At 43.4% G+C, this 133,927-nt stretch overlaps 12 protein-coding genes across 16 annotated transcripts in view; 8 read left to right on the top strand and 4 right to left on the bottom strand.

Moving 5' to 3' along the window:
• Positions 1–13,954: 13,954 nt before the first annotated feature.
• Positions 13,955–43,566, top strand: pard6gb (par-6 family cell polarity regulator gamma b). The gene is made up of 3 exons (XM_080003894.1): positions 13,955–14,203; positions 20,653–20,875; positions 41,752–43,566. Exons 1-3 carry the CDS (start codon positions 14,132–14,134, stop codon positions 42,951–42,953), a joined length of 1,497 nt encoding a protein of 498 aa, XP_079860020.1. The 5' UTR covers positions 13,955–14,131; the 3' UTR covers positions 42,954–43,566.
• Positions 43,567–45,689: 2,123 nt separating this feature from the next.
• bloc1s4 (biogenesis of lysosomal organelles complex-1, subunit 4, cappuccino) lies at positions 45,690–51,785 on the top strand. The gene is made up of 5 exons (XM_080002277.1): positions 45,690–46,008; positions 46,855–46,926; positions 47,123–47,224; positions 50,086–50,220; positions 50,798–51,785. The coding sequence occupies exons 1-5, from the start codon at positions 45,700–45,702 to the stop codon at positions 50,894–50,896; spliced, it is 717 nt and encodes a 238-aa protein (XP_079858403.1). The 5' UTR covers positions 45,690–45,699; the 3' UTR covers positions 50,897–51,785.
• A 5,944-nt stretch (positions 51,786–57,729) lies between these two features.
• On the top strand, positions 57,730–66,691 carry rrm2b (ribonucleotide reductase M2 b). The gene is made up of 9 exons (XM_079998904.1): positions 57,730–57,863; positions 58,499–58,657; positions 58,806–58,922; positions 59,417–59,550; positions 61,889–61,983; positions 62,077–62,210; positions 65,012–65,116; positions 65,285–65,398; positions 66,067–66,691. Exons 1-9 carry the CDS (start codon positions 57,810–57,812, stop codon positions 66,217–66,219), a joined length of 1,065 nt encoding a protein of 354 aa, XP_079855030.1. The 5' UTR covers positions 57,730–57,809; the 3' UTR covers positions 66,220–66,691.
• Positions 66,692–67,097: 406 nt separating this feature from the next.
• mtdha (metadherin a) lies at positions 67,098–76,100 on the top strand. Of its 3 annotated transcripts, none has more exons than XM_080010553.1 (12): positions 67,098–67,530; positions 67,889–67,981; positions 68,122–68,227; positions 70,390–70,548; positions 70,803–70,853; positions 71,678–71,848; positions 72,824–72,904; positions 73,029–73,100; positions 73,254–73,372; positions 73,573–73,677; positions 73,819–73,867; positions 74,341–76,100. In XM_080010553.1, exons 1-12 carry the CDS (start codon positions 67,180–67,182, stop codon positions 74,406–74,408), a joined length of 1,425 nt encoding a protein of 474 aa, XP_079866679.1. In that variant the 5' UTR covers positions 67,098–67,179; the 3' UTR covers positions 74,409–76,100. The 3 variants fall into 3 exon arrangements, with proteins under 3 accessions (XP_079866679.1, XP_079866680.1, XP_079866678.1); XM_080010554.1 differs by having other exon boundaries at positions 73,819–73,900; positions 74,346–76,100; XM_080010552.1 differs by having other exon boundaries at positions 73,819–73,900.
• A 4,454-nt stretch (positions 76,101–80,554) lies between these two features.
• laptm4b (lysosomal protein transmembrane 4 beta) lies at positions 80,555–94,202 on the top strand. The gene is made up of 7 exons (XM_080000899.1): positions 80,555–80,802; positions 81,972–82,089; positions 83,763–83,836; positions 83,964–84,086; positions 84,350–84,448; positions 85,906–86,001; positions 92,114–94,202. The coding sequence occupies exons 1-7, from the start codon at positions 80,710–80,712 to the stop codon at positions 92,186–92,188; spliced, it is 678 nt and encodes a 225-aa protein (XP_079857025.1). The 5' UTR covers positions 80,555–80,709; the 3' UTR covers positions 92,189–94,202.
• A 2,717-nt stretch (positions 94,203–96,919) lies between these two features.
• On the bottom strand, positions 96,920–99,215 carry rpl30 (ribosomal protein L30). Of its 2 annotated transcripts, XM_079997069.1 has the most exons (5): positions 99,133–99,215; positions 98,971–99,020; positions 98,257–98,402; positions 97,478–97,608; positions 96,920–97,014 (listed from the first exon to the last, which is right to left on the bottom strand). In XM_079997069.1, the coding sequence occupies exons 2-5, from the start codon at positions 98,989–98,991 to the stop codon at positions 96,962–96,964; spliced, it is 351 nt and encodes a 116-aa protein (XP_079853195.1). In that variant the 5' UTR covers positions 98,992–99,020; positions 99,133–99,215; the 3' UTR covers positions 96,920–96,961. The 2 variants fall into 2 exon arrangements, with proteins under 2 accessions (XP_079853195.1, XP_079853196.1); XM_079997070.1 differs by lacking the exon at positions 99,133–99,215 and having other exon boundaries at positions 98,971–99,126.
• A 415-nt stretch (positions 99,216–99,630) lies between these two features.
• Positions 99,631–105,636, top strand: LOC307238905 (uncharacterized protein). The gene is made up of 4 exons (XM_080012059.1): positions 99,631–100,043; positions 102,478–102,717; positions 105,081–105,140; positions 105,254–105,636. Exons 1-4 carry the CDS (start codon positions 99,953–99,955, stop codon positions 105,265–105,267), a joined length of 405 nt encoding a protein of 134 aa, XP_079868185.1. The 5' UTR covers positions 99,631–99,952; the 3' UTR covers positions 105,268–105,636.
• A 95-nt stretch (positions 105,637–105,731) lies between these two features.
• On the bottom strand, positions 105,732–109,957 carry rida (reactive intermediate imine deaminase A). The gene is made up of 6 exons (XM_080012048.1): positions 109,804–109,957; positions 108,634–108,739; positions 108,163–108,217; positions 108,007–108,075; positions 106,692–106,747; positions 105,732–106,486 (listed from the first exon to the last, which is right to left on the bottom strand). The coding sequence occupies exons 1-6, from the start codon at positions 109,866–109,868 to the stop codon at positions 106,430–106,432; spliced, it is 408 nt and encodes a 135-aa protein (XP_079868174.1). The 5' UTR covers positions 109,869–109,957; the 3' UTR covers positions 105,732–106,429.
• A 553-nt stretch (positions 109,958–110,510) lies between these two features.
• stk3 (serine/threonine kinase 3) lies at positions 110,511–117,467 on the bottom strand. The gene is made up of 11 exons (XM_080012037.1): positions 117,357–117,467; positions 116,631–116,711; positions 116,319–116,447; positions 115,544–115,658; positions 114,977–115,141; positions 114,706–114,873; positions 114,430–114,567; positions 113,953–114,078; positions 113,440–113,641; positions 113,067–113,260; positions 110,511–112,856 (listed from the first exon to the last, which is right to left on the bottom strand). The coding sequence occupies exons 1-11, from the start codon at positions 117,377–117,379 to the stop codon at positions 112,698–112,700; spliced, it is 1,500 nt and encodes a 499-aa protein (XP_079868163.1). The 5' UTR covers positions 117,380–117,467; the 3' UTR covers positions 110,511–112,697.
• Positions 117,468–117,960: 493 nt separating this feature from the next.
• On the top strand, positions 117,961–120,801 carry polr2k (RNA polymerase II, I and III subunit K). The gene is made up of 4 exons (XM_080017375.1): positions 117,961–118,069; positions 118,415–118,483; positions 119,238–119,330; positions 120,685–120,801. Exons 2-4 carry the CDS (start codon positions 118,423–118,425, stop codon positions 120,705–120,707), a joined length of 177 nt encoding a protein of 58 aa, XP_079873501.1. The 5' UTR covers positions 117,961–118,069; positions 118,415–118,422; the 3' UTR covers positions 120,708–120,801.
• A 798-nt stretch (positions 120,802–121,599) lies between these two features.
• spag1a (sperm associated antigen 1a) lies at positions 121,600–129,283 on the top strand. The gene is made up of 8 exons (XM_080017931.1): positions 121,600–121,962; positions 123,142–123,241; positions 124,093–124,245; positions 125,268–125,425; positions 126,531–126,672; positions 127,881–128,007; positions 128,518–128,655; positions 129,028–129,283. The coding sequence occupies exons 1-8, from the start codon at positions 121,629–121,631 to the stop codon at positions 129,031–129,033; spliced, it is 1,158 nt and encodes a 385-aa protein (XP_079874057.1). The 5' UTR covers positions 121,600–121,628; the 3' UTR covers positions 129,034–129,283.
• Positions 129,284–131,424: 2,141 nt separating this feature from the next.
• The window catches only part of rnf19a (ring finger protein 19A, RBR E3 ubiquitin protein ligase), a 28,090-nt gene continuing 25,587 nt past the window's right edge, over positions 131,425–133,927 (bottom strand). For both annotated transcript variants that reach the window (XM_080002716.1, XM_080002715.1), the window contains one exon: positions 131,425–133,927. This exon is cut by the window's right edge and continues 412 nt beyond it. In XM_080002716.1, coding sequence (XP_079858842.1) covers positions 133,523–133,927 — 405 coding nt within the window. In that variant the 3' untranslated portion in view covers positions 131,425–133,522.

The raw sequence follows: 133,927 nt of genomic DNA, 5'->3' as shown, positions 1-133,927 counted from the left end.
CTATTACCTGCAGGTATGTATTGTAAGCTGTAAAATGTTTTCCTCTCTACTTTTGACTACCCCAACGAGCCTAAGAACAGAAGTATGTAAAAGTTGTAGTGGCCCCTGACCGGCGGTGCAGCTGCCTGAGGGGGGTGCCAGAGATCACAGCAGGCCCGAGGCCCTACCTGCTCTGAGGCTGTAAAAGATCAAATAAATCAGGTTGCTCAAAATCTCCAAATCCAACAAATCCAATTGAAATAAAATGTGTCTGAAAAGCTCAAAAGATGGAATATCCCTGTTGCAGTCGTGTAGCATTCTCCGCCACACTGTCGCAATTCTAAAGTGTGTGTGCTCAACACTCTGGGGGAACTATGTGAATTTACTGTAAATAGCATCCCTCTTTTAAGTAAAATAAAACTTCTACTTGTGTTGGAAGAGAGATTTACAAAATGTTAGCAACAATTGGAATACAAAGTCATTTTTGAAGCGACTGTACTTTTGTACTTTTGTACTATATGTCACCTTCATGGGTCACTTTCCATGTACTGTACATTGCTTTGATTCTATAATGAAACTGTCTCAATGTTTCTGCACCATATCACTGAGGCAGCCGTTAAGGCAAATGGAATTATATCTGACTCCTTCACCCTAGAACTTGGAACAGGGCAAGGTTGCAGCCTCTCTTCTCTCCTATTTAATGCACTTGAAGTAATGGCAGGGACGATTGGAGAGGACAAACGCATCGAGGGAATAACAAGAGGGAGAGGAATAATATGATGTCCTACTGTACCTACCTGAGCCCGGTACATCTGTCGACCATCTCATAAAATGAATTGTGGGATTTGTTCATTTTTCAGGATACAAGGTCAATGTAAGCAAAACCAAGGCCATGACCATAGGGGGTGCTATATCACCACAAATCACATCTGGCATGCCATTCAAGAGGGCCCATTGGCGTATGATACCTGGGCATCACCATCACCCCTCTAACCAGAGACTTACATGAGGCTATCTATGTTAAGCGTATTGATAAGATCCGGACAGATTTGGAAAGATGGAATGTTCTGCCACTCTCTGACGGGGAGAATAGAGCCAGTCAGGATGAGTCTGTTAGACTACTGTACCCATTCCAAACGCTTCCAGTGTACCTCAGTCCCCTGACCAGTGCGTCCCTTCACTGGGCCTTAAATTAAAGTGAATTCAGTGATTTGTTTCTCAACACATTATATATGTTGGAAAGTAATGCTGAAAACATGTTAAAAGACTGTGAACGATGTAGTACTGAATTGTGGAGTTGGACTGTGAGACTGTTTCTCGTGATTTTTTGGGGTGGGGCTAAATCATGACTCGATGACGTAAAGCGGTCATACTTTGCATGGCCCCTTCCCCCTAACACGATACAATCACAGAGTCAGAATCCGAGCGTCAGTGGTGAAATAAGCTAAACTAACAGCCCGGAGTTTGGGATAAAAGGCTGTTTTGGGAATAAACACCTGGAGTAAAAGGTGCCTTCGGGGAGGCTGTGAACTCATGCCACGGATGGCAGCATTAGCTGCATGCTAGCAGGCCATGGAGCCCCGACCTGGCCTGCTCAGGAGCCAGCAGGGGGCAGTGGAGAGCGGGGAGGAGCCAGCAGGGGACAGTGGAGAGCGAGGAGTCCTGCAGACTGGGTTCAACATGTAACAACAACAACATGTAAACATGGAAGTTACTCCAATTTATACGTACAACACAATTGGCTTCAGCGGCCACGATTTTGAAACCTAATTTTATATACTTACCGATTTTTTCAATCATTCAAAGCTGGCTGGGTGGATAATAACACGTTTTTCTGTGCTGCGACAAACTCAGAACACATTTATTTTTGCTTCACGGGGACTTAACCCAAGGAACATGAGCTGAGCAACTGGTCCCAACTTATTAAAATTATCTTTTTCTTTTTTTTTTTATTACCTCAAGCTTGTCTTCCATTGTTCATCTTCAGGGGATTACAGCAGCATTGATAGGCTTTGGTTTTAGGATATGGGCTAATTAGGGACTATCTCATATCCAGCATCATCTCAGGAATGACAAGCCTACGTAATTCCAGGAGCTCAAAGAGGAATTTAGAATGCCAAGGACTAATCACAATAGAATGTTTTTGAAATCCCAGAAACAACAAACGGTCACCACTTTACCGTGCCCTAATTGTAATGGAGGATAATGCCTCCCTCTATTTGGACAATAAATGGGCGTCAGAAACTCAAAATATTTTTACAGACTATCACACAGAATGGGACTTTGAAGTGCATAAAGTAACCAATTCCTATTCATGAGAAGAATTCAAACGGAAAATAGTAGATTTAGAACATTCAATTCACAATACTGAAGCTGACTGCCAAAGCTTGCACCACAGTGACCAGTGCATGCAGGCCACAATGCAGCACCCAAGTAGGTGACCATCACCACACAACCTGGACGCGCCCAAAACGAAAAAGCTTGTGGGACTTCATATTTAGTGATATTTGTATAATATTTGAGTGTGATCCCACAAGATTCTAAGACTGCTGTGTTGGGAGTTGCGCCCATAGATGTCACCGGCCACTAAAGCTGCAAATATTGTTAACTGTGGCCCTGAAAAACATACATTTGAATTGGCTCCAATGTAGCCCTCCAACGGTGGATATCCAAATGAAAAGAAAGGAAAAGAAATCTACAAAATGGAGGGAATCACTCTTCTACCTGTACTTAGACTACAACATGATAAATGTACTGGATAGGCAGATAGTCCCCCCCACCACTCCCATTCTCCCCCCTATTCTGCCACCTCACCCCTTTCTGTTATTTCTCATTTTTGATTTACTGACGAACAACGTCCTTGACTGGTCCAATGACTTTTGAGCCAGGCGGCTGTCCTGCTGAGTAGTGGATATTTTGTAATTCCCAACACAAATTCTGCCGTATCTCCATGGTAACCATACAGCGACGGGCGAGTACCCTCTCAAAGCCCGGGCGAGCAAGGTGGTACTTTTGCCGCTCGTATACCTGTGTGTATCCTTGACTACATCACTGCTGTGCCTCTGTGCCTCTCTCATCCCATTATTATTATATCCGACCAATTACGGCGGGTTGAGCAGGGAAGACCTGTTAACCCTCTAAAGTCTCCCTCTTCTCTTCTCCAGGCTCCTTCATGATCGTCAAGGAATCCTCGACCTTGAATCCACGAGAACTTGAGAAATCACCTTGAGCAGATAATGGAGCGACTTCCCGCCGAGATCTCCAGGAGGAGGAGGGCACAATGACACGCAGGTGCACATGTCCAACAGATATCTGCAAAGATCAGCATGCACAGACAGAGGTACGCAGACACTTACACACGTACACACACACACATGCAGGCATTTCACTGCAGTGGCGTTTTTCCTCTTCCTCTTTGACTGGAGCTATCGACAGACTGGATCATGGAAGGTGGAGTCAATAAGGAAGGAAAAGCACCTCTCCACCTCCTCTCTACCGCCTCTCTACCACGCCTGTGTGCGCGTGTGTGCGTGTGTGTGTGCGTGTGTGTGTGTGTGTGTGTGTGTGTGTGTGTGTGTGTGTGTGTGTGTGTGCGTGTGTGCGTGCGTGTGTGTGTGTGTGTGTGTGTATAGCTTGTATAAATGTGCAGCCTATTGCATGTTTGTGTGACATCTCAGGCATGTTCTATTCTCTGTACCTGTCTCGCTGGTTCTCTCTGTCTCTCTCACGCACTCGCTAAGATTCCCTCGCTCTCTCCCCCCGTCTCTCCCTCCACCCCCCTCTCTCTCGCTCTCTCACTCTGACTTTGTACCTCGCCTGTACTTTTCCTTTAGCTCACGTCTCCTCTCCTCAGCTCAGACTCACAGAGCCGACTCGTTAATGTTTAATGCTCACTCAGGAAGCAGACACACATGCGCGCGGGCACGCACGCACACAAACACACACGCACACACACACACACACACACACACACACACACACACACACACTCCCTTCCTTTGTCCCCCTAGCGACGCCATCCTCATTACTAGCCTGAGATTTGACCCCTGACCCTCAGACCAGATGGCTGATATTTTTGTTCAGTGGGGAGATTCAGAGCCTGGAGTATTTCCACGTCACGGTGTTGTGGATTTAAAGACTGCTGAATCAGGCATGGATGTACTGTACTCCACTGTACGTACGGTACAGTACATACAGTACAGTACATGACAGCGATGAGTCACTTCAGAGTATTCCTAATAATTTTAATAATTATATATTTTTTATTTATATAAATAACAATAATAATAATAATTATTATTATTATTATTATTATTATTATTATTATTATTATTATAAATAATATTATAACACATTTTAATTATCTATCTTGATCATGTGCATAGTGCATACTTTGTACATTTTGTTTATATGTACAAAGTACATTTAAACATATAAACTCGTCTGTCTGCACCACAATGCATCAACCCCTTACCAAGACAAATTCCCTGGATATATAAAAAAAAGTACTAGCACTGCTAATAAAACCGTAGGGCTAATTAAACATGTCGACTTTTTATATATGAATTGGAAACCATATGCATTCATCATCGGTTTGATTATTATTCATTGAAAAGGTATTTAAAGATGTAAAAAAACCGCCATGTGTAAAAACCAGAGCTCCAGCATGAGCAACGGCTCCTAATAACAGGGAAACGGGGACGCGGACAGGAATTTGGCAGTTTACGTACGCGCGTGTTCGCGTGTCTGCTCACCTCTTTGGCAATGGCACCCTCAGGTGGAGACGGACAGGTGGATCGCATGCGTGCGAGTGTGCGTGCGTGTGCGTGGACAGCACCCATTATCAGGACATTGGGGGCACATTTAATGTCCTCATGAGCTCATCATTTTGCGTCCTCGTTCATAAAAAAAAAATACTTTAATGCTGATTACATTTCTTTTGGAATATATTCTCTGTGCATCTCCTGATTTACTCTCATGTTATAGCAGGGTTTTAAATGTGATAATCCCCCAAATTCTTGTTTTGTAAAGGTTTTTGCTGGACGACTCTATGGACCACCTTTGCCTGTGTGTGTGTGTGTGTGTGTGTGTGTGTGTGTGTGTGTGTGTGTGTGTGTGTGTGTGTGTGTGTGTGTGTGTGTGTGTGTGTGTGTGTGTGTGTGTGTGTGTGTGTGTGCGTGTGTGTGTCTATGATGTTTTTACTAATGAGGAGATGTTCATGGAGTCAAATGTCAGGATGGAGACAGAGCAGGAGAGGGGAGGAGACGTCTCATAATTAAACACGCTGGTGTCGATCTGGGATGTTATCGACAGGACAGAGGTGGGGGTGGGGGTGGGGGTGGGGGTGGGGGTGGGGGGTCCGATCTGTGTTTTTTTTTTTTGTGGTTTTTTTTTCTGTTTCACCGTCTCTCGAACCTCCGAGCCATCTGCCAACCCTGATTAACATTCACACTATGGAACACCAGCAAGGCCTCTCTGTCCCCCTCTCTCCCTCCCGCTCTCTCTCTCTCTCTCTCTCTCTCTCTCTCTTCCTCCCTCTCTCCTTCCCGCTCGCTCCCTCCCCGTCCCTTTCTCTTGCCCTCCTTCTCTCCCTCCCTCTCTCTCTCTTTCTCTCCTTCTCTCTCCCCCCCTCCCCCCTCTATCGCTTTCTTTCTCTCCTTTCAGTAGCAGCAGATGTGTGGCTGGCACAGCAGGACCAAGTCACCCCTGTAACAGAGGTGACAGCCTCTCATTAGCTTCTGCCAAGAGCACTGCACATGGCACCACTTCACTCTCTCCTCCACTCTCACCTCTGTCTCTCTCTCTCTCTCTCTCTCTCTCACTCTCTCCATTTCTCACCCCTACCCCCTCAGAGGCATCTGAGTGGGTGAGAAACAGAGTTTGAGTTATTAAAAAACACTTTTACAATATAGCTGCAGGTAGCAATACACAGGGTCAGAATTAGTCGCGGTAGGCAGGCATCGCAGTTTGCCGGGAAACGCAGCACGAGTATAAATTTTCTGAGCTTAGTTTGAACGCTGCATCGGCTCCTGCGATATGTGGTCTACGCCGAATGCAAATGACCACCCCGAGACGTAAACCGGACTTAGATGACATTGGTTCATGACATCGCAAGTGGAAGTTCCCGACAACGTGGCTCTATTCAAACGGACTAAACACTGCACATCCCTCAGAGACATTTCTTCAACTTTTTTTAAACTTTTGGGACTAAAATAAAACGGACATGATGCGGACCCGTTGCTCTGGAGTTGCAAGTGAACTCCATGTGTGAAGGCACAAACACGGAATATTTTTTTGACTGACTTGGGAGTGAGTGAGGAATGGCAACGCATAAATTCCGTCAGCTTACTATGCATGGCGAGTGTAAATAAAAGGATTTTTCTTATTCATCACATTTCAGTCTTTAGCAATGAAAGCTCAGGCATTCAAGTGGCATCGAAATCTGCATTGTGATTCGGTCCGGTGCATAACTATCGTATAGAAATACAGCTTCGGTGCCCAACCCTAGTTACGACTGGCTCCAATGCCACAAAAAAAGGAGGAACACGAGACCGGGTTGGATGCGAACAGAATGCGTTTATTAAAAAAAAAAAAAAAATGCAAAAGAGATTTAAAAAAAGTGAATCAAACGAAAAGCTGGGGGTGTCTCAGGTTGTCTCAACCCAGCGCAGACCCCAGAGCAACCACTACAGGCCGATGGAGTCTACACCACGCACCTCCCGAGAGGCGAACGCACCCCCAGAGCGAACTAATTGGATGATGATGTCACAGAGCGCCCTGCTCTACAATATGAATTCACATGAATTCTTCTTAACGCTCCATAGAAATGACATCCAAACAAGAAGGTCAGTTACGTTACACATGCAGGGTTTTTGTAAGAAAAAAAATAGCCTATCCCCCGGCACATGGGACAGCACCCCCAAGAATTTCTTTACAATTTCACATTTTCATTGAACACATTATATCAAAATAACTACGGTGTGACAATAATTTTAAGTTTAATATTTATTTAAAACTGATAGTTCATAAAACAGGCTGTGCGTGCTTATTTCCTGTTTCTCCAAATGAAACAAATTTTAACAGTGTGTTTTTTACGATTTTAGATGTATTTACTTTTCCCTAATTGAACAACAACAAAAAAAAACAAGTGTGTCCCATGTCCACGGAGCCTGTGTGTGTATGCGCACTCCACGGAGCCTGCAGCGAGCTCCCGCTGGTGCACGGATCCACGGTTTATTTACTTTGCCACTCACGGATTATTGCGATGAGGCGAAAAACAAGGGCAAATTGCACTCAGCTCAAAGGCCAAATGGCGAGCAGGACGATTGGAGCCGACGACGCTACCTGCAGGAGCTGACAACGATCCACCCAGAGCCTGGTGTCCCGGCTACCTCCTCCGCTATGTTCAAGTTCAAGTTCAAGTTCAAGTTCAAGAGATTATTTGTCACATACATATACATACGGTCATACATATATGCAGTGAAATGTCATGACACCCGGTGATTACGCACAAAAAGCTCTATAAATACTAAAAAAATACCAAAATGTGCGTAATCGACACATGTTTTCTGAGTGCAGAACGGCCTGGTAGACTGCAGTGCTATCACGTCATCTGTGTACTCTGTAAACTTGCACATGTGCTCACGGATTTATACGTCCGTGCGTCGTGGCGCCATCTTGTTGAGGTAGTGATTGTTGATCACAAACTCCATCCACAAATCTGAAGCAATTTGGATAACGCTAATTCTTATTCAGATTGTCTGTGGGTTCATCGAATCCATGACATCCATAAAAAGTCTGACATCAGTCACATCTTGGTGAGGCCCTGCTTGATACCAATCACGAGACTTCAATGCTATCATGTGACCGGTGTGAGTCGTCATTTGCGCGCGCATTGCGGCAATGATAAAATATTCAGTTTTTTACTAGATTCCACAATAATTTCAACCGATCGAGATCAAACTTGGACGATAAATATAGCTGAAGGCAACAATACACAGGGTCCAGTTTAGTCGTGTTAGGTACATATTACTGTTTTTTTGGTTCTGTGAAATGCAGCACGAGTTACAATTTTCCGAGTTTACATTGAACGCTGCATAATTTTTTTCAAACTTTTTTATGTCGATTTGTATAGTTTTTCAAACTTAGATTTAATGTTTGCGAAATAAACTGTGTATAAATATAGACGTGTTTATTTTATCTTATTTTCACGTGTTTTTTCAGATCACCTTGGACTTAGGTCACTGAATGATACTCTTCTGTCGTTTGCATGTCCCTCAAGAAGGGTGTTTTAACATTTATGATCGCTCCCGGATCATGCAGCGCGGACACAAAAGGGACAGTTCCTCCAAATGTTCTTAGAACTTCCTGTGGTGCGAAAACGCCTTCTGTGGCCCTGCAGGCTGGACCCCTAAAAATACGAGCAAATACAATAGGGTCCTGCGGGCTGGACCTCTAATAGCACATGTGTTATCTACTGATTCCAGTGGCACAAGCACAAAGAACTGGAAGACATGTCAATCAACAAAGCAATAAATAAATAAATACATATTAGTAAATGCTATCTTATTGATTTACAAATAGTTTTCAATTTTTTAGGACTCGGGACCTGAATGAGAGCTGGTTTCTCCTTTCTCCGCCACGTAGAGGCGGGAGACATAGGCTCCACCGGAGTTCCAAATCGCATGACCAGCCACGGAGTTGTCGATAGGAAGACAAATGGCATCCACATAATTAGCTCTCTGACCTAATTGCCGAGCTCATTTGTAGCAGAGAGACTGTGTGTGTGTGTGTGTGTGTGTGTGTGTGTGTGTGTGTGTGTGTGTGTGTGTGTGTGTGTGTGTGTGTGTGTGTGTGTGTGTGTCTGTGGGTTTGTATATAATTGTGTTTGAGTACAGTATGTAATGTAATGTAATGTGTATATTAACGTTTTCCATTTTTGTCACTGTGCCAATGCATATTTGCTGCTGTTGCTACTGCTGTGCGTGTGTGTGTGTGTGTGTGTGTGTGTGTGTGTGTGTGTGTGTGTGTGTGTGTGTGTGTGTGTGTGTGTGTGTGTGTGTGTGCATGCACACACTATTCTTTGCATATCTACTGTATGTCTATCTTTTGTTTGCATATCATCTGGCCACATTTGAGCCTCTGCACATGTGTTTGTTTTCACTTTAATCAGTGTGTGAGCAGAGCAGAACAGAGCAGTGATTTTGGGGCCCGTCCCTCCATCCCGCCATCCCTTCATCCATCTGAGCGTCTGAAAGACCGAACATGGCACCGCCAGCGTCAATAACTGATTCCGGATGTTCCCCTGTCTCCAGAGGACGGATTACTTTGTGTATCCGTGTTCATCTCGCTCTAATCTTCTCCTCCTCTCATATTACGGGCGGCGGACCACCTGAATTCAAACACACGGGGAAGTATTAAAACCACAGATACACACACACACACACACACACACGCGCGCGCGCGCACACACGCACTCACAATCGCACCGATACAGGGTCTGGCTATAGAAAGACTGTTGGGATCCTCTCCATCACACAGCGTGGTCGAGCCGTCTCAATGGAATCGTTCACTCGGCCGCCATGTTTATGTTTTCTTTTCTTCCCTTCTTTCTGCCTGTTTTCCATCCTCTCACTCTTCTGATTCCTCTGGGGGGTTTTTTCTCCCCTTGGAGCTTTTTGTAACTCAGTCCAGTGAAAAGTCGCAAGGATGAGGCCAATCTCACACTGTGAATTTATTGCAGGGCAACCCCTTCCCACAGCCTGCAAAATGCAATCGGAACCAATTTGCTTAGTTGAAAGCGAGGGGGGATAACAATAAATGAACAAACAAACAAACAAATAAATAAATAAACAAAATGATATCCAGAAAGTCTATCTATTAAAAGAAATGCACATGCATATGCTTGATTTCAACTTTATTAAAGAGCACTTCAGAGGCTTGTGGTGTCGTAAAATTGTTTTCTCGAAAACAAAACTATTAACTTTCTCCTCCTAATCTATTGTTGTATGAAGAAGTGGCTGCGGAGACAGAGAGGGGTGTCTTTGAGCAGACCTCAAGGTATAATTATAAACCTGACGACAGTCTCCCTGGAAGATTATTATGACAGAATAAGGGAAAAACAAAAAAACAAAAAAAAACGCCTCTTTGGCCACGGGGAACCACGTGGTCGAATCACGTGGTCGTTTACCCCGCCTGTCCGGAGGCACGTACTTAGACCGCCCCCTGCTGGTCATACGTGGAACTACACGGGAGCCGTGGGGTTTGGTGGTTTTCTTAAATGTGCTGCTTTCCAAAAAAAAACAAAAACAACAACAAAAAAAACAAAACCTGATTGAATCATAGCCTCCGAAATGTTGAGATCGTGCGAAATGACTAATGGACACATCTCCGCCACATGCTGGACTCTTGAACGTAGGACATTAAAAGATGACGAGGGGACTTCCTTATCGGTCTCTCTGGCCTCGCTGGTATGTGTAACAGCCCCTAATGGCCAGCAGGAGGCAGCCTCGTATAAGCTGGCCTGTAACTTGTCTTCTGGAACGACACGTCCACTCGAGCCTGCACTTGTTATTCGCGCCCTGGTGGGACCAATACATGGATTTAATCATTTATGCAATAAAACACTCCAAGTGGGTTAGGAAACACAATGCGGCACCGGCAGCCAACACTCCCACCCTCCATAGTGGGTGAGCAAGTGTCCCTTGGGCAAAAGAAATCAATTCCAATACACGTTTAGTAGATCTTTATTAAACTACAGATAAGGCAGCTTGCTTTTATTTCACTTTTGTTGCATGCACACAAAGTGCACTTTGAGAAGGCTAAACGTTCCCGGTTCACTTTCAAACTTTACGGGTATGTTTTCTCCCTGAATGTACAATAACGCACTTTGTCAGATAGGCCGACTTTAAATGAAACGTTTGCACTTTCGAATAGTCCAAACACAGCTTGCTCACCGGCATAAAGTTTGCAGCCTTCTTACTACAATGAGAAAAGTTGCAAAAACAATCGTGAGAGGTATGAAAGGCAACAGTTTATTCGCAGGGAAGCATCGTGTCAACACATTTTTAATTTGGTAAAGTCACAGCGCATTTCCAGATGTGGTGTAAGATTCACTGAAGTGTGGATATTCCAGGCGTAAAACACCTGAGCAGGGCGTGCTGTTGATACTTTTTGGGACCCACTGTATTTCCGGTTGCTCGGGTCAAACCAGGCCACAAATACAGTGATGCAGTTCGGAGCAGCAGATGCAGGAGCGGGCGGGGTCAGGGCTCGCAGGGGCGTCTCCAGGGCCCAGGAACGCAGCAAACTGGGAGCGTTTCCTCAAAGCTCGGGGGGTTATTAGTGGTGCTTACAGGACCAGGGTGGGAGCGACCCACACAGTCAGCAGTGGCAACGGAAGCTGAAGTTGGTGTCCTAAACTCATGCTTTTAACATTATCAGTCCCCGACTGTTATTGCACAGGAAATGTATGTAAAATAAATAATGCCTGTAATTATTATTGATAATAATAATAATAATAATAATAATAATGTATAACACTGTTATTGTTGTTATTATTATTATTATAATTGTTATTAGATTGCCTTCTATTCATGTAAAGGACTTTGAGGTATATGTTGTCTGGTGCTATACAATATGATACTGATACTAATATTGAAACCAGTTTTCCTTCGATTTTGACGTCGAAAATGGAAGAAAGACAGGAGGAGCGGGAGGATTCAGAGAGGATCGGAATTAACAAAGAAAAAAGGAAAAGAGAAACAATAGCAGGACATCTTGAATCAATCTCAACAACGAGGTCTGCAATGATTTACATGTGTATTTCATGCACGATTATGGTGAAATTCTTGAAATATCTTGTTTTGACAAAAGTTTTTCTGAAGAAGTAAAAAATGTGAAATCTCCTGTTTCTCATGGGAAAGAGCTCTTTGTGACCTCTTGAGGGGCCTAAAACCAGAAGAACCTGCCACGGCCACATGCATAAGTCGTGACCAAGCTCAGTTTAAGATGGAAACAATTTGGAATATGAACCCTTACTTACAGGGACATTAAAGCAATGTTTTTAAAATGAGTTTTTATTGCTATTGATGAACTGAATTTTGCAAAGCTTTTGGAAGAAGGTTGATATTACTTTACCTCCAGAATATGTATGCAAATGGATGTTTTTAATGTGAGTACAATCAATAGGGAATGTGAAATTTGATGGTGGCCCTGGGCGCCATTTTTTGAGGATCACTTCCATTCGGTTGCATAGAGAAATAGCTAAAATACACAAAATGTGTGAAACCTCAACCCTTCTTTTTTCCACCTTCATTTCTCCATTTTTGTACAAGATTTTCTGTGGCAATTTTCCACCTCACAGGACTTCCAAGTCATCTTTTAATTCAAAAATGCCAACCGACATTCACAGTCAATGTGAGTAGTGGGCCTCCAAATATGGCTGCTTGCTCCAGCAACGCCACATCATGCCAACGATCAGCCCCAACATTAAAACCACCGCTAATAACCACTAATATTGTGTACGCCCCCCTCGTGCCGCCCAAGCAGCTCTGACCCGTCGAGGCGTGGACTCCACAAGACCTCTGAAGGTGTCCTGTGGTGTCCGGCACCAAGACGTTAGCGGCACATCCTTTAAGTCCCGGAAGTTGGGAGGTGGGGCCCCCATGGATCGGGCTTGTTGTTCCAGCACATCCCGCAGACGCTCCATCGGCTCGGACCCTGACCCCGGCCATCCACATGGTGTAGACGAAAACGTGATTCATCAGACCGGGCCACCTTCTCCCATTGCTCCATGGTCCAGTTCTCACGTGCCCATTGGCAGTGGACAGGGGTCAGCATGGCCACTCTGACCCGTCTACGCCTACGCAGCCCCATACGCAGCAAGCGGCGATGCACCGTGTGTTCTGACACCTTTCTATTGTAGCAGCAATCATTTTTTCCAGCAATTTGTGCTACAGGAGCTCTTCTGTGGCACCGGACCGGACGGGCTGGACCTCACTCCCCACGGGCGCCAATGAGCCTTGGGCGCCCATGACCCCGTCGCCAGTTCACCGGTTGTCCTTCCTTGGGCCACTTTTGGTAGGGACTAACCACGGCGTACCGGGAACACCCCACAAGACCTGCCGTTTTGGACGCTCTGCCCCGGTCGTCTAGCCGTCACAATTTGTGATTTGTGAATTTTTGATCCTTACGCTTCGAGAAGTGACTGTTCACTTGCTGCCGGATATGTCCCACCTCTTGACAGGTGCCACTGCAGCGAGATGATCAATGTTACTCCCTCCACCTGTCAATAATGTCATGTTTTCAAAGGCAGGGAAGAACAGGGGTAGGGGAAAAAAAAAAAAAAATGCACCCATCTATGCAGCACGTCAAAAATACATGTCACATAAGGACAGAGAGGGAGAATTTGAATCCTTATTCTCCTCAGTGCAAGGCGCGCAAAGGGAAGTTCTCTCGGTGCAGCGGCAACGTAGATCAGCTCTAAATGACGTTACATCTAAAAAAAAAAAGAAAAGCGTCAAAAATCAAATATAGCAACTATACAAACACTATACGCAACAATATTGACAAATGTGCAGGAATGGCGACAGGGCCGGAGAGGCGAGCGCGACAAGCCGGGTCGCGGCGCTCGACGCGTCGCAAACGTATCGCGGGGGCGGACGAAGGGCCGCGCAGGTAAACGGAACGCGAGCCGGCCCCGCCGAGAGCGCACCGCCCCCGGCGGCCGGGAGGACGACCGGCAGCGACGGCGCCGCACATTTTTTTTTTTTTTTTTTTTTCGGAGGCGCTGTGGACGAGCGAGGGGGTGACGTCATTTCCAAACTTAAATCACTCCCCCAAAGTGTCTCTCCCTCCCTCTCCCTCCCTGGCGGCTGGGGAACTACTTCACTGCTTTATCACCCCTCCGCCCCCCCCCCGTCCCCGTCCCCGTCAAGTAGAAGTTATTTCCACGGCGCGGATCGCTCCAAACACCCGGAGGAATAAAGCTGAGCTCCGGTCCGAGAGACGCGGGGAGCGAGAGGTGTTTATTCGGATTGAAAGCCCCTGCGGTGGTCGCGGGCTCGGCGTCGCTCAACTTTTTTTTTTTTTTTTCTTCTTCTGTTTTTTGGGGTTTTGTTTTTTTTCTTCTCTGAACCACAAAACAATCAAAATGAATCGGAGTTTTCACAAATCGCAGCCTTTGCGATACGCGGACTGTAACGCGGTGGAGGTGAAGAGCAAGGTGAGTGGCTGTGTACTTTGGACAGATGGGAAGATTTACACATGGCGCTAGTTTTGTCGCGTTTAAAAAAAAAAAAAAAAAAAAAATCCTAAATCCCAGTCCGCCCCCCCCCTCCCTCCCTCCTCCCACGTATTGCGTTTAGATCGTGCAGGGAAAAAAAGCAAGAACCAAAAAAAACCCCTAAAACCTAACAAACAAAAAAACCCAAAACCTCCGAGTGTTGGACGTCACGTAGTTGTGGTGTGGTGTGTTACTCGTGGAACGATTCCCCACCTCAGACTCATCGATTAATGGGGAGTTCCGCTCGGAACTAATGATGCCGAGTCTAATTGGAGTTGGAGGGGTTATTTTTCTGTCTCTGGGATGGGCTGGCGGTGCGTTGATAAGACAAGATAAACCTTCACCAGTCCCACACCGGGGACATTTTTTTGTTTGGCAATAATCCGGGTTTTTTTTTCTTTTTATGTATGTATTTTGTACTTGTAAGTATTTGGTCAAACATTTGGATCGCCCCCTTATTCAAACTATGTGGCAGCAAAGAGAGAGAGAGAGAGAGAGAGAGAGAGAGTGTGTGTGTGTGTGTGTGTGTGTGTGTGTGTGTGTGTGTGTGTGTGAGAGAGAGATATTGTAACGACTATGACAAAATGTAGAAAAGTACAGGGGAAATATATATTTAAACCAATAAAAAAAACTAGAAGGAGACAAAATTGAAACCAAATCCCCCATATTCAGCGTCGACCAAATTGTAGGTCGTCTTACACTGCAGCGCTCCTGACATTCGTGCCTTTTCTGTTTTGCCTTGGTTTGCATCTCGAAGAAAATATTCAAGATGGTGTCGTCATACCGGTGACGGCGGTGGCAGCAACATTTCGTGGGGTCTGTGCGTGATCCCACGCGTAAAAGCTGACCCCTGACCCCTGTTCCTCGGTCCAATGCCCCAGTTTCATGCCACAGGTGATTGCGTCATAGAGTTGTGCGCATCCCGTTTCGAAGCCCTTTTAGTTTTGGCTGCTGGGTTTCTGGGGCGGTTGCGACGGGCGCTGACATGAGAATGTTGTGGGAAGAATAACAGATCTTGGGGAGGGTGGTGTGTGGTGGTGCTATTATCTGAAATACCTTTTTTATTCTCATTTATTTTTACAATGAAGTTGGCTGTGGCCCTCCACTGTTGCTGTGAATGAGCCCTGTTCCCCAAAAGTGAAGCCTCCCCTATTGTCAGCCGGAGCCTTTGGCCCTCCTCTAATTCCCTGCCTTACACACGCTGACATGACCCACTGGTGGTGGTGAAAGAGCATCGTGTTTGTGTTTCATGCCTGCCCGTCCTTCTGGGAAAGACTGAGAGGTTTTGACATGTGTGTGCAGGAGTAATGACGTCCACACACACACACACACACACACACACACACACACACACACTTGCATAATACAGATCCTTGTACGGACCAAGTCGCTCTCGCTAGAACACATTTTCTTTGTCGGTTTTCTTTTAAACCGCCTTTCAGGTTATGTGGTGAAAACGAGATGGGTTTAAGACCGACACGTTTGGTGCCCGGCCTCAGATGAATATCACAGCTCTATTTTCATCCGCTGGTCTCGTTGAGGTTAACGTCTCCTTCGAGGGAGACCTTGGATTCCACAATCGCACGTCAATAAAAATATCGGCAAAACCGAAAAGACAAAAAAGATAATTCTTAAATCATCCGGGGGGGGAGTGACTTCAACTTTAAGGGTCTTTGCAGTTTGTTCCAGTAGTAAGGTGCATAGTGTCACGTCCAGTTCAGTGTTGGTGTATGAGGATTAGGAACTTTTAAAGCTGAAGAAATCCTGTAATCGTGTGTGTGTGTGTGTGTGTGTGTGGTAAACGATGACCTTCCGACCTTTTGGATAGTCACCTGCATCTAGTAGCTGGAAAATCGAAACGATCCCTCATGACACCGAGTTGTGGAAGAATGGAGGACGACGCTGTCGTCGGGACCCCTCGTGGTTTTGTTCCATCGGGACAAGAAAAATGACTTTGTTGTTGGTGGGAGGGGCCCCCGCGGCCGAGGGATTGTCTCGGCGGGCTCGGCTGCCCTGGCGCTGTCATTGCGTCCAGAGTTATTGTCTGCGCTGATGTGAATCACGTCCTTCATTGTCACACGTTTTCTATTTAGCATCTGATGAAACGACTCACGGCTCGATTTATGTCCCCGCGGCCCTGACATCATTGAAATCGCCGCCGGAGCGGCTCGATCAGCGGACAGGCGGAATGGGAATGGAATTTTTCCAAGGGCTAAAATGGTGCCCGATGCAAAATTTTCCAGCCCATCAATGGTTTAGTGTTTTATTAAATGTTTTTTTTCTTTTTGTGGAATCATGGTCTTGGATACGATGTATCAAAGTTATCATCCCAAACCGGCCGTCACCGTAGAAACTGAATCTTCTGCCTCCTTAGGACATGACAAGGTTAGATCGTTCTTGGAGACAGAAACAGATTAGACGTCATGTTTGTCCGGGTGACTTATCGTCTTTAGTCATTAAAGAAAATAACTGAAGATAAAGGTTTTTTTATTTTTTATATATATGTATATATTTTTTAGAACAATGGGATAGAACTTCACGTTCACGCCGTGCGTCAAAGGAATTCCCAGTTTCTTCTTTGTGTCCTGGTGGGAAAGACTTTCAGGACGTTCGGTCCGTGAGCGTCAACACTGGCTGTCTAGTTAACCATCTCGGAGTGTCGTCTGGGAACTGGTTTCACTCAGCTACAGCTCTTATCAGAGGTGGGGGTGGAGTGGGTGGGATTCTTCTCCTTTTACGTTTATTCGGGAGGATTTCAGATTGCTTCATGTTTTTTTTTTGTTTTTTTTGTTTTTTTTTTTTCTCTCAACTCCATCACCACGTTTGCGGTATCAGCCTGAAGACTGTACACGATTACGTTCCGCCTAAAAGATCTATGAAGTGCTTGTTTATAGATTGACAAGACATTTATTGAAGTTGTTGATTATCAGGATTTAGTTGATTGACATTAGAAATTCTTTTTAAAATTTTTTATTTTTATTTTTTTTTTATCAAATGTGATTAAAAGGTACATTTTGCCGTGTACCCAGATGAGCTAGAGGATAAGACTTTTTATTCACTATGTCATCCAGCTTTTTTCAACTTGTTTGAACACGCTTGTATCGTCCTCTCCTGATTGGCCGGGAGGAGGAACGCTGACGTCAACGCTCATGAGATGTATTCTTAGGTTTGGATTTGAAATTTAGGCCGGTGATTAATTGTTCCGTGTTCAGACTTGCCTGCACCCAGAGGCCTCAGGTTTTGGAGGAAACCAGATTTTTATTTTTATTTTTTCTCACTATGCATAAGGCACTAAAATAGTTTTCCTTTAACAAATACACATTAATCCGCTTTATTCTTTTTTGAAGTGTATTCATAAACCAGCTTGCATTAGAGTATCGTATCAAGTGGTGATGTTTAAATCTTTAAATTTACATTGCTTTAATGCCTTTTTAGTTTCACTTCCCAAAGAGCCTCTGTCTAGATGTCGCATCAGAGAAACCTGTCAAACAGCTTTGTTTTCTTACAGCCTCTGTCATAGGGATGGTTACAAGTCTGTTTCCAATTTTAGGCCGTTTTTTTTTTTTTTTTTTGTTTGTATGTTTTTTTCGATCGCATAATGATGATGCGTAGGCCCGGGTATTGGAAATTTTGAAAGGAGACTTTTAAAGTATCCATACTATAAAAATACATAAAAAAAAAAAAAAAAAAAGTTCAACGTCAAATCTTGATCTATTTAGTTGTTTTATCTCCTCAGCATCTACTTGCCCAAAAAAGTAAACAAAAAGTTTGTAAAAGTGTCTCAATCATATGTGATTTATTTATTTTCCCAGCTAGACGGAGGCATATGAATTTCAAAGCAGGATGTGCCTTTTAACGCAGCACTTCCAGTATGAAACGGCACAATTTGTATCAAAAGTATCATTTAAGAACTAGTATCAATAATAATAATAATAATCTTTATTTGTACGGCGCCTCTCATACACAACATGCAACTCAAAGTGCTTCACATCGATAGAAGGCAATGGAATAGTAACAATTAAAGAAGCAAACCAGCAAAATGCATTTAATATAATAAGTCAACTCGGTAAACTCAATGTCATCCATTTAGACCTTCAAGGAGCCATTATTCCTCATTCCTGATTCAATTCTCATTCATTCTGGAGAAAGTTATTTTCCACGTGAAGATACCAGTCCCTGTACTCATAGAAAGTGTGTGTGTGTGTGTGTGTGTGTGTGTGTGTGTGTGTGTGTGTGTGTGTGTGTGTGTGTGTGTGTGTGTGTGTGTGTGTGTGTGTGTGTGTGTGTGTGTGTGTGTGTGTGTGTGTGTGTGTGTGTGTGTGTGGTGCAGTGGGTTTGGCAAAGTGTGCATCACCTCGGCATCGCAGCACTTTCCCAGCGCGTCTTCCCGTCTTTTAGGATCGTGTGTCATCTCCTAATTACAGAGTGGGACTCGCTAATCTCGCTCCTCTCCTCCTCTCCTAACGTCTTCTGCTCTCCTCTCCTCTCATCTTCTACTCTTCTGCTCTTCTCTCCTCTCCTAACCTCTTCTGCTCTTCTCTCCTCTCCTAACCTCTTCTGCTCTTCTCTCCTCTCCTAACCTCTTCTGCTCTCCTCTCCTCCTCTCCTAACCCCTTCTGCTCTTCTCTCCTCTCCTAACCTCTTCTGCTCTCCTGACATCTTGCTTTTTCCCCCCTTCTCATCTGCTTCCCTCCTCTTCAACCCTCTCTTGTATTTAGGGCCGTCGCAATTATTACGTAATCGCCCGATCGCAATTACTCGAGCCGACCGCGGTCGTTTTGAGGAGTCGTTAGATTCCACGGTTATATGTTTCTGTCCAAATGTCGAGGGGATTTTGAACCAATGTTGGAAATCGTTGGAAGTCGCCATAAATGGTACGTGAATTCAGTGAGTTTCCATCAGTTGGGGCAAATCAGCGGTCTGTCCAAAATTGTATTTCTTCTGTAATAGGTAGATGATAGGTAGTGATGTAATATGATAATAAAAAAAGTGTGTGTGTGTCTGTGTGTCTGTGTGTCTGTCTGTGCTGGTGTAATCTCTGCCGTAGTCCTTAGTCATCTACCTGGATTGTTCTTTTGTTCCACATCCTCCCTGCGTCACGCCCCCCCCCCCCCCCCTCCTTCTCCATTTCCAGTTGTGTCCTGGACCAGAAACGTTCAGTGATGTGCAACTGGAACAATGAACAATTTATTTTTACTGTGGTTAAGTAATTGTTGAATTTTTTTATATATAGAGCTGGGTATTGATACAAATACCAACATTGTACTTTCAATAATGGTTCCTAAATTATACATTGCTTTAAAAAGTCTTTCTTAATAATGGGATTTGGTTAAAAGTCATATACTGTTTTGAAAAGGTTGTCTCCCTAGCTTTAAATAAAAAATTGTAATCTTTAAACTACAAAGAATTGACATGACACGTTTACTTTTACGGTTGCGGTCAACGCTGAAGCAGGTGGGGTGAACACAATATCAAATCTCAATACTTAATACTTACTTAGGATACTGAATTTCACTTGGAAATCCTCGGGTGTTGAAATCAGATATTGAACGTTACATAATGTTTCAAGACTCAATCCCAGTGTTTCCCAAAGTGTGGGCCGCGGCGCCCTGGTGGGCCGTGAAGGTAGTGCAGATTGGGCACGAGAGGTCATTTACAATAAATAAATACGTTTTTAATTTTCAATATTGTAATTAAGTTTGAAATTACCCTAAAATATTTATGATTAAATATTAACATTAAACGAATAAAATTTGTTTTTATTCTATTAATTATTCCGAATAAATTATTAAAACAAAGCCAGGGGATTTAAATAACATGTTATTGTTCATTTATCTGATCTGTTTTTGATCCAGATCGTATGTTATATCTCATCACTGAGTTGGAATTAAATGTTCGGGAGGTGCCGCAGAACATTTTCAGATTTCTACATGGGCCGCGGCATTTTTAAGTTTGGGAATGGCTGCTCTATACTATTAAAACCCTCTTGCAGAGTGTGGTATGTAAATGCAAGTGATACCATCAGTAACACTCATTAAACCCCAAACCGGTTTTTCGGTTATTTGTCTTTCTTCTAAGGAACTTCCTGCGCCTTTTTTATTTATTCATTTATTTATTTATTATTACAAATAGGCCCACATGTACCAAAGTCAAAAGTACAATAGTTGTTAATAATCAGAGACCATCCAGGTTTCCTCTTCCTTCCTTCTCCCTAGTGATCATCCCTCTAATGTGTGTGTGTGTGTGTGTGTGTGTGTGTGTGTGTGTGTGTGTGTGTGTGTGTGTGTGTGTGTGTGTGTGTGTGTGTGTGTGTGTGTGTGTGTGTGTGTGTGTGTGTGTGTGTGTGTGTGTGTGTGTGTGTGTGTGTGTGTGTTCTCTCATCTTCCCAGTATGGCGCTGAGTTCCGCCGCTTCTCGGTGGACCGGGTCAAGCCCGGCAAGTTCGAGGAGTTCTACAAGCTCATCATGCACATCCACCGCATCGCCAACATGGAGGTGATGATCGGATACGCCGACGTGCACGGTGATCTGCTGCCCATCAACAACGACGACAACTTCTGCAAAGCTGTGTCCACGGCTCACCCTCTGCTGAGGATCTTCATCCAGAGACAAGGTAGGTTATGCAGCATTTAGGGAAGAATAGCCCTGTGGGAGACCATACGTCAGTATCACTAGCTGTATTTGATGGTTTCGTTTTCGTTGGTTATTTAAGCATAAAACATTTATATGGGTTATTTTTATTTTTTATTGGGAAAGAGTTGCATTGCAATATGAAAAACATAGATGGAGAAATGGCAATAAACCTAAAAGTTAAGTGTACTGTATGTACTGTAACTCATCCTGTACCTTTATGGTACCGGCTCTGTATATATGGGACTGCTATTTGGTTTGTTCATATCAAAACAGTCCTTTTGTATGAACAATCTTCACTTTTCCAGCATTTGGTCTATCTAATTGTTTCCTCTGTATTCACTTAGTTCCGCTCATATGAATCAGAACTGGTTTTCACCAGACGACAGCCTTGTGCAGTTGTTCCTCTTCTCACTATGAGAATTCGAGGCCTTTTTGTTTACCTCATGCAGCGTGTGCGTATGTTGCATTTCCTGCCCCCTTATTGGCTGGATCTGTCTGTGTCTGCCTGGCTAAGTCCTGTGTCTCATCCAAAGGAAGGGCTCACAGGCAGACGAACACTCTTTCTCTCTTTCTCTCTCACACACACACACACGCACACACACACACACACGCACACACACACACACACACACACACACACACACACACACTGGCAGCCCCATAGAAATCAGGTCATTGGACAAAGCCTGTATCCCAGCATACCAGACATTACTGAGAGACAAAAGATCTGCATGAAAAGAGAGGGTCCTTACTGTGTGTGTGTGTGTGTGTGTGTGTGTGTGTGTGTGTGTGTGTGTGTGTGTGTGTGTGTGTGTGTGTGTGTGTGTGTGTGTGTGTGTGTGTGTGTGTGTGTGTGTGTGTGTGTGTGTGCGCGTGTGCGTGCGCACTCAAAGGCAACGCCACAAAACCCTGAATGGAAACTAGTTGTACTATCTGCGTCGGTCCCGCTCTCTCCATCTTTCTCGTATTGATCCGGGCTCTGGAGTGGTGGGTCCTGACTGTGAGCCAGCAGGAATATAAATGAATCCATCACTATTCAGCTCCATTCAGACCCAAAGCTCCTGGAATTTGGATAGCACGCTTCCATACTGAACTCCAAAGCGCTGCTGTAATTGTAGCCTGGTGATTAAACTACAAGAGTCGGCCACAAAGCGCTGGATAGTCAGATTGTACACGTTACAGATGGATAGGGGGCAAAACTATTGAAGAGAAGCCAATGAGTGCCCCACTATGATGCAGTGCCTGTGGGCTTCCAGCTGAATCTAAACACATGGATTGTATGTTGACCAGAAGTAGGATATCTGCCAATATGTACTCTCTGAAACTCCTTGCTACTTTTGTCCATTATCCAGCTTTTTGTTTTCGACAGTTTTAAACTCTTTTCGATCTGCTACCAAATTTAGCCACCCAGTGTCGGTCACTTTCATCCTGTGCCACAAAGGATATTGGACTTTTGGGTGCGGCCAGAAATGTAGAAAATGCGAGGTAGATTCAAGGTATGAGTGAGTCAGCGTTGCGTTGACTGGGTTTACATTTTTAGTTACATTCCGTTAATTCACACGCTGTCTTAAAGGATAGATAAAAAAAAAAAAAAAAGATAGCGCGCATTTTTCAAATACAATACATCGGTTGAGTGGAACTGTGACTCTGCTTACGAAGGGGGTGCAGCTCCAGCTGGTATGTGACATCACGCACTGTGGCAGGCAGTGCCAGTCAACAAAAGCATTTCATCATTTTGTGAGAGGGCGGCGTCGCTGTGTAGACGCTCCTCCGTCCCGAGACCACCGCGGACAGAGCTCATTTTACACGCTCACACGCTGACACAGTGACTCGCCTCTCCCATGCTGCGTGGGCATCGTCAGTTGCTTTGAAACCCTTCATTCCTCCTTGCAAATGAGCAAGAAACCCGCATGCACATTACGATGTACCAACACACGCCCCGCATGCGGAGTCGCAGACATTTAACCGGTCTGCTCCTAGACATGTAACGATGGTGTCTGAATCCACAAACTTTTTTTTTTCTGTCTTTCTCTCTAGTTTTATTTTCCTCTGGAGATACGATAGAACATGGGCGGGGGCGGGGGGGGTTCCAAAAACCTGACATTCTTAAAGTTTAACGGCTTCAGTTCAGTCATGTAAAACATGCAAGCATTTGTAACACATTTGTGTCATCTGGTAGAAAATGTCTCAACTAATTTGCTCACACTTTGCATGATCGTACTGATTCCCATTTGGCACAGAGCTTTTGATGCACTTGGTTCAGGGACAGAGAAAAGGTTTTCAACCTGCTGGACTCATTGACCAATACTCCTCCGGAGCTCTGCAGCCATTGAACACACACACACACACACACACACACACACACACACACACACACACACACACACACACACACACACACACACACACACACACACACACACACACACACACACACACACACACACACACACACACAGAACCCTCCAGCCCCACCCCCTTCCCAGATCAGATATCCTTGTTTTCCATTTAAATTCGCCCGCTCTGTGTACCTGAGCTTGTGTGCACATGCCCGTGGCAGCATCGGCTTTGTACGAGCCATGGTGCTCTACCTGACGGCCCCGCCCTCCACTCACACCCTCCCGGGGCTTTCAGTTCACATTGTTGGAGAGATCATTTGGCGCGTGGAGCAGTCGTGTTGTTTTCCGCCACCCCTGACTTGACACTGTCGCCGATTAGGTACTTTTGAGTTGGGTGACATGAAGTGGTAAGTGAGCTCTGCAGTGTGTGATTAGAGGTTTTACACGTTGTGGCTTTGGCTCAAAGTAGCACACAACGTTCACCACAGGACCAGTCTTGTTTTATCAAAAAAAAAAAAAAAAAAAGTCAAATGAGAAACTGGTGCACGCTCAAAAAAAACAACTAAAAATAAAACAGTCACTAAGGCACACTTACACACAGTATTAGATGAGTGGTGGAATCCTGCCGGAGAACGGTAGAACTATTAAATATCGGTCGTTCCACAGTAAACCGTACACACTTTAGTTTTACACTTTTCAATATATGAATGGTCGCTCTGTTGAAAGAAGATTCACAGAAGATGGAAGATTAGGTCTCATACACACGTAATTGTGTTAAAGGGGCAATGGACAACTTTTTTACTTTTACTCATCATTATGAGGTTAATGTTGATTGCACAGTGTAGTGGCTGTAGAATAATGACACCATCCGCGTTTGGGGGGGGGGGGGTGTGTGTGTGTGTGTGTGTGTGTGTGTGTGTGTGTGTGTGTGTGTGTGTGTGTGTGAGAAAATCCAGAGGGGGGGGAAATGGGGGAGGGGTTGACATTCACGTATTTCTTACACAGAACTTGGCTCTGAGGGCAAAACGTAAAGGATCCAGGTTGTCTTTGCGACAGTGGCGCAAAAAAACAATCCCACTTGAACGCCTAAGACTTTTCAAAGGCTCCGTTAAAGTTGACGTTGATGAACTCCTTTGGCGTTAAAAGAGAAAAATGCCACCCGTACGACAGTGGAATGTGCTTCTTCTGCTCTCCATGTTCTCCATGGGCTGCTGCCTTCCTGAAGGTTCTTAATTCCTCTGTCCAGGGGCAGAGGAGACGCGACTGTTGTCAAAATAGAAGTTAAGAAAGCAGACAGCAGAGAACTTTGGCTTGGACCATAAATCCTGTTATTCAAACACGACCAAGGATTCTTAAAAGTTGTTGTTTCTTTTTTTGGTTTTTTTTTCCCCTTACAGGGCGACGGCAAGGATCGGCGGCCACTGACGGCCACTGACGATTAAAGCCGTGCATTTCACCATGAGCGTGTTGAATTTGTGTCTGCGTGTTCTCACACCTCCTTCCAGGAGTGATCTCAGTCGCTCGGTTCTTTGCCGTCAGCCGGAAGTTGGTGACGCGCACGCATTTCAACATGGCGGCCCAACTTCGTGGCTGCGTTCTTGTTATCGCCCACAGCGACCGCAAATGCACGACGCCGACCCCGGCTCGCGTTCGTCCCGTCCTGCTCCGTCCTTGCCCTTCGGGTTTCTGAGGCCGCGCCTCGATCGCACGCCCACGGGCCCCCAGTGTGATGTGAGTGTGATCAGCTTCTTAATGGGAAGCTCTCTCTCGGTGATATGACCGTGAGTACTAACTGTCAGTTTGTATCTTCCCTCTAATGCAAAATAATTCAAAGTCTGTTTGAGATACGGCCGTCCCTCCCGTATGTTAATATTTTGACAAATACGACTATCTCGCTCCTCAAACAGGAGACTGTTTTCCAGCAGCAGCAGCAATGCTTTTATTAGAGGAAAGTGAAATGTTGCTTGTTAGACTCGGGGGTCCATTGCAGCACCAAATACTTAGATATTAGATAGCGGGCCCTTTTTCTATCCTACCAGATAAGTCTGGACTTCTCACTGGTGGATGGTGGTGGATGACGGCCAAGGTGGAGGAAACCGGCCGGCCGCATTCTAAGTGGAAAAGCATTTGATCGTTGGCCCAAAACCCGAAACCGATGGCTATAATTATGTTAATAATGGCCTGTGTGCTTTTGGCTCGTTTGCAAGGTTGCAGACGCTGAAGTTGATAGGACAAATCTCCTCACGTTAAAGTTCTTCCGCTTATTTCGATCCCATTCTGAATCACACGGCCGACCCAATCGGCCCTTTTTATATGCAAGCATTTTTTTATTTTTTATTTTTTTGGTGGACACGCTGTTGTTTTTGTAGAGCATGTATTAGTGGGCAGAACAACTCAGACTAAACTGTCAACGGGCGTGAAGTGAAACCTCTTTTGCAAAGTTTAAATAAATACGGCGAAGGAGCCGGGCCAAGGTCGTGTCTGCGTCACTCCATATCTGGCTCGGGCACACAGCCCTGGTAACCCAAATGTTGTCCGCACCTGGCGGGGGTGGGGGACTGGAAGGCAGGATACCAACATCAGCCAAACCAAAAGAGAGGCCGGTTTCGTCCAGCACAAATAAAACTTCCAGGACTACGGCGGAAAGTGTGCCAGTTTGAGTTCGCCGAAAAGAGCAGATGTGATTTTTGGGGAAAAATGTCGGCCTGCAACGCAAACTGCAAACACCGTCTTTCACTGACGCCGCTCACCTTTAATTTTATTTTGATTTTTTTTCTTGTACAATAAAATCCCTTCGGTTTTATTTTTATTGGGGGGAAAAAAAAAGATGAGCAGTCCTTTGTGTGTATGGCCCTTAGGAAATCCCCTCTGAAAAGATGGGAGAGCTTTTTCATGAGTCATAAAGGCCTGAAGTGACCAGACCTGACTTGACTCGACTCCGTTGGCGACCGAAGGGATTTTAAATGTAGAGTTGTGCTGACTCATCCGCCACGCGGCCTCTTTTCTCCTCACTGTGACTTATTTTATGGCGTAACTTGAGTAACAGAATGAAATGTGTTGAATGTCAACCTTGTTCCAGAGACAGTTGGAGAGAACACAGCACTAGTGAATAGACGCCGAGTCACCGAGAACTGAGCAGAACGCCAGAAAAGTGAAAACGTCAGAAATCCTAACGGCATGGCCACATTTCTGTTTCAAATCAGATAATAATATGCATCTATCCCTGAAAGAGTAAAACCGTTCTCCATCACAACAAGCTGCTTTTCTATTGTCTCCGATTTTGACGTCGCCCGATCATTGCCTGTTATTCGAGACGAATCAGTGTTGCTGCGGAAAATTCTCGTGTAACCATAAAAGATGTGTTTTGAGAAATGTGCTAATTGAATCTGCATAGTAGTTGTGTGTGTGTGTGTGTGTGTGTGTGTGTGCGTGTGTGTGTGTGTGTGTGTGTGTGTGTGTGTCTTTGCAAGTCTTCTGTTTACATTTGATTATTTGTTCTTTGCTGCCACATGCACCGTTCCCCAGATGCGAGTGCACGGCTGCGTTCTCCTAAATCTTCTGGCCCCGGTGCTTTTTGAGCCAGCGCAGTAATTAGCGCTGCAATTTAACTAATGCAATATTTATTCACAGCGCCACCCCACAGATGATCTGGTTTTCTATGTTGGCCAAACAATTACGAAGAAGAATCTTTATTCATCACACGACACACCACGCTACAACACATGCATATATATACACACACACACACACACTGACACACATACATGCTTTTTGGGTGGTGGCCGGTGAAATGTGGCCTCTGCATTTCACCCATCCTGGCTTGTCCTTCCTCTGGGGGGGGCATCCCGCCGGAGCTTCCGGAACATCTCTTTGTGCTCTGGTGGTGCCAGAGCAGAGGAGGCCGAGGAGAAGACACCCAGATGTCGCATTTCATCATGTTAGTCTCCCCCCCCCCCCCCCCCTTCTTTCCCTGAAATGACCCTCCGCCCCCAAAGTGCCCACTGAGCCTGTGTTCAGGTAGCGGCTGAGGCTCGTCTGGATTCTTTTCACATTAGAGACTGACTCAGCTGTTCACAACAAGCAGGGGAAAACCACACAGAGAGAGAGAGAGCGAGAGAGAGAGAGAGAGTCATCAGAATGTTCTGCAGGACAGAGGAAGGAAGAGTCGAGTCCCAGTTTAAGCAAATGCACAAACAGATAAAGGAGAATCTGTTTTTGGAGTCAGCAATGCAGGAAAAGGCTTTTCCTTTTGCAATGGATTCACCTCAGGAGAGGAAATGTGTTAAAGGCTGAGTCAGTTGAGTAAAGTGTTACACTTTGCAGTGGCTAAATGTGGATTTATCCTTTAACTGTGTGTGTGTGTGTTTGTCTGTGTGTGTGTCTATTTGCCTGTAAAAGTGTGAGTATGTACAGTATATCTGTTTCAAAAAGAAAGTGACACCTTTCAAGTTCCGAGGTGTGTGTGTGTGTGTGTGTGTGTGTGTGTGCTAGATAGACTATAAAATGGTGTGTGGGCTTTTTTTTTTTTTTCCTCTCCCTGTGTGAGTACCACACAATAGGGTCTGTGGTTAAAGTGTGATGTAGGGGCCTGGTGCCTGGCGGCAGCAGGACAGGGTAGCGGTATCCATGTCTGATGGGAACTGCTTCCCTTTGTCTCTTTGACTGGAAGCCCATTACAGCCCGCCTGGCTCAGCCACTAAATCATGTCCGCCGCTCTACAGGAAGGAACCACGTGCACAAGTGCCCACAAACACCGGAGCTATCCAATAGACAGATTTGCCTCCACTCTAGTGTGTGTGTGTGTGTGTGTGTGTGTGTGTGTGTGTGTGTGTGTGTGTGTGTGTGTGTGTGTGTGTGTGTGTGTGTGTGTGTGTGTGTGTGTGTGTGTGTGTGTGTGTGTGTGTGTCTTTAATATTGGTACTGGTAATACTCTTTTCCTGCAGAAATATTTAATATATATATAGGTTAGGTTGGCTTAAACACGCACGCTTCACTGACTCCCTGATAAATGTGGTTAAAATAAAGTTAACAGCAATTAAAACGCTGCTCTTGACAAAAGCTTTAAATGACCCCGTGGAGACCAAGTCGTTCTCTGTAGGCCGTTCCAAGAAGAGGGAGTAGAGAAATTAAGCGTTCATCTGACATTATTAGGCGTCGGGTTCTACAAAATCTTCAGATATGTGAACACTTCATTGCGGTATGTGATGAATGTTGACGCCGGGTGAAAAGCACACTGCTCAGTTGAGCCCCACTATCTTTCTTTTTTTTTTTTTCTCTCTCAATCAAAGCACCCTCTTTATTGATTTACTTACTTACTTATTTATTTACCCATGCTTTTCAAATTGAAAAGAAAATAGTTTCAGGTTTATTAGGGGTTAAATGGGGTTATGCGGAGGACACGTGCATATCACGTTTCCTTTTCATCCACACGTTCCCGTGCCAACGCAGCAGAACAACATTTCCTCCTCTTCCAATGTGTCGTACAAGACGGCGTTCCTGCTCCACAGATCGAGCCCTCCATCCCAAAAACACTTGCTCTCAGCCCTCCTCCTCCGGCGCCCAGCAGGGGAGGGGGCCCGGGTGTTTTAATTAAACTTGCATGCTCTGTTGTCTTTGGCCTGTTTATATTGGTTTTTCTGCTCTTTAGGTCTGTGCCTCATTTTCGGGGTTTTCTTTTACGACCTCACTTTCAACAGTGCCCCGCCCCGCCCCGCCCCCGCTGGATTTTCCAGACACTGCGGCATAAATTTGTCGTCAGGGAGTTTTGAACCTGCACACCCACCCAAGCACATGTGAACATGTCTGGCTCCTTGTCCTATTACGCCAGTGGAGTTGGATCTCCAAACTGATCTTATTTTGATCCATCCCGGTGCTGTGTTTAAATTGTGCTGATGGGATCGTGTTTTTGTTATTAAACATGTTGTGTAAGGACGCTGGGGTCAAGTAAACCTGGAAAAGAAAGGGTGGGGGGGGGGGGGGGGGGGAGTGGAATAGAAATTGTCTGGAATGCCATAATGGTGCATAGCAGAGTGAGTCTGTGTTTCAGTTAGTTTGCAAGGCTGCTGATTTCCAACTATCAGGCAAGAGTAAATTTGTCTTGTGTGCTGTCATGCAAAGCCCAAATTCTCTAAAGGCCTCGGCCGGAATTAAGACTCCCTTCCCAGAGCAGACCTATACTTAAAACCCTAAAGACTGCACGCAGAATGCGCTGGATATAGCCGGCCTTCAGCTTCCTGACCCTCCACCGCTGTGGCCGCACCTCAGCGCTGAAGCTCCAGAGAAAACAAGCTGAAATACTTCCTCTGGGTTTTATCTTAAAAACATGAAACCAGGATTGTATTTGTTTGAGTTTGCCGCTTGCACTGTGCAATTTCTAGAGTCATTTAATCATGTTTTTCTTTTCTTTTCTTTTTTTTCTTTTTTTAATTTGTGTTTTTTTTTTTTTTTTTTTTTTTTTTTTTAAGCCAGCTGTGTTTGGACAACAGATCCTTACCATTGGCATGCTGTGGTGCGGGGAAAATACATTACAGGCATCTGGGACAGCTATTGCTGCTGTTGAGAGTTCGTCCTTTTTTCAGCCCCGACTAAATATTTTGCTGATTTTATTCATTCAAATCATACCATCTGAATCATACTTTTTTTGAACCTCCACCAAGGAATTTTTAGGATTGATACTTTTTTTTTTTTTTTACCAAAGCAGGTGTAGGTGGAAAGGATGGTGGAAAGCTCCTGGATTGTGAAGAAGCAGGATAAGCATTTGGGGTTAGGGAGCAGGGACTGGGATGCTGAGTGGGTGTCGGTGTGTTTTGTTTTGTTTTTTTCTGGGGGGACTGTTGGGTTTTGTCGGAAGAGGCCTTCTGCGAGACTGCTCACTCCGGTTCCTCCCTAATTACATCTCTACTGTAGGACAAGGCCAGGCACGCTGTGTGTGTGTGTGTGTGTGTGTGTGTGTGTGTGTGTGTGTGTGTGTGTGTGTGTGTGTGTGTGTGTGTGTGTGTGTGTGTGTGTGTGTGTGTGTGTGTGTGTGTGTGTGTGTGTGTGTGTGTGTGTGTGTGTGTGTGTAAGCTCACACTTATTAAGATGGCAAAATGAAGTTGATACAAGTGTAAGCCTGTAAACTAGGCCTCTGCATCTGTTTGAAGTATTTATTTATTTTTTTTGTAAGTTTTGAAGCTTAACTTTGAAATTACGTGGAATAATTACTCCATTTTAGCAGCAATTTTCAAGTCAGTCTATCGCAAATTCTCACAATTATCTTCCAAGCAGCAGGAACCGGTCGACAGCGACACAGATGGAAGCAACATGCAGCGTTTTGCCGTGACCGTTTGAACCGTGGCCGGCTTGCACTCTACAAACCCTGCGCTGCCTCCGCACTGGGTTATTTTGAGCGTCCATAATTGCAAACTTGACTTCTCAGCAGCTTCACCCACAGCAGTCATAGCCACCGCTGGTGCATTACAGAGCCGCCCAGTTTGAACGGCGGGTCGGAATCGGCCACGGGAGTCAGGATCGCGCTGAGGTGTCTGTGAAAAGTCTGTGTTCTGTTTGTCTTGATGGGTAGGTTGCCTTTGTGCAAGTATAGGTGAAAGACCAGGGAGGCTGCTCTGTTATTTCCGTTTTATTCTGTCCTCCACCACTTCATCCCCCTCTCCTCTGCATCTTTGATACTGTACAATCTTTTAAACTTGATGCGATGGCGACTGTGGTCGATGTCGGGGTTTATTTTACATTGGTTTCCAATGTTTTATAAGGGTGTTGTCTTGTCATGTTTACTCCTGACAATCTCATTTACCAGTCGTCACTATGGATGTACTATGCATATTTTGGCCATATTCCCACTTGTCCATACACACAAACATGCACTGGTTTCACAAAGCGGTGACATGGAGGTGTGTGTGTGTGTGTGTGTGTGTGCGTGTGCGTGTGTTCTGTGTCTGGTTCATCTGACATCAGGACAGACAGAATCTGAAAAACCACAATGGAGTTGTTTGCCTTGGGACGCCAACTATGCTTGGAGCTAAAAACAAAAAAAATAAAGAACATAGAGGGGGCAGTGTTTGTTTGTGCATTTTCATAACATGTGTTTTTTTTTTCCTTCCCTCTAAAGCTGACGGGGGAGTTTCAGATTTCCTGTTGTTTACTTAGTATCCCCTCGTGTCCAAGTTTTAAATCATGAGCCATTCCAGACACTTTTTTTTTTTTTTTAATGTCCACGAGAAATTGAACTAAGATTTATTTTAAATTATGCCACATCAACCATCCCATGTCCAAATGTAGGCACGGTTTGTTTTTGATGGTACATTCTGGTGCATTAAATTGCAACATGGACAGTGAGTTGTACAAGTTCACCAGAACTGGGGTGGGTGTGTGTGTTCGTGTGTGTGTGTTCGTGTGTGTGTGTGTGTGTGTGTGTGTGTGTGTGTGTGTGTGTGTGTGTTCGTGTTCGTGCTTAAGGGATCAAAGTCACAATTAAGTCCAGCCAAGGGGCCTTGTCCCAAGCAGAGCCATATATAGGTCACGGCGCTGAAACAATGAGACAAGCTGTCGTGCCCCGAGTCGCTCTTCACAATTGTTGAGTCTTTACTGGCGCTGACGTCCACTCGCTCATTCAGTTGGTCACACCAGGACGTTTCCTATTGGCCCAGAAGATTCACCAGATCTGGAGATCAGTGTGATGATGCCGAACATAAATTCAAACTTCTTTTTTTTTTTTTTTTTTTTTTTTTTTGTGAGCTCACAAGGAAACCTCGCCAGGTCCATCACCAGTCAAAAGATCATCTTGGACAGGAAGTGGGAAGGATGAGACTTAATAACTTTGGTTTCCTTACGATAACATCTCCCCCAGAACTCTCTTTAGTAGTGACGTGGGAACATGTGGGAAGCCCGCTAGTCTGTCCTCTGTCTGCCGATAAGTCCTCTTAGATTAAAATGCGTCTCTGGAGCGGGTGTGTTCAATAATGCTGCGCAATTGGAAGATTGATGACTCACAAATTCTCTATAGGGGGGTTCTGTTGAGTCAAAATATTGTCTTGTGACCTCCTGAACAGACCCACTGAAGTCTGGCGTGCGCGCACACACACACACACACACACACACACACACACACACACACACACACACACACACACACACTGTGAGAAGATGCCAGTCAAACCCCCAACCTCCCCCTTCTCTCTAAACATGTCGGTCTCCGTGGGTTGATCCGGCCAACTCAGCAGTTTAGCCGTTCAGGAAAGGAATGAGGGAGGGAGGGAGGGAGAGCAGGATGGAGCTCACTGTCTCAGAGACAATGAAGTGTGTGTGTGTGTGTGTGTGTGTGTGTGTGTGTGTGTGTGTGTGTGTGTGTGTGTGTGTGTGTGTGTGTGTGTGTGTGTGTGTGTGTGTGTGTGTGTGTGTATAAGTGATTATGTCACTGCACTAAATGGATCAACAAAAAGTAAACTACTCATGAGGGACATCTGCATTATATGTGCCCCCACACACACTGTTCAGCCTGTTCAGTTGCTGGCGGTGCGGGGTGGGATGCGGGCCTGTCCGCACCTGCACAGGAGGTGTTGCCCAAATCAACAGGAGGCCCCTCACTCAGAGTCCTGGGGTTGGGGTGTCTGTTTTTGAACTCCGGTTTTACTGAAAAAGTTAAATGCCTGAAATAATTTTGTGGCACTTTCTTTTGGAAAGGATTTTCTTCAGTCCCCCTGAGAAGGGAGCTTCTCTGATAGAAACGATCTGGAGCTTCGGTCATTCAATTATGAGAAATACCACCAAGTAGTGTACGGATCCACTCTTTGCTTCAATCTATTTTATTCAAATTCTTGTTTGTATGTATACTGTACCTACTTAATCCTGCCGCGCAGCCTGCTGGGTGTGTGTCACCTCCAGCTGAGGGCAGATTAGAAGATGTGCCTGGCTCACGTCACGGTGAAGAGGGAGGACATGGATGGACTGATGGATAAGATGGGATAGGAAGAAAGATGGATGGATGGATTCATTCATAGACGTGGCACAAGGCACACAGAGGGATTTGTGTCGATAGGCAAAAGTATATTTTAATGCCCTCTGATATTTTCATGTCAAACATTCGCTGTTTGCACAGTTGATTTAGGGGTAATTTAGTGGCGGAATAATGAAAGCTATTTCTGGACAGGAGGTAATTCACGCCCCCTTGTGGCTCAGCAGTAACCAGTACATGTTAGTCATTTCTAATTACCATTTGACTAATTATTTTGCTTTGCCATTCTTCAAACCTTCTTCTGAGCTATGACACACGCACGCACACACAACACACACACACACACACACACACACACACACACACACACACACACACACACACACACACACACACACACACACACACGTGTGTGTGTGTTGCACTTACACCTGACAGTGTCGAGCTGTTTTTTTGTTTTCTTTTTACTCCTTAATCCAATCACAAGTCTATTTGAGTGCTATTCCTTTCAGGAGAAGTGTTTTTCCTCCATCAGAACTGAACACAACGGCTCTCACTATCTCCTGACACTTGGTACAATACCCTTTTTGTACCTGAAGTACAAAAACAGGTTTTATGAGTTTTAACCACAAGAACTAGCGTTTTCTCATGGTTTATGGGCCTTTTTATTATTGTAAAAGGGCGATCTCAAATGCTGGGCGGGACTCTATACAAAACAGCTTATTCCATCCGTTCTACAATCTGTCGGTAAATCATCGGCTTTGTTTCGTAATTAAACAAAGCTTTCACGAACACGGGGAAAGAAGGCGTCATCAAAGGACCGAAGCCAGGAGAGTTTATGGTAAAATGCTGTCCTCCACTCAGTCTGCTGTGATGGCGTAAAACTAATGGAATACTTCTTGGTTTGTCTGCTCCATGGTAGAGGCTCTAGCGCCCTTTAGGCTCCGACCGCCTTTAATCTTGCTGCCTCTCTGACTCACGGACAAACAGAAGGCTGGACAGGTGGCCAGAGACCGATGTGAGGTGGCACCATCTGATTCTAATATGCCGCTGGAACCACTTCCCTGCTACTGCTGCCCCGCTTTACTATTTCCCTTTCTTTTTTTTAATTGCTCGGTTTTTATGGGAGGGGGGCGGGGGGGGTCTTGCTGGACTTCCTAAAAGGTCCTTTGTGTTTGTACATTCATGGCTTGACACGGAACAACCCGGACCCGGGTCGTATTCCGCCCTCATCTTTTAAATCTTTGTTTTGCAATGAAGGGGAAGAGATGGTCATATTTACAGCAAACGTTCTATTTATTTTGCCTCAGATTCTCTAAGTTAATTCTGCATTCTTTTGGAATCCAGATCGTCGTCCAGATTTTTTTTTTTTTGGCAACTCCCATTGCTTAATAAGATCCAAGAGCCTGGCAGGTCCAGTACCTGCAGACCATATGGCTTTAAAAGAAGAACGAACATGAAAAAAATAAAAATAAAATAAAGCTTTACTTGTGTTTTCTGGGTTGGGAACACACGCATGAATCTTGAAAGAGCACTGGATTAAAACCAGAAGCGCAAGTTGCTTGTGTTCAGGAGACGGAGGACGGGGGAACGCCCCCGAAGGAGAAAGGTGGTGTTTTTTTATTTTTTTCCCCCCTTTGAAAGGTCTAGGGAGGAATGCGAGACCTGTCTCCGCCGCCATCACCCCTTTTCCTCCTTCCCCTTTGATGTAGCACCTTTCCACCTCTCCACCTCTCCACCTCTCCACCCCACACCCACACACACACACACACACACACACACACACACACTTTGGAGACTGACATTGATCTCCTTGTGTGCAGGCATACACACTCCCACTTTATCTCCCTTTTTAACTGTTTTTATTATTCTGCAGCACTCTATCTCTCCCTGCCCCCCTTCCCCAGAAATATGACATGCACAGACAGATGTGGGTGATGGTGAGGTTGGGGGTGGGGGCGGGGGGTTTACACCTGCAGGGAGTCTTCATCCAGTCACTGTGTGCTCATTAACCTCCAACAAACCCCTCCTCCGACCGAGCCAGAGCAGAGCAGGCAAGGCAGCCTCCGTTTAACTTGTCCCAGATGTGTGTGTGTGTGTGTGTGTGTGTGTGTGTGTGTGTGTGTGTGTGTGTGTGTGTGTGTGTGTGTGTGTGTGTGTGTGTGTGTGTGTGTGTGTGTGTGTGTGTGTGTGTGTGTGTGTGTGTGTGTGTGTGTGTGTGTGTGTCCACGTTTTGTTTAGTTATAGTGCATCTCGTTAACTAGAACATCTTATCCACTTTTTGAGAGCAACAACAAGCTTCTTGTTGCTATTTTGGTCTTTCCAACCTCACTATTTTATCCTCTGTTCTCCTTGTGGTGCAGATGTGTGTGTGTGTGTGTGTGTGTGTGCGCCCGCGTTAATGAGGATTCTTCTCACCCGACATCATAGAGCTCAAGGAGCTTCAGAGTTTTTTCACTGTAACTGTCATCAATTACGTACAATACTCGGGCTTGTCCAACTTTCCACCCCAGCCCCGACAAGAATGTGAAATATGTCTGCTTGTTTAATAAAAAAAAAAAAAAAAGAGGAGACGGAATATCTTTATTTATTTTTTTATTTTTTATTTTTTTGGTTTGGATTGGATTTTCCAAGTCAGTATTGGGGAGTCAGACCCTGGCGGGGTGTTTCTGAACACACACGCAGATAGACCTCCCTGTTCCTCAACAAGGGCTGAGGGAGAAGGTTCAACGACACAAATTGTTTTGCGTGGTTCCTGAGATTCCCCACGAGGTATCGATTGACACACTCTCAGATAAACGGTGCTCGTGTTGGAAATTGTGGGATTATTGGTGGTTCAAAAGTTACGTTTGATCCAAATTTAGGTTTTGGCTTTCACGACAAAAGCCTGTGTTGCAGATTTAACCTCATGTAATCTGTTGATTGTGTAACTATTTAAGTCTCAAGCACTGGTTGGGTTTTTAATAAGTGAGAACTGTAGGAATTTTCCCTTTATCTTGATCTTTCGATCACCCTCCCTCTTTATTTTTTATTTTATCTCCAAATGTTTTTGGTGTCGTTTTGTGCGTCCATCAGGGACGAAACGAAAGCAGCCATTTCTGACCTCCCCATCGCAAGGAAGCCAGATGCGTTTCATGAGAACGAGTCCTTTCTGTTGCAAACAGGGAAAAGATGGAGGACGTTCTGGACACACACCGTTACTGTATTCTATTGTACTGGGCGCCTTAGCTCCGTCCTGCGCTGTCATATGCTGTTTCCTTCAATGCCACCGTGTGTGTGTGTGTGTGTGTGTGTGTGTGTGTGTGTGTGTGTGTGTGTGTGTGTGTGTGTGTGTGTGTGTGTGTGTGTGTGTGTGTGTGTGTGTGTGTGTGTGTGTGTGTGTGTGTGTGTGTGTGTGTGGGGCCAGGGAATGAAGCCCACTGCCACAGCCGCCAGTGACATAATGCAAAAGGCAGCAGGTTCTAGAGCTATTCACTGTTTTCTCACTGAAGAGTCTGTCTTTGGTGGTTATGGTCTGTACTGTCACTAAGCACTTTGTCACGCTTGGCTGAGGAAAGCCATGCCAGGGCCAAGGGGTTAAGGGGGTGGTCCGAAGGAATGTGTCGAGATCTAGGCTCTGCCGAATATAGATGGAGTGACTCGGGCCGGGTCGGTGGCTATCGCTTTACCAGAGCGGTTTGGATGTACATAAAGTTCAGTGTTGATCATTTACGCAACCTCACCCCATGCACACATACACACAAACACACCTTTGTGCCGTTTCCAGGCCTCAGATTTCAGGGGATGCAAGTTATCTGCATACTCGTGCTAGTGTCGGCGTCTCACCAACAAGTAAAAATACCGCAGGCAGCCCGTGCCGGGGTCGCACCTCTTGAGGGAAGTCGCTTTGTCAGCTCTGAAGCGGGGGGGGTTTCGGCACGCACCAAGACCCTCACCAACACCGACATATAGTTACCTTCCCACATCGCCTCGGCTACCAAGCACAAAGCTCTCCATTCACACACCGACACGTGCACGAACACGCAGAGGCCACTTGAAAACGTACGGATGTCGCAACAAGTCGGACTGAACCACTGGATAGAAAAGTCTTGTTGCATAATGTAGTGCGCTCAAGTGCTGCTTAAGTCACCAACACGTGGCATCTGGCGCCAACTTCCGCAGGGAGCGGCGGTGTGAAATGTGGCATGTCTAAATGACCCAAACAGCCCTCGAAAATGCATGGGTTGCATCATTAATAAAGGACAGCTAAACGTGATGCGTTAAATGCGGTACCCAAAAATATTCCAGTCGTGTTTGTCCTTAAGGGCCGTGTGAAGCCACGAGCTCGTGCTCGTGTTTGGCTTTTGCTTCACCTTTTCTGGCAGCCACACACCGCGCCCCGCTGGTGATCCTGTAAATTTGCTCGTGGCATCAAGGCGTTATTCGAGCACAACTCTTCATGAGCAATAAAGACCTATTATCGCCTGGGCCTCTGTTCTCGTTCCTTGTTTGCCTGTAGTAGCAGCAGGAAGTGTTGCCAGGACCGGGCGCTCCTGGAAGGGCTCTGATGGCTGATCACCGTGCTTCTTACATTCCTGCCTTTTATTGAAGGTGGTTAAAAAAGCAGAGCCATGTAAAAGGGCTTTTTTTTTTTTCCCCCAACAGCATCAGTTACAACTTCTGTTTTTCCCATCCGGCGTCGGTTAAACTTTTACAACAACCGTCATTAGGATCTGAAGGGGCTGATGTTGTACTTGCATTGATCTTTTTTTTTTTTTTTTTTTTTTTTTTTTTTTTTTCCCCCCTCTCCTCTTAAATGATTTAAACAGTTTTCCATATCGGCTGAGTCAAGGCCAGAGCTTTGCGTGGCTGGTGCAAGGTGGAAGAATTAGCTGATGCTCTTAAGTACGTCAGGCCTGTCTTTAACCTGTTCTGAGATAGCTCAAAGTGGATCAACCCGCTACATTCCACACCTCTCTCTCTCTCTCTCTCTCTCGCTCGCGCGCGCACTGGAATGTGGACCAGTCACCCATGCCTGCTTTCACCTCTGAGCCCCGTCCCCTGACCCTGCCTGGGTTGTGGTTTAAAGCCGGGTCAGGTGACCTATTGTCATGATCACTGTGGCTCGTGCTCTCTGTGCAAAAAAAAAACCCCAAAGAAAACCTTGCCATGTCTTCATCAGTTTCACGACTGGCGTTTCTATCAAATCATTGTCAAATGGATTAGTGTGCGACAAGCATGGCAAATTAGAATTCGTCATGTCCCTTTAGTTATCGGTTTGTTCTCTATGGAGCTTTGTCTTGTGCTCTCGTGTTACCCTTCCACATCGTCCTGGAATTAAATGTTCAGTGTTATTTAAGTGAATTAACATTTTTCCGTTCATGTCAGCATTCTGGCTTGTGGATGGATTTGTAGTGGGATGGCAATACTTTTGGTTGAAGGCATCCAGTTCATGGCTAACTGCTAACAGCTGGTGTGTGTGTGTGTGTGTGTGTGTGTGTGTGTGTGTGTGTGTGTGTGTGTGTGTGTGTGTGTACTCCTTTCCTGCAGAAATATTTAATATGTGTATATATGTGTGTGTGCACACATGCACTATGGACATTAAAGCCAGTTTCTTCTGTATTAATTTCTTAATGCAGCTTTGGTAAGTGTGAGAAATGGTAAAACCTGTGTGTTTCCAAGCTGCTTTGATAGGCCCTTGGTTCCGAGGCTTGATTCGGGGCCCTGCTTGAAGCCTCCAGATGCCGGGCCACAGATCACCTGCCGGTCTTTGATAATCGGGCTCACATGGGCTCGCCCGTCACGCCCGAATACAGCTGGGATTAGGTTCGTCAGGAGTCGTTACAGTAACGTGTGTCTGACGGAGCGGAGCGTGCTCACTGAGTTGGAGTGGATCTGTGCCACAATGCCCATGTGTGACTCTTCCACTCGGACGGACCCCGCCGGGTAGGCTAGGCGCCACTTTCTGTGGCACCTGACGCCTCATTGCTGATCTGAGGTCAACGCTTCTTCAGTGTGCACCTTTGATGGGGTTTCAACGGATGTAGTCTGTTGTGCTGCCGGCTTGACTTGCAGGATATTAAGGTTAGACTTCTCATTGTTAATGAGGCAGATGGGAAGTTCAGCTGAAAATGTACACAAACTCTTTGACTCTGAGCCTGGACTGCAGTCTCTGCCATTTCTATGAATACACAGACAGACGTGCATTACCATAAAGCCTCTAACTTTGCAAGCCTTCATTTCTTCTGAATCCCAGACGATGAGTCCAGGATTCTTTGCAGCTGGTCGGCTGACAGAGAGACAGACAGACAGACAGACAGATGGACAGAAAAAGCTTTTCTTGCAACAGTCTGAATCTGTTTCTGGATAACTTTGGGGCCTTTACAGGCTAATGTTACCAAGGGAATGTATATTCAGCTTCTCTTGGTGTATATACTTCAGCCTTCCAGTCAATGTGTGACCTATATAATTAATACTGACTCTGAGACAGTGTTCATCCCTGTAGGAAAATTTGAGTTTTATAGCAGCACACAGCGGGGGGGAAATAAATTAATAAAACATTTTTAAAAATCGGCAATAAACCAATAAATCTCTGTATCTAAATTCAAAGTATAAAAGCGGGAAATTGGGCATTTATGCATACGCATATATTACAAATACTGCATGTAAACATGGTTATGTACACAGGCCGTGTCAAATCATTTGAAACTTCTCTTAAACCTTTTCTCATCAACAAGGACTTATCGCTTGGGTAGTGCAGCGGGGGTAACTCCACGGCATATTAAAAAAAAAAAAATTAAAAAAAAAAATAGAATCATGTTAAAAATAAATTGGATTTCTTCCTCGACAATGTCTCCGACAGAGTGTAGCTGCGTTGCGGTGCAGCAGACTGAGGTGAGGGCGTGGAATGAGGGCGTTGTACCGAGAACCTGTAATGAGTAACTGGGCAGCGATCCCTCCAATATGGTTCTCATCAGCCAGACTTGAACTTGTGGCAGAAATTCCAGCCCTGTAGCAAATGCCTATTCTGGATTGAATCAAAACAACTGCCAGGACATGCGTAGAAAACCCAGAATAACCGTTGCCTCTGTACTTTTTAAGGACGGGCGGCGTACGCAAAACGCAAGCCTTCCTTTTAAAAATTACATCTCAGCCCGAGCTGGGAGGAGGGGATTTCCTGATGTCTCTGTTTGTTGGACAGGGGGGGGGGGGGGATTCCTTGAGGTTTTCACACTTTAATCTTTCAAATTTTAATTGAACGCCTAAAAAAATTATAGGTTTTACAAATTGAAGCAATTTCGATGTTGATCCAGTAACTTTCTTTCAGTGCACATCCTCCCAGAAATGAATGGTATTTTACATTGAGCTAGTGCACACATAATATATAAAAAAAAAATAATACATTTGAAGGCGTTATTGAATCATGGGTGTAATGTTCCTTCGCATTCTGTGGGGGGGGGGGGGGGGAGTGTCAGAAACGGAGGAGATAGAGTCGTTCTAATGATTCAGCGGATTGCGGCAGGGAGTAGTATGGCCGAGTCCCAAACTTCAACGCAGACTCTCAGACTGACTTGACAACTGTAGCAAAGCAATTGAAACAAGACTCTGAATGACAACATTATTCACATTATTCCTCTCTGTAGTATTGGGATGATGCCAACATTTGCAGTGCACACACACACACACACACACACACACACACACACACACACGTTGTCGGACTCAGACATGTGTGAAGCAGGTGTCCCAAAGAGTGGCCTGAAAAGATGAGTCATTCCCGTTGCCATGGAAGCAGAGGAGCCGATGCAATCCTTCGGGACTGTTGCTTCCTGTCACATGGCGCTTGGCTGTGTCCACACTTCCTGTCTATTTGTGGGGGGCGGGGGGAGCTTATCGACTTGGTGATCATGTATTTCTTTCAAGTTTCTTCCGTTTTGAGTAAAGCAGTGCCCACACCCCCCTTTTTTTTTTTTTTTTTTTTTTGGGTCATTTTTAAGAACGATCCGCCCGGTTTAACTTCTATTGCACGTTTGTGAGGAATCTCCCGAGTCAGCTGCAGCTACTCCTGACCGTGAAGCGGGTGGGTCACCTCTGCCGGCGCAGACGGGAATACTCTGCACACTCAGCTTTTCGTGCACGCGTGCACACACAAAACACGCGCACGGTTTCAGCAATATTTTAATAGATGTGATGGAGCTGCGTAGTGCAGCAAACTGAAATGTGACAATAAACCGGGCTCGCTGTCTTGTCATGTCAAAACCACGCCATGCTTTATAAACGCTTGAATAAATCCGGTGCCATTTGTTCATTACTACTGTTCAATCATATCTGAGGCTAAATTGAGGCAAGATCCTTAAGCAAACAGAAAAGGTTAATTTCCAATTTGATTCAATGATATGCAGTTATTCAAGTTGATGTCACTTTCATGATTCAGTTTGTGCTGTGATATAATTTAGTTATTTTCCAACTTGTTTGTCAATAGGTTGGGACATGGCTGTTATTTGATCTAAATGTGATGGTTCTGGATGGTACTACTCATAGAGAATAGCGTCTCTTCATCTCTCTCTCTCTCTCTCTCTCTCTCTGCAGAAGAAGTTGACTACACCAACTTTGGCAACAACACATTAACTCGCAAGAAGAAGGCGGTGGTGACACTACGCAACGATGTCAACCGCAAGCGGCCTCACATCCGCATCGGGATGCCGCAGGACTTCCGGCCCGTCTCCTCCATCATTGACGTGGACATCCTGCCCGAGTCCCACCGCCGCGTGCGACTCTACCGCCACGGCTCAGACAAACCGCTCGGCTTCTACATTCGAGACGGCACCAGCGTTCGAGTGACCCCGCACGGGCTGGAGAAGGTCCCAGGGATCTTCATATCCCGGATGGTACCCGGGGGGCTGGCGGAGAGCACCGGGCTGCTCGCCGTCAACGACGAGGTGCTGGAGGTGAACGGCATTGAAGTTTCGGGGAAGTCCTTGGATCAAGTGACGGACATGATGATCGCCAACAGCCACAACCTGATCGTGACGGTCAAGCCGGTTAACCAGCGCAACAACGTGGTCCGCAGCAGCCGGATCTCCGGGAGCTCGTGCCAGTCATCCGACAGCAGCGGCTCCACGGGTTACCCGAGCTTCTCCGCGGCCTCCGCGGGGATGACAACCTCGGGGACGCCCGGCTACCCGGACGACTTGGAGAGCGACGAAGAGGCCGACATCGTCATCGAGAACAGCATCAAGCGACCGTCGCGGCGGTCCAACGCCTCGGTGGTGTCTAGCGTCTCGCGCTCGCATCAGCAGACGCCGACGAGCATCGCACCAACCCCGGTGGAGCCTCCCAGCCCTCCCACGCGCCCCGTGTCCCGCCCACCGTCTCGCCCCCCGTCGGTGGTGTCCACGGCCTCGTTCCACTCCCAGACGAGCCTTAACGGCGGCTCCCACCACCACCACCATCACCACCACCACCACCACCAGCAGCAGCAGCAGCAGCAGCAGCAGCAGCAGCAGCCGCAGCCACAGCCGCCGCCGCAGCAGCTCCACCACCACCAGCACCAGCACAGCAGCAGCCTCAGCTACCAGCTCCACAGAGACCTGAACCTCCAGCACAGCTCCCAGTCGCACCACAGCCACCAGCACCTCGCGCAACCCCAGCACCATAGCAGCAACCCGGCCCTGCGCCACAGCAACGGCAGCCTGCACAAAATCCTCAGTTCCCTGAAAACAGACCAGCGACACAGCTTGGCGCTGCCCAGGGGAGGGGTGGAGGAAGACGGCACGGTTATTACACTATAATATACACACACACACACACACACACACACACACACACACACACACACACACACACACACACACACACACACACACACACACACACATCCCAACCACCCAGCTCTGTAGAGACTTAAAATATAAACATCCCGGGCTGGTAGGGAACGCATGAGCATGGCTATGCTTCCTCAAACTCTGTATAACAAATTTTATAACATGTCTGTGTTTTTGTGAAAGATAAATGGTAATTTTTTTTAAAGGAAACAAAGAGCGTTTGTTGTCTTTGTTTTTTGTTGTTTTTTCTTTGTTTTGTTTTTTTTCACTCTGTCTTTGTTTAGATTTTTATGTATGTATTAAAATTTGGGACAAGCAAACCATTTTTAGGTGAATCCACTGTATTATAGAGCTTGGAATGTTCCTACAGCCTTTCATTTCTTGTTAGTGACCACTTTTATGTTGTTTTTTTTTTCTGGGACCAACTTTAATGCTTACTTTTTAAACCTTTTTAAAGAGTAATTCTATATTTCTTAATTCTGTAATTTGATATTTCTGATCAACTTTGATTGTGTAGACTGCCTTCCATTTTCTTTTTAATTGTATTTTTATGCATTGATGATTTGGATCATTCTGTTTTATCTCCTCAAATAAATTATTCTAAGCTTAACAGTTTGTGGAATGGAAATGTGCTGTGTTGGTTCAAAGTTTCCATATATGGTTCTTACAGGTGATCTCCATAATTTACAAGCTTTACCAGCCACACATCTGCTATGGCTAGTATTTTGGTATGTATTTCTTTAGGATATTTAAAACATATTTTGGCTGTCCTAACATTGTACTCAATATGCAGCTGCCAGAATAAGGGAAGAATCCAACGGAAGACAATGGGAATCCTGCAGTTTGCATCAAAGTTGCTCACATTTTAGTCACCCATGGGAGTAAGTTGTTTTATTCTCTTAAGTACTCAATAATTCTTCAATAGTTTTATGGCTAAAAAATTTAAAAATTATTCCAAAGGACTGATGATTTGCTACAGCCTCTACCACAGTCTTACATTCAAGGTTGTAAGTAGTCAGATCACTCTCAACATGCACCAGGTTCGGGCTGTTGACTAGAAATAATTTCAACTCTTCAAAGTCCTATTTTTCTATTCAGCCCACATGATGGAATTCTAGCCCTCTCTGTTCAAAAACTATCGGGAAAACATTTTGTCAATGAGCTGACACGGATTGATCCCCTACATATTGAGGCATCTATTAATAGCATATAAATATTCCCTAACCCTGAAGCTGGCCATGCATCTCAATGTTCTAGGCAGCCAGAAGCTCCGTGCATCGTGGACTTACGGGTAAATGGCTAAGACGTTTGCTGTTGACATTTAAAGATTCCTCAGCCTTTAAATATCTGCCGACGGGATAGTTTACACTTCTCCTGTTATGTCATAAGTAATTAAACATAAAAAGCGCAAAATAAAGAAGAGAAGTGCAGATATGAAGGCGTAGGATGGCTACTTCTCTATCTGTTCCAAAATCTATTAGAAACACTGTGTTCTCGGAGTCCTTAAATGTTAAATAACTATACACACCAACTGTTGAAAGACATTTGACACATTTTTAATGTCTCTGCACATCCTTGTCTATACCATTATTTCCTCTTAAGTAATTGATGTGAAAGAACACTGGTTCATTCAACATACGGTATTGCTTATCTTGATACAGCAGAATCCATTCCTTTTTTTTTGTTCAGTACGTGTGCGCTAAATAAATTAAATGAAATTGATGCAAAGGTTAGAAAATGTATTTGGAAAGAGGGCAGTAAGTAACTCGATGTGTTCACTATTCCTTTATAAATATAAACTGCACTCTTTCGCAGATGGAGAAAGTTCTTGGGGCTGTGGGATGTCACGCTAGATAACGTCAAACATAAATTGAATACATTTTGTGAAATTTTCACCCGTTTAGATATCACAAAATCGTGCAATATTCTTCCTAAATAATGAATACAGCACTGGCTCACAATGCAGTGTGGCGCCGTCACGTCACAGAGCCGCGTCCGAAGGCTTGCCGCCATCTGCTGGCCGTAAGGAGGAACAGCATCTAAAGAAAATAGCTTGTTGGGTCGAGTAACCTAATAATAGGGTGATTTATTTGCTTTTAGTTCAGCCATGTAAGAATCAATAAATAAGAAACTCAATAAATAATCATCAAAAAATAACGATGACAAATTGGAATATAGCTGCAAGCAGCAATACCCGTGGTCCAGGGTAGTCGGCCGTTCGTTAAAGTTCTTATAGTTATTGAGTTATAAGTTATTACATACCGTGTGTGTGTGTGTGTTTATATATATATATATATATATATATATATATATATATATATATATATATATGTCAATATTTGGTAATTTGGTAAAAAACATGTAAATAAAAGTAAACAGAGGTTCTGTCATTCCATGTTTTCATGTAATTCAATATCTATATGCTCATACAGTCTATATACTCTCATTTGACTTTTCAATCCAAGCATACTCTTTCAATGTAAGTTAATGTGTTTATTCTCCTTTACTACAAAACTCGACTGTTTGTACAGTGCAACCTAACATAGTTTCTGTTGTACTTTTCCGTCTGTATTGGTGGCGATAGTTATTCTTCGCTTCGACTTTTCCTCTGAATTCTGACCCCTCCGACGCCCCCTCCGTGGGCCGAGGACCCACGTGACCCAGTCAGTCGCAGCCCAAACGCGGCGCCGGAAGGATCCGAGCTGCGGGCGAGATGGACCAGCAGCAGCGGCCCGACCGGGTGGTCTTCCTCTCCCCTCTGGAGGAGTCCAGCGCCGAGATCAGCCGGGACAGCGGCATCGTGTCCCAGAGCGCCAGCAGCCTGTCCGTGCTGAGTGACATCCTGAGCAGCGGCTCCGTGTCGCAGAGCCCCAGTTTCGGCGCGGCGGCGGTCTCCCGGAGCCCGAGCCTCAGCGAGCCGGAGCCCGCGTCGGCTCACCGACGACAGGACCCGGACGACGGCGCTCTGAGACAGACCGCCCTCAGCTATTCGTCCTACATAAGAGCCGCGGCCGAGGAGGAGGTTGGTGGAATAGACGCGAACCTCGAATTTAAAGTGGTAATCCACGAGATCGTTTTGTTAAAAAAAAAAAAAAAAAAAAAAAACCCGTGTGTTCGCACGTTATTAAGGTCATTGAACTTGATAAGAAACGCACAGCCAGTCGTCTATCTGCCGTTGACGTTGTCGGTGGCGGGGTCCGCCTTTCCTTCCGAGAATGCCAAGATCGGTCACGCACAATTAGTGATGGGTCCACAGACCAGCTAGCTGGTTTGTGGTCAGTAATCTTGTCATTATGGATGAACATTGACGAAACAGAACGGCGCAGTTCGATGGAAGAGCCACCACCCCGAGTGACCCAAGAATAAACAAACTCGTTGACGAGGAGAAGGCATTCTTACGAGAAAATAACGCGATGAAGACGAGGGCAAACCCGGTTGTTTAGAAAGGGAAAAAAAACAAAAAAAAACAAGTGGCGGTTCTGAATGGAATTGTGGGACTTGCAGTTAATCCACACAACACATGATCTTAGGGTTTGCCACATTAACCTTAGCCCCGACTCAGGACTCTGCTAGATAACGTGATACACCGCATATCATTAATAATAAATAACACTGGGAAAGCTCCCCAGCTCAGTCTGGGGACAAAGGACCCAGCGCTTTGGTCTTGTGACACTCGGAAATATAATAACTATTTAAATGAAATATAAAGTGCCCGCTTACAATGTCCAGTCATAGAGACCGGCCCCATAAGCTTGACGTGACTCTGATTCGCCCTCAATAGTTCTGGTGGTAATTGTAGGTCAATAGTATAAGACAAACACAGATTCACATGTGTATTGTATTCCCCTCTCTCAAACTTTTCCTCCAGATTATTTGTTTGGAGAAGAGCTTGGAAGAAATGCTGACACGAGTGGATGAATTTGTCGGAATGCTTGATATGGTAAGCTTGGACGAGGCAAGCTATAATGGGACCCAAAAAAAAAAAATGCTTCATCTCAAACTTTCCATGTTTTCCGTACCTGGTCTTGTTTTCTTTTCCTGACCTGAACACAGATAAGTCACTCCACATCCACCCAGCTTGACAAGTTCCACATAACATCATTCTGTTGTTCTGATTTAATTTTTTATTTTTTCAGATTCGTAATGATACCTCCCAGATAGTGAATGACAACCTACCTCAAATCCAGAAAAAGTCTGATGAAATGAGACAAATATACAGAAGGATTGACAAGTTAGAGGTAAGTGATTTATTCCTTATTTCTTAAAGGGTTATTGTGTTTCCAAAAAAAATGACTAACTGTGGCTGTTTTTATATGTATACTCCTTCAATCAAAAGCCCTTAAATGCAGCAAAACTCACACGAAAAATGGAACTGATTGAGATTTATGCACAACCTGCAGAAAGAATAACTCATCCATTGAATGACACGCTGTTTGTTTCGACTAAGAGAGTGAGACATGTTGATGTGTGTGATCTGACTTCAACGGGAGACTTCACTGGTGATTAGGGAGTCTATTACAGTCTCGGGGGAGGTAGAGCTGGTGGTCAAGTGATCTAAAGTTTGCTTGTTCGATCCCAGGCTCGCATGCTGTAGTGTCCTTGAGCAAGACACTTAACCCCTAATTGCTCCTGATGGCTGCGTCCGTCGGTATTTGAATAATTGTAAGTCGCTTTGGGAAAAAGCGTCTGCTAAATGTAATGTTATGTAATCAAAACAGGCACAGTGGACTCTTAACCCAGATGAGGAGGCCTAACAATTATTACTCACCTGAAATACCGTCCTAAAAACCAACCAAGCAACATATGATGCCAGAGCTGTGGACTCAAGTCATTGTGACATGAGCTGCTTTCACACATGCACTGCAACCCTGAAATTATCCCGACTTTACCCGGATGAGCTGTATGTGTGAACGTTAACATTTGTTACCCAGCCAGCACCCTCGTACAAGGTCCAGGTAATGTCCGATTGAAGGGTATGTGTGATCAGAGCTAGGGGAGGGTGTTGATGACGTCTCTATCGTGCACAAGTTATTGACCTTCGTGCATGGAGCGTAGCTGCTGTGTACTCCTTTCTGCTTTCGTTTATTTTTCCTTTCCACTCTCGTTTATGTTGGGGGTACGTCCAAATACATGGAGTATCAATGCAAAAAAAAAAAAGCACAACTACTGATAAGTCAGTAGCCTCATCTCTGCAATGTCATTGCATCATGTCCTGCTTCCTGCACGCTCTACCAAGGCTCCGCCTCTCGTCTAAACCAAACAGATTATTTGAAGGTAGTGTAAACGCGTCTGAGATGGAAAATCTAGTTTTTGGGTTTTTTTTTGGTACATGTGTGAAAGGGCAACTCTAGATAGTGTCTGGATAATCAAGTCGGGACATTGTCCGGAGTGCATGCGTGAAAGCAGCTTTGGACTCGAGTCACTGTTTTGATGACTTGCAACTTGACTTGACCGCAAATAAACGACTTGAGACTCGACTTGGACTTGGAAGTTAAAGACTTGTGACTTGACTTGAGACATGACTCAATGAGTTGTTTGTGTTCATTTATGTTTTCAGTTTAAAGCAACACTGCAATTTTATTTTTATCTTAAAATGACAGCTTCAAAATCATTTTGATGGTACACTGACTTGTAATATGGAGAATGGCGCCTCTTTCATTCCCACTCATTCCCCCGAATGTCTGTGCATGCACTTTGTAACTTCTGTGTCTCTGTGTATTTACAAAAAAAACAACTATATTATAAACTTGCAGGTCAAAATGTCCGGTAATAATGCTCCTACAAAACGTAGCCACTCCACCTCCCCAACGGTACAGATGAGACGGGCCAGTGGTGCAGCTGGCACCTGCAACTCAGCTAGACTAAAGATAAATTAAAACAATTCTCCACCAAAAGTTAAAATTAAAGATAAATTCAAACAATTCTCAATAAAAAGTTGGAATTAAATATAAATTAAAATTTGAACAGTAGTCAAACAAGTGATATTTATTTTGAGAAGAAATTAAGAAATGAATAAGCTTTTATAAAAAATATTTTTTGTTTGCTATTGATATTACATGATAACATGATTACATTACATATTATTTATTTATATTACATTTATTTCGCTGAATAATTATAAAACAAATTAAATTAATTGTCATACTTTTTGAACAGGTTAGATTGGCCATTAAGGTCATTATTAGACAGGTACTAATACCTTGTCTTGCCTGAACTAAGGACTTGACCTGACTTGCCCATGGAAAAACTACCTGTGACTTGCTTGATACTTAGACCAAATGACTTGACACTTGTAGCCCCTTTCCAACTCCCAATTGTCACCAGTGGGAAAGGAAAAACCCCGATCTCAGTCCTGGGTCAAATGACTCGCCAATAGACCCAGTTTTATTCAGCTCCATCGCCGATCGACTCCGATGTGAACAGGACACACGGGGTGACCCGCTAATTTTGTGTATCATTCCACCAATTCATATCCCATTTAGAATCCAAAATCAAAATAATAAGTTATTGACTTTTTTTCCGCATGGGAGACTGAAATGTTGTAAGTGTGGGGATCGAACCGTGGGGCCCACAGCAGAGAACCCCCATGATCTCCGCTGGCCTCCACTCCCCGCCGCTGAGCAGCAGCATGGGGATCTCCGTGCGCAGGTGCCCACCAGCTATATGGATGCTCCATGTAGTGTTGGGTCGTTTGATCCAATTATTTTGAACGGCTCAAAATACTTTTATTTATTTATTTTTTTTCAAGTTTCATGTTGTCGTTTGTTTAAGTTGCTGTCTCCTCGGCTGCTTTTTTTCCCAATCACACTGGAACCATGACACACCCCTTTTACCACACGTTCATGACATTGCACCAGAAAAAACCTTAATTCTCCTAACAATAGGAAAGATGTCAATCGCCTATTTTTAGCGGGTTAAACCAGGTCAACCGGCTAATTTTGGTGTGAAAACGATATTGGATAACTTGCATAAGAGGGACTTGGTTACATGTCTGTGCGATGCTACACTGATGCAGCTCACCGTAATGGTGAAGATGACTGTTGTCTTTTGGTGATATAACTAACAGACACAAGTGAAGTAATCGTCTGCTTGTCTTCAGGCCTTTGTCAAGATGGTCGGTACCAATGTCAGTGTCATGGAGGAGCAGGTCACGCAGGCCGAGTGTGAAGTGGGGACCCTACCTGGTGCTTTCAAGAAGATCCTGCGCACAATGAGCGTCCCAGGTTTCTTAAATGTGAGGGTTCATTTACATGTCAACCAACTGGTTCACTGAATTTTGTTTGCTTTGTTGCAATTACAAACAGTTGTCCCTGACATAGGCAAAATGTCTAATTACCAAGGCTGGATGCAGGGCAGGGTGTGTCCCGTTAGTCGTCATGTTGTTTACTTCATGTTGTTTACCTCTTGGGTCACAGGGAGTGCTACAACTCCTTGTTCTCCAAGTAGTCTAGATCGCAAGAAGTCTAGATCGTAGCACTCTTTATGATCTATGCTTGATTAGAGTGACAGTATTGCATTGTCATGAAGAGATAAAAGCTATCAGTTGCCCAATATAAAAGGGGAAAAAACAAGGAAAGTGTTGATCAAATAAAACAATATGACCAGATTGGAATTTGTACAATTGTATTCTTCTTTTTTAGCTGATTTAGCACTGATTTAATTGTAATGGTTATTACAACTTTGATTATAATAGCATGAACTATGGACAGAAGGACACAGAATTATTTGAATGTAACTTTTGCAAAAAATCACACAAAAAAAACATTGTAAGTGTTAATAACAATCCAAAGTTCTTGTCTGTTCACTGACAGAAACCAGCCAGCCCAAGACGACCAGCACCACACCAGCGTCAGGAGATTCCAAGTGTGTTTCGGACAGATGACTATTTCACATCACAGCAGGAAGAGTGACTTAAAAACCAGAGCATTCATCAAAAAAGGTCCCAGAAAGCTGGTGGTTGAAACCGTAACTGTAGAGACATTTTTTTTAACTGCCATACATCGCAGGAAGACTTACAGGTGCACTGATCTCGACAAAGCAATATTAGCCTTTCTGAACAAATCACTGCAAATGAAGTGTTGACTTCTCCTGGCACCATCAACAAACACTGAACTCTAACAAATGGAAGTCTTTATTTCAAAAGTGCCTGGGTCTTTTCTCTTGTTTGGTTTTGCTTTCGGGGGGAAATATGCACATTAAGATGTTAGATTTCTGTCAAATAAGGAAGTCAATGTCGCCTCACTTGCCAACAAAACACAGAGTCCCACACTGTAAATGTAGGTCCAGTAAAAAGATCTGTAATGATCTGGAGATGTATTATGTGTAGAATTAACCCTGCTCTTTTTATATGATATTCCTATTATGTGTGTTTGTATAGACATGTATGCTGTTTAGGAATTCAGCTATATTTGTAATGTCTCGTCAATCTGCTGGAGAAAACGTTGTCTCCAACTCAGCACCATTGTGAAATTCTTCACAGCAAGATTGCAGGCAAAAATTTAAAAAAGGTCTTTTGGGTTTTCTTGGAAATCTTGATGGGAGTGATACTGTGCAAAAAGCCTGCAACAGTATCATCGTCGTCACTATCATTTCTTGACCTGACTTGCCATTTCGCCTGAATCGTGTTTCCTACTGTTCTGGGCACGTGCCGCGGGTGCGTATTAATTTATTGTCAATTTGTGCATATTCCTCGAAGGACAACATCATCAGTGCTCAGCAGATGTTGTCCCTCAAACAAGTGAACCGGTTGATTTAATTTTACTTAAAGTCTGTGTAAAGAAAAAATAAATATGTTCTGAATTTGTCACACTACAGAAAAATGTTTTATTAACCACCCAGCCAAATTTGAATGATCGGAGAGGTGCAGGTGCCAGGATGACAAGATGAGTTAATGGCAAGGGGAGGATGGGTGCGGGTTAGGTTGCCATGAGTGACGCTGCACGGGAAGCACGGGGCTTTTTAAATTTTATTATATTTTTTTCTCCAACTAGGAAATGGAGGAAATTAAATGTATAGAATTTTATGTGCTTTCTTTGGAGAAAAGATCACTCTGATCGCCGGCGAGCTGCACTCCAGGCTTTGTATAGTGTTAGGGGCGGGGCCGTGCTAAGTATGTTTCCAGTGCATCATAGAGCCACCATTTCAGACCCACTCAAACAATCTCTAACACAAAGTTGGTGATAAACAGTTTAACGGTCTGATTCCACAATTCAGTACTACATCGTTCAGTCTATTCAAGATTGAAGAGGTTTATTTGTCACATACATATACATACGTTCATACATATATGCAGTGAAATGTCTTTGCAACGCACCCAGAGATTATTCACAATAGTTACTAAACCAAACATAATAGCTAACCTAATTCCTACCTAGCAACTAACTGAAACCAACTGATTCCTAAAACATAATGCAGTAAGAAACTAGGATAATGTAAATAAAATAAAAATAAAACAAGACTCAAACAATATACAGAGTGGGGGTACAAAATAGAAGGGAATAGACTTTTCGCATGTTTTCAGAAATTTCTTTCTGACATGTGTAGTGTGTTTGGAAACATCACTGGATTTACTTTACAAGGACTTTTAAACAAAGGGTAATGCTTAATTAATTGCAAAATGGCACAAATATCGAACACCCTTCTCTGAAGTGCGCCCCCCCCCTATTTACAGAAACACTCCGTTATCACGGAGAATATGAATTAACATACCGCCATGGTAGTTGAAGTATTTTGGGCATTACCTTAACATCAGTGCAATGCGTGGTGAAATATTTCAAGTTTCAAGAGGTTTATTCGTCACATACATATACATACTTTCATACATATATGCAGTGAAATGTAATGTATTTGTATGCATGATTGATTATTGTGGCATCTTCTGTAGTTGCTTTCTACCGATTGAGAATATCCGCATTGCCGCAGAACATTGTGAGCACAACATGCATTAAATAATTTTTCATTGAAATCTCCCATGATCATTTTACCTCCAGGAAATGTATCCAGGTAGTCCTACCAAAGACATCAGCGTTTGACGGAAAGCATCGTCTTCCGATCAAGTCTATAGACTTTATATTGCCTGGTAGCATTGTCCCAAATTTAAATATCTCAAAATGTGGGCCGACGCTCTGAAAGAACATCAGCAGGGGTGAGGAGCTGTCATCCTCACAAATCCCTAAAAATCCCTAAACCCTGAATTAATTGCAGGCCCACATTGTGAAAAAGGACCACTATTGATAAAGAGAAACTTGTTATCGCTCTATTCAGAGAGTAAAAATCACAAATGTTTCAAGAAAACGACCGATACATCTTTCATTTTTTTCCGCCTTTAATTAAACAACATGAACAAATGCAAAAGGTCCTCGTTTGTATTAATGAGTCTCGTGAACGATGTATTTCTGTGGTTAACATAAGAAGAAGAAAAAAAAAAATCCAAAATTGGGTGTGGGGAGCAAACAGTGACAGATGACCTCATCCCCATGCTTTCTGACCTGCAGCCACTCTGTACATGTTTCCTATTTTCAATTGTTTATTTTATTCTATTTCTCATTTGTCTTTTTTTCTTTTCTCACCGATCTACCTGTACGTTTTGGCGCCGACTGTTTATTTTTGTTTTTATCTTTTGTTTTATTTTTTTTTAATGACCTTATAATAAATCAAATCGATTTGAAAATGTTTCGAGTCAATGCGCATTCCCGTCCGCGCCGTCATTGGTCACTTCGAATATGACGTCATCACGTTGTCATAACCCGGATGAAGCGGGTTTTTTTTTCTCCACGCTGGGTCGCCCACTGCTTTATAACCTCAACTTTGATACAAAGGTAAATTTGTTGGAAGAGGATGCGCCAGCCGAAGTTGCAATTAAAACCACGTTGAATTACATTCTCAATGGGTGTTTCACAAAAAGATATGTCTATTTGGATCATTTGGGGGTGGAAAAACTAACTTGCATAGTCCGGAAGAACTTGCTAACTGCTACACAGAGCTAACTAGCTGCTGGGTGTTAGCTCGCGGTGTGTGGAGCAGAACGTGGAGTGGCACCAATGAGCTTTTTTTTTCTTCCTAGAATGGATTATCTGTGCGGTTCAAGTCAGACGGGTTTAATGTTATTTGGACCGATGGTATTATAAGTTAACCCTACTTTCTGTTTGAATGGCCCTTGTAGATGTGTAGATGTACCGATAACTCATTATTGTCCTATATGTGTTACATACTACTTACTATATGTTCTATTCAATAGTGATGATGACGCGCAGGGGATTTGATTATTCTGTCAAGACGAGCTTTGGGTTTGCTTACCTGCTGTCGCTCACTAAATCAATTTGTTTACGTGTGTCAATGTAAATGTTTGAGCGAGTGTAATGTTTGTACACAGTTCTGTTGAGCGCCTCGCTATGGCTCATCCTCGTGTGTGTTTGGAAAAACAGGTAGCTGTTTTGCCTCCTGATTATCCGCTTGCGTAGGCAGATCTAATGTCATCATCATTGCTGAGCTTTAGCCTCGGGTTTCCTCGTGGTAAACATTATCTGGCGTGCAGGTGGGGATTATGAATAAAAACAAGAGGGTTTGTATGGAATGCTGGAGCCGCAATGTAGTTGCATGTATGCTAACGTCCAGAGTTCGTGGAACACCAAAGCAGATGCGACGAATGAGCGTTTACTCATAATCCACTTGAGCAATTAGTTGTCAATAAACAGTTTTTCGGATTTCTTTAAGGCAATACCTCTGCGATGTGCAACTGAACGGTTGCATATCATTTATAACTGAAGTGTTATAACTGATTCTAAATTGTGTCAACGTATCCCAAAGCGAAGCCTGATCAAAAATCCAGCCATTGCACTGTAAGCAGAGTACTGTACCTTGGATGTTATGTGCCCGCTGCATGTCTGTAAACAGCGCGTAACATAAGGATCTAAAGTTGATTCTTCCAAATGGAGATGGCATCTTAATTCACGCTCTGAACTTGTTTCATTTGCAGAGCCAGACTTCCACTATAGGCCATGGCTTGCCAGAAAGAACTTTGGCAACAGATTGGGGAAGGCTTCGTTGAGGAATATTATCGCCGGTTTGACAATGTCGAGAGGACAGGAATAGGTGAATTATATGTGAGTTTGACCAAAATATTTGCTTGTATTGAATTTCATATTTAAGATAATTGTCTGATAATTGTCTTTTGAACCAGGATTGCTGTCGTACAGATGTATAGCTATTGGAGGACCATCACAATATTGACGCCATCAATGATTCCCGTCTCCCTCACTCTTATACATGGACATTCACATGCCCAAGCTCAATTTAACTTACTATTAAATGATTTAAGGCATCTGAGCCTATCGGTGGCAATGAGAGGTGTTAGAGAAAGACGTACACTGACAGTTGGAGGGAGGCGTTTCCACGGCCAAAATAGTGGAACTAACAAAGTCATGCTTCTCATGCTGGCCTCAGAGGGTCATACCCGTGCCAAATTAAGTCTTAGCCTGTTTACTAGTCAGCACACACATTTTACATTACCCCTGACCATTTTCCTTATGATAGCGCACATTTTTAGATTTTTAATGTTATCACCAATCTCAGCATGGTGCAGTGTTGAGTATTATTTGCTTTTGTTCTTAACTCAATGTGAAATACCAGCTTTTCTTTTCTTAGTTTGAATCAGCCTGCTTGACATGGGAGGGAGAGCTCAACCTCGGGAGGGAGGCCATAACTAGAAAACTAAAAGTAAGTATCTTTAATGGGGATATTGGCAAAATTGGGTTTTATTTAACACACATTTTACTGCTTATTACTTTTACTACAGTGCTCATGGTTCTCATTATATTTGCCTTATTTCAAGTTACTGATTATATTAATGATTTTCCGTCAACCCACAGAGTTTGCCTTTCACATCCATTCAGCACATAATCACAAAACAGGACTGCCAGCCCACACCAGATAGCTGTATCCTCATCATGGTCATGGGACAGCTAAAGGTGAGTCTGGAACTACAGCCGGTGCTGGGCCCATTTCACAATCGAAATGTTCTTCTCGTGTCCCTCTCTGATTTGGTTAGTGCCCTTGGCCTGTTTTTAGAAGACAAAAAAATGGATGGACCATTTGATCACCTGTGATATATTTGTGACAACTACTACAAGTGGAAACAAATTTTCTATCGATTTTGTGAGAGGAAATTACACTATCAGCATATTTTGACTAATAATTAGGTAATTGGTTTATGACACAGAGCACTACATTTTGAATTTGAGATAAATACTTGGTCAATGTTGTTTGGCTATGTTGTTTGTTCTAGTAATATTATTATGGGATAGAGGCGACGTGTGGCAAACATTATCCGGCTAATGTCTAATTCTCGGCGGTCACAATGGTTTCAATGCATGGGGGGGAAAAAGATCCTTTATTTATTTATTTTTTTTTAGCAAAATTCACCAAAATGTAAAGGAAAGCTACATCTTCACTGTTGGTCAGTGGCCAGAGAGAAACACACTCGCGCACTAATGCATTGTGGGGTTCTTTGCCTCACCTATTATTTTCCAATATTAGGACACCTTGTCGTGCATTATCCTTACATAATATTAACACTGATATTAGATTTATAGTTCAAGTTCAAGAGAATATTATTGTTTGGCATTGTTGCCTGTTCTTGTCCCTTTCAACAGCATTGCAGTAAAGTGATCGGATTTGTTAATGGACTCTAGACCGCCTCTACTTGTTTGGGCATCATAATTAGATGAATGATTACTTCACTTTTATGTGCTAATATCATCAACCCTTTGTTTAGATTCGACAATATTTCAAAGCAAATCAAAGTTAATTGACCATTAATGGAATTTCAAGTATTCAAGATTTGTCAAGCCCTTCAAATTGACAGGCCACTACTGGTTGTATGTGTCACCACTCTTAAATAATGCAACCCTCCCCCCCGCCCCTTTCAACAGGCAGATGACGATCCCGTAATGGGCTTCCAGCAAGTTTTTCATCTGAGGAACCATAATGGGTCATGGGCCTGTACAAACGACATGTTTCGGTTGGCGATACACAACTTTGGGGCGTAGCGGTCCAGAGTTGTCGGCTCTCACACACATTCTTAAACTGTATCTAGAGTTTAGATTTGGCATACAGCATTTCATTTGTACAGTGTTAATGTTTCATTTTAGTAACAGATTTGTTTTGGCCAAGGACCTCTTGTTTACAATAAACCTGTCATTTTCTGAGAGGATTTGTATCCATTCATTGCGGTGCTTACCTATCACTGGAGATTATGGGATTTTGAATAAGTAAAATGAGATCAGCCCAATAAAATCAATCAAATTAAAGTGTTTTTACTTTGTTCTCAATCTTTTTTTTTTTTTTTAATATATATACATAAAATTGTCTGTTGGGTGGATTACACGTCAAATTCCAGAATTCCATTTGAAACGGCAATATTTTCTTGGTTGTTTTTTTGTTTTGTCCCCCCCTAAACATCCGGATTTACTCACAAGACGGTCACTCTTTTCTGAAGTGAAGGCTTCCGATTCCCTTTCTTTCGTTGTGGCAACCTTTCATGTCATCTCTACATTCTTGCCGAGAGAGAGAGAGAGAGAGAGAAAACATTGAATGCCTCTTCAAAAAAAAAAAAGCTAGTCAGCTAAACATATGGGGCAATATCAAATATAGGATATTTCAAGCCTAATTTTACTGATTACCACTTTAACTGCTGAGTAGACAGGGGGACGGCCAATAGAGGCGCAATGCCTCTTGTAATGCTTCCGGGGGAGGGACGACGAAGGAGGCTCCCGAACATGGCAAGGACATAAAAACTGCACAACAATGCAGTAGCCAAAGTCAGCGATGGATGACATGGATCCGCTTCACACGAGCCCGTCCAACGGCCATGGCGCATTGGTGAGTAGTCGCTGTGACAGCGTGGGCTTGGCGCGGGGAGCCTTGGTCCTTTCCCCCGATCTCCGCGTCGCTCGGCCGCCAAAGCGCTGTATTGCGACGGCTTTTTAAGAGATCAGTTTGCGCATTTAAATAAGGCAGCCCACCACTTTTATGCAGCCATTGGGGGATGCTCTTGGATTTTTCATCCCAGTTTTTACATTTTAATTATTGGCTAATTTGTTTAATATCATCTTGAAGAAACCATAATTAGCACTTGTATACGGAATTGTCATGTACAAGTGAAGCCGCTGGTATCCATTCCTCCAGCCACAAATTATAAATATAATAATAGTTGATCGCGATCATGGATATTTGTTTATGGCGTCTACGTGGGCCTACTACGCGTGCGCAATGTCATCTTTAAAGGGCAGGTTTCTACGGAAGCCGGTCAGTCAGTGTGATTGAAACGGCTCCCATACTTAATTTGACATTACGTAGTTCATAATGGCAGAAGTGAAGCTCAAAAAGGGGAAACGTTTATAACCGTAGTGGTGCCGCCAACTTCCAAAAACTGTTCGACGCCACCAGGGCTGTCGGACCACACAACTTCAACAGCATACCATCAAACCGCTTGTTTGATTTTGGGTTTGTTGCAGGACGACTATAAATGTGCAAACACGCACAACAACACAGAGAAGGAGGATGAGCCTTTGCTCCGAGAGAACTCGCGGCGCTTCGTCATCTTCCCCATCCAGTACGCTGACATCTGGAAGATGTACAAGCAGGCCCAGGCTTCTTTCTGGACCGTGGAGGAGGTGGGCATGACGACATCCAGGTTCAACTGCTTGTAACATTTAACTACCCGCTTCAAGTTGCGTCCAGTTTAAAAGTTTATCATTTTGCGACACTCTTTCTCATTCGCGTGTCTGCTGTTTGAACGTCTTGTCAACGCCCTGCACACAGGTGGACCTCACAAACGACTTGGCCCACTGGGACACGCTGAAACCCGAGGAGCAGCACTTCATCTCCCACGTCTTGGCCTTCTTCGCTGCCAGCGACGGCATCGTCAATGAGAACCTGGTGAGAGAAAGTCCAGTGGTTCCAGTGGTTTAAATGGTTCCAGTGGTTCCAAAATCCAAGCTGGAGAGGCCATATGCGGCATGGCTCCAGCAGTTCTCGTTAGATGTATGCTTCTTTTTATGGCAGCTCCTCAACGGCACAAGCAACAATGCTCGGAGGGTATGGGAATTCTAACATCCATAACTGGTGTTAGATCACACAGGCCATTACTGACCAAGCTTATGGAACTTACAAAGGGGAGTTTATTTGGGTTGTGTCCGTTGGCTTGCCTTGGGTTATTTGTGTGATATCAGTCTGTTAACGTGCTATTTCAGAATCTGACAGGTGTCTAGCACTTTGGACAATAAAGGATGATAATGGCGCGTCATTTCCACTTGCAATAACAGATGAAACTTTCCCATTGCCCATCTCTTGCCATAAATTTTAAGCGTGAGCCATTGTTGCAGTTTAATAATGAATGTGTGTTGACACTTGTTTTATGTTGCCTTGCTCAGGTCCAGAGGTTTAGCCAGGAGGTGCAGATCCCCGAAGCGCGGTCTTTCTATGGTTTCCAGATCCTGATCGAGAACGTCCACTCAGAGATGTACAGCATGCTCATCAACACCTACATCAGAGACCTCAAGGAAAGGTCTGTCATTTATACCTCAAAAAAATCATTACTTACTGGCTTTTTTACTTTAATAGCAGGTCTTTGGGTGGTTTCAAGCTTTTATTTTTTCATATAATAAAAAAAAAAAAAAAACATTCCCCAATTAAATTTCTTTGGATCAAGTAGCCCTGAGCTAGTTTTGTTTTGTTAGCGTATTTGTTATACTAATAAGTGACAGGCGCGGTCAGAATTGACACTTGGCAATATAATTCCTTATGCAAAATATGCTAAATGTTATCTGTTATTCAGGGTCCATCCCCTAAGGATGGAAGCCTATTGTTATTGTTCGAATATTTATTACAATTAATTTCCTTGGAACTTTTCGGGCTAAAAGTGGAATAGGAAATCCAACCGGTTGAGGTACCATAAGAAGCGGGATGTCTCAGACATCTCGTAGTTCAAGTTTCATCCAAATCAATCCACATACGGAAAAGGAATTTGTGAAAAACCGACATAATTTGCCGACAGGGCAACGTTCAAAAACCTCCAGTTGGGTAGTGCAGCGAGATGAGTTTGTGGAGTAAGACGCTTTGGCTACGCTCACACTGCAAACCTCAGTGCTTAATTTGGATTTATTGCTCGGATCCAATTTCTTTTGTTTGCCGGTTCACATTATTAAAAAAAAAAAAATGTGGCCAAAATCAGATTCCAGTTTGAATTGGTCACGGTCGGGAACCGACCGGCATGCACAGAAGTTACAAAGTAAACATGGCAGGCCTGGGACCGTGTACCTGGGCTCAAGCTTGGGATGACATCTTTAAATCCGGACGCCAACATGGTGCTTTTTTGTGTTTGTTTTGTTCAATAAATATATTTAGTAACATAAAATACTTCTAAAATAAAAACACAATGTGTGCAAATTGCGCCCGATCGTTGCCTCAGAGGACACACGTACACACACACACACTATTTTAGATACAGCGATATTCCGAAGGAGTCGAAAAGGAATCGATGCCGATGCTGCGTTCATTGGAAACTCTGGAAATTTGACTCATTTTAGACATAATGCTGATGTAAAGAGGAGCGACAGCACAAACTGATGCTACATTCCATGGGAACTCGAAAATTTGTAATTGGTGTCGATAATGGACCCCGCGTATTGCTGCCTGCAGCTATATTTTATTATTTGTTTTTTTGAATAAACAAATCTATTTTCATAAGATGAGATCCCCAGTGGGGAATTCAGGAAGTCCTTTTTGAAAATAACGATCATAATGTGGTATAATTTTCTCAATATTTAATGGCAATTCCTGAATACTATTACAATCCTATTAATTGTATATTAACATGTTTATCTTAATTTGAAGCAAAGTTAAACCTTTACAGCATTCTATGGTGCTTTCTGTGTTCAATAAGCTGTGGTTGTTTGCGATACGATGGAGAATCAAGACAAAAATTGAAATATGTAAACAAATGTTCTAATAGGATGCAAGGATCTTCAAATATCACACATGATCTTTCTCACAAGTTGTAACTAAATGTGGTTTTGTGTCCATCAAGCAGGAAAGCTTTTCATGATGACTTTGGCTTTGGAGGTATTTTTCTTAAATATTAGACAAAATATGTTCAATATGTGTTTGTATCTTTACAAACACTTTAGGTGTAACAGCAGCAGTGTGCTGACGGAACAGTGAAGCTCAAATACACATCATAAATACACACACCAACCTAAATGTCTAAAAGATAATGTAACCTACTGTAAATGTAAGAAGGACCCTTTAAACCTCTTGTAGTAAGTGGGGGAGACCACGCATTTTAGCTCTGGAATGTAGTTTTCTGGAGACTAAGATAAGCAGATAGACATCAGAACAGACTCTACCACACCTGAATAAACGCTACACAGGGGTTTGCAGAAACGGCGAGATATATAAAACAATCCTGTGAAAAACAGGGTTGTTGTCTTTAAATCATTTAACGCGAGACAATATCAGATGACAACACGGGGAGATTTGTTTCATCTGTTTGCCGCCATTTAAACGAATAGTTAAAAAGTGTGAATTGGAAAATGCCAAACAATGTGACGGTCTACTGCGGCACCTGTTTGACACTTCCCCGAAAAAAAACCTCCCTAAAACTCGAGATAAGAACAACAGACAAAGCTGCACCTGTTCATAAAAAAATACGTTTGTATGTGGTTTTCCCAATTTCAGTTATATTCCCACCCGTCGCACCAGATGTTGATATCAAAATAATGGTCTCTGAATCTAACAGTTTGTTTTTCACTGTTATTTAATATGTTCTGGCCAAACAGCTGCTGACATAATCGCGAGCGTTATGGAGGCTGACTAATAATAACTTGTTTATTTTTATTTTGTAGAGAGTATTTATTTAACGCCATTGAGACCATGCCTTGTGTACGACGTAAAGCCGACTGGGCACTCCAATGGATAAATGACAGCCAGTCCACATTCGGTAAGATGTTCACCCTAAACACCAGGTCCGACGGAAACATAGAAAATCCTGGACACTACAATAAAAGTGAACGACTTATGTTATGCTTTCCAGGGGAACGAATTGTGGCATTTGCGGCGGTGGAAGGCATCTTCTTCTCTGGGTCGTTTGCTTCCATCTTTTGGCTGAAGAAGAGAGGTCTGATGCCGGGCCTCACCTTCTCCAACGAGCTGATCAGCAGGGATGAGGTGAGGGCGACGTCGTCGCAAGGTTGTTGGATGGTGACCGGTGGAAGTGAACCAAATCCAAATACACTCTCCTACAACAGTAGCACAACTGTCCTTTGGGATTCACGGGAAGCGGATTCAAGTTGTCTCCCTGATTTGTGTCCCTAATCATAACAGGCTCCAGCCACCGATGACCATGAACAGTGGGGTGAAGTGATAAATTAATAAGTGGGATAAGAAAATGAATAGAATACATGTCAACGACCTCCGGTTAGCATGTGAGGGGAGGTAGACGTGTCTAAGGGAGGCTCCCCTGCTTCGCTACTTTTACATAAACCAGCTTAAAAAGCACATTGCATGAAGCAAATATGCTTCATCTTCAAGTCTGAGAAGCAATGAGTCATGATTTGCGGACAAAGAAAGAACAAGGGGCCACCACACCACCGGGAAAGACGACGGCGACTAAGATCAAGACGGCCAGTGCTAGCGTTGACTGTTGACTGGCCGTTGCCATGTTAGTCAACGGCCTCAAAAGCAAGACGGAGAACCACGACCGTTGCATCGCTGATCTTGAAGAAGCGTTATCAGGTTACGGCGACAGGATTGTCGACCTTGAAGAAAGGTGTACCTCGCTGAAAAACAGTCACAAACTTCTCGCTGATGCAGTGGATGATCTTGAAAACAGCTTGAGACTCATGGGACTGGTGTTGACATATTGTGCCAGTAGAATTATCGGTGGTTGATGAAGGCAATCATACAGCAGCTGATCCGCATAGACCTGACAAATGTCTATATAGGCCCTTGGAAGTTTGTAGCTTGCCTACGATGAAGCTCTACTGAAGTTGAAGTTGATCTTGTATCAGTTGATACTTCTAGAAATAAAGGTTGGCTGGGGGAAAAAAAAATAAAAAATTCTGCCTCATTTTGCTACACAGGCTCTAACATTGCTGTTGCTATTCTGCCATGTTATTTCTCTTTATGACTACTCTTCACTGGAGGAGGGCACGGTGGCACAGTGCATTGCACTGGGTTCGATTCCCGCCTGGGGTGCTTTTGGCACCGGGTTATCTCCCGATTAGGGGCCTTTCTGTGTGGAGTTTGCATGTTGTCCCCGTGCTCACATGGTGTAATCTCCTTGCAACATCAGTAAGGACTCCCACCAAAAACATACAGAACATCGTCATCTGACGATTTGTAACTGGTCCCTGGGCGTGTCGCTGTCCTGGCTGCCCCCCGGAGGAAGGACAAGCCAGGATGGGTCATTTCACCGGCTACCATTTGAAGCGCGTGTGTGTGTGTGTGTGTTGGTTGCCGTCACTGCCTGAGTGCATGTGTTGTGGTGTGTGCTCCGTGTGACGAATAAAGAATCTTCTTCTTCACTGTTCACTCAATGTGCTGTTCTTTCAATGTGCTTAATTCTTTGTTTGTTATAAATCTTATAACTCATTCTTTTTATTTTCTTAGCCCGCTTATTCTAATTCTCTTTCTTTGCATTTTGTCTTATCTGACTGACTGTTGTGTGTCGTGCCACCCCTTGTTTTACTTCATGTTTGGAGTATTATGTAAGTGGATGCACTGGAAGTTTAAGATCATCCACAAGCAGACTTACTACACATGTTTTGGGCTTGTCCCAAACTTAGAGATTTTTGGTGCTATGTTTTTGATTCTCTAACTAAGGTCGTAGAGATCAAGGTACAACCATGCCCTCTCCTGGCAATTTTTGGAGTGCCAGCCAAACCTAACTTATATGGCACTAGAGAAAAGGACATTATTGCTGTTACCACTCTTTTGGCGCGTCGTAGAATACTTTTTGGCTGGAACTCTCCTCCCTCACCATCTCGGTCTGCCTGGCTAAAAGGTGTGATGTTTTTCTTGAGCCTTGAAAAAAACATATATACACTTAGAGGATGTAATGATCATTTGACTAAGAAATGTCAACCCTTCATTTCGTATTTTAACAACCTGTCTGTGCTGCCTCCTGAATGAGGCCCACCTGTCTGGACAGTTGTATTCACTTACCTGGTCCTCTATCCTTCCCCTGTCTGATACCATACTGTAGTTTCGTGTGTGTGTGTGTGTGTGTGTGTGTGTGTGTGTGTGTGTGTGTGTGTGTGTGTGTGTGTGTGTGTGTGTGTGTGTGTGTGTGTGTGTGTGTGTGTGTGTGTGTGTGTGTGTGTGTGTGTGTGTACCTAATTGAACATTAAGGCTATTTGGGTGGGTGGGTGGATAGGTTTATTAGGATTTTTGGATATACCTTGTTTTTTTTTCTTTTTTGTTGTTATTTTTATGATTTGTTAAAAACTAAAAAAATTGGAAACATTAGACTTCTGAATCCTGTATGACAGGCTGTATCTTTCCACTAATAAAATAATAAGAAAAAAATAAAAAGAACTAGAATACTTGTCAGCACAGTAGCAGATACCTTTGGCCTCATCAAAAACAAACAAAGTGGATTTAAAGTACACAAAGAGTTATACAGTACATGTTAAACACACAAACAGAGATTTTCTTTATCTCGCCGAGAAGCGTGAGATGACATTTTACCTGGAATTCAAGGAGGCTCGCACTTCTTCCTGGGAAGCCTTGTCACAAAATGTTGAATGATATCCTACACGTTGCTCATGAATACAACTGTTGAGGACCCTACATGTATCCGTGAGATTTGTATGAAGAGGTTTTTCCTGTACTTCACCGACCTTTGCAGCATCTCCCAGATATCCACCCCTCCTCCCAACTCTGGATTTTCCATCCTTGTTGTTCTTACTTGAACTGCTTACCTATCACCTTCTTTCCTTCACATGTGTATTTTGTGTGCTCTTTAGGGTCTGCACTGTAACTTTGCCTGCCTGCTGTACAGTTATCTGGTGAAGAAACCGTCCGTCGACAGGGTCAAGGACATCATCACCAAAGCTGTCAGCATTGAGCAGGTCAGCTGGGGTGGCGTTGTTATATTTTTGACATTTTGTAACACAGAGTACCAAACTGTTATTTGTTAAATTACAAAAAGCGAAAGCCTCAAAGCCCAGTCTGACAGAAAACATCCATCACAATGATCCGCTTTTAAATACGTTACTATATCATATATTCTATTGCAGGAGTTTTTGACAGAGGCCTTGCCAGTTGACCTCATAGGAATCAATTGTACTCTGATGAAGCAGTACATTGAGTTTGTGGCCGATCGACTACTCATGGACCTCGGATTGGAAAAGGTAATTTATTTTTCCCTTAACTTATAATAATTTTTGACAAAGTAGAACAAGCCATTCCTCACACTTCCCCTTTAATGTGAAGAAGAGCTTTTTGGAAGTATCCAGTAGGGATGCACCAATCAGCATTTGTGGGGCTGACATCCAGAAAAGAAACAGTACCAGTGAGCCTGGGGCTTTTAATTTTTATTTTATTTATTTTTTACTTTATTTATGCCTTTTCAGTTTTTTACAAAACAAAAAGGACAGAGTGTCCGTAGTCTCAAGCAAAAAATAAAATAAGGAAAATACAACAACAAAGAAAACAGCCTTATTCCATATTACATGACGAAATTAGCATTGCATGTGATAAGTGACATGGATGTCAAAAATCGATCAGTCAGTTTTAGTAAAACAAAAAACTGACTTCTGAGGACTTATGTACGATGTAGTTTCTTTGCTGCTGAAGCGACATGATATAATATAAGTAGATGCAGTAGCCATGTTTAAACATTGAATGGCATACACCCTAGATATGTTTAACAATTAATTTAACATGTTATAGTTGTAAAGTTTGCTTACACTGTATTTATATATGTATTTATTTTTTAGTTTGGTTGTTCATTTATAAATGGAGCATATTGTGACGGCTGTACTAATTTTCTTTTGTTCCCCCGCCCCTTCATTTCAAGAGCTACCATGCTGAAAACCCATTCGACTTCATGGAGTTAATTTCGCTGGAGGGGAAAACCAACTTTTTTGAGAAGCGTGTAGCAGAGTATCAGAAATTTGGAGTCATGTCCAACATGAAGGAATCTAAATTCACTCTGGATGCTGAATTTTAATATTTGTTACATGAGCTTTTTGTTACATGTACTTTACTAATGTCATATTTTAAATACTTATCTGAGTAGTTATTAGTGTTCGCACGGACAATTGATTTCTCTTTCGACGTGAAAAGGGAATAGTTCTGTTACATGTACAAAGTCATTTTCATTTTATGGGCAGTACCTTCAATAGCCCGTCACCAGAAAATGTATTGTTCATCAACAAATACATTTGACCAGCAGAGTGAAGCTATGTGACTGCTGCCTTCCCGGGGAAAGACTCTCACGCTGGAGTCTGTGATTGTTTTAACACACTCTTCTCATTTTATTTATTTCAATATAAAAATAAATGGGGCTTTTATTCCTTTCACACAATCTCTGCAAGACTGTTTTTCCTTCTGTTTCTATCAGTAACTCGGGACTCATTCTGGGGTTCTGGAGTCATGATATTAACTACATGAGTGATTACAAATAAATACAGAATCGTTCACGTTTGTGTTTTGGGGATTTTGTTTTAAATACGTACAGTACACGTCAGCGTTCACGCGGCGTTCCGCGTTGGAAGTCGGAACTCGGAAAAACCCAGTTTCCTGCTTAGCAACGTGCGACGCGGCGGCCTCCGTTCGCAAGTTCCGTTCGCATCGGTTTTTAATTGAAAACACCTATTTTAGACCCAAAACCACCGCGTAGTCTCGGCTCCCGGATCCTTGCGGAATTGACGCAGCTCGCAAAAATAGACAAATTTGCAGTGGGCGTCCGTGGGGTTTTTCCCCCTCCGCAAAGGTCCTACCGCCTCGGAATTGCTGGTTTCCGAGCTGTTGGAACGCAGCGTATGAGCGTCTAAAGCGCCGTGCGGAAGGTCCGGGCTGCCAGACGAAGCCGCGCCCCCTCTGAGGTCACAGTACTCGGCGCTAACATATGTGACGTACCGACCGTAACGCTGAATTTGAAAGAAGGACGCAAAAGAAAAAAAAAAAAATGGCCATGGACCTGCAAGCTGCGGCGTCGGAGAAGGCCGAGCTACTCTCTCGTCGCCTGAGAGAGCTGCTGTCCGCCGGGCAGGGATTCATCCGGACCCAGCTCGGGGTCGACCTGGGTCTGGATCCCGAGTCGTGCCCGACCTGGGTGCTGATCGGCACGGCGGCCCTGGGGCTGCTGCTGCTCGTCCTGGTGCCGTGCTGGGCCGCGCTGTGCGGCGGGCCGAGCGCCGGGAAACGCCGCGGGTCCGCCTGCGGCTCCGAGGCGGAGGCTCCGAAGGCCGCGCCGATCAAAGCCGAGCGAGCCGAGGAGCAGAAAAGGAAGAAGAGCAGGAAGAAAGCCGCGGAGAAGGTAGAGACGGGCGAGAGGCGCTGGGAGAAAAGCTTTGTTTGGCTCCACTTCAGCGAGTACCAGCGCTGTGCACACATTCAAATGTAAAAGCTGAGATAGTAAGATAATATTAAGATATTATGCATAAAAAATGTCGATGTATACTGGAGTGTTATTATAGGGAGTATTTATAGCGGTTTATCAGTAAATAGTACTTCGAAACGCTTAATGCCATATTATGTATTTTATAGTATCTATTACTATTGATTGTATATTTCCATATTTTTTGTTGTTTTTTGGTTTATTGTATATTGCCAATTTATAACAATGTGTCTGTCTGTTTTTTTTTTTTACGGTTTCCGCTGTCTCCCTCCACCAGAAGGCTCAGTCCAATGGACAACCAGTGTCTGTACCAAGAGAGGAGGTCAGTGCGCCGGTCTCAAAACCACCTCCAGAGATCCCAGCCGAGAAGGTTTGTCCTCCCAAAATCACCTGATGACTTGAGTTGTTCGCGAAATTGATGCGTGCATTCGGGAGTTGTCTTCTATGAGCAACACATTTACATGACATTTATAAACGTGAACTTTGGACACTCGGTTGTTATAAACGTAGGTGGAACAGCCTCTCGTGCAGGTGAAAAAGAACAAGAAGAAAGCAAAAGCAGATGTGAAACCAGGCCAGAGCACCTCTCCCCCTGAAGTGAAGGAAATGGATGAAGGTAAGGCCTGTGGCTTGGGTTAAGCTGTCTAACTCCGTCTCATTGTGAAACCCGTTGAGATATACGATCACCCTAACACCATCTACTTGTGTGTCCTTCGACTGATCCCGAATGTCATACGAACACTAATGCCATGGGCACACTGCGCGACTTTCGAAGTCGTCAGATCGCAGCACTGTTCACACTACACAACTTTCTATCTTATGATCTTATGATCATTGTAAAAAATAAAAAAGAGAACAAAAGCAGAAATAAATAATAACTGTATTAAGCTTCAGAAGAACCTCTAGAAGAAAAGTGGAAGTGTTTCTGGCTGCTGCTCCGCCCACTCCCATCTGTCCTTCTCGACCCCCCCTCCGTGTTTGCGCTCACTGGCTGTAGCTGGTTGTGTCACTCCAGAGCCAAACCAGATATCAGAGCCAGACACGACACCAGATATTGAACATGCTTGATATTTCGCCGGCATCTGAGAGCCATCGGCGAGTAGTCGAATCAGTTCATACCACACGCTCGTCGCTATCGGGAGCACGCTACGATTTGCCTCCGATCTGGGGCTTTGCTCGGCAATCTCCGAAAACCTGTCGGCGAAAACATCACAATACCTGGATATCTTTATCTAGTAACTGCAATTCAGCTTAATGTAATCCACACAAGATGCCGTGTTAAGAGTCAGACAAAATCCTCATTTGAGCTTATTTCAATGCCTGTTGATTCACTTCTTTGCTTTTTATTGCATTGTTACCTCTACTGTAGCCAGTAGTGTGTGGGTTGCCTGCTCATAATTCTGCCAACAGAGAAATGTGAAAATAAAGACAAGTCAAGCAGTCGTGTTTTTTTTGTTTATTTTTTTTGTCAGCCAGTGTGCATTCCAATAAGAGGATAAAAACAGATAGAAGCTTACAAAATGCACAGGGATAACATTTCATTGGGGAATTATAAATCAGGGGAATCACGGTTTTTCGTGCGCCCCGACCGCCGTGCCCCGCTTCTCCAAATAAAACAATTAAAAACTGTGGGGACGGGTTACGGAGGAATGGGACGTGGCTCGTAGACTCGTTAAGATTATTTTCAACGTGTAACGCATGGAGAAGGAGTGATCGGGGAGAGAGTCACGGAGAAAGTGTCCCCATTACGCACTGTTTCGTTCCATACCATTCCATAAGGAGACTTAATAAAAAAAGAACCTGTAACTAAAATAAAAACACACTGTTCTGCCCGCCGATGGTGGGCACCCCATCGATGGCGCGTGCCAGCGGCGCATCGTCGGTACCGGCGGAAAGGGAGACTGGTGTGCAAAATGCACCCTGATTGCTCCCTCTCCGCACCCCGCCTCGGGGTGGCGCCCTAGGCGGCCGCCTATAGGAAGAGCCGGCCCTGCCCCCTGCCTAATAGTAGAATATTCGCATTGAACAGCCGGATCAGATTCCCCTGACAATATTCTGAGTCGGTTACAGCCCTAAAATGTTATATATGCAACAAAACTCTTTACTGTAGCTCACTGATCAGTTGTTATTTTGATCATGAAACGCCAGCTTGAGGTGACTGAATGCAACACTTCAAGAGCGTCGCCGCTCTCGTACAGCACTGTGGATTGAGTCGATGTCATGCACTGTCTGGAATTTGGCTTTTCAGAGGACTACGTGGTTGGCTTATTACACGTTGACGACAACACATAAGGAAGGCATTTCAAATTCAGTATTTTTCCTGAATATTGTTTTACATTCCATGAAGTTCAATGCTCTAATGAGTTGAAAGGTCACTCACTGTGGGGCGAGACTGCTGTGTTTTCATTTTATGGACACCGCATGCCAGACGCAAACACATCACACAATGACAGCTATACAGCTACTATTTCTATAGGTCCTGCCAATGTAGCATAGAGGTTCTCTATCTACAATAACGTCCACCCACTAAGAGACATTTCTCGAGGAAACACTGGATTCAAAGTTTTATAGTTGAAGTGGACATTTTAAAAAATGATTCTGGTTTAATATGATTCCCCACGCTGTAAACTGCATTAATTCATTCAAATAATCTGGATTTAACTCCTGATAACATTCAGTCAACCATTGATGATGTTGTGAAAACCCTTTTAGTCCTCTTCTTTACCAGTATGACAAGTATCCACAAGCCATCTCACGTTTCAATTTTTTATCCACCAGGAGCGTGGGAGACCAAGGTTAGTAACCGGGAAAAGAGGCAGCAGCGTAGGAAGGACCGGGGCCCAGAGGATTCTGGGAGCCCTGGGGGGACTCAGACCCCGAAGTCCCACACAGAGACGCCTGTAACCTCAACAGCCACCAACACCAAGAAAAACCGAGGTAAACAAGTGATTTCATCGAGACAGTTTTGGTTTTGTTTAAGATACAAAAGACATGATGTGGGATTCAGAATCTGAGAGGATATTTGAAATATTGCCTCCACAACTGTACGCATGAAGTGGAACATTTAAAGAAACCCAGGCATTTGATGTAAAAAAACAAAAAAAAAAAACGTGACTTATAGCTGAATAGCTGCATTTTGCTTGGGAAATGGTGATTTAACTTTTTCTTTGTTTTGCCTCTTGCTGTTCCAGATTCCGTTCATACAAAGAACAGTGCAAAGTGTGACGTGAGCAGTGGATCTGGTAAAAAAAAAAAATTATATTTATATTTTCTTTTGTCTAACCTTCATTGTCCAGTCGGGAAAGATTTGTCAATCTTTTCACGGTTGTTGTATTTCAGTGATGTTTTTCACCCACTGTACGAACGAGGCTCTGATACCTCTTTAACCAAATTTCTGCATGTAAGTAGATATTGATTACAGGTTCTCCTCACTTAACGATCTACCTGTTTAACGACCGTTGGGACTTACGACCAGCTCTCCGACCAGTCTGTATTGTATGCTGTGTACAATTCCGTGGCGTGCGTGCTGCATCAAGTCTCAAGAGTCAAGCGCATCACCCTTTATATACTATATACACTATGTACACAGTATATAGATAGATAGATAGATAGATAGATAGATATCATCACCGTTCTCAGTCTCGTTCTCGCCGTCTGTCAGTTTTCACAACACTACAACACGGGTCCTCGCTTATTGACCAATTCTCTTAAGGACCTGGTCCCGGCAACGGAACTCGGTCGTTAAGTGAGGAGTACCTGTATTAACCACCCTTTTATGTATAAAACCCATCCCTGAGCTGTAATTTGTATTACTTTTAAAGTAAATGAAAACCATGGCATTTAAGTAAAGGTTTATTTGTATGTGCCCTGTATTGCCGACACAAGCAGGATGTTGTGGAATGTGCACACAGCTAGTTTGCAGCAGCGCACCGAAGACCAGGCCTTAGTCTGCCTTACTCATTCTCAAAAAAACCTTTCCAGTATTTTGTGTCCCAACGACTATTCAGGGCTGACAAACCAACTTGTGAAGGTGGATGCATTAGTGAATTCCTTCTCTTTGGCCCAGTTTCATCCAGTTGGCGGGAGGAGACCACAGTCAACGGCAGCTGGACTGATGTGCCCCTGAAGCTGCCCGCTCAGGCGGTCGCTCTGGAGGGGGACAAGTGGAGCGCTGTGTCCACCGGCTCACGGCACAGGACCCAACCTGAGGCCAAGCCCTGGGGACAGAACAAACAAGGTAGCGGCTTTGGTTTGGTGTCTTTGCACACCAATGATATTCAGTCACACTCATACCGATTAAACACAATTACGTTATATACAGAAATTGTTTTTTCCCCATGCAGAGATGCGATGTTTTTGGTGGGGGCGTTTGGAGCAGGAATGCTCGTTTCAGAATGTGCCACAGCATCTTAATTGACATTAGGCTTGGAATTTGACTTTGTTATTCCAAAATTTCAAGATTTTGTAGATTTCGTCAACCATTCTGATCTAGGGTCATATTGGGTGTGTTTTGGACTGTTGTCCTGGTGCAAATTTATACCGGTCGTGGTGTCCAGTTGTCTCAGCTCAGGGAGGGATTCGCCTGTAGAATTCTCTGACGTAGAGAAGAATTCATGGCTCCTTCAGTGATTGTCAGGCTTCCCCCGAACCAAACTGTGGCATTCCCACTACCGTCCTTGACCACTGGTAGGCGCCTCTGAGTGTGGAACACCCGTGTTTTGATATTCTGTGAATGGCTTGAGCCATGTCGGCAATCGTTCCGAAGTTCTACTTCTGATTCATCTGTGTGTAGAGCAGTGGTCCAGATTTCTTGCAGATCATCTGGGTGCATCGCCGCAATCTTGATTCAAGTATTTATTTTCTTGCTGTGGTTTGAAGGAGTACAAGAGTCTCAGTAATGGCTTTGTAATCTTTATTTGGCTCCTTACTGAAAGGTATCAACAGCTTTTTTTCTGAGCCATATGACATGATTTGCCATTAGAACACTTGAATCTCATATGACGTCAATCTAGTCAGATATAAATTGGAGCCCAAATCAGACCAAATACTCTTTTTGGTATTCACTCAATCTGACATAAAGAAATGGTATTTCTTGACTATAATGCGTAATCTTCGAGAACTATTGGGAGCTGATATCAAATACATCCACCCATCCATGGCTTCCCTCCCAGTTCTTTCTATGATGTCATCGCTGCTTGTCTCTCTTTGCCAGCTACATGGAGTGGGGTGGAAGGGAGAATGAACACTGACCCCAACCCAGTCTCCTTTTCCTTGCTGAGACTGAACCCTGCAGGTGTGTACTGCAGATGAACTATTGTCTTGCACGCAACTTGGCCGTACAGAAATGCAATGTTGCAGCTTCCCACATTACTTAGTCACGATGGCTCACTTCTATTCCTTCCCCCTGTGTCTGTCAGAGACCATGTCCCATCCTATCAACCTTCACTGGGACAGCCACCTTGATGTTGATGACGAGTGGTCTGGCTTAAGTAAGTAATATTCCTAAAATGTAACAAATAGAGATTAAGACAAACACAAGACCCAAATCAAACATGCCAAATAGATTTGATGTTGGAAAAGTACAACAGTTGCATTGGAGGTGTTTTACCTGAAGCGAAACTGTAACAAATGTCTTTTCATAGATGGCATGGACCCAAGCTCCGATTGGAACGCCCCGGTTGAACACTGGGGAAACTTTGAAGAGGCCTCTACGTTGGTCACACTGGCCCCGTCGCTTAAGGAGCAGCTGGGAACCCACAAGGTCTCTACTTCCAAACCAAATTCATTCATAATTCTGAGGAGGTTTCTGAACAATACAAGCAAAGAAATCCTCTTTTGTGGATGAGCTCTAGTTCTCCACACAGGATTTTAACGATTAGCTCCAAAACACCCTTCACAGTGGCCCACTGATCACAATGTGAGATGCTGGAAAACGGGCTCGTGCTTGTTGTTGTCATTTAGATATCAGGAGGTGAGAAGGAGGCGGGGGATCCTTCAGGAGTGGCCAAGTCTAAGAAGAAGAAAAAGAAGAAGAATGTGGAGGAAGAGGCAGCTCCTTTCCCTCAGGCAAGAATAAATAACCGAAATAGGATCACACATTTTAAATATACGTGAATAAAGAATTGCATATATTTAACATTTGGTCTTTTTAAAAGGTTTTTGGCGTATGGGTGTGTAACTTTCTTTGGTGTTCTGGTTTTTCTTTAGGCAGGGAGCTCCGTGTCCAAGCACCCAGAGCTTCGACCTCCTACCCCCGGTGAGCAGTCTCCCCGGCTGCCAGCCTCTCAGAGTAGGTGCACCACAGGTTTCATGCTCATGTGGTAGCTGCAGTTTGCATCTCTTTAGCAGGGAGGTACAAATACCTGCCTTGTGTAGATCATACAATGCTTGCGTCGTATCAGAGGTCAAGTGTAAAATGCCTAAAGTCGAGGTTAACAATATAGAATCTAAACTGAAGAGTGATGATTGGTAACCCTTGGTAACAATCGGCCGTTTGCCTTCATCTAAACCCCGTGTCTCTCACCGCGTTATCGTACACCACCATAGTTTGTCGTTGATCTGCCTCTTCACAAATCCAATAATACTTCAGCCAGAGAACTCGAAAGTGATGTCATGTTGTTGCCGGGCTTCCTTCATTTCTAATAAGAATTGGTAAAAGTAATCAACAGGCAGTTTGTTGGGAGACATGTTTTCTTATCTGTCGGTGTGTTTTTGTCGCTCTCGCCACAGAGAAGTCTGAGCAGATTGGGGAGCCTCCAAAGCCGGCCCAGAAGAAGAAGACTCGGCGAGAAATATGAAGACAGACCCCAGGTCAACACAAACCATATGCAAATGAATGTTTTAATATGTTAAATGCAATAATTGCCAGGTACAGGTTTTTTTTTTTTTTTCTGTGAGATACATTTATTGCACTTTTATAAATTTGGAGAAAGAAATTAAATAAAAAGTGCTTGGCTCACTGTAGAGAGCAGGTGTGGTCCTATGGATTGAGATTTTACCTGATTTGCACTATATGCCACACTGTACGGTTGGTTTTCGAACAGGTGGGCTTGCAGTGGAGATGCAGATTAGTAAAAAGAAAAAAGACATTTGAATGACAAAAGTCTTTTTTTTTTTTTTTTTTTCTAGGTGTTAGTTTGTTTTTGTTTGCCTAAATGTACAAACCTTTTTTTCATGTTTTTATAATTTGGAAGTTTCAGGAAAGGTTAATTCCCCCCGTTCAGTTGTACTTTATACAAATTGATGTACAAAAAGATTTTCTAATCAAATTGCTGGTCTCAAATTTGATTTTTTTTAATTTTTTTTCCTCTGAGGCTGGCCTTCGATAAATGAATCCAGGATTTATACCATGTATACCCTCTGGCTTTCTGCTATTTCCTGTAGAACTTACTGATATCGACCACTAGGGCGCACCGTCATCTGAAGAACTACAGCCTCAGTGCAGGTCCTTTTCTCCAACCTGCAGCCTCACCACAAATAACATGCGTTTGCTCTCTAGTCAAGACTGTGCAATGACTTTTTGGGGAAACATGTTGTAATACGTATCAGATTCATTTTCTTTCCTAATGACTTTTTTTTTTTTTTTCCGGTTTCTGTACTCGAAAAAGCCATGCCATATGTATAGATTGTAAGGGCTTTTTCTAATTCTCTTGGATTGCACTGTACAAAAGGCTGTACTGCGTTTTTTTTTGGTGTTATGTATTTTCTTAAAGCGGAATGTGAAATGTGAAATCCCTGACTTGTAACTCAACCCCTCTACCTGTGAAGGGTGGTACATCATGATGACATCCAAGTGGGGGCGTCCAATAAAGATGAAGTGTAGCCGGTGGGTGAGGAAAGGAGAATGGATCAGCTTTTAAAACCTCGTCATAGTTGTAAACAGTTCATAAACATGGGGAATTGAATTCTATTGCCTTAACCTCTTAGTTGTTTATTATGTGCATTGATGTTCATTTTTTTAAATATATATATATAGTTTCATTCCTACTGCAAGTTTTGATGTCAAAAATGAGTCATCTTGCATGTCTTTGATAACTTGTGTAAATTAATGAAATTTAATGAGTGGATGACTTGCTGTATTTTTGGATAACTTCTATAGTACCACTAGTGTGTTATAGTAATTGCAGGGGTTTGGTGGGGCTTAATCCTTTTTTTAGACAAACACTTGAGCACAGTTGTAGAATGCTGTGTCTTTAATAGGCTTTGGTGGTGTGGTTAAAGAGCTGTGTTCCTTCAAGCTGTTGATTGGCCGGTTGTCATGCAGTACCTCCAGCATCCATCCGTGTGAGCTTGATGGAGTGTCCAGGAGATAGTTTTGTAGTTACAGGCACACACTGTTTTTGTTATTACCAATGATTTCAGTTGACAAATTAATCTATGTATTTGTATTCTTGTCCTTAGGATGTGTTGAGAATGACTGTCTATTGAAGAAATTTAAATTACATTTCTGTTTGGTAGACTTGGCAAATAAATGAAATTAATGCTTAATATCTCTTTGATGGGCCACTGATTTTCTCAAAGTCTGTGTAGGTGTGTTTACAACTGTGAGCCATTTAAAGAAGCACGTTTGGTGTAGAAATTGCTTTTTTATTTTTATTTTTTTTCAAGTTTATTTATGGATGCAGTTGGTGTGTTATTCAGCAAGTGTACACGTTTTACTGTAATCCCTAGGTTCCAGTCGTGTGTTCAATACCTTACTAGATTGTATTTGATGATAGGTTTGCAATTGTTCAACCTAGGCCTTAGTAAAATGTTGTTTCCCATAATTTATAACGTCTTAGCACAACTTTGCCATACGCTTTACTATTGAGAAACCTACCAATCTGCTGCAGCTCTCACTCCACTAAATGCAGTCCAACCAGGAAAATGTTTAAGCCCTAATCTCCTTGCGGAAAACACAAAGTTTTCATCGTTAGAAAGCCTTTATGTTATTCCGAGGAAAGAAATAGTTGCAAACCATCCATCTTATCAGGTTTTTTGAATGACTTGCCCTTCCGCGAACAAGCTCTTTTGATTACATCCACAGGAACATAAGAGACTAGAAACAAGAAGCTGCACCTCTTCATCGGCAAAAATAGCGAACCTCTCCTTAGTTTATTTCAAGGATGTTAACTCATAACAATAAATTACATTTTCCAACAGTTGCAGCCATAATGTCTTGTAGCATATTTCTATGTTCTTAATATTTTCTAAACTTAAAAACTGAACCTGAAAAATACATTTTAGGAAAATGTGTATTGCTAAAGAAACCACCAAAATAATATAGAAATCCACTTTTAATATGTTTCCACAATTTTTGGTCATATTCTTAAAAAAAAAAACAGTTACACTTAGCATTCCTTCTGTCCATTTGTATGCATTTATTTTCTGCTTGTTGGCAAAGTAATCCCCAATCCCAGATTAAAACCAGGCACATCCAGTGGATGGATCCGTCTAAATCTGTGTCAGGAGTGAGGACCTTGATAGGAGTGAATCTGTCGGCCGCTCTCGTGCCAGCGGTCCTTACTGGGGCCCAGGCGGCCAACGCGGGCTCCTTCACAGCGCTCGCTCCCTCTCTCCATCTCCTCTTTGGCCCCAACTCACCTTTCTTTCCTCTAACTCTCAATTAATTTAGGATTTGCCCGTGTTTAATCCCACACAATATCTCTCTCTCTCTCTCTCTCTCTCTCTCTCTCTCTCTCTCTCTCTCTCTCTCTCTCTCTCTCTCTCTCTCTCTCTCCATTCAGTCACATTCACCTGCAACAAAATCACGTTTTTCCCCATTTTCTTTGGTCGGCTTCCTGACTAATGAGATTGCTGTAACATGAATGAATGGGAGATGTCAGTCTCGTGATGGGGCCTGGTGTCTGATAGTGACTGAGCTCCATGACGTAACTGACCAAGTCTATTTGACTTTTCTAGAATTATAGGACTATCATTATGACTGGACTGGACAAATTGTAGGCCCACAATCTACATAGGCTTGATGCGCACAATACCAATGGATACATGTTATTATCCAGGGAAAGCACAAATGTTCCATGTTATGCTGCAAACTTTTCACCATTGTATCTATGCAGGCTTGGTAGTTGTACTTAATGGCCGTTGGCTGTTCTATTCTTAAATACCTGTAGCGTGAAATGCATTTTAAGTCCTTCATATTTATGGCCATTATATCAGGCCCAAAGCCCTCTCACCCCGTACACAAACAGTGCTGTCCTGACTTTTGAACCGTGCGTTACATTCTGGTAGTTACATCTACTCAGAGGAATACAAATTGTCTGGGCTTCACAGGACTGAGCAGCTCCTACGCGCTGTGATGTTTGTTCAGTTTGATCATTTTCTTTTCAATTCCAACTCTGAGCACTGAATACGATGGCAATCTGTTCCCTGATAAGCGTTAAGTCATGGCAGGTTTTTTGGTAAATCCCCTGATGTGAGGATGATGCTGTCCGCCCACCAGGGCTTAACTGTGGTCATTGGTCCATCTGTCACGCTTGTCCGAGGATGTCCCTATTGGATGACCCACAGGCATGAAATAAGGCTTGAGCTGTGTCATATCACACTTGACCACATCGAGCTGAAAATTACACTACATCTGCAACAGTTAACACAATGGGCTATACAAAAAAAATGGTATAATATAATATAGTAAGATGATAAAATAACATTACAGTTTTTCTGTGATGGTTTACGCACGTTTTCTGAAAACATACCTCTTATTCTCAGAACTCTACGCACAAATCCAAAAACGCACACACACAAAAGGTAAAACTCCACAAGTCTCCTGCGAAATGAAACTGCATTCAAAACAATGTTTCGTCTTCTCAAAATGGTATTTTGTGTTGAAATGACACCACATCATCATATGAATAGACATTTCTAACAACCAAACACTGATGTGCTCAATGTAAGATTCAAGATGTTTATTTGTGACATACAAGTATCAATATCTAGTGGAATGACAACTCACACATATTTCAGTAAAACAATACTATGAATGGAAAACACTAGAACGGATGCCTTATCAGGAGACTTATGGCTGTTGTATGTTAAGTTTTATACTTACTATGTATCTACACTAGTCTGTTATAAAATATTTTTGTATAAAGTTTTTATACTCAAATATAAAACACACAAATATATTGTAATGTAAACATAAATATGTTTTTTATTTTTCCCCCCCAAAATACTATCCCAAAAAACACAAAGTTGGATGTGTAAAGCGTTCTATATACAGAACAAAGTAGTACTGTATTGATATGCAGTACTGTAATACTGTAACGAGCGTGTCTTACCTATTGTCATTTGGGAAAGTCCGGACGATGGACACAACTATGAACCTGCACGAGTTTGGTTGTACGCTCTGCCCAGCCTCCCTCATTGTAAGACCAGGGTTGACCACAACAAAGTGGCTCCGGATTTCATCGGAGATTAGGGCTCTCCTTGCTCTTCCTCCTCCTCACCCTCTTCCTCATCCTCATCCTCCCCGTCCTCCTCCTCTTACTCTCTCTTCTCTTGCTATCTCTCTCTCTCTCTCTCCTGTGCTGGCATCCATTGCTCCAAAACAGAGGAGCTCGCCTGTGGTCCTTTGGTTACTGTCAAGCTCCGACTGATAATTGAACAATCATGCAACATGTGTTTGCCCATGTGCCGGGTCAGAGTGGATAGGAGGAAATGTACGTTTATTTTGAATGACAGTGTGTTCCATGCGAACACGAGAGATTTTATTCATGAAGATTGTGCCAAATGAAGAGAATTGTGTGTAGTGTTTTGAAGAAAAGTGTGCTTTAGAACTGCAATCTGAGTGTAAAGAAGGAAATGTGTTTGCATTGTAGCAGGATGAGGTAAGGGGGCTGGTACATGAGTTACAGGTTGTGTCCATTGTGTCTCAAGTAGCAGTGTTAGTGTGTAAACAATTGAGAAGAACTGTATATATTATTAGCGAGTATACCGACACAGTTTTTTGTGTAACTAATTTGTTGCTATTAATTGCTTGTTAAATGTGTTTTTCCTATAATACAGAAAGAACAACTGGGATGAAATGATTGTGAATGGGTCTAAACAAACTGACAGGGCACCGTACATAAATTTGAGACTCAAAGATATGAATGATTTCAGCCCTTGTATACAGGGTCGTCAATTAAAAAAAACAAAACAATTTTCATTATACTCTACATGTCGAAAGGTATGGAACACCATTTGAGTCAATATTAAATAAGTAAATACACAAACAAATAAACAAACAAATAAATAAATAAATAGATGTGTATGAAATAAATCCTGAAATAAGTAAATAAGGCAATAAAATATATAAATACACAAATAAATGTAAATAGGAATAGAAATATATAAATGAGTAAATACAGTTTAATAAATCAACAAATCGTTTTCAAATTTTGTAAAGGACATTTTTCAAAAGACTATTTTTTTATCAATTTCGGGGGACTTTTACTTCGTAATGCCACATTTATTTATTTCATGGGGCTTTTATTTCCTAATGCCACATTTCCAATCGTTAAACGCATATGGACGCAGATTCAGAGGTTAAACATATGCCTATTTATTTAGTCATTTCTATATTTATGTTTACATTTATTTATACATGTATTTCTTCGTGTATTTATCTGAGGATTTATCGCGTCCGTGTATCTATTTACGTATTCGTTTAATGTCGACTCAAATGGCGCGCGTCTAAGCGTAAAAGCTCAAATGACGATACAAGTTGATCATTGTTATTTTTTAACTGTTATTAGTCATAACATCCATTATCTACAAATATCTAAATATCGTTTTATTCAATGAAATAAATAATAATAATAATAATAATAATAATAATAATAATAATAATAATAATAATGGTTTTATCCAACGATCCCGGCCGCGGGGGTCACGCGCGGGATTAAAGGCGCGCGCCGGCAGGTCGGGGCGGCGCGCGCCCGCGGAGCCTCAGACAGCACCTTCCCCCGACGAGGCGGGCGGCGGGCGAGACAGCGACCGAGCCCGAGCCGTCTTTTAGTGGCACAGCACTCTGCGCCTGACCCGGGAGATAGCTTGGCATAGCAAATAAGGCGTAAAAAAAAAAAATAATAATAATAATAATCGGGTTACTTATTCGCCATGATTTCGCCGTGGGACCGCTGGTACTCGACCAGCTGCTGCCTTTGCTGCCACGTCCGGACGGGCACCATTATCCTCGGTATCTGGTACATGGTAAGCAGCCGTGGCGGCGTTTCGTCCCGGTGTCTTAAGCAGAACGAGAGGCGCCGCCGTCGCCCGAGCCGTGGCCCGGTGGCGTTTGCGGTACGAGGGACGGTGTCGTTTGTTGGAGAGTCCCGTCAGTGGCTTGCCTGTGCCCGTTCGCCGTTTGGCCATTTTGAGACGACTCCTGCGCTGGGATTAGATGTCCATTAAAAACAGCGACACAGGACGGTTACGTGCGCCACTTCTATTTTACTGTGGAAATTGTTGACACAAAGGCTGGTTCGTTTAAAAAAAAAAATAATAATAATATATATATATGTTTATTGCCTATTTTTTCTATATTTGTTGTCAATTTTCCGTTTGATTGTATATTGCCGATTCATTTCTGTTTAAAATTGTGTTGTTGTTATTTTTTTTAAGTTTATTGTTTTTGGGGTTTTTTTTTGAAATATTGAGATGATTCTTGAATTCATCGTTTATTTTATATCAATTGTTATCGCTCTATTTCGTTGCCTGTTGCCCGTTTTTACGTGAGCTTGCGTTACGTCGTTATAGAAATGAAAGTGAAAGTAATCCTATCCGTCTGTCTCGGTCCGTCTGTTTATTGAACTGTCTGTCTTTATCTGTCTGTCCGTCTATTTATCCATCTATTTATCTGTCTGTCTGTCCGCCCGGCTGTCTGTTTTAACTGGTGTACTGGGACACTGCATTTGACACTATTGTCGTGGCGGTGGTATTGGTCTCACTCTCAACTCCCAGGACTTAAATATAGTCCGGCTCGTTAAATCCTTTGACCTTTGCTGAATATCCCAATGGTTTTTATTTCCCCAATCATATTATTGATCTGTAAGTCTTAAAAGCAACAAACAGATTAGTTTGGGGGGCTTTCCCACTTTAACCAGGGGAGGGGATAAAGGCAGTTATTTTTTTGGTTGTTGCTGTCCTGTTGGTTATCAGTGCGGTAACATTCCCCATTCAAAATGAACTTGTACCACTCATTTGTTTTCTCCTTAACTCTTTATCTTTAATTTCCCTATTCACTGTAATGTTCCACTGATATTTGTAATCGATAGCTAAAGATGGATGTTAAAAAAGTAGACTGCATGTGAGTCCAGTACCGTCCCCGCAGACCTTTTTAAAAAGAGACTGCTGTGTTTGTGATCTTCCCGTTCCTGCAGCTCATCAATGCCGTGGTCTTACTCATCCTGCTATCGGCGCTCAACGACCCCGTCCAGTACCGCTACCACCTCACCAGCTCCGAGCTGGGCACGGACATAGATGTTATGGATGATGCGAGTGAGTGCCAATAATCCCATGGCGGTCACACCGGACTAAGATTAGATTTAAATGGATCAGATTTGTCAGATGTCCTTGATGGCTATATTGTCATAGTCTCCATATCTGTAACATGCCGTTGCCAGATAACCACATTCACATACACTGATACTTTATATACATATCTCTACGAGTCTCATGTCTGTTTAGGCTTCCTGCTTTTGCTTTTCCCAGAATGCTGCACACAGCTGATTAAGGTGTGTGTGTGTGTGTGTGTGTGTGTGTGTGTGTGTGTGTGTGTGTGTGTGTGTGTGTGTGTGTGTGTGTGTGTGTGTGTGTGTGTGTGTGTGTGTGTGTGTGTGTGTGTGTGTGTGTGTGTGTGTGTGTGTGTGTGAGAGAGAGAACTGGTTACCCCAATTAAAAAAAGGAATGCTCTAATTCTCTGCAAGATTAAAATCTTCTTGACTCACTTTGCTAGTTGCCATTGGTCGGCTAGTGTTGTCAGCCAAAGCTTCTCGGGAGGGCAACGCTGAGAAATTAGGTTGTAGATAAAGCGCTGTCTCGGTTTTGTAATGTGAAAGTGTCAATTGTATGCAGACGTTCACAGACATCACTGAGTGTGTTTGTGTGCATGGGTGTATATTGAGTGGGTGTGTGGCGGAGGATTTAGAAGTATCATCATTTCCAGGGTCTTAACAGAGTGTCGGTCATCGCTGTCACTAAGTCGGAGGTCACACTGAGAGTCAGTACACGGTTCCACCCAGTTGGCGTGCGTGTGTGAGGGGGCATTTTGTTACGTAAAGCGAGAGTGTTTCCCGAGCAATGGATTTGCTCAGGTTTCCGTAGTTTCATCGCGAGTCATGCACACGTTCGGCAGACCGAAGCAAAAATAACTGTGGTCTCATGATTCCAATTTTGTGCCCGATTCGGTGCCCTGGACCTGGAATGTCCAACACCTTAAGAATTAATTGAACAACGGAGAAGAGATGAAATTCCATTGGTTTCCTATGAGCGAGCTTTATGGTAACATTGTTATATCAAGTTCAAGTTCAAGAAACATGTGTTAAATAGAAGATTTAGGAACTCAAATATGACTTTAAACACAATAATGTTTGGCATGCAGTGTCAAATGTTTACACTGGGGAATTCCAGATGATCCTATCCTGCCATTGGTGCATCACTTACTTAGTCACTGGTGTTTCACCCATTGATAACCTGTGGCTGAGAGGGAGGTGGTGGCGGAGGCAAAGGGCGAACCTGACACCGAGGCAGAGGGATGACTCCGCAGCAGGACATTTAGCCGTGCCAGACTAAATAAAGAGCCAGATTGCCTGGTGTAGTAGTGACACTGATAGTGCCGCGACTGTCAAACACTTTCAAAGATGTGACTCCAATGTGAGCCGTGGTGTTATGCTCGGTTATATTTAGTACATCTTGCATGACAATTACACATCTGCTGACCGTGAGACATGCTTGTTTTGCCAAGGACAGATTGAGGACTAATAATAGCTAAAAGACTTGAGTGTTTTTATTTTAATCTACAAAAAATGCTTGATTACATTAAGGAAGGTGTGTACCATTACTGTGGACGAATTGCCAGTAATTGTGAATTGTTACTGGTTTTATATCACATTGTCATAGTGTCACTGAATTTAAGTTGCTAAATTGTCACTCCATTTTCCTTCTCCCGACAGATATCTGCATAGCCACTGCAATTTCCCTACTAATGATACTTATATGCGGCATGGCAACATATGGCGCTTATAAGGTAATTCAAAGCACAACGCAAACAAAAACTTTTCACAAAGTGAAATTATAAAGCCTTACATTCTGCAAACACATTAATGAACATAATAAACAACTTTGCTTTCCCTTGTTTGTTTCTCTCCAACTAGCAACATGCTGCGTGGATCATTCCGTTCTTCTGCTACCAAATCTTTGACTTTGCCCTTAACACCTTAGTAGCCATTAGTGTGGTGGTTTATCCCAACACGGTGCAGGACTACCTCCAGCAGCTGGTGAGAACACTCAGTTGGAGCCAAAGAACCCCCCCCTTGTTTAGTGGTTTTGAAATACATGTATGGGAGCATCTTTTTATTGGTGTTAGATAAAGAGGTGCGTGCTTAGTTGGGTTGTAAATATTAGCCTTGTAGAGCAAATATCCATCTTCTTTCTCTATGTAAAGCTATTGATGATATATGCTGCCACACTGATGCATTGTAACATCCCTTTTCTCATCTGACTTCATTGATTGCTCTCTGCCTCTCTTTTCATCCTCCAGCCGGGGACGTTCCCTTACAAAGAGGACATCATGTCCACCAACAACATGTGCCTAGTCTTCGCCGTGCTCCTCTTTGTGGGATGCATCCTCACTTTTAAGGTAAGCCTCTTCTCTTCTTTCCAAAATTCATACTTTTTTGGCAGAACTTTACAAATTGTATTTTCAAACCTGGGATGCATAGGCAACCTAACTCTCTAGAAAGGGGTCATATTGTTAAATTCATTAGTATTTATTTGGGCTATTTGAGAATCGGTGAGTTCACATAATCAAACATGATGGAATTTCTGGAATTTTAGGACAATGAATAAAGCAAGAAAACAATGATCAGATGGGTCATTTTCGACCCATCATATGCAACCTAAATGCTAACATCATATTTAACTATTCTCACAGGCAATGCTGTCAAATGTAAGAATACGTTTGGTCTCATTAAGCATTTCCTCGTCGTGTTATGATCTGATCAACGTAATAGAATGTCATGCTGTGACCATCTCCATTAGGAGCGTGAACCGTATGGCAAACGTTTCCATCAATGCATTCGAGTACTCTTAAGGATTTTTTTATTTTTTTTTCCGTCCGCGAGCACACTGGTTCTATGTGTCATCCGACCGAAGAATAGATAGAAGTGACCTAGAAAGAGCCCCAGGGCGCTGGGGAGTGAGGAGACGGATGTTTGGGATAAAAGATGGAGGTTACAAATGGAAGCAGATGGGGGAAGCAATGCAACAGAGGCGATGAGAGAAGGAAAGAGTGGGATTATACCGGGAAGACAGCTTGGCTCTAAAATTAGCGCGGCGCATTACTCGCCTGGTCCATTAGCGCTACAACACAAACTGCCTGTGTTGCTGTTGTTGTGTTTTTTGAAGGATTATTTTTTTGGGAAGTTAGATGTAGATGGAATCAGAATGTAAGAGCAGCAAACAGTTATGACCTTCTGCTTACTTACTTTAACCCATAGAAATGGGTAAATAAATGGAGGGAATTAGGCATTGAGTGGGAGCGTGTACAACAATATCTTTGTTGTAGATGTGCGCTTAAATTTCTAATCCTCAATGAGCTATCAATAATTTATTGAACTTTGAGGATATCTGGAATAGTTGCCAGAAGGTGCTAAGGTAAATTTCTACAATTTCCTTCAACTTAATTGTTGGAAAAGCACAGAATCAGTGCACACACATGTAACAATAGGTGCTAAAACTGATTTCAAAATGATTTGAGCCAAAATGGTACACAAACTGAAACTGGGCAGATAATTATATAAGGTGGTGTGACTTAAAGTCAGGACGTAAAGTAGGCCGTATTAGAATTATTGCTCTCAAGGTTTGACATAAGGTCTCAGTGCAGTAAGACACTGGTTAAATCTCTGAGCTCATCGTCTCAGCAGATGTCACAGTAACTGGTTTGCTGCCAGACCAGTTGGTTTGCTTAGCTGGTCGTGTCCTCCTCCCAGGCTGTTATGAGATTTGTATTCCCAACATGTCCGACTGTTGGAAACACATCTCTCTATTGGTGATAAACCGGTGACGTAGCTGACGGTGTCCCCTGCTCCACAATAGGCCTACCTGATCGGCTGCGTGTGGAACTGCTACAGATACGTGAGTGGCCGGGGAACCACCGAGGTCCTGGTCTACGTCACCACCAATGATACCACGGTGAGCGCGCACACACACACACACACACACACACCTTCCCCCGCTCATCTCAAGGACACAATTCTTCCCTGTTTGTAAAATGCACACGCTGAGGCATTTTCCAGCTCATTGGTATGGAGATGCATGCGCTATTGCACTACACACACACACACACACACAGACACACACACACACACACACGCGCACACACACACACACACACACACACACACAAGGACACATTGGTATGTAGAGACACACTTGCACAAGCTGGGGGCATTGAACTAAAGCTCAGATTTTATTTGCATAGCGTTCTATATATTTCTCATGACAATTTCACGGTACAGGCTCCAGATGATTTTAATTAGAATAATGCTTACATGTTTGTTGGGTAAAAGCACTAAACTGGAAATAATACAGGCCAGAACATATCAATTATATTCACTTCTGCATGTTGCAGTTCAATGCGTTGTTACCACTCAATGCACAAGATAAGCATGTTTGGAAGCAAACTCATGGCTAGTCTTTGCTTCTTGTAAGCACTGCACTTTGTCTCATATATTTAAGTTGGATTGTATATTGAGTCATTAATCAGTCAGAAATATAATTTGAACTTCCACCTCCTAGTAGTAGTAGTAGTAGTAGTAAGTGTAGTAGTAGTAAGGGGAACAACTAAATTCACTTTGCTAACTTGATGGGGGACAACAACAAAGTTGAACAACTCTTAAATGATTAAATATTAATAATAAATCATCCACCTCCATTGAATTGTTTTCTGTTTATTAGAACAGTCCGTGAAGTTCAGAAAGTTGCATCGTTTTACCATGACCGAGCCCTAACCCTAACTTACCATAGTGTTAAGATACACAGCGCTAACTCGATGGTCATTCATTTCCATATCCCAGTTTTATTTTGAATAGCCCCGTTGCATCCCTGCCAGTGGGACTAGAAAGGTGTTGTCATTGGAGGCAGGTTTCATCCTTCCCGTCGTCGTCCTCTTCATGTTGACTCAGGGCGTCTGAGGGGCTTAGGCCTTGTCACAGTTTCCACTCGTCCGTCCGTCTGTGCGTTTGTCTGTTCGGCTCTAATCCTCCAAACTGATGCATAATGCAGTAATCTTCCTCACACATGTTCTCGTGAGGTGTTTTCGGACCAAAGAGTTCCGGGAACTCCCTGAGAGGAACTGCCCACTAGGGAGCTTCCTGCACACCTTCAAGGGCTTTTTTTTTCTGTTTGCATTTGCGCCGCCAGTAGGAACGCAGAAGTGACATAATGATGTAATTCAGACTATGTGACTCTGACCTCATTTTGGAGATTGCCGAGCAAAGAAAAATCATGGCACACTCCCGCGATATGAACTGTTCACAACGCAATCCGACTGCTTACCGAGCGCTCCCAGACGTCGGCAAAATATCGAGCAGGTTTCATATCTGGTCGTGTGGGATCGAGTCGGGTGTAATGCAACAAGCTACATCCAATGAGAGACACAGGGTGGGTGGGGTGGTGGGGGAGCAGCAGCCAGAAACATACAACATTCCTATTTTACTTTTCTTCTCCAGGTTTATAATATGTTTCTTATTTAAATTCTGTTTTTATTCATTTTTTTTACAGTGATCAAGAATATAAGAAAAAATAAATAAAATAATAATAATAATCCTGTCCCGGTGTCAGTTCTCGCGTTTTGTTTTCGTGACAACATAGTTTGGAGACCCAACAGATTCCTCCTAGTGAAAGATCTTGTAATGTCACCGAGCAGTCATGTAGTGCGTAAACCACAAGATTGCAAGATTCTCGATCACAAGGCGGAAAGTTGTGTAGCGTTAACAGTACAGCGATCTGACGACTTTGACAGTCATGTAGTGTGTCCATGGTATGGCAACGTCGCTTCTGCGCGGCCAACAACAACAAGGTAGGAGCATTTCATGATTTCAACGGAGTTGGAAAGGAGACGTGCAAATTTAGGCTCTGCGGTTGAAAGTAAGGATAATGGGACGTCTGATACCGATGCTCGATTCACTCTGGTGAAGCGCACTGGTTCGGCACAGGGCGTCGGAGCTCGTATCGGATTACCATTATCACGTGACCGATGACTTCCAAACATTCGAACGCGAACGAACCACTGTAAGAGGTGTGACTGATTTGAAGTTTTGGCACTATCCCATACTGATAAAATACTATAATAGTATATTATAGAACTTTAATAAGTGAACATTGAGCAGATAGAGAAATAGTAACTGAAACTAACAAAATGGGGTTTTTTTCGATACAAACCGGAAAAAAAAAACAAAGCTTCACAAGGCTTCACCCGCCCATCACTAGTTGAAAGACCAAGAAGCAGGAGAGCTAAGAGGCGAAAATCCTGCGACAATTGGCAGTACTTCCATTTGTCTGTGTTTTGTTCAACTGTTACAAGTTGCTCTTAACTGCTAAAGCTAAACAATGACCTCGGGATCCATTTTTTTCCTGATGCTCTGAACACCTTCTATGAGTCATCCACCCCCTCCCACAGCACCAGGCTCACACTTTCACCAGGTGAGCCGCCCCTGAATGGTTCTGCTGTGGATGTGAGGGGGACGCTGCGGAGGATCAATCCCCGCAAAGCAGCAGGCCCGTACGACATCCCAGGACGGCTTCTGACGGATCGTGCTCAGGAGCTCGCAGGGGTGTTGACGGATATCTCACTCTCCCCAGCTGTGGTGCCCGTTTGTCTCAAGGCGTCTACTATCGTTCGGCTACCCAAAAACCAATCTGTGGGAAGCCTGAATGACTATCGTCAGGTGGCCCTCACTTCGATTATCATGGAACGCTTTGAACGATTGGTTTTGGCCCATATAAGGGACACTCTCAACATCAACGTGGACCCGCATCAGTACGCTCATAAGAAGAATCGGTCTGTGTCTGACGCAGTGTCAGCTGTTTTCCACTCTGCTCTTGCCCACCTGGAGAGCAGGGATTCCTATGTCAGGCTGCTCTTCCTGGACTTTAGTTCTGCTTTTAACACTATCATTCCGCAGACATCTCTCTGCAACTGGGCCCTGGACTTCTTGACAAATAGGCCACAGTCTTAGGTCCATGGCGTCTCTTCTTCTACCATTAGACTCAACACCGGCTCCCCACAGGGATGTCCCGAGCCCCCTGCTGTACACGCTCCTCACGTATGATTGCTCTGCAAGGTACCAGAGCAGTCATATAATGGAGTTTGCAGATGACACGGCTGTGGTTGGACTGATCTCCAACAACGATGAGTTTGTGTACAGGCAGGAGCTGGAAGAACTTGTGGACTAGTGCAGAGCAAACATCTCTATTCAATCTCCTCAATCTCAATGTGCGGAAGACTAAGGAGATGGTTGTGGACTTTAGGAGAAGAGACCACACCCCCCCCCTCTTCCCCTCTTCATCGGAGGAAGCAGCTGTGGAGATGGTGTCCACCTGTAAATATCTGGGTCTGCACATCTCCAACGACCTCACGTGGGCCAACAATACAGCCAGCACCATAAAGAAGGCCCACCAACGCCTGTACTTTTTGAGGAGACTGAAACGGGCCGGCCTCAGCCCTGCTGCCCTGACCTCTTTTTACGTACGTACGTACGTACGTACGTGTGTGTGTGTGTGTGTGTGTGTGTGTGTGTGTGTGTGTGTGTGTGTGTGTGTGTGTGTGTGTGTGTGTGTGTGTGTGTGTGTGTGTGTGTGTGTGTGTGTGTGTGTGTGTGTGTGTGTGTGTGTGTGTGTGTGTGTGTCACAACATTAAAACCACCACAAATACTGTGTAGCTCCCCCTCGTGCCACCAAAACAGCTCTGACCCGTCGAGGCATGGACTCCACAAGACCTCTGAAGGTGTCCTGTGGTATCTGGCACCAAGACGTTAGCAGCACATCCTTTATGTACTGTAAGTTGCGAGATGAGGCCTCTATGGATCGGGCCGATGCTTGATCGGATCGGACCTAAACCCCGGCCATCCACATGATGTAGAAGAAAACATGATTCATCAGACCAGGCCACCTTCTTCCACTGCTCCATGGTCCAGTTCTGACGCTCACATGCCCATTGTAGCCGCTATCGGCTGTTTACAAGGGTCAACATGGGCACTCTGACCGGTCTGCGGCTACGCAGCCCCGTACGCAGCAAGCTGCGATGAACTGTGTGTTCTGACACCTTTCTATCATTAAAAAAAAAAAAAAAAAACGATCTTTCAGCAATTTGTGCTACAGTAGCTCTACTGTGGGCTAGAACTTCACTCCCCACAATGCATCAATGAGCCTTTGGTGCCCATGACCCTGTCGCCGGTTCACCGGTTGTCCTTCTTTGGATCCCTTTTGGTAGGTACTAACCACTGCATACCAGTAACGACCCCCCAAGACCTGCCGTTTTGGAGATGTTCTGACCCAGTCGTCTATCCATCACAATTTGTCCCTCGTCAAAGTCGCTCAGATCCTTAAGCTTGCCCATTTTCCAGGGGACAGTTAATATTTTAATGCACCAAATCTCAACGCTGGAGCATTTCTAACAGTTTGAAATGGATCACGTAAAGGCCGCGTAGTGACCACAGCAACGGTTATATCATCGCATCATCTCCTTCCAATCCAGTACAGAGCTAACACAGCGCACCCATTTTTCCACAATTAGAACGCCCGCAGTCTGCTACAGGGTTGTTGTTTTTTTATGCCTTGAACATTAAGTACCTAGCTGCTTATCCAGTCTTTTTATATAAATGCCATTAAAATGCACGAGGTTGTCTTTTTTTTTTACGCTTGCTCGCTCTCCTTCTGGACACGTTACATAAGAGTGTGTGTGTGTGTGTGTGTGTGTGTGTGTGTGTGTGTGTGTGTGTGTGTGTGTGTGTGTGTGTGTGTGTGTGTGTGTGTGTGTGTGTGTGTGTGTGTGTGTGTGTGTGTGTGTGTGTGTGTGTGTGACAATTACATCCCCTTGGAGCATGTTTTCTCCGCTCCCTCTGTTTCTGTGTATCCATCACTCTGTCTTTGTTTGTAGATTAGCAGCGCTGTGGGATTTAGAACAGAATTTAAGGGCGAGAGGGATGGATACAATAGCGAAGGCCTGGAGCGTTTTGGGATATACAGAACACATAGTATACCACAGAATGCTCGATAGTATTTGTTTAAAAAGTAGCGCTTATAAGCGCTACTTTTTACGTTTTGTGAAATAAAATCCAGAAATTGGGGAATCTATGAAAATTGTACATCTGCACACCTCAAGCCCCACCAAGAAATTTCAACTTTTTTTTTTATTGCAATAAATTTAAATTTAAATTCAACCGATTTTAATCACTCCGAGGCCTTGTCAAAAAAGAAATAATTTTCACCACCATCCTGGAACCGTCCCAAAAAAAATAAATTTTAACCATCCCGATGTGAATGCAAACATCTTCTGCTAAATGTAAAAAAAACAAAACAAACAAACAAAAAAAAAGATGAATTTATCAAAAATTGAACAGAAAGTCACTAAAAGATACAGAATTGATTTTTACATAATCCAGATTATATCTCAGTTAACTACTGTTTCTTATTGTTTTATATTTTGTTTATGTCAAGCACTTTGTAATATATAACAGCTACATCCACTTTTTGATATCAGATTCCAAGAACCTCAGTGTACAGAACTGGAGTAAATGTCTGACAGAAGTTTGGTAAAATCGAACTTAAACGCTGATGTAAAGTGTCTTTACTCCAAACTTCAAGTACTTTTACCTCCAAACTGTACTCAGCTGAAGTACTTTAGTTGGTATAAGATTAGAGAAGGTTATGTTTAGGTATAAGATTAGAGAAGGTTATGTTTAGGTATAAGATTAGAGAAGGTTATGTTTAGGTATAAGATTAGAGACGGTTATGTTTAGGTATAAGATTAGAGATGGATGACACTTATACCTAAACTTAACCATCTAAGATTAGGTGTGTGTGTGTGTGCGTGCGTGCGTGCGTGCGTGCGTGCGTGCGTGCGTGCACTCTCACTCGTCCCAGGATCTCTGTTCGTCCCCAAACACATCTTCTATCGACGACGTGACGTCGCTGGTCTCTGTCCTGAATCCTAAACTCGATATAAATATGAACAAGTCTGGCAGCGATAGGATCTAAGCTGTGGTGTTGTTGTTGTTGTTGTTGTTGTTTTTCCGGCCTCCAGGTCCTGCTGCCGCCGTACGAGGAGGCCGCCGCCATCCCGCCCAAGGAGCCGCCCCCGCAGTACATGGCGGCCTGAGGGACCCCCACGCCACCGAACCCCGCCTCCCCCAAAACAAGACAGCTCGCCAACAGCACCGTCCTCCATCACCCTCACACAGTAAACACTGATGACTTTCTGACCCCAGGATTAGATTCTGAGGCTCGGAGCGAGTACTGTCCTGTCCCGTCCCCCGACCCCGCCCCCAACCCCCCCCCCCCCGATCTCGCAGGGACTTTGAGATGACCTGCCCTCCACCTTCCCCACTTTAATTTGCACTTTTCTGTGATTGGAACGTGCACTCGTCTGGCCATCAACTGTTATCCTCCAATGCTGTGAAATCCCCTCGTGGTCTCGTCTAGAAACAAAACTACCTGGGGGGGAGAAACAATAGATGCAGATAAAGAGAGAGAGAGAAGGAAATCGAAATACCGGTTGAGATTGGTTATGCAAAAGCACTTTTTGTTGTTATTTTTCCGTCAAAATTGACAAATTCCCTCTTTGAATGTAATGTCGGGGGTATTTTTGTATGTCCTTTTTGTACAACGGAGAAAGAAATGGAGACGGAGTAGAAGTGAATAGTGAAGAATCCTTCTGCGGTTAGAATCTCTCTGTTGGCATGTGACACATGTCGTAGGAAGTGGAAGATCTCAAAATGGGTTTCCTCGACCAATAACCACGACTAACTTCCTTCTGTATTTCATGTCTGAAACACCCATCGATTGCCAACGGAAAAACCTGTTTACGGCATTTTAATCCTGCTTGCCCTTTTACTTTCCACTAAAAGGATTTTAGACTGGTACCTAATGTTAATGCGACCCGGCTCTTATCACGTTTTTCTACATGCATTCACACATCAACCGACTTAAAATGCACACACTTTCAATGCAAACACGTGCAAGGTTAATACACAACGATGAAAAATGTAAATGTCGGTCGGTGTGGATGATGATGTCCTCGCTGTGTTCACCACGGTAAACTGTTGTTTTTTTTTTTTTACAAACTGATCCGTTAAGAGAGGTGTGTGTGTGTGTGTGTGTGTGTGTGTGTGTGTGTGTGTGTGTGTGTGTGTGTGTGTGTGTGTGTGTGTGTGTGTGTGTGTGTGTGTGTGTGTGTGTGTGTGTGTGTGTGTGTTCTCCTATAATATTTGTAGGAATGTTTCTTCTTTCTCACACACAGCGGTATGATTTTGGGGCATTTCCTGTGCTACTGAGTTTTTTTTTTTGTTTTTTTTAATTGAGCACACATGGGAACCTGAAGCTTTGATTTGGTGTAGCACAAGATGATGTATGCAAACAGTTTAGAAAAGTGTAAATTCTTCTGGCTAGAAGCTTTTTGCCTGCATTTGATGCATTTAAAATGTATTAACCATGGGACATAAGATGTGTCATATCCTTCTCATTCCATTTATTTCCATGTAGTATTTACAGTCGACATTAAAAACAATCCTACTTTTTATCAGTCAGAAAGCTATGCAAGATTCCACTAAGGAGTAGAATACGATTTAATCTAATACCATAGTAGTTAAAGTGCTCTTTTCATGTATCTGTGCCCCTCTTTATTGATCCTGTGTGATTTTACCACTGCTTTCATTAAACCAATTATAAAAACATACATAAACATAAAAGTAGTTAAAAAACAGCACTTTAAGGAACATCTGAGACTACCGAAAGCAACTTGGTGTTATTCTGTAGATTGTTGTTGTTTTTTTTGTTGTTGTTGTTTTTTTTACCATGACGTGTTGTTAGTCTCGAACTGCATTAGTGATTCTCAAGTCATCGGACAGTCTGGCTTGTTTGGTTGAAGCTTCAAAACTATGATAGAAACAAGTTCACCCCCTCGTTACAAATGTAATGTGATTGGAAGTGGACTTCAACCGAGTCTCACGTAAAGACATGAAGAATTAAAGAATTAACACCAGATTCCGTCAGAATCGCACTGAGACTGTTCCACCATCGCTGTCCATTCACTGACTGTCGTACACATCCCCCTGTGTTGGACCAGCATGGCCTCATGTCCATTTTTAATGATCATTAAAACAATAAATTCAATTGATAAGTCTTTGCCTTTTTATATTTCCATCTGCTTATCTGCTATGGCTTTGTTGTCGGTAAAAATGTCATTGTACCCTGGATGCACCACCCACGCACCGGAGTCATTTGAATCGATTTGTAAAAGGGGTTCATACAAAGGGGGACTTCTATATTTTTTATATACTTATTTCACAGGGAAGGTACACCACACCTTGTGGGGACGTTTCCCTCAGCTTGCCACCACAGCATCTCCTCAACCACCCGCAAGGTGTGCACACTACCGGTCATCATAGTCCATCCGTAGAATTGGTAAAAACCCATTGTTTCCTTTAGCGGACGCTCACCTGGACACTCTGTTCTTAAAAGTACGTTGATTTGAGAGAAGCGTCAAGCTGAGCTGCGCACACCCAGCTGCCCTCTGCAGATCGACAATCCCTCGCGCAGCGAGGACGGATCAGAGGGGATTTAACAGGCTGGCTCTCCGGCCTCAAAATGGAGGATTGCATTACCTTGGGTCCAGACGCATTCACCTACTTTCAGTCAGTGGGACTGGGAAGTAGAATAACTGGGTCACATGGTTTGTGGCCTTGTTGGGAGCACTCAGAGAGCGGAATGTGCATCGGTGGTGGAAAAACACGGCTTTCAGAAAGAGCCGATCATTCCGAGAGAGGACTGAAAGGTCAGTGTATAGGTTCACTAAACTTGTGATGGACACAAGCAGATTGCCTTGAAATAGATTGTGGATAAACAACTCACTAAATACATTACAAAAATAATGGTTCTAAATATTTTTTTAGTTTAAGCATAGGGTCAAATTACCCAAAAAACAACTTTTCTATTTGCTGCCTTATATCAAGCTTAATAAACTAGGAATCCCTGGATCACGGTGTCTAAATGAACTCATCTATTTTCCCTCACCATGTGCTCTCATGACACTGGCCTGAAAAGAGGTTGACAGCAGGTCGATCAATATCACACAAGGACTTTTAGCCCACAGCTTGTAATAAAATGTCAAGCAAGGAATAATCAATATGGTATACTAGTCTACGCTATGTAAGCCTCTATATCTATATGCCTATCTGACTAGTACTTGTAGAACTAGTACTACTGTACTAGTCGTAATACAAAATCTCCAAAAACATAAAGGAAGTTGAAGTAAAATTATATTCAAGAATAAATATCTGCTAAAAATGACCAAGCAAACACATTTTTCATTCAATCTAAGAGTAAATCCTCTCTGGAGTAACTGCTGTAGTGCAAGTATTTGTTGTGCTTTTGGTCTAGGTCGTTCATATGAAGAAAGCCCCTGCCCCTCCATGTAGGAACTGTCCCTGTTTGTTGTGCTGCTTTTACCGCACGTGTTTCAATCACAGTGGATGATTTTATTTGATTTAATTGGGAATCGAGAAACAAGCTTATGGAGGCATGGAGTGGAAAAACTGGGCCAAACTACTCAGAGGATGATGGGGAGGATTATATATCTGTCTGTTCGCAGTCGAACTGCCCCGTGAGGCGGCCGAGCTTTCTTGAGACTGAAATCCTTGACGTCCAGTTCTGACAAGTTGGTTTTTCCTCTGCAATACCACATTTTATTCACCATTAAAAAAAAAAAAAGACAAAGGAATTCATAGAGAAATCCTGTTTTGTGTGAATGTTGAACTGAATTGCCTTTTCTTTCGAAATATCTGTGCGTCAATGCATTTTGTTTTCCATCCAGACGCACTTTACATAATCTATCCAAACCCAGTCTGTTCTGCTTCCACAAAGAACAGTCTGTCAAAGACCCAGGAGGGTTGTTGTGACAGCATGCACTAGATGTGATCCAGTGACTGAGGTGGATGACAGAAACCATAAATACTATTAAACTCAAGGACAATATTCCTGCATAGGCAGCATAAGATTGGCAGCGAAAAGGTTTTCATGGACAAACATATCACTTGAGTATCAAACATTTATAAATTGGTGAAAGATGCACATGTCAAGGGAATGTTAGTTTGCGTGAGAGACTAGGCATGTAAAGTTCCCGTTCATTTGCCTCAAAACTTTTCCGTAACCAAATCTGGTGCTCAACACCCAAAGACCCTCTTAAGTTTTGTAACACACCTCAAGTGCTTGCGATTCTCAGAATCGCACCGCTCGGTCCTTGCAGACACCGGATTCCCAAGATGTGTGCACGATGCTGTAAATACGACCATAACAGTCCTTACTACGGTAGATTATATTACAGATAGTCAACGCTGCAGATAGACATTGCCAATGTTTAGGTACATTAGAAATATCATTATGAAAGATCAGCCATAATGTAATGTTGACACAACACGCAAGATGTACAAGTCGATTGGAAAGACCTCATTGTATTGAGAGGAACATCCTATTGTAGGCATCAACTCTATAGAGATGTAAACAACTATTCTGATGCTGTTGACATCATATAGCTTTGCTTTATAGACAGCATATAGTTTTGCCAGGACTCAGGAAATGCCTCAGCTAGGCCTGGGGTAAAGCTGGGTGCTGCAAGGACAACCCCATCCAGGAACAGATGGGACGCTGGTGCTCTCTTGTGGACGCATTTGTTTTGGAACAAATGCTGTGAGCGGGCTGGAGGTAGTTATCTAAAGCTCCAAGAGACGCACACTGCTCTCTGTATTGGAAGTCAGTGGCAATATATTCAATTCAACATGTCAATCGAAAGCCTATTTATAGTTGAGATGGGGGCAGAAATGACAGAGCTCCAAAGTTCCATTTCACCATCTTTATTTATAACAACGGGGGGGAACGTCTACTGAGGAGGCTGCTGCTGGTCTGGCATGCTCCTGATGATGTCAGAATCGCCTGCAGAGGAGCGAGACAGTCAAGGATTAATAAATGTGTTTAAATGACACCAAAACGTTAGCATTTCAACCTAATGCTTTAAATCATTTATAAAATTACACAAATGGAGATTACCATTAGGAAATAGACATTTACTGGAAATGCCGCTACAGTACTGCAGGTGGCACCAAGCACTGCATTGGGTTCCATTTAACAAGTCACTTGAGTTCAAGCACTTCGGAACACTAAGCCAAGGTAAAAACTATTAGCTCTAGAGACACTTCGGGCCAATTCAAAAAGTAACCTTATTGTTGAGATGTTCTCACACTGACAAGTTCCTGGTTTCAACATAACCAGGGATTATATTTTAATTCAAAGGACAAAAGATTTAGAGGAAACCAGGAACTCCACGTGAGAAAGACTTCTACTGGCAGACCGGTGGTTAAACAGTTTCCCATCAAGGTGCTGAGTCTGGAGCACTCACCAGGATCGATGATGGCCAGCGTGCAGACCCTGTAGTATTTGCCGCAGGCTGTGCCAAGCTCAATGTTGTTTCCACTGTAATGGTGGACTCCAGTCTTGGCGAGCATGGCATAGTACTCAATCTCAGACTTCCTGGAAGGAGGAGGTGGGTAACGGTTCATGAAAAATGTATGAATGAAGCTGACCACCATGTCTAAAGCCACAGATCCATTTCTAGTCTAAAATGATCAAGTGCCTCAATGACAAACCTCTGCATTGGCCTTAACATGACAAATAAAACCATTCATTCAAATCAACATATAACTGCATATCAAGTACATTTTCCTTCCCATCAAATACTGGGCAGCTTTATTACATGGTGCAAGAGAGAGAGCCATGTAAATTCCTTGAAATTTGTTGGAGTTGCAGACTGGGCAACTAAACCACCACAATTTAAGTCTTGTTAAATGGCAATTTTAAAAAAAGGGTTCTAGAGCTTCTAATTTAAAATGTAGGTATCTTACAAATTTTTTTTTCCAACACCTTTACCTACCACAATATCAGCTATATACCGCTGTGAAACATCCTTAAGGACAACATATCTCCCACAGTCAACGGGATATTTATCATAAATGTTTATTTGTTGCGATGCAAGTCATTGCATCACACAACCAAGGCAACGAGCAGACAGTTGTCAGATCTGATATGAGTTTGGTTACAGCGGAGTCAAACCGCTGAAGATAAAATAACTAAGCGATGCACTATTGACCTGAAACCAGGTGCTTCCATACAGGCATGTACCTGAGAGCAGGGCAGTTGTTGGCCAGGATGACCAGCTTGGCCTTGCCTTGGCGGATCATCTTCTGGGACTGTTTGTAGCCCAGCACATACTTGCCACTCTTCATCACTAGCTGCAGTCTGGAGTTGATGGACTCCATCGACTTTTTCTGAATATTAAAAAAAAATTATGTCATAGGTAGCAACTGTAGATGTCGTACAGTCATCATGGTTCGGCCTTTTTTAGCTAGAAACTTGGCTTGAAGAGTAAGGTCATTTGACATTGAACCTCACAACAAAATAGGCACGAATTGAAAAGAGCGCTATTTAGAAATGTAATAGCAATATACAATAACCTTAAATTGCTAGAATTTGGAAGAACCCTGGCGACATGCAACAAACCCCAAAAAATCTGCAAGAATATAGAGTAAAACATCCGTATCAGCAATTCGCGCTGTCAAGACCAGCAACGTTCGCATGAATATATAACAACGTCTTTCCAAATGGTGTGTTTCACGGGGTGGAGAACCGGCTGCACCACGAGCCACGACGGCCCGGCCCGGCCGACGCAGACGTCTGGCGACACGAACCGCACCGGGCGGACTACCCCGGCGGCGTCGACGCGCTGGAAACGCGTCGGGCGTTACCGCGACGTGGGAACGGTTCCCCCGCGACGCGAGGCTAACGCGCTAGCAGGCCCCGCGGCCCCCCCACGTGAGGCCGCGCCGCGCCGCTCACCGTTTTCTTCGCGGCCACCATTCTTGCGGTTTAGTCCGGTGCGGCACAACCTGGAGAAACAAACACGGGAGGGAGTTAATCGTCGCGAACGCCCCGCGGGTGAGGCGGCGCTCAACGGCGGGCGTTTGGGGCGGGTATTTAACGACGGAACGCGGAGCTCGCCTTGCAGCGCGGCGTCGGCAATATGGCCCCGGAGTGAAAGGAGGTTCCGTGGTGCACCGCGCGGCTCTCCGGACGCGCCGACGCCGCGGCGGCGGGAGTTCGCTGATCGCCGCGTCATCGGGATGGAGAACGTGCGGCTGTAGCGCGGGTCGCTCGAACGCGCCACATGCTTTGTAGATCTGGTAGTTAGGTTATCGCGAGAACTGGGGGAGAGGGGGGGGGGGCGAAGCGTCAACTTGTAAATAAACGAGTCTTTTAATTGTTCGTGGGGGGGGGAAAAAACACCCCAAAACGGATTAAAACCGAATAATAATAATTAAAAAAATAAATAAAATAAAAGTTGTTCTTTTTCCATATGCGTATCGTTTTCGTCATCCGTTCGGAAACTACTTCAAAAAAAAAAAAAAAAGTCTGAAGAAAACAGAAACGGAAACATAAACATAAAACATTAACACATGTAAAACGCTCCCACGCAACGCGGGCCCTGTCGTCGAGTTGGACCCGCGGCGCGCCTGGCTCGAAGGCACGTCGGCAGGGGCCGGTCGGGAAACCCGGAGGGCGGCGTCCGTGCGGCGACTCCGCTCCGCCCCGCCGGAGCGGAGTCACAGCCTCCATCCCCACTCCCCGAGCCCCGGACGATCGCAACCCGCACTCCCGAGGACCGTGGCCGGAGCTCGGGGCTGCGTCGGAACGGGGCTCTGTGTTCATTTTTCACCCCGCGACCGGTCGTGCTCCCGTGGCATCGGGCCTCGCACCCCCGGCTCCATCAGAGGCACCGGGAGCTCCTTCTATCCCATCATTTCTATGCGTGGGAGACAGGATGGGATGCTCCACCAGTTCCCAAACTTCGGCGATAGACACGACGCGACCGGGCTCTAAACCCGAGGAGAGCAACGGAGCCAGCGCTACAGGTGAGGAACCCTCTCCCATGTGATTCACAATGCATTTTAATATATGGAAGGAATGCACGTATGCTTTTGCGAAACATTTTAATATGTTGTGATGTTTCTTCAATAATATTATTATTATTATTATTATTATTATTATTATTATTATTATTATTATTATTATTATTATTATTATCATCATTGTTTTATTTTTTATTTTTTAAATTATTATTTATTATTATTATTATTATTATTTTTATTATTACTCCATTATGTCTTATTCCTAATTATTATTCCCATATATTTCACTACTAAATAATATCTGGGCTTTTCTTTGCAATATATGTCGTTATACGGTTTTATTAGTCAATTATTGTAAGTGTCATTATTGCTATGTAGGTTCATAATGTTTTGTAACATTTTATTAATTGTATTTTTCAGTGTGAAGATGGTATGTTAAAGCACATGCCTGTGCCATCTGGATACTTTTGTCATGTCATGTCATTTCTTGGTGAAAATATTGTCAGAACACATATTTAATTGACAGTAATGATGTAAAATGTAAAATGCCAACATAATTGATCTCCATAGATGGGAAATATATTTCCTTTAGTACTTAATTAATAACTAAAACCAATAGAAAGTCAGTAAGATACTGTACCTGAACAGCTTTGTGTTGTGATCGGGTCTAATGATGCCTAATACCTACAGGGAAAAAGTTCTACCCCTTACACTGATGGAATGGTGGAGGGAATTAGGGAAATATTCATAGTCATCTTCCACTTCCACTCTTTTGTGTTTCTAGAGAAATATTTTACAAGATTGGCACAGCTTACTGAATGTCCAAATAGTGGTGCTGTTTACTTTATAATTCTTCTAAGGATCCTTATTGCAGTAACACAGACACCAGAGCCTATTTTATAAGAGAGTCCATCTTAATGTTTTTCCTCTCTGGGTCCCTGCTTTGTCTCATACTGTGAGAGACAGTAGCATGCAGGGGATTTGGTGACAGTCTAAGGTTTCAGGAAATGGAGAAGTAACCGTTGACACTGACGTCCTTGTACCGGCCATCGATGGAGAGGCATGATGCGACTTTGTGCATGTTTGGGTAAAGCCAAACATGGTACCTCCAGGTGTGGGTTTTGCACCGGTGTATTTAGTCTAGATGTGCTCATAGGAATAACAAAGGCATTCCCAAACCAAGTGGAGTTTAACTTATAAAACACTTCCTCTCCCTGAGTTGTCACTGGTGCTCTCTTTATCTATGGCGTTCGTTAAGACCGTAGGGTTCTTATAAAGATAAACCAAGACAAACCAAGAGCGGGCATTTCCCTACAGGGAAATTAATCATATTCATGGCTTCTTACTACATTGGGCACTATTCAGTCCTCTCGATATGACAGTGAATATTATCATGATCTTGGAAATAAAATTAGTCTCTCGGGTGACTCCTGCACCCATTGCACTGTGTGGATAGTTGTGCTTCTTTTTAATTCTGCTCAGTGGACATTATTGTTCCATGTCTGTAAAAGAACATCTCATTTGAGGAACCCACGTTATGTTTTAGTGCATCGGTCCGAGCTGAATTGTATTTACTTATTTACTTACATACAAATAATGATGCATGTAGATCTGTCCCTAATCGAAGGCTAGACAAGGAAGCTACTTATTCTTGGAGTTGTGTATCGTGGTGCAGCAGGTTGTTAATGTGTGTTAGAGAGAATGTAGTGGAATGTCTCAGCTGAGTTGCACTATGTTGCTTGGCAACATGCTGTGTGGTCCACACCTTTTTTCTATATCAGCACCTGATTTTAAATTGCCTTTGGTCAGAAGCAAAGTCTAACTCTATTTAGGGAACGGGATGGCTTTGGGACATCAGAATGCTTTTCTCATGTATTACTTTGGAAAAATTGGCAAAATTTGTATTTGTATTTTTATGTTTATAGCTAATTACAAATGTTCAAAATACACAATTCCATGAGCTCAAAGGTGTCTGTAATTTCATTTAAAATGTGTCCACATAGTGTTACAATCACTTTTGTCATACCAGGCAACCAAAATAATAATGAGATACACAGTATGTTCATCATATTTAACATGAATGTTGAACTTGAATCGTAGAACCCAGACTGTCCCACGAGCCCCCAGCTAGTGTTCATCTCAGCTCAGAGAATTTAATTCAAAATTATTTTTTTTGATACTATGCTGACTTGGTTAGGAGTTAACCTGTTTGTGTTGCCTTTCCATGATACCCCCCACAACAGGAGAAAGTACTTCTAGCATTCTCTATTGTCTCGAGGTTAGCCATTCATAAATTTGAAGTGGAAAAGTATCCTCCCTGGAAACTCTGAAATTATGCGGATACCATAACACGGTGTGACATGGCGCCATGCCCATGAGCGAGGCTGGTTGTCAGCATCCCTTTATCTTACCTGCCATAACACTGTTCCCTTGACAGGAGCGGCCAACGACAACGGGAATGCAACTGAGGACAGCAAAACCCTTCCGGACCAGGCCGAACCGAGGCCTGAGGACCAGGCAGCCGCGGCCCCTGCAGCAGCAGAAGAGGCCCAAAAGCCTGCGGAGGCCGAAGAGCCTGCAGAGGAAGCAGCATCTGAGGAATCCCAAGCAGCAGGGGACAGCGCTGCTGAGCTGGCGGCCAGTTCCCCTGAACCTGCTGCTGCAGCCCCAGATCAAGGTACAGTCAGAGCTCTGTGGCATTGCACAGTATTTGCAAAAAAAGATACATTATACTCTTATATTGCAAACCAGGATGAAATGCAATTTTGTTGGACTCTAAATATAATGATTCTGCGACCCAAGCCCTATCCCTGCAACACAGAGATAGGGCTTTTCCTTGCAAATGAAGTTCTGTTCTGTGTCCTATCTTCAAACACTCCATATCTATCCAGCCAAGACTTAGAGTTGAGAGCACATGAATGTTGCTGTTATCCATGGACAGTTAAACGACCAATGTACTGCAGGCCTATGTGGTGGTGATGTACATGTGTGTGATTATTGGTTAGCATTACTTCATTCTTTCTGATGGAGAGTACCATAGGTCGGTGGAGATCTCACTGTTTAGGTTTACCGCACCTCCCGATGCTGCCACGTCAAGAGGTCGCAGCTGTGGTCTAATTATAATACTTTTGTGTCAATCTGAGAGAAAAGGAAGTCACGGTACTGAGGAACACAGTGTGCACCTTTCATTGACCAGCAGTAACTTCCCTCCGTCAGTCCTCCCCCTCGGTCCTCCCCAGTGCCTCCACCCCGTCTGTAACAAGGTCGTATCCAACACAGGGACGCTCCTTTAGGCTGTTAATGAACACACCAGGGTAGACATAGAGCTGTATTTTTAAGTCCCATCCTATTAATTATTTACTATGGTATAAAGGGATTTCATAACGGCCAGTGACAACCTCCCCCCACCCCCAGAAACTATATTGTATGATATTTTTCATGATAAAAACAAAAAGTACCAAGTTAAAGATAAGTATGACATAGTTTGTTTATTTTAGTTAATGTGTTCTAAAGATTTCATGGGCCAATGCACAAGTTTTATAATAGTAAAACATTGATAATTCCAAAGCACAATATGTTGTTCATCGACATTTACATTATTATTATACATATAATAATATATAATATAATACATAACACATTATTACATGTAGTAGAGCAGTGGGGATGTTTGCAGGTGTTTTTAAAAAGGCCTCTGACCGACTTCTCCACTATAATGAACCCTGGAGTCCAATGAGTCGCATGTGCTCTCATTTCCCTGGTTGAACTCCTAGTATGGCAACGCCACTAACACTTAGGTATTATTAAAACCGACAGCTTTGTTGTATGATGACATGTCAGGACGTTATTGTGTTACAATACTGGTTAGATGGTTTGGATAAATTGTGGTGTCTGCTATTGTGTGTGTGTCAGAATGTAATGTTTTATGGTTTTAAATTCCTTCGTACAATAAAAAAATTCCCAGAGAATACTCAGGGGACAGTCTTCACACACAAACGAAAATTACCATGGCCGTTAGTGGCTACTTACTCATGCTGTGGGGGGAAAACATGTCAATTTATTGCCTTCATAAAATAAGCCCAATCTCTCGGAGAATGTGACCGGACACAGAGCAGCATCACAGACTTCTTTTATCATTACATTTATAGCTTCTTGATGCAAATGGCTGGAGTCCTGTGACTTCACCTCCTCGTTTCCCCGGTTGTCTCATGCAAAGTGCCTTATCCCAAAAATATACAGGTGTGTCAATGGTCAGTATCGGCAGAGAGAGGAAATGACCGAAAGGGATCCTGTGGACTGTACATTCCCACTCTGGAAAATTCTTATGCCATACATCGGATGGTTATGGCAACAAGCACCTGATTCAATAGAGACACATCTTTGACTCTAGAATGGAATCGCCTGACACTCATACACCACTGATATCAGAGTTGTATAAAATGCTTAATCATAAACCTCACATTGCAGCAATGTTCCTCATACTGCAGCCCCAGCTGTGGTAATGCCTTTGAATCTCCTGGCAGAAATATCGAGCCATAGCACCAAACCCTTTGATTCGATACAATATTATTTAACCAAAATTGGCTTTTACTCCGCAAATTCATATGCAACGTATAATAGTAAGAAAACCTCACATTCACTTATTCATACGGCATGTCTCATCAGTTGTTTGATTCGATTTGTGTCTTGAGTCTCCACTTGATCACGTTTTCCTCAGACCAATCTCCAGGTCGTCTCCGCCAGTCCTGTTTTTGGGACAGTGTCTGGGAAGTGCGCGTCTTGCCAGCAGGCTGTTGTCGGTGTGGACTGTGGTGTCTTGTGGGTGCAATCTAGAAACCAGAGCACACCATGAACGCACAGACACACACACACACACACACACACACACACACACACACACATCCGTTTCACAGCCAGTGAGGGAACAGGATCCAGTGTCGCTTTAGTAACTTGCAGTTCATCTAGTTCCAGACTAAGATCATGCTTTGGTGAAATTGTTGATCTTGATTTGTATTATTCCCTGAATCTCCCCTTTTCCAGAAGTAGGAAGCGCTGAGGCCCCAGTGACCCAGTCAGAGCCCGGTGCAGAGGAGACACCAGGTAAGAGGAAGTGCATGTTCCAGTTAGAAAACACCTTGTGAATTATCCAGTAAATTCTCATATAAAATCCTTCACTAATTAATATGTAATTTATCCCTCTTCATGCGTTTCAGCTTCCAACCAGTGAAGCAAGACTAATGTGGAGGATTAAGGAGATCGCTTCTGCTGAAGTGTTTTTCGTCCGTGTCTGTGAATGCGTTGTGTGTGACTTGTCTTTGAGAAAGACATGGTCTCGTTGCCAAGATGCAGACCCTGTGCTCAGTGCTTCCATCAGGGTCCAGAGTCATCGCTGTGCCTTCTTCTCCTCATGCTTGAGTACGTCGGAGATTTCTACTTGGAAAGCTTTGTTTGTTAGTTTGTGGAGAGAGCCCTCAAGCACTTAATAGTGATTTACGACCTTGATAATTAACTGTTACTGAAATTTCAATCTAAATCAATTCTATATTCTATATATTTTGTGAAAAAACAACCAAAAAAAAAAAACAAAAAAAAACAACCGAGCACTCTATCTTAAATCCCTCAATCGAATTTACACTTCCCTACAGAATGAAAAAAAAAAAAAAAAGCAAAGCCAAAATAGTTCAGGTCCTACCTTAGATTATCTTTGTCTCGTTTTAATTTGATTTATGATTGTATTGGGATAGGTACATGGGATAGGTACAATGTACACAGGAAATGATTTGGGCCAAGATCCAATACAGTTGTAGTATGTTGTGAGAGGAATGAAAATTGTAAGAAGCAATTCGTTCATGACATGCTTTCATTTCTTTCTTGGAAGAGAACCTGTCAAACTTATATAAAATGCAAAATAAAATCATAGCAATAAAGAACAGCATACCTGACATTCAATTAATGTTGGCATTGAGGAGAATACTATTCAAGTATTGTTATTATGTATTGTATATTTTTTCTAATCGGTTCATTTAGAAGCTCTGCCTTGGGGGTTAGCGCCTCACTAGTCCAAACAGTATCGCATAGAGGCCATGTGGTCATGGAATGTTGTTACAAGCAGGTGGAAAATAAACCATAGCAACAAATTTAAATCTGATAATGTCACTGTGAATGTCAAATTCACTTTTGCGGAAAACCAAATTTTTAGTTGGTTGGCTGGTTCACTGCAGTTCTACAAGTCACTCTGTTCGGTCAACCAAGAGTTAATTTCCAACTATGTCCAGAACTTTCAACCAGAGCCGAGCTTGGTTGCTCCTGCGTGAACTGAAAGTTGCAGCAGAATTATGAGCGTAAACTTGGTGGTTCGACTATAACTTGGGTGGGTGCAGGCCGGCCAGTCAGGAGTCAGCGAGGGGACCGAGCACGGCCACGGCCTCTATTTCCACAAGACCACCCTAGAGGGAGGGAGCGGGAGGGGGGGGGGGAGACCAAACAAATGTTTCAGAGAGGTGAGAAGGAGAGGAACAGGTCAGTAAAACAGAGCATATGCCAAGGATTACTATTGCATAACATATACAAAATGAATGTACATCTACAAGTGATTCCGCCACCTGGAGGTATAATATGCATAAAGTACAGTAGAGGTGTTACTATACTTACTCTTGGTAATGCAGCCACTTGGTACGCAGCTCTGGCAGGGAAGTTGGTGGTGAAGACTAAAAGGGAAAATATATATTTCACTGACATTATCCCATTGGAAAGTTTTAGGTGGGGCTGAACTGTAACTTTGGAAGAGAAAATAACATCCTAATAATAGCTTTTGACCAACTGAGGTTGCTTGCCATCTTGCCACAATCACAACAAACTTGTACCCAACCAACCCCGATCCCCTTTTACAGGGTCACTGACAGTTCCCTGTCCACATTATGGGGTGTGGATTTAGGAGCGTTGGCAGTGAGGTTGCTAGGGAAAGGTCAGGTTACATCTGTTTGCCTGCAATGGAGGTTTCCATTTACAACTCACTGTCCATGGTGGTTTAAATTACAACCCCAGCATTGTGACCAAAGAGGAAACGCCTGGACTGACAGGCAAGGACCTGCCTCCAGAAAGTCAGACGGCACTTTTAGGCTACAATGGAAGAGATGGTAAAAAAAGGAACAACGAGTCACTCTTGAGTTTGGAGCTTCACTTGAGTTTGAATAGACAAAAAGTAACATGGGTCAAGACTCCACCTGCTGGAAATCACAATGTAATGCGATGCACATCATTAAAAAGGTTGCATAATATCCAGAAGGAATTAATTTAGTTCTCATTGCACAGATAAAGCTCCTGCATTGTCATTTATAGTCGTTGACACTCTTGTTCTAGTTGTGTACCGTTGAGGGTTTGTTATCTGGGCAAAACACTCCCTCCAGTGGCCATTGTATCTTATTGCTATTTATTATGAACTATTTCTAATATGTTATTTGAAATCCAAACTACATCCATTATCTAGATTTACAGCTTTACAATTTCACATCCAAAACTGAAAAAAACAACAAAAAAAACCCTTCCCGTCAAGACACGCTTGGATGTCTCACACCCTCACGCACCGCAACTTTAACTGCATTTCCAGCAACACACATTTAGCACTGGGGTTTTCCGGGGTGGCAGGACATTGGTGGGTTGGTGTGGGGGTGTGGTTTGCCGTGGGGGGTGTTTTTTTTATTTGATGAATTTCGGCACTGATACGCGAAAACTGACTAAACAGGTTTTATTTCTATATAAAAAAAAAAGAAAAGAAAAACAGCGTGGGGCAAGTAATGTAATCGGTGTATGCCGAACACCGTGTAACATACGTAACAACTATAACCGCGGCAACCCTAATGCCAAGCATACTGACAGCACAGGTTAGAAAAAAATTATAATAATAAAATAAAATTCCCACTCCAAAATGACCATGCAGAAGAAGGTTGTCACAGAAGTTCACACTTACATGTCTTATAGATGTCGTTTACGCTGTTGAAGTCATTTATGTTGGCCAGCAACACTGTGGTCTTCACCACTGAAACAGACGTGCCAGCTCAGTTAGCATACAGTATATAATAACTCCGACACTGAAAACACAGGATAAGCATATAAAACACCTCACCGTTGCCATAGTTACAGCCAGCGGCCTTGAGGATCTCCCCCATGTTGACGAGTGCCTGTAGATATAAAATCAGACAGGATTTGAGCGTTATCCACGGTGGGCGATTTGCTTTTCCTCACGTTTCCACTCATAAGTGTGTGTGAATTCGCTATTCAACTATTGACAATTCCAAACATTTTAGATTGATCGATTATTACATTTTTTACGCTGAGAAGTCAAAAAATGATCCTGCTTTTTGGGATTGTCTGGGTTAATGAGTTGAGGACGGATTGTGTCTTCATATCGAAATAAGACAAAACAGTTTCCAGGGTCGAGGCCATGTTGTTGGAGTTGTTTACTGTTGATACAGTTTACTGTGAGTACATCACAGTACTTGATCCACCTCAGATGACTAATAGATGTTTGATGTGGGTTTAAATGCTCCAAGTTATTGGAGTGGTACATTTTGGGAAGGGACAGGAGGTCCATTACCTGTTTGGCCTGGGCCTTGACCCCCCCTTCCACTAGCTGACCAGAGGCCGTGTCCATCCCCAACTGGCCAGAGACGTACATGGTCCTGTCCACAACCACCGCCTGGCTGGAAACCACAAATACAGACATTTATTTATCACAGCACATTGTAAACCATGTTTGAAGCATTATTATTGTTATTACTAGTATTACATACATATTTTACATTTATGGTTAAACGCTTTGCACCCCCCCCCCCCACCCCATTTGAAAGAGCCAACATATTTATTGAATATTTTAATTTACTTATTGGCAGTGAGCTGTCTTTACAGACTGAATTGGTTCTATTTTCATGCCAGGTGAGCACAGTTTTTCCAGGCATGCAATACATTATAACATCTAGTCATGGATTGTGTTACAATTCTGGCTTCTTGATTTCGAAGCACTGCTTTAGAGCCATGTTAAAGTAGGGTTTTATTTATTTTTTGCTCAAATCCCAGCAGCTTAACGTGCATGACAGACGTGTGGCCTAATTGTTATTTTTGGGGGGCAGCATTGAAAAACAAATCTAAATTCCCGCTTTTGTCTCCTACATTACGATGTGTGTGTTGAGGGACTTCGAACCTTTACCGACAATCCATCCTGTGCTGTGATTGGCTGAGCGGTGACGCCCCTTGTGAATAGTACCGGTCTGGTGCGAGTGCTGAGTAAAGTTTTGCAAATGAATACGTGCACATTATTTTCGCAAAACTTTATTTAACGCCGCATATTACATTTACTTTCAAAACTTTAAACACTCGCACCAGACGGATTCTGACATATCGATCGATCTATCTCCAAATGTTCTCTGGCCGCCGCCGCGCAGTCCCGTGAAACAACCAAACCGTTACCTGTAGATTCCCTGTCTGACAGGTGCGTTTGCTGTGTACGGGATCTGCCGTCGAATCGCTGCCATTGTTGTTCTCCCGGGCGTCAACTTGATTTTGACACCGCACCTCCCTCACACACACACACACACACACCAGTTTCCGCGACGGGGCAACCTCTGGTTAATATTAAAACTATGACCCCGCCCCAAAAATAAACCGTTTAACCAGTCACGGGATTGAAGAAGACGCACGAACACCAACTAACAACACCCGAAATGTACATTTCCCACATCCCAGGTGAGTGTAAACGAATCCCCCTCACCTGTACGGTCCGATGGCAGCCGGGGCTGCAGCGGTGTGGATGATCTTCCTACTCACAACAGACATGTTCCCAGAAGTTGTTCTCTTCCTCCTCTTCTTCTTCCTCCTCCTCTTCCTCTTTTTTTTTTAAACCACGAGTCGAGCTGGAGCGCCGAGGAGCCAGCGCTCAGCTTATTAATAGCCTTCTACCGTATTGTCTATCGTTGAGCGCAAGCAAGGTTTTAGGGGAGGTTTGGGGAAACTTATTTTATTTAACACAAAAAAAAACAAACAGTGTTGGGCTGGTTATAGATGTCACTTAGTGCAACGTCCAAAAAACGGACAAAAACACACCTGGGGGGGGGAATAAAAAATAAAATCACACCTCATACTGCCGCCTGCGCGAGCACCGCGTGTCGATTACGCACATTTGAGAATTTTTCGTATTTCTCGAGCTTATAGAGCTTACTGTGCGTAATCACCGGGTGTCATGACATTTCACTGCATATATGTACGACCGTATGTGTATGTATGTGACAAATAATCTCTTGAACTTGAAAGCTTTTTCCAGTATTTGCGCAGATCTGTATACGAGTATGTACGGTAGCGTCAGGTCGCTTCCTTGTAGTGGTTGGCCACACTTTACGGCAGCTCCGAGCCGCTCTCCTCGTGGCTCTTGCTCGTTTCACGTAAAAAAAAAAGAATCGCCATGCGGACGACCGGTGTCTCTCAGGAACCTTTATTACTTTGACCTTTTCCAAAACACAAAGTATAATAAACAAAAATATAATAAATTAGTTTAAAACATATGGTTACATTCCACTTTTCCCCCCACCCAGTCTCCATGTGTTTACAGTGGATATAAACATGATAAATGAGTCAAAAAGACAGATCTTAGTTGCTTTAGATGACTAGATTGAAAGGGGGGGGGGGGGGGGGGGGGGAACGACACTTCTGCCGTTCCCTCAATCTTCTACATCTTTCCCCACCTAGAGGACCTAGTTGTTCTGGTTGAAAGCTGAAAAGGTCAGTTTTCAAGCAAACCGTACGCCGATCCTTGTTCTAACTATAATACAGTATCAATCCTCTACATGGCAAACAGTAATAAACATGCATAGTCTAAAACAAGCAAAAGATAAAATACAAATAAAGTCAGGCCACATCTGATGAATGGCAAACAGCCACATCGCGTGTATTTCAACCAGTGCCACAAAAAAAATGAGCAGAATAGCCCGTTAACCTGTGAAATAGCCAAAAATAATATAAATACATTGTGAAATTATTTGAACTTGCCAATTTTGAGAACACAGAGAAAGGAATTTTTAAATCGATCCGTGAAAAGAGTGGTAATGTGGTTCACATGGTCCCAGCGCTTATCAAAAATTAAACAAGGAAACAAACTAATTTGATCTTAAAAAGAAAAAAAAAAAAAGGAAAAAATGATGCAATGACAGTTCAATACAACGAAACCATCACCAACTAAATAAGGTTTAACTTTTTTTTTTACCAGTGAGACAAAATTAGTTTGTATTTCAGCAAACATATTGACTGGACAGCACTGGAAATAGACTACAGCCGCACAACAGTCACATCACAGGCGATATTCTACACTGACTTCCTTATTTTGACCTTCAAGTCCCAGCCGTTCAAATGCGTGTGTTTTAGAGTACAGTAGCCGCTGCAAAACATAAAACACCAAGGGAGGAACTTTAGTGAAATTTCTCAATTGTTATGAATCTAGAGTAGCTTTAAACAGATGCTTATGAATTCATAGAAATCCTTTCCTTGAGTGTTGGAGTTATGGCAAAATGTTGACGTACTGATGACTGTGCTTTAGGTTGAAATTCTTTGGAAGAGGTTTTTGACAAAAAGAAAAAAAAATAAAAAATAGGACAAAGAATTTAAATTTATAATGAGCACTGGGGGAAAAACAAAATAAATCTTGGGACGTTCGCTTTAAGATGGAGACAAGCATAACCAGAATTTCATGCACTAATATCATGTATTATAATTGTTTGTTTTTGGCCGCAGAGGACTCCATTCAAGTTCAGTTTTCATACACATCTCATATTAGTCCAAGTCAGGAAATGGGTGTTTATCATTTTCCATTTTGAAAACCAGATAAAAAATAAAATAAAAATTCTTAAGGCATTCTGAACTTCATTATCATCATGATTGTCTTTGGTCATGGACAAAGCTCCACAGCTTTTGTTGCAGACTTTTGCAAACCGTTATATTATATATTTACAAAAAGAGAAAGAGGTTTTAAAAAGAGAAAAAAAAAAAAAAAAAAAAAAAGACCGCTGGTCATTGCCTACTTACTTTATGGTCTTTCTGTATGGGAATGTGGGCCAAAATGACAATGTTTTTCGGCTGTTTCCAGAAGGTTCTCCAATATTTCAGATTGCTTTTTAAGAATAGCAACCTCATGGGGCACGTAGAAGGAGATTATCTTCATATAAAAAAAAAAAAAAAGAAAAAAAAAAAAGGTAAATGATGGACACTGATAGTTTCGAGTTTCCAAATGAACAGGGAAATAATTAATCAAGAACCATTTTGAACCAGAGATGGAATGACAGGCACGACCCAGTTCACGACCCGTCCAGAGAAACATGGTGTTAAGAACGTGAACATGGAATTCGATCAAAGAGCTTAAAACACTGGAGAGAGCCAAAAGGGCCGCTGTGTTGGAAAAGCCACTTCTAGGAACCACCAGAGGGTCTGCAGCTCCCTCCCCCTTCGCGGTTAGAACTTGTTCAGCAGTCAGTCAGCACTGAGCCCAAACCGTGCCAAGGAGACGACATACGCCATCACGGCTCTTTTGAGTCTCAGGGATAAACATCCCTTCTGCTCTAGACAGGTTAGTTTGGAGGAACCCGGAGCGGAGCAGAGGAAAAGGGGTGCACTCGGGAGCTCTCAGAAGTTCTGTTGCCGCCGTTTCTTGGCGTCCATGGCGTCCAGGATGGGCTGCCTCTTGGCAGTGTAGCGCTGCCGCAGCTCCTCGATCTCCCGCTCCATCATGGGGTCCAGGGCGCTCAGTCGCATCTGCAGCTCCTCAAAGTCAAGGTTCTTTAGCTGTAAGACAAAATAAATCACAGGAACAATCAGTGAGACCTGAGTTACGGTCAAATATGATATTAACAAAAACAGGAACTAGTCTAAAACAGGGGAGGGAGGTTTTAACACCAACATTTATCAAATAACATTAGAACATACAATAACTGGCAAAAAAAAAAAAAAAAAAAAAGAAACATTTATTACTGTAACAATTCTTACAGGACTCACAAAGTCAAAGTCTCCATCCTGGGGCACCTTCCAGTTGTCAGGGAAGACGTTCTTCGCCTGGATGTGGTAGCCAGGCTGCTCCTGTGGCTGGTTATGGTTGTAGTTCTCCTGCTGCTGGGCAGCCTTGTTGGAGTCCTGCTTGTCAAAGTAGTCCATGAAGGACGGACGCAGAGGCTGCTGAGAGGTGGCGTGCCCTGAAGAGGCAGGCGAGAGGGACCGGAGAGGGTTGGGAAGTAGTTTTTTTTAGGATAGCTAATTCAATTTTGGTTACTATGATTGTATAACATGGAGGATTAAGTTTTGAGAAGGAATTCCTAGAATCATCCAGAGCCTTAAAAACAAGAAGTTGTATTTGTTATTAGTTGGTGCTCACTCCTCATGGATCCCTGGTCTTCCTCCTCCTCTTCCTCGTCACTGTTGATGACCATGGTGCCCAGGTCGGACTCCAGCATGGTGCTGCCGTGTTCAATCATGGTCTGGGCACCGTCGCTCATGGTGCTGGTGGCCCTCATGGTGCCTGCGCCTTCGGAGCCAGACTTCACCATTGTGTGGGAGTCCACTTCGGTCTCCTCCTCCTGGGGGAGAACAACAGTTTTTAGTTTATTCAGGTGAACTATTTAAAAAAGCATTGTCGTCCCGCCCCCCCCCTCCCAACTCAGGCGTTATTAAAATGTTGTTTCGTGTGAACGGGAGCTGTATTATAGCAATCAACACTCCTGAGAAACACTACTTTACAACCATCACCAAAGATGTGTGAAATTGGATATCATGTTTGTTTGAAATTCCACAATTACAAATAAACTGTAGATTAAGATATAAAGACATCTTTCTAAAGTGAAAATACACCTGAAACCTCCTTGTAAGGGTTTTACAATCTGAAACGTACTGAGTTGTCGTCCTCTTCCTCCAGCTCCCTCTGCTGCTCCTGCTGCCGCTTGGCCTTCATCTCCATGGCCTCTGTGATCAGGTCCCTGAGGATGGTGACCGGCTTGGCCTGGCTGATGAACGGGTGCTGCACAAACAACTCAATCCAATCAGGGATGCCCCAATACTAGTTTTACTGCCAAGTCATCACTCTCCTGATTATCAATATTGACATTTTGTTTCAGATATGTTGAGATCTATTTTAAAGGATAGTCAATCAGATATTTAAGGTCAATGGAAATGATATGATGGTTTGAGGGAACATTTATTTATAAATTTAGAATCAACAATTGAGCTGTAATTAATCCAAAACCAGTTAAGACTGTAAACCATGAATGATTGGCGTAATGCTTCATTGACCAGTATTGTCAGTACTTTATTTTTTATTACCAAACTGCATCTCTGTGTTTAGGTGTCTGAATATTTGTTTCTCTCCAACCTGCAGCAGCTGTGTGGCCGTCGCTCTCTGCTCCGGGTTCTTTACCAAACACTTTTTTACAAAGTCTGTGAATTCGTCTGTCCAAAGCTCTGGCTTTCTAAATGTCGGAGGAGGGTTGGTGGGAATCATGAAGATAGCCTGTAAGAGCAAAGAGAAGGGGAAACAGAAAGAAAGAGTCATTACTTTTGAGTTACCCAAAATAAAAACAAAAACATCATTCTATACCCTATATTCTATGTAAGACAAAGGTTATATCCTGCAAACATTCAGACTGACCCTCATGGGGTGGATGTCAGCGTAGGGTGGCTTGCCCTCGGCCATCTCTATAGACGTGATGCCCAGGGACCAGATGTCAGCCACACAGTTGTACCCGATCTCCTGGATCACTTCTGGGGCCATCCAGAAAGGAGTTCCGATCACAGTGTTTCGCTTTGCCATTGTGTCCTGCAGAGGAGGGAAATATATATTTAGGACCGTGTATGTGATCATGAGTGTGTATTTATTTCCTATATGATCATCAAAATGAGTCATTTTGCATCAACGTTACCGTAAGCTGTCCGGCTACTCCAAAATCTGCCAGCTTGGCGTGTCCCTCTGTGTTGAGCAGGATGTTTCCGGCCTTAATGTCACGGTGGATCTTCCTCATGAAGTGCAGGTACTCCAGACCCTTCAGTGTGGACTTTAAGATGGTGGCAATCTCATCCTCTGTTAGCTGATGGGAGAAACAGAGAAAAACATTGGATGAAAACAGGATAATATGCAGTTCAAATTTGAAGAACTGTACCATTTAAAGTAAAGTGTATTATTTGTCCCCTTCTCACATTTGTACTATATTAAAGCAACAAAGCATTATACTTCACTATGCATAATTTTCAAACAATAAATGGGTTGGCACCCAAAAAGTAATTATTTACAGAAATTAAGGGCATTTAAGTAAAATCAGTGGTCTGCAACACTATCATATTCATACCTATCATATCCAAAGAAATGGCAAACATTCCTGTATTACTACTGCAGGAAAAATCCTTGGTCAACAGATAGGCATAAGAAAAAAAAATAAACTTTTTTTTAAAATATCTTACTTTCTCATATGGTTAACCATAGGTGAACTGACCGTTTTGTTGCGAAGTCTAATGATGTCGGAGACGGAGCCGGCTCCACAGTATTCCATGACGATCCACAGATCGGTGTTCTTGAAGTAACTGCCATAATACTTCACCACATAAGGACTGGGAGGAAGTGAAAAAAACAGGACTGTGTTTGAAGAGGAGAGCCAGTTCAGGACAGAAATAGAAGTAGTGAGAAGATCTTCTTTCATAGAGGAAAAGGGATTTTAGTGTCTGGTGTGCTACAGTAGCTGCTATTACATTTTCTGTTCAATAACTTAAGGGGGAACACTTTTTAATTTATGTTTTAGCAGACGTTAAGAATTTGAAAACCATTGTTGCCCAAATAAGGAGCCCTGAATGTGAAATGAACTTTCCTGGAAATAAAGAGGAGTTCTGCGTTTATATTAAAATAATCAGACTAACTCTGGCTTACATTACATTTAGTCATTTAGCAGACGCTTTTATCCAAAGCGACTTACAATTGTTCAAACACCGATGGACACAGCCATCAGGAGCAATTAGGGGCTAAGTGTCTTGCTCAAGGACACTACAGCATGCTAGCAGGAGGAGCCTGGGATCGAACCAGCAACCTTTAGATGACTAGACCACCAGCTCTACCGCCTGAGCTACCATCCCCTTAATTGCAGTTAAATCCACCTGCTCAAACTAACAGTTCTAACAAATAGAAAAAAAACGTTGGAATCACTTGCCTGGTCTAAAGGCCAACTTTACTTCAGGCCGCTGAGAGGACGCTAGGGCTGATCGGTATTTTTCCCCTACCTGTCACACTGTTGCATGATAGAGATCTCCTTGATGATCTCCTGCAGGTCCGACTCCACAGGAACCTGCTTGATGGCCACGACTTGGCCCGACTCCTTATGGATGGCCTTGAACACACTCCCATATGAACTAATCACACAGACACAGGACATTTGAAAATAAATAAATACATTTTAATCAATACATGTATTTCCAACATCCCCCCCCCCCCATCCCTCCCAAACAGTAGATTTTTTTTCCTGTCAGGGAATCCACCCAGTCGGTAGTAAACATGCACATCACTGGATAGAGGAGGAACAAGACAACGCTCACCCTTCACCGAGTTTCTCCAGAACATCAAACACCTCCTCTGGCTGCTTGGTCAGACTGTCCTCACTCAGCTTTTTCAGCTTGCTGCACGAGTGGCAATGGCATAAATATATAAACAAAGACTTTACATAGCTTAACTACATTTAAAAAAACAATATAGTGGAAAATGACTCTAATAATACCAATCATTGTAACAACAATACAGTAATAGGGATAATAGTACTAATGATAATAATAGTTATAATGGTAGTACTAATCAAGATAGTAGTAAAAGTAGTAGTAATAATAATCGTAGTACCAACTCAAAACCGTATGATTAGTGGATTTGAATATGAATGATAGATGTTAAACGGTGAAGCTAATTTTAGTGCCAATTTTAACATCTCCTTAATGCTGTCAACGTGTAAAGCTGTCACCCAGAAAAGCAGAAGCCTAACTTTCCATCAGACAAGCAGCTAGCGGTAAATACACAACTTCTGAAAATGTACAGGAGAGGATAATGGAGTAAATAAACAATCCAATGGACTCCAGACCAAGCGGCTCCGACGGGGTACACGTAGGTCAGATGTTTAGCCCCAAAAAAACAACAACAACTATATCATAATTTGACAATCTCGGCGCTAACGTTAGGAGGGCTGGAAAAAAGCTAAGCTGCATTAGCTTAGCTTTTTTCACGCTAGCCACCGATACAATCCGACTAAAGTCGAAGCTCAGCCAACGCGAACACACCTTTTGGGCGCAGACTGCTCCATGGTTTGTGTTTCTAAAGAACGAACGACAGTTAATGGGGTGCTGCGACGTGCCGGGCGACGAGAACGACTTCAGGATTCTGACATTTTCATCCCGGTCGCTGTTGTCAACCTAGTGGGCCAGCTGAGCGGTCCTCCCGGATTTCCACTGGGAACGGCGCCCTCTTATGGAGCGGAGTGCGCTCGTGGCAAAATAACCTTTGCGTGGAAATCCAAACTATCATCATTTTTTTCTAGATTTTTGTCACCGCCTTTCTGTGAAACATTTTGAACCACACAAACAAAAGGTAATACTTTTTTTTTTTTTTTTTTACAAATGAACACGTGTAAATACTTTTTAAAGGAGAGAGATCTTTCCGTAATAGTGTACCCCGAGGTGTTGTTAAATTGCCATCTGTTCTGCTTCTAATAAAAAAATAAATAAAACGTTGCTAAAAATGATTATTTATTCACAATATAATGTGAATGATCTTTATTCTCATAATGGTTAAAAAAAAACGATTAAATAAAACGAACCAACGACGACGCGGAACATCTCCACCAATCGCAACGCGTGTTGGGTGCGAGGTCCGCGAGGGCTGTGCGCATGTGTGAGGTGGACGGTGCGCGATGAGAAGGGAAGTAAACAGTGAACAGTGAACAGTGAACAGATAACAGATAACACATAACCCATCTCATCAACAATCTGCTTGGGTGCGTAAGCCACGCGGGTCGCTTTAATCCCCCCACGTATCATTTGTGTTGGACGAGATTCGTTGTGGCTCATTGTTGTCTATTTGGGCTTACGGGTTAGCGTTAGCGGCTACGGCTAAACCCACTAGCATCCCCATGCTGTTTAGTGTAGGGGACTGTTGAGCCGCAGCCGGTTAGAATCCTTCACCTCGATGCAGATTTTGACATTACCCCGATACGACTATTCACGTTTTATTATCAACTCTGACACTCACGCGCCAACCCGTAGAGTGTTCGAATTTGCTCTTTCGGAAATAACGACGATGCGTGATTCGAGTTTTGAGTAACATTCTCTTGGTTTTTTAGAAACGAGCATGGATCCCCAAAAAGACCTGCAGCCGCCGAAGCAGCAGCCCATGATCTACATCTGCGGAGGTAAACTGCTGACTCGCCTGTCCTCACGAAATGGCGTTATTTGTTCATTGGTATTAGAAGTCGGTGAATCAGTCTTATTGGATGTAACTGAGTCAGGAAACCTGTAATGATCAGTAATTCAACTTTGTGATTGTTGAGTTCAATGATCACATGTAAGCTTGAACGTCAAATTTACTGCAAACTGAAGTGCAGCGTGTAGTTGTCAGGCGATTTCAACATAGTGCTTTGATTCAACATTTGTAGTCATCACATTTACAATACAAGTACAGTACAGGGCTTTGAAAATTATTATAGAAAATTATTATAAACCTATAATTAAAATATATATATACAGGGGTAATAATAATGTACAATGTGCAGTTCATTGTGGAAGGGGTGCAATGACGCAGGGGAGCATAAATATAAAGTGTATATATGCCAGGTGTTAATCTCTATTGTGATGTGATATTTATTTTTTTAAGTTTCCAAATGAGTGTATTCTAAAATGAGTATAAACTGAACAGTCTATGCATGTTCCACTAAATCCCACAAGGTATATCAATATGTTCATGTTTTAAGATGTGTGTCAAATGTGTATTCACCCAACTTCTGCGTTTATAGATTGCATTTATATTTCCTCATCTATGACCAATATTTACACATATGGACTTGTTTGTGTCAATGAATCTGTCTTTGGATGAATTAATAAGTAAACAATATATTTAGTGCATTATCATGACGGACATCCTGATGCTAAATCTGTTTTTCCCGGCAGAATGCCATACCGAAAATGAAATCAAAGCCCGTGATCCCATCCGATGCAGAGAGTGTGGTTACAGGATCATGTACAAGAAGAGAACAAAGAGATGTATCCTTTCATTTAAGTCTGAGAGTGAGAATTTGTCAAATTTAGTTTAGGATAAAGTTATGTTTGAGGTTTAATGAGGATGATGTTTAATTCTAGTGGTGACTCTTTGTTTTGGGGAATATTAAACAATAAACATACGCCGATCAGCCACGACATTAAAACCACAGACAGGTGAAGTGAATAACGTTGCTCATCCCGTTCCAATGGCACCTGTCAAGAGGTGGTATATATCAGGCAGCAAGTGAACAGTCAGTTCTTGAAGTTGATGTGTTGGAAGCAGGAAAAATGGGCAAGTGTAAGGATCTGAGCGACTTTGACAAGGGACAAATTGTGATGGCTAAACGACTGGGTCTGAGCATCTCCAAAACTACAGGTCGTGTGACGTGTTCTTGGTATTAGTTAGTACCTACCAAAAGTGGTTCAAGGAAGGACAACCGGTGAACCGGCGTGAGGGTCATGAGCGCCCAAGGCTCATTGATGCACGTGGGCAGCGAAGGCAAGACATCTGGTCCGATCCCACAGAAGAGCTACTAAAGCACAAATTGTTGAAAAAGTTAATGCTGCTATGATAGCAAGGTGCCAGAACACACAGTTCATCACAGCTTGCTGCGTATGGGGCTGTGTAGCCACAGACCAGTCGGAGTGCCCATGTTGACCCCTATCTGGTGTCCACTGAACTGGACTGCACCATGGAGCAATGGAAGAAGGTGGCCTGGTCTGATGAATCACGTTTTCTTCTACGTTATCTGGATGGCTGGGGTTAGGGTCCAATCCCATGGAGCATCTATGGGATGTGCTGGAACAACAAGCCCGATGCATGGGGGCCCCACCTCCCAACTTACAGGTCTTAAAGGATGTGCTGCTAATGTCTTGGTGTCAGATACCACAGGACACCTTTAGCGGTCTTGTGGAGTCCATGCCTCGATGGGTCAGAGCTGTTTTGGTGGCACTAGGGGGGTGTACACAATATAAGTGGTGATTTTAATGTTATCACTGATCTGTCACCGGGTAAAGCGCACCGTATACAAGGCTGAGTCCTTACTGCAGCGGCCCGGGTTTGATTCTGGCACGAGGCCATTTGCATGTCATCGCCTCTCTTTCTGTCTCTTGCCTTCCCTTTCTCCCCTCACTGTCACTATCAAATAAAGCATGAAAATTCGCAAAAATATATCTTTAAATGATAAAAGTATACATTGGCTTGATAGCTGTAATTTCATTGTTGTGAGATGAACCAGAGAAATTAAAAGTGGAACAAATTTATGCTTGTAATGCAAGGTGTGATAGAATTGCAGAGGAATTATTCAATATGAAATGTGACATAAGACAATTGATTTCCTTAATCCTTTCCTTTCAGTGGTTGTTTTTGATGCCCGGTGAAGAGGAGCGAGAACCTTCTTCGATCATGCTTGTTTTTGCTTTTTTTTGTACTGTGTAACCATGTAAATAAATAGTTGGAATCCCTAGATCTTCACCAGGTGTGGCCATGGATTTTTGAACTAATCTGAAAGTCAAATATATGGTGATGGATTGTTAAACATGATTTTTACTTTTTAAATTTAGTAAACACGTTTTCTGGTAACTCTGCTATTTTCTGTTTCATATTTCTACTCAGCTATTGGCTTCAAACTTAATGGTTATTCCCCACAAATATGATATTAAGAATATAAATTAAGCTTCAGTGCAAAATAATACGCATCTAATTCCATACTGTTGCTGTGGGTGTGTGTACCTTCAAGAAGTGACAGAATTCTATTTACAGTAACTTCACCTCCGAGGGGGGGAAAAAAGAGAGAGAACAGCCTATTTATAAAGTCTTAAATCATTCATAAACAGGGCATACCAATGCGAACAGGATAGATGTTAAACCGTATTCCTTCGTACCACCAGGAAAAAAAAAAATCAATGGTGGTGAAATCCAGAATGTGGCGTCTAAAGATTCATCAGCCACCAACGACACATCTTTATTTGTTTGGTGTTTTTTGTTTTTTTTTTGTTTGTTGTATTCACTGTATTTGTGCCGGGAGACCGAAACGTCCTAGTTAAAGTGATTCAGCCCTCGGCCCTGTGCCGCGAAGCGTCAGCTGACGCGTTCCCCGTCTGACGCGTCCTGCTGCAGCGCCGCGTTGCCGCGCAAGACCCGCCTCCGGTGGGACGTCAGAAGGGACGTGTCGCCACCCGGGGCGTGTCCGACCGAGATCCCTCCAATCGGAGACGGGCCCGGGCTGCAGCTGCGTCAGCGGGAGACGCGGCGAGGGAGGGAGAGGGAGGTCGGAGTCGCCCCGCGAACACAGTGCGGCGATGGGGAATGCGCAGGAGAAGCCCCCCGGGGGAGGAGGCTCCAGGTCGGAGCACACGACGCCGGGGAGCAGTCGGAGGAGCCGGGGTGGAGGCAGGCCCCCGGACAAGGGGCCAGTGGTGGCCAACGGGACCCAGGGAGAGAAGAGCCGTCCGCGGGGTCGGGACAGCGGCCCCAGCCCGGCAGTGGACACCAGCTACCTGGACGCCCCGGCCGGTGCCCTCCCTCCTCACCTGGCGCGGCTGAAGAACGAGGGGAACCACCTCTTCAAGTGTGGCCAGTTTGGGGATGCCCTGCAGAAGTACTCCCAGGCCATTGATGGCTGTGCGGACACAGGTACTCTCAGCAAAGTTGCTTTGTTTTTTTCTATCACCTCAAAGTCTAAAACAATGGAGGCTCCTCATTTTTTTTTTTAATCTCCAAACCAAATCCTTTGATCAACCTTCATTTACTAGTGCGCAATTCAAATGCAAGGAGGATCATTTTGAAGCTATGAGAATAACGTGTGTATGTAAACAGATGGACAGCTGATGCTGTACAGGAGGCCTCTTCCAGGCTCCCTGTTTGAGTCCTTGAAAGAGTATCAGATTAAAGTTCACTTTCAGTGTCTTTTAGCTCAAGTATCCCATTCCCATTATCATAGTGAAGTGCTTCGAACACGCTCCCTTATCTCCAGCTTCTACCCGATCCACGTTCACCTGTTCTCTGTAGCTTCCATGCGGCTAGGCAATGTCCAGGCCGGTGCTTGTCCAGGTCAGTGGTTGCGTGGCTGGCCTAATCTCAACTGGCATTAGTTTGGATGGACTTAACAACCGTTTGTTCGTTTTCCAGAAAACCCTCTTGTCACCCCTCGTTGGTGCAGGCGTGAAGACACGTCGCCGCAGGGGAGTAGCTTTCGGACACTCCTGGCACAGAGTAATGTCTCTGACCTCAGATTGAAGTCGTATTCCGGTTTCTCTGCATTGACCCCCCCCCCCCCCCCCCCCCCGGCGAGGCCCGAAGAGCGCCCTGCCAACTTCACTCAATAAGGGAGCTGGCAGGAGTGGTGCAAGAGCTATTTTCTACAGAGCTAGGGGACAGAATTATATATAGTCTAATTAGACTATAAAATGGAGAAGAAGGTATTGACAGCCTTGTAGTGCACCGATTCCTCACGGGAAACATCATGAGGACATTGTAAAATAGTACCAAATGGTCTCCATGGGAAAAACTTGACTTGTCCAGCGGCAGAGCAACGTTGACATTTCCAGGTGCACCTGTATTCTATAGATGTATTTATTTTTGCTGGATTGAGCCTGAGTACTGCAGTTTCACCTGCTGTCTCAGCCGCCCAGCAAGCCTCGACGGCCTGATTCATTCACTTTGTTAACTCAAGCTGCTGGAGGGACAAAAAAGATCACGATGGTATTTTCCTCTTGAGGTCCAGGTTTACAGTAAATCCTTTACGTGAAAAAAAAATAATTAAGCTACACCAGTCCCTTTAAAGCAGTGGTTCTGCTTGACCCCATCCTGCAGGAGTGGACAGCCCGGAGGATCTGTGCATCCTTTTCTCCAACAGAGCCGCCTGCCACCTCAAAGACGGGAACAGCACCGACTGCATACAAGACTGCGACAGGTACAGGACTGGGATCACCTCTGTTGATATAATACAATACAATACAATATTATATTATATTATATTATATTATATTATATTATACTATACTATACTATATTATATTATATTATATTATATTATATTATACTATACTATACTATACTATACTATATTATATTATATTATATTATATTATAGTGATGGAGAAACACCCATGGCACTTGTTTATTACTGTTATCTAACTCTCATGTGCCACAATACACCCATTCAAAGACAACTGAGATCTACACAAGGATAGAATCAAACAGACCAGAAAAGACGATTCTAGGTTGTATGTTAAAAGAGAAATGGGTTTCTCAGTTTTCCTTGACTGGAGGTTACTGCATCATTGCCGGGCGTCAGAGTGTTATGTGTCTGGCTGAAAAAGGGATTTCCGCCCTGTAATTGGTCCATAATACCTTGAGTGTGATTGTCATAGACTTGGGCCTTTACACGTGGCTAGCGGCTTAAACAGCGTGCATGCATGTGCGTGCAAGTGCGCGCATGCATGCGCGCACGTGTGTGTGTGTGTGTGTGTGTGTGTGTGTGGTAATGTTCTGTGTAATAGTCTGGGGCTTGATGGTGATGTTGAGGAGTTAAGATCCAGCTATAAAAATAAAACCATTGTGCGGAACTCGTAAACAGATTTTTATTATGAATGGAATGTTGCGGATACGTCCATTACACATCTGTCTGTCTGTCTGTCTGTCTGTCTGTCTGTCTGTCTGTCTGTCTGTCTCTCTCTCTCTCTCTCTCTCTCTCTCTCTCTCTCTCTCTCTCTCTCTCTCTCTCTCTCTCTCTCTCTCTCTCTCTCTCTCTGATCCTCTTAGGGCTCTGGAGCTTCAGCCCTACTCCCTGAAGCCCCTGTTGCGCAGGGCTTTGGCCTATGAGTCACTGGAGCGCTACAGGAAGGCCTACGTGGATTACAAGACTGTGCTGCAGATCGATACGGGCATCCAGGCCGCGCACGACAGCGTCCACAGGTGGGTTCCCCGCAGGTGTAGAGAGGGTGTATTCAACGCACCGACGGGTGGAGACGTCGGTGTCACTGTGGTGGGAAGCCGAGACACCTTCATGTGACGTCTTGGTAATGGAACAGTCAATTTGTAATGGAGATGGAAAAATTAAGTGTAAATAATGAAAATATGTAAATATCTAAACATCCAAATGGTGAAAGCATAGATGACTTGAAAATCAGTTTATGCAAGAGTGATGTGAGAACATTGTCTTTTTATCATACTTTATTATTTTTTATTATTTTCTAACTGATACCTTTACATATTAAAATGACGTGTGTGTGTATGTGTTGTTATGGAATGTTACGACACCTGTAAACCCCTATGAGCCATGGCCCATGTGTAGAAAAGCTTTGCATTAGTCGGCTCCAACCGCAGGGCGGAGTCACAGTCCTGTTTGGCCTCTTCATAGTTGTTCAGCTTCAGGAAGCAAATCGCTCTGAAGGAAAAGGGGGAGAAAAGAGGGCCTGCGGCATCCATTTCATTTTCAACAAGGGTTACTCAATAGAATGAAATAAGACCTCCAGTACTACGGAGGCAATTGGAAATAACAAAATCTTAGATATTCAGCGTATTATTCACCTCATGAACAGCATCAATTGCGGTATACGGCTCACATTGGTTCCTGGTGCTGCCTGCTCTGCTGCTGCTGCTGTGAGACGATGGGAAGCTCAGCACCCTGCACATGAACGCAGGTGTCAATAAACAATACCTTCTTTCACTATCTCTCAAATATAGTATTAGTCTGCTAAAGTGTTGAATTATGCCTTACACAGTCCTGTTCCTGAGCATTATTCAATCCGTTGTTTTGATTGTAGGTGTCTAGTGGCTTTTGCGTTCCAATTGGTGGATGTGGTATTGTGTCTATGACAGCATCTTTGATTGAGGGGTTTCTTGAGCCCCCCGTTCCACCAATTAGAAAGCTCTAATTGGAACAAGGGTGACGCTGGCTTCTTCCTTCCTTTAACTGTGGGCTAATGATGTGCCAGGATCACCAAGCTGCTGATCGAGCACGACGGGCCCGAGTGGAGGGAGAAGCTTCCGGAGATTCCCCTGGTCCCGCTGTCCGTCCAGCAGCAGCACAGGGACAAGCCGATCAGCGCCGAGGTCAGCCAGGCCCGCGCCGCCCGCGCCGCTCAGGAGGAAGGTGAGGGGCAACACCCAGAGATGAACAACCTGGATTATTTAGAGCAGAGAGATTCATGTTTACAATGGAAGATTGACACGGAAGTGTGTTCCTCCTGTATTGCAGTAATACATGCGCAGTTTAGGCAATTTCACAAAGCTTCCGTTCAGAGGTAGCAGAAGTGGGTCAGATGGAAACCATCTGAGAAGCGTGCGCGTGCGTGCGTGCGTGCGTGCGTGCGTGCGTGCGTGTGTGCGTGTGTGTGTGCGTGTGTGTGTGTGTGTGTGTGTGTAGACTATCAATAATGCAGAGGGAAACACACACTCTGTCACAGACTGTAGTGGTACTGTAATGGAACATACTGGGTCAGGTTTCCTGTCTCACACACAGAGACAGAAAGACAAACAAACACACACACACACACACACACACACACACAATCCATACATAAATCATACGTGAATAACAAGCGTACACTTGGGTTTAGACCAATATGCACAGAATAATATCAAGCGTACCCCATAACGTCATGACATCATGCAAGTTTATCATGTGCAAGTTTGTCATGTGCGTGAATCCACTTTTCTCTCAGTGAATGACGTTCTCTGTATTTCCTTGACCTTTTTTTATTTTGTCCGTGACGATTTTTCCGTCCTCAAATATAAATGTCAAATATATATTTTTAGGGAGCTCTGGTTCAGTTCTCTTGATGTTTCCGGTCGTCAGCCAACACTGAAGCTCAGCTCCAACCCAGAAGAGAAACAGCGTGGCCCAATTACACGATTCCTCACAAACTGATCATTCTTGACAATGGGGCTTTACTGAAACACTGGGAGATTTTTTTTTTTTCTTTTCCGTGAGCCAAATGTGTTCAATACAATTTGCCTGAGCGGCTGGTCACAGAGGAAAGGATTATTATTTTTTTATTTCTTCCTTTTATTTCAACGTATTTATTAGATCAAGAAAATCTGTTGAGTGTTTTATTTCATCCTTGTTTTTCCACCCCCTTTGTTGAACGGTTTCATTTGCTCGTCATCATTTATTCTCCACTGTGTTTCTACTTTCTGCCGCTGGTGAAGCACTTTGGCACGGTGTGCTTTGTTTACCTACATGTTCCCCTCCGCAGCCAGGAGGAAGGAGTCTCGCTTTGCGGCTCTGAAGCAGCAAGGCAACGAGCTGGTGAAGAGCGCTCGGTTCCAGGAGGCGACGGAGAAGTACAGCGAGTGTCTGAGCATCAAACCAGAGGAGTGTTCTCTCTACACCAACAGGTAAATACACAAAGATAAGATAGTACTTAATCGTAATAAAATAATAGCATAATAATAATAATAATATAAAATAAATAATAAAATAAAACATATCAATAAATATAATGTAATATAAATAAATAAATAAATAGTATTAAAAATTATAAAATAATAGAGTAATAATAATCAATCATTTTGCCCTCTGGATTAGATTAGATTAGATTCAACTAATTGTCATTGCAGAGAGCCCTAAGACATGGCACAATATTAATATTATATTGGTTCAGTCACATACAATAGATCTGGCTCTTAATGTGCTCTAGAATAGGAGACACAGGGGTAGGTACATACAGTATATTTGTGTTTGCAGCAAGTAGTGGCTGAGCAAAGCTGGGTTCTTTCTGGGTACATTATCTGCCATGGATGTACTGTATATTGCTCTAAATGTGATCTCAAAGTTTCACTGAAATCAACGTGCAAAACAGAATATGGAAAGTTTCAAACGCTACATTCAGAAAACAATACATTTATACCCAAAATTAAGGAAATCCTAATAAAGATTTCATATTTTGTTTTTCCAAATGCCAGAAAATCACCAATCAAACATCCACTGTCATCGACTTGGGAATAGGGAGGATTTTTTCCACCTCTGATTATTTCTGTACAACCTTTGCAGCATGGTTGTACAGAATTAATCAGTGCATGTAGAAGAAAAAACTCATTACCGTTCCCAAATGATCTTTTGCTTATAGGTAGTAGCTTTCTTCCATTACCTCTGAACAGGAAATGTGATTGATTACCGGCTTTGGGCCTTTGGATGAAACATGTTCTAATCAATACAAAGAAAATCACAATTTTTGACCGGGACCGCATGAGGCGCTGCAGGAGACAACTGGGAACTCACATGATCAAATTTATTGAATTTGTCCACCCGTGTCAGGGATTTAAGGGTAATAACAGCAGGGGGCACTAAGTGATCACTCAGATGAATGATGATCTGTGACCAGTCTGCAAAAGTAGCTTTGCAGCCAATTCAAGAGGGTTTGATACCAGGAACCAAGGCGAGCTAGATACAGCAATTGATGCTGTGCTTAAGGTGAATAATATGCTGAATACGTAAGGTTTCCAATGGCCTCCATACTACTGTGGTTTTGTTCCATTATATTCAGTAAAACTTGTTGAAAATGAAATGGAAGCCGCAGGCCCCCCCCCCCCCCCTTTTCCTTCAGAGCGATTTGCTTCCTGAAGCTGAACAACTATGAAGAGGCCAAACAGGACTGTGACTCCGCCCTGCGGTTGGAGCCGACTAATAAAAAGGCTTTCTACAGACGGGCCCTGGCTCATAAGGGTTTACAGGTGTGGTTCCATAACATCACATACATGTACAGTACAACTGTCATTTTAGCATGTGAAGATATCATTTAGATCAGGGGTTCCACTAAATCATACCTGATTCCGTCTATTTTAAAGATGCCATACATTCTTTTTTTTCATATATCTATTAGCGCTGAACGGTCATTTTTGTCTGAATTGGCTCCATTTTCATGGTAGAGCAAGCAATGTATTTAGGCCAAATTCTAACACATAGCCCTGGATTTTTTTCACAATTTACATCAGAACGGACACGTTTGGAAGAAATATTTGACTATAATAAAACACATGCTTCAAATTGTCCCAGGCCCTGTGACCTCTGGCGACCCCCTTTGTGGGTCTAGCACCCCAGGGAATCACAGATTTAGATCAAACTTTGACCCAAGGAAAATAAACTCAAATAATATCACTGTATTCCCCCTGCTGAAATAATAGCATATAGTGGTAAATATGTCACAGTTTGTTTTTTTAAATGTTTCCATTCGACCCTTCAAGGACTACCTCTTGGCCAGCAGTGACCTCCAGGAAGTTCTGCTGCTGGACCCCAACGTCCACGAGGCGGAGCAGGAGCTGGAGCTAGTGACAGGGCTGCTGAGACAGAGCCTGATGGACAGCACTGTGCACACACAGAGAGTAAGGAGCACGCCCACATAACACCTTTATCTCTTATTTTTCTGTGACTTCCTCTTAAGTGATCGTTGGTTTATAGTTGTTTTCCTTGTGACGTGATCCTTCTCGGCGCACACGTCATTTGGACAGGGGGTAGGACCGTCCAGCTTGAGTGTCAGTTATACTGTTGATGAACAAGGGTCAGACATTTAAATTCTGCTCTTCCTCATACACAAATCTGATACGCTGGTTTATAGAGGAAGCGTCACATTTAAATAAGAAAGGTCGTCATTACGCGGTGACTGAAACATGCAAAGACTCTGGTGGAAATTGGTTTGATCGAGCCTTCAGAACTAAAATGGCCCCGGGACCCTTTTCTTTTTCGACCCTTCCCAGATTTGATGGCTGGCTGTGGAGAACCTCAGGAGGCAGAAAAGTGTATTTGGGCGCATGGAGGCACATGAGAGATGGCGGCGGAAGAAGTCCTTCACGGGCAGGTTGGCGATGCAGAAGATCACTGCGTCGATGGAGCGGACCATCCGAGATAAAGGGCAGCTTCATTCCAAGACCTATCCAAGATAATCCATAACTTGCTTGAAAAAAACCCCATAAGAATGAATTGAGAGTTAATGTAGATCAAGTTCTGGTATTCCCACCTGATGTGAGAGTGAGGTGGTTAGTATGAGAAACAGAAAGTGAGCGACGTGTGCCTTACTGAGAATCCACAACTACGATGAGATGCCAACATCAGGATAACTGGTTTACCTTGATGTTGAGGAGATATTTTACTTTCAAAACTGATCTCATTAAATAAACCACGAAAACAAGTTGTCAACATAAATTTCAATGTGTCGTAAACACAGACGCATTTCTTTTAGTCATTTGTGCAAGATATGTGTATTTATATCAAAATACTGTATTTTATTTTTGGGTGCATCAATTTAAGTGACAAAATAGTCAAGACACTGTCCTAACTACTCAGCCATTGCTTACATCCTTCATCACCTGCAGTCTAATTAATGAAAGAACATTAATAATTTGAGGAACAGAAGCTCATTTGAGCAAAAACAGCATGTTTTTCCCCACCGAATGGACAAATTGATTGTTGTCCAGGGTTTTGTTTTAAATGTTACCTTTCTGATTTTAAATTAAAATATTCTTTAATTACTAGAATTTCGACTGTACTTTTCTGATTCTGAGCTCAGGTTCAATCATGAATGTAAACAAGAATGATTGTTTTTACAGGTGTACAGTATTTATTCAGATTCGTCCATTTCTGCTAAATGACCACTTTGTCAAACAAAACACACTTCAACGGGGGCATAATGTATCAAAATAACTGCTTTGTTAAATGGCGAAACCAGGCATGTACTGTATTAAATGTAAATAATTTTGGATGCAAATAATAAATGGCAATTGCGAATGCTTTCAAATAAGTCTTGCTTTCTGCATTGCGGCGCTGGATTGGCGCAGCAGCCCTCGCAACTTTGTCAAATACCACAGATAAAAATCGAAATTATATGCGGCATTACAACAGTTTGCCTCCCTTAAAAAAAACATTTAGGTGCCTTCGAGCAAGGATAAGTGGAGTTAATGAGTCATTACGAGTCACATACAGTACAGTGGTTGTAGAAGGTGTTTACACTGTAGGTGTAAACACCTTGTGAAATAGGGTCTTTATGAAAGAAGACACTCACTCATGTTCCAAGTAAAAGTAATCAGCAAGCAAACGGTAGAATTTAATTATTTTAAAATATGCATTTACATGCATATTATAAAGCAAGGAAATTATATAAAAAGGATTGTAAATGGCATAAGCTGCTTTCAAACAAGTACACCTGTCACCGAACTTCAAATGATAATTAGAAAAAAACAAACAGGCATTTCAATAGACTGGACAGCACCAGGGTGAGAGTAACCTGCAGTCGGATGCTATAACTGCGGGTTGTGCAGCACCAGCAGGTCTGATAAAACACTTGGGAGGGTGGAGGGGGATGTGAAGCCTTAAGTAATAACTCCATGTCTACATTCTCCTTGTTTTGGTGAAGCCAAAGTCACGGTAAAGTGGGATTGTTTAGGTGAAGGTTTTAAAAAAAAAAAAAAAAAAAAGTCTTTCCGAGGATGACTCTTCACTACATTCTCTGCTTGCCAGAATGTAGTCCGACCATAAACAGTTAATTTAACATATCAATATAAACTTGCGCACAAGTGAAATCTTGCCGTTGTCCATGTAAAGTTGTGGTACATGTTGTACATTTCATTTGTCGATTGTACATGAAGGAAACTCGTGGGTTGGACAGTGAAAATAGCTCTGCTTCCTTCCCTTGCACAGGCTTCAGCTACAGTGCAAAGTATTTCCAGAAGCCGATGTAGTAATGCTAATGTCTTCGAAGAACTTGAATTCGGCTTTTTACTATTCCGCGTTGACACTGTGGTGCTATCTGGATCACAGCAGCACAACCAGTAATTAGCTCTGCCATGTGTGTGTGTGTGTGTGTGTGTGTGTGTGTGTGTGTGTGTGTGTGTGTGTGTGTGTGTGTGTGTGTGTGTGTGTAGTCTTTGGTAAGTAAAACCATCTGCAGCCTCCGCGAGCACGAGCGCTGCCACAAAGCCCTCCGGAATGGATCAGTATTTGGCATCGGACTCGACAAAACAGTTGCACTGGACACTTCATTCTATTGTGACTTTTATGAATAACATTTGAAAGACACGCAGAATGAGGAAAGAAATGAGACATGGGGGGGGAAAAAATAGTCCCCCCCCCCCCCCCCCCAAAAAAAAAAGGCACAGCGTACAACCAATAAGCATTAAATTGCATCCATCATTTACAAGGTGTTTAACCTCGGAACATACAGTAAAAAGACAACGGCGGTCTCCAAATAAAGATAATTAGTAGAAAAACAGAAACTTCTCCCCCTCCCCCTCATTCTGACAGTATGAGGGGAAAGGTAAAAATCTGCATCCTTTTGCTACCGTTCATCATACACTGTACCATCAATCAGCCTAAAGAAAATACACAAAAATGCCACAAAGTCATCTGCATCACCTGCTGTTAAATACGTCTTTGTAGCTCGAGAGTAGAAAAGAAAGCAACTTGATTTGGGTTTGTGATATTACACAGTTACACAGCAATGAGGGCAGGACTCAACACTGAAGGCACCGCCACAACTGTTCCCCGATCCTCTCGTCTCAGATTAAGGGGAAAACAATGACAATGTGCTAATTTTATGTAATCGGCCGTACTTTTGGGATCTATAATTTGGAACTTGAAAAATACGTTTCTCTTTCGCTAGTTTGGACTAGCTTTTCCTGGCTGCCTGTTTGTTCTAAAAAGCTCTCTCCCTCTCAAAAAAAAAAAGGATATTCACCGTGAACACATAGTTTTTAGACGACTTCTCGTGGCCACGCCCGCGTTAGAAAAACCAATAGGCAATCAGAATTAACGTTGCTTAATTGCATCAAATTCTTTTAATATCCCAAAGGTCCCAGTACAAAATAGAGCACAAAGGGGAGCCCGATCCGGCAGCATTTTGTACAATTCAAAGTTGTACAGACGCCTCTAAACCCGACACCACACCCACTGAAAACACAGAGACCTGCACCCGACACAGGGCTTAGACACCAAAAAAACCTTTCCAAAAATGGAAAATAAAAGCACAAAATGAAAAGAGTGAAAAAGAAGAATCCAGTATTCAGTACGAGTAATAACTTTTTCGAAAGATCGTCATGCAAAAATTAATTTTGCCGTCGACTGGTCCCTCGTTAGGTTGAGACTTGAAGCAGAGAGCGAGGATCCTTGTTCCTGCCGTGGAGGACCCACAGAAGGGACGGGCGGCACAGTGGTGGACCACAGTGAAAACATCTCCATCCTCCAATCTCACTTTAAACCCCGAGAAAAAAAAAAAAAAAAAACAAGAAAAAAAAACCCTACATAGATGCTGAGCTCAGGAAACCGAAAAAGGGTTCAAGCAGTATGATAGCAGCTCAAATTTATAATGTATATAATCTGCCTTCTTAATTTTTATTTTTTTTTTATTCGGCTTAGCTCACGTTTTACAGAAGGTTTGAGGCTTGGGGGTTGAAATGGGAATCAGGACTACATTTCAGGCGCATTTGTTACAAAAAACACACGGCTGAGGAGACCTTTGATTGTAGATCGGACCGGCGAGTGAAGCGCACTGCAATACCTTAACCACATCGATAATCCTGATTTACACCTATCCGAGTACATTCAACTCAACCTACTATTGACCTTGTGACTCCAGTTGCCGTTACAACCGCTTTTCTAAGACCTCGGCCTCTCACGACCGCCAGATCTGTCACTCTAGAGCAGAACCAGCCAATCAGCTACGACTTCACTGGTCTTTGTCAATTTTATTCACCAATCTCCTACCAACTTTCCCCTCCAGCGACTCTGTCACTATGCAGGCTCTGACATTCAGATAATATTCTTGTCTCCATAGCAGACATTATTTAAAATAATTAGACTCAAACCTAAAGCCTTCAGCCTTGTCACCGTCTCCCCAGCTCCACTCGCAAGAGTATATGAGCAAGCTATGCATATGAGTTAAGGCTCACTGAGCTAGGCGTGTGTTCTAGGAAAACTTGATAAGACTTATTTTTCGGTCTCTGGGAGTCATCCTGAGTAATCAGCATCAGTCATTTAAATTGATCCGGTATGGAGAGAATACTGCAATGGGGCAATCGTGGTCGTCGAAGAACATGGTCGTGATCGCCCCATTGAAGTATTGCAGATCGGTGCCCAGCAGTCGGCTGAAGCTATTCTCAGATTCTGATGCCAATCCAATGGTTGACTCCCAATGATGGAAATATTAGACTTAGGTAAAAAAAAAACACCAGAGTTTTCCTTTCACAGAGCTAGCGAGTTCCTTCAGATATCAGTCTGTATGCAGCTCCTCCTGCATGGGCTCACGGTGTCGCCGGTCTCTTTTTGGTCCTCGTCTTGCTTCGGTTTCACAGAAGCCGAGTCTGCCTCCTGGTGTCTGAGCGTCCCTTCGCTCTCCTCTGCGATGTAGAGGAAAGTCCCGCCAGCGCCACACTCTGGTAGGGCGGGAGGGGAGGCCGAGGCCACGCGGCGGGGGGCCAAGGCGGCACGGGCGCTCTGAGATGGACAGTGCTCCAGCCGGTCGTGCTCCACCTCGGGCATGGGGGTAATGGCCGGGGGGAGGGCGTGGGCTTCCATCAGGCCGGAGCAGGGCAGGGGCAGTGGCCTGGAGGTTTCGGGGTCGGAGCAGCTGAACTCCGACGACAGGTGGCTGCAGTGTGAGTCGGCGAC

The sequence above is a fragment of the Zeus faber genome, assembly GCF_960531495.2.
Source record: "Zeus faber genome assembly, chromosome: 1".
Lineage (NCBI taxonomy): Eukaryota > Metazoa > Chordata > Actinopteri > Zeiformes > Zeidae > Zeus > Zeus faber.
The sequence above is the reverse complement of the archived record's forward strand: the minus strand, read 5'-3'. Positions and strand labels throughout refer to the sequence as shown.

Excerpts from the sequence above, each read along its gene's own strand:
- stk3 (XM_080012037.1), bottom strand. The coding sequence starts at position 117,379 with ATGGAGCAGTCTGCGCCCAAAAG. Across the intron at positions 115,142-115,543 it reads TTAGACTTCGCAACAAAACG|CTAACAGAGGATGAGATTGC; the intron begins GTCAGTTCACCT and ends TTCTCCCATCAG. Across the intron at positions 112,857-113,066 it reads AGGATGGAGACTTTGACTTT|CTAAAGAACCTTGACTTTGA; the intron begins GTGAGTCCTGTA and ends TTTGTCTTACAG.
- rrm2b (XM_079998904.1), top strand. The coding sequence starts at position 57,810 with ATGGATGACATGGATCCGCTTCACACGAGCCCGTCCAACGGCCATGGC. Across the intron at positions 58,923-59,416 it reads GCATCGTCAATGAGAACCTG|GTCCAGAGGTTTAGCCAGGA; the intron begins GTGAGAGAAAGT and ends TGCCTTGCTCAG. Across the intron at positions 65,117-65,284 it reads AAGCTGTCAGCATTGAGCAG|GAGTTTTTGACAGAGGCCTT; the intron begins GTCAGCTGGGGT and ends ATTCTATTGCAG.
- LOC307238905 (XM_080012059.1), top strand. The coding sequence starts at position 99,953 with ATGGGATGCTCCACCAGTTCCCAAACTTCGGCGATAGACACGACGCGA. Across the intron at positions 100,044-102,477 it reads CAACGGAGCCAGCGCTACAG|GAGCGGCCAACGACAACGGG; the intron begins GTGAGGAACCCT and ends TTCCCTTGACAG. Across the intron at positions 102,718-105,080 it reads TGCTGCAGCCCCAGATCAAG|AAGTAGGAAGCGCTGAGGCC; the intron begins GTACAGTCAGAG and ends CCCCTTTTCCAG.
- rida (XM_080012048.1), bottom strand. The coding sequence starts at position 109,868 with ATGTCTGTTGTGAGTAGGAAGATCATCCACACCGCTGCAGCCCCGGCT. Across the intron at positions 108,076-108,162 it reads TGGCTGTAACTATGGCAACG|TGGTGAAGACCACAGTGTTG; the intron begins GTGAGGTGTTTT and ends CGTCTGTTTCAG. Across the intron at positions 106,748-108,006 it reads AAACGACATCTATAAGACAT|TCTTCACCACCAACTTCCCT; the intron begins GTAAGTGTGAAC and ends TTTCCCTTTTAG.
- pard6gb (XM_080003894.1), top strand. The coding sequence starts at position 14,132 with ATGAATCGGAGTTTTCACAAATCGCAGCCTTTGCGATACGCGGACTGT. Across the intron at positions 14,204-20,652 it reads CGGTGGAGGTGAAGAGCAAG|TATGGCGCTGAGTTCCGCCG; the intron begins GTGAGTGGCTGT and ends TCATCTTCCCAG. Across the intron at positions 20,876-41,751 it reads GATCTTCATCCAGAGACAAG|AAGAAGTTGACTACACCAAC; the intron begins GTAGGTTATGCA and ends CTCTCTCTGCAG.
- laptm4b (XM_080000899.1), top strand. The coding sequence starts at position 80,710 with ATGATTTCGCCGTGGGACCGCTGGTACTCGACCAGCTGCTGCCTTTGC. Across the intron at positions 82,090-83,762 it reads AGATGTTATGGATGATGCGA|ATATCTGCATAGCCACTGCA; the intron begins GTGAGTGCCAAT and ends TTCTCCCGACAG. Across the intron at positions 83,837-83,963 it reads CAACATATGGCGCTTATAAG|CAACATGCTGCGTGGATCAT; the intron begins GTAATTCAAAGC and ends CTCTCCAACTAG.
- rpl30 (XM_079997069.1), bottom strand. The coding sequence starts at position 98,991 with ATGGTGGCCGCGAAGAAAACG. Across the intron at positions 98,403-98,970 it reads TGGTGGCCGCGAAGAAAACG|AAAAAGTCGATGGAGTCCAT; the intron begins GTGAGCGGCGCG and ends TTTAATATTCAG. Across the intron at positions 97,609-98,256 it reads AACAACTGCCCTGCTCTCAG|GAAGTCTGAGATTGAGTACT; the intron begins GTACATGCCTGT and ends TCCTCCTTCCAG.
- bloc1s4 (XM_080002277.1), top strand. The coding sequence starts at position 45,700 with ATGGACCAGCAGCAGCGGCCCGACCGGGTGGTCTTCCTCTCCCCTCTG. Across the intron at positions 46,009-46,854 it reads GAGCCGCGGCCGAGGAGGAG|ATTATTTGTTTGGAGAAGAG; the intron begins GTTGGTGGAATA and ends CTTTTCCTCCAG. Across the intron at positions 50,221-50,797 it reads GCGTCCCAGGTTTCTTAAAT|AAACCAGCCAGCCCAAGACG; the intron begins GTGAGGGTTCAT and ends GTTCACTGACAG.
- spag1a (XM_080017931.1), top strand. The coding sequence starts at position 121,629 with ATGGGGAATGCGCAGGAGAAGCCCCCCGGGGGAGGAGGCTCCAGGTCG. Across the intron at positions 123,242-124,092 it reads TGCATACAAGACTGCGACAG|GGCTCTGGAGCTTCAGCCCT; the intron begins GTACAGGACTGG and ends TGATCCTCTTAG. Across the intron at positions 125,426-126,530 it reads CCGCGCCGCTCAGGAGGAAG|CCAGGAGGAAGGAGTCTCGC; the intron begins GTGAGGGGCAAC and ends TCCCCTCCGCAG.
- mtdha (XM_080010552.1), top strand. The coding sequence starts at position 67,180 with ATGGCCATGGACCTGCAAGCTGCGGCGTCGGAGAAGGCCGAGCTACTC. Across the intron at positions 67,531-67,888 it reads GGAAGAAAGCCGCGGAGAAG|AAGGCTCAGTCCAATGGACA; the intron begins GTAGAGACGGGC and ends TCCCTCCACCAG. Across the intron at positions 72,905-73,028 it reads GCTGAGACTGAACCCTGCAG|AGACCATGTCCCATCCTATC; the intron begins GTGTGTACTGCA and ends TGTGTCTGTCAG.
- polr2k (XM_080017375.1), top strand. The coding sequence starts at position 118,423 with ATGGATCCCCAAAAAGACCTGCAGCCGCCGAAGCAGCAGCCCATGATC. Across the intron at positions 118,484-119,237 it reads CATGATCTACATCTGCGGAG|AATGCCATACCGAAAATGAA; the intron begins GTAAACTGCTGA and ends TTTTCCCGGCAG. Across the intron at positions 119,331-120,684 it reads CAAGAAGAGAACAAAGAGAT|TGGTTGTTTTTGATGCCCGG; the intron begins GTATCCTTTCAT and ends CTTTCCTTTCAG.